Below are 121,896 nucleotides of genomic sequence, written 5' to 3'. Positions count from 1 at the left end.
AGGGAGTTTGGCAAAGCAGAGCCCAGATGAATTCACTAAAACATTACTGGAGAGTTGGAATTAAGAGGGATGGCTCCCATTTCAGTAAACTAGGAAGTGCTATCAGATTACTGTATATTTGTTTGGTGCTCAAATAATTCAAGTAAATTGACATAGAAATTTATATACTGGCTCAAGAGAGCTGACCGAACATTTTGGCAGCTTTCATCTTTCCTTCCTACCAAAATTCCATTGAAATGGCAGAAAAGTAATAAAAAATTAATAAATCCGTATGTAACAACTTTAGAAATCAGAGAAGGGTGCCATCAAAACTGCAAATTTCTGGAAGAAACAGAGCAAATAGGGTAAAATTGATGGCATATCCCAAACAAAATTGCAGTTCCAGAGAGATGGGAAAGATCCTCCAACACAAAAGGGACCTGTAAATAAGCCCAAGATTCAAGGCCACAGGGGACTGAGAGGAATAGGCTCTGTGTGTCTGGTTGGCCAGCTAATCAAAGGGCGGCAGAACAATCGCACCTGGGCCCTGCTTTCAAAGCAGTGGACTCTGCCACATACAGCATAAAGCCACAGACTTGGAAGTCCGAATATGTGTGGAAGAATCCAAAAGGAAATTCTGATGTGGTAGGGTCTCCCCAATTAATAAGCACCAGGAGACAAGAATGTACGCCCAACCAAAAGACATGCTAGTGTGTGCAAACCAGAATGACATTGTGGCCAGGACCGTATAATCATCTTCACTCTCAGAACAAGGGGAACATTGTCATTTGAAATACACTTCAGGTGACTATACTCAGTAATCAGGATCCTTGCTTATACATGTAAATAGGTAACCAAGAACCAAACAATCAACCAACAAAAGTACAAATTCAACAAATAAAACAATGTCACCTTTGTGGAAAAAAAGTTAGTTTGGGAACTAAAAAACTTTAAAATTGCTCTATTTAATACCTTTAGTGACAGTCAGGAGGATAGTAGCTTATTTTTTTTAAGTTGCTGTGAAAATGAAATGATTAGTGATTCTTTCAAAATCACTCAGGCTGAATAGTGGAAAGAACAGGCCAAAATCCATTTAAGAACTGGAAGTTTGAATAGATTAATTTTCACATAACACCATGTAAAATAGCAAAGAGGTGAAAAGTGTAAGCATTTGTTGCATGTAATTTTCTTCCTTTTTGGGTTTGCAAATTCTCAACTTTGTTGCAATCCTTTCTCATTTTTTTCTTTCTTAATCTTGCTTTATATCTTTCAGAAATTTTTTCCTTGTGGTGGTAACACCCCTCTAACTTTGCAGCATGACTACTGATATAGCTTTAGATTTATATTTCTACTGTCACTTCAGTAGAATTCAGAGAGGGATGAGAAATAACGTTTTAGGGTCCCTCAGTTTCCTGAACCACAGCAACAAAAGGATCTTTTCCATATCATTTACCTTTTGTTTTCTATCTCAGAAAACTTCTGCAATTTGTTCTATTTACAATGCCAACTTTTAAAAGGTTGCTAAGTAAGCTAAAGTTAACTGCACAAAAACTAGGCAGAAATCACTTTACAAAAACAGGGAAAGCCCAAAATGCCACATTCTATAGAGAACCCACAATTCAGTTTGATTCAGAGCAGAAATAAAAGAAACTTTTTGATCATAGGGGAAGGAACAGCCATAGAATTGGAATCTGTACCCAAACTACACAGGCAGTGAGGACAATACTCTAATAATACAGTTGATTTGCTGCTGCACTTGTCTTCTGTTCGTCTAATATTAACAATGGTGAGCAGAGCAGGGCAACTAGTATTTGGAGCAATCCTTACAGTGTTACAGTGTCAGGCACAACATCTCATTTCTCTTCGCACCACTGGCTCTCTGCATACCTGGGCTTCCTTGTCTTCGGTAAAGTCGTTTTTGATGTTGAAGGTCTTATAAATCTCTTCAGGAATTTTCCCCTCGATCATATTAGCAACGGTCTTGCATGTCACATCAAGCAAACGTTTGACATCTAAACAGTTGGCAGTGAGAATAAGTCCAAAAAAGTGTTCCGTGATCAACTTTCAGGAATTTGTGGTCCATACTGTGAAATCATCTGTTTATTTTTCTTTGTTCTCATCATCCTGAGGAGGAGGAGGAGGGTCATCCTTGTGGCAGGTGCACCCCTGAGTGACCCTTTTTAATATTGCTTCATTAACATTTTGTAAGGGAACTGGGTCATCATCACCTTCATTACCCATTCCCAGATCTTCTAATATGGCCATGATAGTCACAGATTGTCTGACAATTTCAACATCAACTTCAAATATCTCTCGCTCAGAATTCTGCAATTTAATTGGAGGCTTGGTGCTCAGTCTCAAGGAGAGAGCAGGCCATGGGCTGATGAGAGCGGGGCAGCATCACCAGACACAACAGGTGGAGAACAAGACCCCCCTTCTCCACAGTGATCACCTTGTGTTTTGTTTTTTTGTTTGTTTGTTTGTTTTACCTTGCTCTTTTAAATGTGGCTTCTTTTTCAGCATATGTGTAAAAACTATGTTGCCATAAAAAGTGCTTTTCTCCATAAAATGACTTGTCCACCAGAGTGGCATAAAGATTGCTGACAGTCTCTCACATCCCAAAGAGGTTTTGCATGTTCAGAGTATTTTTCATTGGGCATCGGCTAGCACTGAACCATATAGTCAATCTATCAAGATTAGTGGATGTGCTGGCTCCTTTTTAATAACAAAGTTTTCAATTCACCTATAGTCTTTATCACATTAGTGATCCCAGGTATATAAAGTGACACCTTTAAATGAATAACTTGATTTATGGACAAAAACAATTAAGAAAAGCACTTCTATATATTATTTCACATATAAAAACAATCAAAGTGTGCTATGTAGATTTTTGGTAATTAACTGAAAATAAATATAAATTTATCTTATAGTACATTATTAAATGTTGAAAAATGATTTCTGGGTCGGTTTCAGCAGTGAAAACTTCTGGTGGTTCTTATTTGTTGTAATCTTAGTTTAGGATATAAAATAACAATATTTGTTATATTTTTGTTATTAGTTTCTAGGTTAATTAAATGGTAGTTAAAGAATGTACTCTGGGTGATTTCAGTGTCTTGCAATTTGTTAAGGCTTGCTTATGGCGCAGCACGATATCAGCTCAGTTAAATGATGCACGTGCACTTATAAAGAATATGTTGGTTGCAGTGTTGAATATATACTACAATTAAGGAATGTTTTTTTTTTTCTTAAGATTACCCTCCTTGTCATTAAAGGGACTGCATAAAGTCCAGTTTTAATTCATCCTGTTCATTTGCATAAACACAACAAGAGCAAATGGTCACACATGATCTTTAAGTCTGCTTTGCTGGAACTTACCCAAGGAACCTTTAGGGTGACCTTCAGTTTGCCCTTCAGGGCACAGAAGCTGAACCACATACCTCCATTCAGCCTTGCCTGTAAACACCTGTCTTTTCTAAGTCCTTCAGGTTCTCCATTGTGCCTTAAGGTCCCTTCTAGCCATCTTTAAGGAAAGCAACCTTCGTTCCTTCCCATGAACTGCACAACCAACCACAGTACCAGGCCTTTTTTCTCGTGGGCTTTTATTACCTTCAAAAGTCAATCCCAGTTACTCAAGGCTTTTTGGTAACAACCAGAGCAAAGGCATGCCTCCTTTAGGCATGACATTCCAGTCAAAGTCTTACTTAACAAAACCTCTATTAACAACTGGTCTTATTAGTTTTATGCAAAGAACCTTATGTCACTACTTACTTCTTAAGAATGCCAAATTCTGGAGGGATCAGGTAGGGAGAAAAATATACAGTGTGAAGGAAAATCCTTGTCCTTCTAATACTCACTAAAATTGCATTTTCATGCTTTACATTTTCTTTTGTTCGCTTTCCTACATGTCAGGGTTTTTTTGTTTTGGTTTCATTTTTTTTTCCACTAAAAATTTTTGTTTGTTTTTCTATTACTGTTGTCCCACTTTTTTCCCCTTTGCTCCCCTCCACCCTGCCCACCCCTCCTTCTCCCAGTCAGTCCCCACCCAGTTGTCCATGTCTGTGGGTCATTTATACATGTTCTTTGACTAAAACCTTCCCCTTCTTACCCCCCTTCTCACCCTCCCCCCTTGTCACTGTTAGTCTGCTCCTTGTTTACTTGCCTCTGGTTTAGTTTTTCTCATTTGTTTGTGTTCATTAGTTTCCTGTATTAGATGATATCATATGGTATTTGTCTTTCATTGCCTTGCTTATTTCACCAAGCGTAATTCTCTCTAGTTCCATCCATGTTGTCACAAATGGTAGGAGTTCCTTCTTTCTTTCTGCTACATAGTACTCCATTGCATAAAAGTAGCACAGTTTTTTGATCCACTCATCTACAGATGGGCACTTAGGTTGTTTCCAGCACTTGGCTATTGTAAATAGTGCTGCAATGAACATAGGGGTGCATAAGTTCTTTTGTTATTATTGATAGGTACTTATTCATTGTCATTTTTTCCCATTGTACTTGTGTTCTTCTCTCTCTCTCTGTTTCTTCATCTTCTTAAAGCAGACACTTTAGCATCTCTTGCAATGTTGGTTTGGTGGAGATGAATATTTTTAGCCTTCTTTTGTCTGGGAAACTCCTTATTTCCCCTTCCATTTTGAATGAGAGCCTTGCTGGGTAGAGTAGTCTTGGTTGTAGGCCATTGTTTTTCATTGCTTGAAATATTTTTGACCATTCCCTCCTGGCTTGTAGTGTTTCTGCTGAGAAATCTGACGACAGCCTTATTGAGCTCCTTTATATGATATTAGCTGTTTCTCTCTTGCTGCTTTTAGGATTCTCTCTGTGTCTTTCAAAGTAGCCATTTTTATTATGATATGTCTTGGAGTGGGCCTGTTTGGGTTCATCTTCATTGGGACCCTCTGTGCTTCCTGGACTTGCATGACTCTTTCTCTCATCAAGTTAGGGAAGTTTTTGTCATTACTTTTTCAAACATGTTTCCTACCCCTTGCTCCTCTTCTCCTCCTTTTGGTATTCCTTTGATATGGATATTATTACATTTTATGTTGTCCTGCAGCTCTCTTAAAGCCTCTTCATTCTTTTTCAGTCATTTTTCATTTTGTTACACTGTCTGGGAATTTTTTTCTACATTGACTTCAGCTCGCTGATCCTATCTTCTGCTCCCTTTAGCCTGCTTTTAATTCCTTCTACTATGTTCTTCAATTCAGAAATTGTATTTTTCATTTCCTCCTGGCTCTAATTGATAGCTTCTATGTCCTTTTTCATGCTGGTGTAATTCTCAGTAAGTTCCTTGTAGTTTCCCTGGAGTTCTTTGTAGTTTTTTTTTTTTTTTAATTCGCGGAGCTCATTGAGTTTCCCTATAGTCCATGTTTTGAATTCCACATCTGATAGTTTGTTTTCTTCTATTTCATTTAGCACTCTTTCTGGGGATTTATTCTTTCCTTTCGATGGGGGGTTGTTTCTCTGTCTCCCCATTTTTGTGACTCTTCTTGTTTGTTGCTGCTTAGGTTGATCTGCACTTCCTGGATCTGCCCCTGGTGGCGTCAGATCGTGTACCAGTCTGGGCCTAGACAGCCTGTTGGAGACTACCAGAGATCTACTGCCTTTGTTTCCTTTAGTTGTTAATCTGTTCAATCTGTGACAGCCATCAGGCTTAAGCACTGAGGATGATGCAGATTAATTCCTGCAGGTGAGGCTTTTGCTTTCCCTGATGCCACTTGGAGGGGACTGGTCTGCCTGCAGTATGGGGAATGAGTCAGCACTGGGACCCGGTTGGCTGCTCCCTCAGTTCTCTCCTCAAAGCCACCGCCCCAAATTCTCCCCAAGCACTTCTAGTCCTCCCTGCCCTCCCTCTGCTTGAACCCAGGGTAAGTGGGGGCCAAAATATTTTTGTATGTGATCAGTTTAAGAGTTCTTTGTCTCCAGCTGTTCCTTTCAGGCCAGCAAAAAACCCTGTGGCTTTTTGCTTTTCACAGCTGAATGCTATTTTACTTTCTGCTCTGTTGCTGTAGGCTGGGAAGTCCAGCTGGGGGTTTAGACCCTGCCCTTCTCAGGGGGAACCCCCAGTTGCTGAGCTGTTTCTCAGTCCCTTCAGCTGCCACCTGTGGGAGCCCAGCCAGCCCTTTCATGTCTCTGCACTTCCTGCCAGTCATGTTGTGATGAAGTGGCCTTCTCTGTCTCTCAGTGGTTATAAGACTTCTCTCCAGCTAGTGTTCAGTTGGTTATTCCAGATGATTTTTCCACAACTAAGTTGTAATTCCAGACTGGTCCTGGGAGAAGGTTAGTGTAGCTTCAACTTACTCCTCTGCCATCTTGGATCTCAAGGAACGTTTTATTTAAAATATTCTTTAGCTCTTCTTTATCTTTGCTGATATTTTTCTTTTCTTTCTTTACCAGTAATTCAGAGAGGCGCATATAGGGATTTATCCTTTAAGTTGTTTCAAATTTTGCTCTAGATATTTGAAGGTATGTGAAAGCAAAATTAAAATTGTTTTATTTTTCTGATGGATTTTCTTTTATCATACAACCACTTTAAAACAATAACTGCACCAGCTTTTCTTTATTTGTTTTTCCATGGTATATATATTTTCCATCCTTTTACTTACAACCTTTCTCTATCTTATTTTAAAAGATTATCAATTATAAATAGCATAGTTGTATTTTTAATCCAGTTTCAAAATATTGCTTTTTAATTGTAGTAATTACTTTTAATGCAATTACTCATGTATTTGTGATTCTACTTATCATCTATTTCCTGCTTACCTCGTGTTTCTTTTTTTCCTTCTTTACATTACTTAAGTTTAATTAGACTTCCTTCCTTAATCTTCCTTTATTGGTTTGTTAGTTGCACATTCTTTTACTACATTTCTAGTACATATCCTAAAGAATACACAATATAGCCTGGACTGGTTACAACCTAATATAATTTCAAATATTTAAAACTTTTGGGGCAGTTAATGCTAGGACCTTAGAATATTTAAAGTCCATATATCATCAATCTTTGTTATTGTTTTCATTTTAGTCCCACATATGTTTTATTTCCCAAAGAAACCTAATTCCTGTTTTGTAGAGTCAGTATTTATTTATATTTATCTACATTTTTACTCTTCCTGTTGAATTTGTGTTCTTCTATTACCCACAGAACTCATTTACTTTAGTGAGGATATGCTGGCAAAAATTTCACTTGCTTTTTATCTAATATTTTCATTTTACCTCCACTTTTGGAGGATAATTTGGGTGGGTATAAAATCTCAGGATTGATACAGGGAGATCTGATTAAGATCACTGCAGAGAAGTTGGAGGGGCTGTAGGACGAGTTTGCTGAGGCAATAGAAAGCAGTCTAGGACAGGATTGGCTGAGGAGCTGAGTGCCTCCAGAGCCAATGGAAATAAAAGGAGGGCTGGTTCTTTTGCTCATGAGCTTTTTTGGCTACTTGAGCTGGCTCTCTATCAGGTTCTGGCTCTGGCTCTGACTCAGACTCTCAGGCTTGCTCTCAAGCCCACTCTTAGACTCTTCTTCCTTGAGGATTCCTGGATGATGGTGCTGCCGCTGCCTGCATTTTCCAACGGATAGTATTTTGTATGGGAAGGAACTTCGGGCATGGCCTAGGATGGGGCTGGCCCGGCAGAGGGTAGCAGGTTTGTTCTTTAGGTGTTCTAGAGGGAACAGGCTCTGAGGCAGAAACCTGTCATTCTTCCAGAATTGGGTAGCTTTTGTGTATTATGTTGTTTTAGTTTATAAACCAACCCTATAGAAACTAATAGGGAAAAGCTAGGAGAACCCAGGTGTTAAGAGTTTAGCCTTAATTGATAGGCTTAAGTATTATAGGCTTGACTTGAATGGCTTCAGTGACTGCTTTTGAATAAAGACTCCTTTCCTTTGTCACCAAAACTTTGCCTCTGGAATTTTGCCTAGAGGATGGTGGCAGGCAGCAGGATCCCAATTGCTGTTCGGTAACAGGATGACAACTTTCTTTGAAACACATTAAAATATTATTCCATTATGTCAGTGATTTTCCAACGAATGTACCATAGCAGGCCCACTGGTGTGCCACAAGAATTTTTAAATCATGCAATACCTGGCTATTTAGTCAGGGACTCTGACCTCTTTTCTCTTAGATTGTCCATTAAAAATATGACATCAGCCAACACAACAATAGCCATTTGGTGTGAATGAATCAAAATTATACCTGCTTTTTTTGGTTATATTAGCAAAAATATATATTTTGGGTGTGCTGCTAATTTTAGTAATTAGTTTGTGTGAGCCATGAGATGAGAAATGTTGAAAATCACTGCATTATCTTTCATTATTTCCATTGAGAAGTCAAATACCCTTCTCATTTCTGTACCTGTGAAGGTAAGATACATTTTTTTCCCTTTAGCTATTTTTTCCCCTTTGTCTTTAGTTTTTGGTAGTTTTACTATGATGTCACTTTGTTGGGGGTTTTGCCTCAATGTCTTTCACTGTAAAAATTTTTTGCCTTTATTTTTTTCAATTGCTTCCTGTCCCTTTTTTTTTTTTTTTTTCCTTCTCCATCTTCTGGGATACCAAGTAAGTACAATTTTTTTTTTTTATCAGTCTCATATTATAGCTACAAAATTTTAAGTATTTTCATTCTTTTTATTCCTCAAATTTCAGCCCAAAAACTTTCTGGTATTTCTTCCAGATCACTTATCTCTTCAGCTTCCAGTATTCTATTTAACCAACCTACTGAGTTCTTGGTTTCAGTTATCATTTTTTCATCCTAAAATTTCTATTTGACTCTTTATATATTCTAGCTGTCTAGAACCTATAAAATTGTCATGTCATTTATTTTGAACATGTTAATTAAAGTTCTTTCTATCCAATCTGATAATTCCAATAAATGATCACAGAGAAAGATTAATCTTGTTTTGTTTCCTGTCCTATTTTATATTATGTCTTTATATTTTGTTATTAATGCCAGATATTATGTTTGCTAAACTGTAGTGACTCTGGGTAATGTTATCTTTCTCTATGGATCTTACTGACCAATAGAATGTTGGCAGATGACCTTATTCTTCTTTTGGGACTCACTTGCAGATTTGATAATGCTCAATCTACCTCTTGTTGTCTCCCCTTTTCAAGAATGTGGGTACCTGGATTCCTAATTAAAATCCTAGGGCTGGCAATCTCTCTCTCTCTCTCTCTCTCTCTCTCTCTCTCTCTCTCTCTCTCTCTCTCTCTCTCTCTCAAGCTTGAAGTTTCTGAGCTCTAGTTTTTGTCTCCATAGGGTGGTGAGACCGATGAAAACCTTGCTCAGTCCTTTACTAGCTCTCTGCTTAGCTTCTGATCCTCCTGTGTTATGTAATTCAGTAATTCAACAAATGATTTCTTTACCTTTAGTTCATTTATCTTTTAGAAATGTGTGCTTTATTGTTTGTGCTAAATTTTATAAATAATTGCATGCATCATAAAGCATACACTTTTAGAATATTGTAACTTTCCTTATCTCAGCATTAAAAGAAAAAAATGTCTGTATAGTCTGCTTTCCCTAAGAACCAAGTAAAGTTACTTTGCTGGGTTTTTTTTCCCCCTTCTTTTTTATTTTAACAAGGCCTCAGAGTTTGTATCATTAGAGTAGTTATTCATTAGAATAGTCATAAGATTATGAAATTTAACACTGGAAGAAGCCTACGACACCGTCTTCTGTAGGCTACCCTCCCACACTGTGCAGAAATGCTTCCTGAAGCGTCCTTGGCATATGCGCATCCGGTCTCAATTTGGATAACTTTAGCAAAGGAGCTCATCATTTCCTAAAACAATCCATTCTGTTGGACAACTCTATTTTTAAAATCCTTATGTTGAGCTAAAATATGCCTCTTTGTAACTTATCCTCATTTACTCATTGTTTCAAGTTTTCCTTCTGGAATAAGTCAAAACAAGAGAACATTTCAGATAGCTGTACTTAAACCAGATCTAAATGCTATTCCTGACTTTTTAATTTTTTTGCTTTCTTGTCCCAAAGCATTGAACATAAACTGCTAAACTTAGATAATAATCATGAAGAAGGCCATCTATTTGGTAATGATTTTTAAAAACTATCTCTACATTATACAAGTTCCTCTGATATTTTGAAGACAAAATTCTTTTGTAATTATCTTGAATTATATTTTTATATTGAAAAAGAGAAAAAAAGCTCTCTTTTCAAAGGTGACACTACATAACAAATAGGAATGTAAAGAAAACCTTAAAGGAGGCAACTTTCACACAACTAATTTTCGTTAGGAGTAATATTACATAATAATCATACTAAAGTACCTCCTCTTTTTTTAATCTAATTTATGCATTCCCACGATCAGTCAGACTACCTGTGCTAGCTCAAGGATATGTTGAGCAAAATACTTCTTCACTTTAGTATGAAATACTCTTCTTCTTAATGACTTTACATCTTCCTGGTCTTTGCTCTATTTTTTAATCTATACATGATTTTCTTTCCTGAGTATTATGTCCAAAAAAGGTAACTGCCAAGTCATGATTTGGACCCATGGATTGGATATTTCTGACTCTACCTATTGGGATGAAATGAATCTCACATGAGCCAGTAGCTCAGCTCTCACACCAAACACCAGCCTGTTACACTGCCAGAAGGCTGGCTGCAATCAAACTTCAGTTTTGAGAGTTAATAGTTTCCTCACGCTCCTCCCTCTGTCAAGTATATTTAGTTGAGCTTGTGCATATGATTCCAGTTCATAAAAAGTTTACAAGTGCAGCTGGAATGCTTAGCATTTGATTGTTACATAAATAAGTATTTGAGAACATATGTAAACTTGACAGTGTTAGTACCAGATGTTCCAGTAACACAGTAATATACTTTGAATGTCCATTCTCACTTTCAACTTGTTTATTTTGGCAGAATCTCTTTATCTGCTAAGTTTCAGATAAGCACATATTAACTCTATCCATAGTGTTGATCCTCTTATTGTTACATTCAAGTTACATTTATTGCATTTAGTGTACAGAAATACAAATAACATAAACATTAATATACAAAGTCAATTTTTACACATCTCCATAAAATGCAAATATTTCAGCTCCTAAATGTTTATTATCTTCTCTGGACATATGTATGTACTCTCCTCTCTAGAGGAATTGCCTTTCCAATTATGAATCCAAATATATTCTTTCCCTTTCAGACCACCAGGCCCTTATGTAAAAAGGCTTCTGTCTACTACACAAATTCTCCTACCTGCCTCAGGTCTTCCCACCCCACACCCCACTGTAGCTGATTGTACCCTGAGATGGCAGATGCTATTGGCATTCTAAAGCACAGTTTTTGTTTCTTTGTGGTTTTGTTTTATAGTTGTTTAACTGACAAAAATTACAGGAATAAGACTAGTACATAGAACACTCACGTATCTTCTACTGAGATTTACCTGTGGTTGACATTTTGCCCCATTTACTTTATCAGATGGGAGTGTGCTTTCTTGCCATCTCTCTCTTTGAATATGTGTACATGTGTATAGATATATAAAACATGTAAAAAATTATGTTTATGCTTATGTGTGTGTGTATATACATGCACATACACATTTCTCCTGAACCTTTTTAGAGTTAGTTGCAGGCCTTTTACACATAAACTTTAATGTGTACTTTTTTCTAAAAATAAGAATATTATCTTACATACACATACGTTTGAAATTGATATGTATTTCTAATCTTTTCTCTGTGTTCCAGTTGTGTTAGTTGACCCAATGATATCATTCACAGGACATCCAGGTCTTACTTTCAGAGTCAGGTTGGACATGTTTGATGTGTTCCCTACAGGGGGCTGTGTTGTGGTCATTACAGGGTCCCAGGAACCATCGTGGTCTGGCAGGTTGTTGAGGGAGGTAAAGAAGAAAAGTCCACACATGGTCAAGAATGAAAGCAAAAGGTCGAAGCCAGAAACCCAGTTCTAAGCCTCATAATGAGAGGTCATGTAAGGCCCCAAAAGGGCAATCAATCGTGAACTTGATTGGGAAACATGGTACAATATGTGTTAATGCAAGAGGTTTAGAATTGATGCCCTAAGGTTGATGGAGTTCTCTCTTTAAAAGAAAACATTTTGCCCTGGCTAGTGTGGTTTAGTGGATTGAGCACCGGCCTGCAAACTAAAGGGTCACCAGTTTGATTCCCAGTCAGGGCATATGCCTGGGTTGCGGACCAGGTCCCCAGTTGGGGGTGCACGAGAGGCAACCACACATTGATGTTTCTCTCTGGCTCTTTCTCCCTCCCTTCCCTTCTCAATAAAAATAAATAAAATCTTTAAAATAAAATAAAACATCTTTGTAGCAAGGAAAGAGATTGACAGCCTGAAAGAGCCTGACTGTGCCTTACTTGGGCTTTGATTGATAGAAGACTCAGGGTCCGGCTTCTGTGAGATGAGAATTCCCATCAGTGATCCTCTAGAGCAGAACCTGAACTGGCCTTCAAATACAGGGGGGTCTCCGATCTTGCCTCTGTTCTTGAGGGAAGGGCTAGAGCAGCATCCCACTGAGAGGAAGCATAGTAAGGAACAGTAGGAAAAAAGGGGTAAAAGGCAAGCAGCTAAATGATGTCTATTTTTCAGTGGACCTATGAATCAATCATGCTTCAAGTTTCCAGAATAGATACATGGCAGTTTTGGAGGGAAGAGAGTCAGCTGAGTTCACTGCTTGAATTGTTTCCCTTGGTGGGAAATGTGTTTTATTTATATGTGATATTGTAAGAAATCATTTTACAAACATGCTCTGTTATAAGCTTCAAGCTCACCTCCAAAGAGACAGGAAAACAAGAAAAATGTGCATGAAGTTAAGTAAGAGTAGATCAAATTAGCATTCTTATAGAATGAGCTGTAGATTTACTGGAGACTTACTAAAGGGAAAAATACCAGAGCACCAGACTAGCACATCAATCATTTGAAGTCGTCTGACAGTCTTGAAGAGGATATCCTGGCTGCAGAAAGCACATAGCTGTCTTAAGGCTAGGGGCCCAGGTCAGAAAATAGTAAGAACAAAAGATGAGCAATTTTGAGAGGAACCAGCTGGCTTAAGGTGATCCAAAGTGCACAGATGTGAAAGGCTTACTGTTCCAGCAATGCCATTACCTAGCATAACAGAATAACCATTAAAAAATATTAGAAAACTTCATTTATCACGTTGACCCTTGAGGTCAGACTATATGTGTGTTTCTTTTCCATCATACTAATTTTCTATTTCTATTTTAATGTTATTTTGTGTCTTGTGATCAATTGCTGTAAGAGAGAATAGAACTTTTTATAAAAACTGAAAAATAAAATGTCACTGATCTTTCTTAGGAATATGTATAGAATTCTGGTGATGTGTTATCTTTAGTAGGTTTTTTAAAAATGATCTAAGCACAATAACCAAGAATCTATAATTTCCCCTATACCTGCATCAAAATTCCTAAACTATAACACAGGTGATTTTGTGGCAAGTAGAAAGATGGTAGATCTAGTCAATTATGAAAATTCTGGTGTGTTCATTGAATGTAAAAAGAAGTAATCTAAAAATTAAAACCTAAGTGACTTGAATCGTGGGAGTAATCAGGACCTGAAAACAAAAGGGGTTTGGAAAAATGTTATTGTTGCCGAGTATGTTTCAGTTGAAGTCATGAAAAATATTTCTATATTTCTTCAGGATCATTGATTCCTATTCATTGATATTGGATACTTTGTGAGTTTAAGGAATGTTACTGATAATTATTTGGAGATATTATATACCCTAGAAAGAGTCGCTTGTGTACCCTTTAAAGATATTTAAAATGAAGTACCCACCATGTATATTAGAATCAAACACATACTCCCTGACTCAGAGGTATCCCAGTTTATTTATTCAACAGGTATTATCAAGTATTTAATAAAAACCTTTTTATGTATCTCTGCAGCATTTCTGGGTACATGATCTTGCCATGTGAAAATTCCTTAATGCATGTCCCATGCATGCAAGGAAACGTCCCCATTTTAAGATGTGAAAACATGAGAAGTGCTTCTCCATGATTAGTAGCCTCTATTTTCAATTCTAGGGCATAATAACTACATAAATAAGCAGAATTTCACATTTTATTCTCAAACTCTGTAAGTACATCACGTTCATTTGTTATTTGTATTCAGAGAGTGTGAGAGTGAGACTATCTAATTTAGCTGCAGCTTGCTCCCTTTAAAAAACAAAACAAAACAAAAAAAAAAAAACATCAAAATAGCTTTATGGAGATGAGCCTTGAAGAATGGCTTTAACATACTTTTTTTTTCTTTCTTCTTGAGTTAGTGTCACTTCAAAAATAAAAATAAAAATAGACACTCTTATTGGAACTTTAGGAGTAATGCTGGGTATAAACAGGCTTAGAATATACTTAACTGTAGTGATCCTTCCTGACACACATAGAGATGAATTGATAACCGGATTTGGCATTTCAAATATTTTTACCCAAGGCAAGAGCTTTAAGGTGTTTTCTTGGTATTAGAGAATTTAGAGTTGAAACAGATGCCATTTATTATTTTCTCTTTCTGTCAGCTTAGGACTTCTCTTTGCAATTGTGTTTATAAAACTGGGCCTTTCTGTTCTTAAATGTTTTATCTGTTGAAGAATGTTCCGTCAGAGGATGTGCTAAAATCTTAAATTGTGGGTACCCAAGATTTTGATTGAGTAGTAAATAGTCTGATAAAATCAAATAAAATAATTTATTAGAAGAGGACCTTAGACTTGGAATCAGAAGTAATGAGTTCTAGTCAGGAATCTGCAACATAATTTGTGTATGATCTTGAGCAAATCACTTAGCATCTCTCAATTCTCTTATTTCCAAGTTTGAAACGTGAGAGGTTTTGGTTAGCCTGTTAAGATTCCTCCAATGTGAAATCCATTTCATAAGTTAGGGATCAAATAGGTCATTTAATCTTGTTAACCACATCAACTAATCAGTTCTGCCAGAATATTTAAACCATTTGTAATAAGACTGAATAACCATAAAAACAACATGGTTATAGCTTAAGAATGTCAATATTTATACTACTTTGTCAAGTAATAACAATTTAAAATATCTTCCTCTCAAATATGGTAGTAGTTTACAATTTTGCTCTAATATTATCTTCCAAGATAAAATCACAGTTTATCTATTGCCAGGTCATAGACTATAAATGAAAAAAAAATTTTAAAGATTAACTTTCACAGTCCTCCTATCTCATGGGACTCAAGGAAGAAAATCATACTTTCTCATGGAAAAAGGAAAAGACAACTGTATTTTCATTCCTCCAAAAAGGAGAATATCCAAATGAAGAGTAGGTAGTCACTAACCTCCTTTTTTTTCTTAAACTTGAAAACTCAGCAATTTGAATAATTATCTCTTCACCAAAACTGATAGAATGCTTTACTATATCAATAGGTTATTTATGATTGAAAAGATATAATGAAAAAATGTGGGATGTCAAGTCAGGAGATCTAGCTTCAAGAATCTGTTCTATTGCCAATTATATAAATATGATTAAGGTAATTTCTTTAACATCTCTGAGTCTCAGTTTCTTTATTTTTAACAAGGTGGTAACAATAATGCCTGTTTTTGGAGCTGTTGCCTGGATGAAATGAAAAAATGAATCTGATTTTAAAAGGCTAGTGTTCATTATTATTAACATTAATGCTTAAAAATATTTTTAAATATTTTATATTTAATAAATTATATTATTTCTACCTGATAACATACAGATAACATCATACATTTACATAAAGTACTATTAAACTCAAATACTAAGGATGGAAGGAAGAAAGGGGAATGGAACCAACATTTCTTGAGCACTCTGCCACAACATCAGGAGAAGACAGACATTAGCTTATTTTCTAATTCCTACATGACATACTTCCTAACTCCTAGATAAGAGATAGGGCCTTGCCATATTATTGCCTCTATACAAAAAAAGAATTTAGTATCTTTCTGGGTGCTATAAATTGTGCAACAAAGAATAGTTGCTCAAATATGGAGAAATTCTAGGTTTACATCTACCACCTTACTCCCATACCATTTCTCTACATTTCATTTTCTTAATATATAAACCAATCAAAAGTATATAACTCACAAGTCTGACAGATGTGGCTCCTCACCAAGCTGTGAACTGATTTGCGTATCAGAAGACTGCTCTTCCAGTTTGAATACAGGTAGATTTTTAGCTGAAATGCCATAATAGAAAGAAACAGAAAAAAGAAAAACCTTCATTAAGAATGTGGGATAATTACTTTTCAAAATCATTGCAGCCCCAATTCAAGAAGGGGACACAAGGTTTAATGGTGGGTGTGCTATTTTCAGATTAATTAGGACATTTAACTTCATTTTTTATACCACAGAATTAATCCCATAAAAATTAGTGATCTCGAAGGAGTCAGTTGTCAAATCTGACAGGATATCTTTGCCATAATCTATTAAAATGCTGCTTTTATCTTGTCTTGCCTTTGTCATATTTTATGGATTTTTTCATAAACACTGCCTATACTTCATAAATGTCTCAATTTTCTAGTCTATTAACATTACTTCAAAAGCAATTGATAAAAGAGTAGGGCATGCATGAAATAATACACCAATAATGTGAAGTGCTGGAGGCAAGAACAGTGGGTAGGATCTGCACAGCTTGTGAGCTCAAACAATGAAAGGATGTTTTATCTACTACAATAAAGAAACAAATGATCATTTTTGATAGCAGAAAAAAGATTGCTAGTAATTGGGCAGATGAAAAATGGGTTGCACAGAAAATACAGCATATTTTGAAAATGAAACAGAAATGAGAAAATAAACATCCCCAAGTATATATTTGCATCATGGGAACCTTTTCCCTTTGGTTACTAAGGGTTTGATATTGAGCTTGATTTAGCTTAGATGTGATAGGCTTATTCTTCTATATGCAAACATATTTCCTTTGTATACATTTATTTAATAAACCTATTAATATATGTATTATATGTATTTGCTGCACTAGATATTGGAATTTATTTTTGAATCTATAATTTTTTAAAATTAATTTTTCTTTTAGCATATAGATAATATAAGTCTGTAGCATCCTTTTATACTTTTACACCACTGATATATGACCTAGGTTAATATAATGAAATGAGAATCTTATCTGAATTTGTACCACAAATTTAATTCACAGGTATGTAAACAAACTAACTTTAAAAACTTACCATGTGTTTAAATCAAACAAATTAAAAACAAGAGAAAAAACTAAGTAGGTGCAGAATTCTTGCTTTTCCCTTCATTTTATTCTTTATATTTTACCATCTGATTTAGCCAAATGGAACCAGATACGGTCCTGAACTTTCATTCTCAAGATACCTTGAGGCTCCCAAATGTATGGACAGTCCCATTGTTTACCTGTAATTATCAGTAACTCCTTTCACTCTCCAAAACTGATGGGCTTGTATGACAAAGTATATGATCACCTATTAAACTGTGGCCAAATGAATATTGGAAGATTGTATTAGTGATATATTTAATTTTCAATTTCTTTAAACCTATGTAGTACTATCTAAAAGAATTAGTGTGATTTCATTTTAAATTTAGAGAAGTCCTTAGTTACTGATTTATATTCTTCCTTTTTAACTTGGAAACAAGACTATTATGTTGTTACTCAGGTCAAGAAATTATCTTGAATAACTCCACTGTGATTGTTTAATTCTAACACCTGGAGGGTGGGGTGAAAGACAATTAGCAACTCTTTATTAACTTGACCTCATTTTCATCCATCTCCAAACTCATTTCTCCTTCAATCTGCCACATCACAAAAAAAAAATCATAAATATATACCTAGTCACTCAACCCCAAAACCTAGGGACTTGCCACGTTCCCTCTTTCGATCACTATATGCATCAACAAATTCTGCTGCATCTACTCCTAGAAACCAGTCAGAATCTGCCTGCTACTTTTCATCCCAACCCTTGCAATCCATGCCCAAGCTACCTTCATCCTTCTCCAGGGTTTTACAATAGCCATGTTATCTATCTCCCCGCTTCTCCTCTCGCCTCCTCCTCTTTTCATTCTATACCTCCTTCCTAGGTAACCTCATACATATATATGACCTCAGCCACCACCTAGGTATCTACCAATGGCTATATCCTTAGTCTAGATCATTCCTCAGAGCTCCAGACTTTTATATCTAACTGCCAGTTATCATCTCTTCATAAACGTCAAGAGAAATCAAACTTAGCATGCTCAAACCACAATTCAGGATTTGTCCCTTAAACCTTGGCCTCCTCCAATATTCCTAAGTCAGTGACACATAAATACAAGAACTTGGTGACATCCTTCAAATCTCCCATTCCCTTACCCTCATTTTCACACCCAGGTGTGATAGGACATCAAGTGATCTTCCTAAATATCTCTGGAATCCATTCATGTATCCGCATCTCTGCCCCTGCAGTACAAGCTCCAATTGTCACTCATCCATACTGTTTTAGAAACTTCCTCACTGGTCTTGGTATCGACTCTGGCTAGATATTTGGCTTAACCATCAAATGCATGGTAGTCTCATAAAATGAGATGGGGAAGAGTAGGGAAGGAGGAGGCTTGATAGGGGTTGGGTGTGGATGGGAGAAACCAAGGGTTTTTGTTTGTTTGTTTGTTTGTTTTTTGGCTGGAACAGGTTAAATTTACTGTGTATGGTCAACATCCAAGTGGCTATATCAAGCAAGAAGGTGATTATATGAGACGAACTCCAGATATAAAATTGAAAGCACATAGCACATAGATGGGGATTACAATCTAGGAACTAATCAAGTCACCTGTAGAGAAAAGGTAGAGCAGTGGCGAGGCATCAAGTCCCACAACACTCTTAATAGGTTCAGTTAATCTTTGGTGAATCTCTATCTGTTAGAGATAAAAACAAAACCAAGAAAGTGTGGTGTCTTGGAAGTGAAGAAAGTACTTAAAGGGGGAAAAAATAAAAGAAGGGAAATATAGAAGAATTTGCTAGTGGGAGAAATGTTGCTCTGAATAGAATAGGATGAGGGCAGGGAGCTGACATCTGCATTTGGCAAAACAGAGGTTGTTGAGAACTTACACAAGACCGGACTCAACAGACTGGTAAAGATAGAAGTCTGTTAGCTGTTGGTATACGTGGGGAAAGAGAGAGTGGGTACAAACCACACTTTCAAGGAACTTTGCTATATAGGGAAACAAAAATGGGGCAGTTGCAAATTGGAGTCAAGAGATTATTGTTTTTATGGCAGAAGTTCCTTAAAGCATATTTTTATGTTAGTGAATATGACCCAATAAAGGATAATACTGAACATACAGGACAGCAAAATAGTAATTTCAGAGTCCATGTTTCTGTGTTGGAAAGAAGAATGGGGACTTTTTTTAAGTACATTTTATTGATGATGCTATTACAGTTATCCCAATTTTTTCCCCTTTGCTCCCCTCCACCCAGTACCCCTCTTCCCTCCAGCAGTACCCCCCCTTAGTTCATGTCCCATGGATCGGGCATGTAAGTTATTTGGCTTTACCATTTCCTATGTTATTCTTAACTTCCCCCTGTCTATTTTGTACCAACCGATTATGCTTCTTAGTCCCTGCACCATTGATGGGGACTTTTAATGGAGTGGTTAACCTTAAATGGAGCAGGGGTGTTTCATTATCATCTAAGGGAGGGTGCAGCTCATCTGTGTACAGATGTGGTACTAGGTAAATGAAATAAGAAATCGGGTCATCAGCTTAGAGAAGATGAGGTATAAAATGGCTGTCAGGAAAACGAGAAAATTAAAATACTAGGCTAATGCAGTAGGTTTGGGCAGCACTGAAAGCCTGCTTGAACTCTGTGATTATAAATTTAATGTAGGATCTGTCTTCACAGTTATGCATTTTTTTCTCTAGCAACATTCAGTATCCTGTAAGGTTGCACAAAGTTGTTGGAGAGGCAGGTGGAGCTTTTGAGATTTTGACAAGAAAATAAAGCAGAATAGCAGGGGCAAAAAAAGTTAAAGCTATGGTTGAAGTGATAGACCTGGAAGCTGAGCCAAGTCAGGAGGGGTGTGAGCCTCCGCAGGCTCTGCAGAGCAAGCTGGGGGCGGGGGCGGTGGGAGGAGAGGAAAAGGTGGTGGGGTTAACGATTTGAAGTCAGACTGGGGTTTAAGTTTTAAAGAGAAAAGACTAGAACAGGTAGGCTCTAAAATGAGAAGCTGGTATTTAGCAAATGGCATGTCTAAAATCCAGCTTTTATCAGTAATGTGGTTATTGATGATGACAAAGTTGGTGTGTTTCTCACACTGTTTGGACTGCACAGTAAATAATATTTTCAGAACAACTTAGTATGCCCATGCATATCTGATACGTACCTGAAATAATTTTTCATGAAACAATGTTTACCTTAATGCAATAAACTGGTATTTAAAAATTTATTCTGAAAAAAACTTGGTTGTAACTCATTAAATCAAATCAAAACTCATTGATTTTTATGATTACTAAAGAACCAGAACTTAGAGTTTGAAAGCATAGCTGTAATGACTATGGGAATGAATAACTGAGGTAGGATGTGGGGGGCAGTTGTTAGAGATTAGAATTCAGACACCTGAGAGTCCACAGGGTCAGATGGATTGTCCATCTCGATGTGGAAGCCACCAAGGAGGACAGACGTAATGGCATAGTGGGAGACAGTGAAATAGGTGCTAATTTAGTCCAGGAATGAGTGCAGTGCCGGGATGACAGGTAACGACAATATGAGGTAGGGCAAATGTTGGTACATTCTGGTGGTGAGTTGTGCTTCTAACAGGCCATTGATTTTAAGGAACTAGAGAGGACATACCAGCTCCAGGTCCTAGAATGTGGGTGGGAAAGGCAAAAAGAGCTTTCGTTTTGAAGGCCTCAGGGGAAAATGGGGACTTATGCCATATAACCCGGTTTCACTGTGAGCAAAAAAATGAACAGAGGTTGAGAGAAGGGATTGTGGATATGGGGAATTTTGCGGCTGTGGGACTGTTCTAAGTTTGGGCATTTTATGGGCCCAGGGAAAGGCAGCGGGAGGTCAGAAATGGGTGAGAGATGGAGTCACACAGAAATAAGTTTGGAGGTTTGGGCTAAGATTAATGTGGATCCGATTAATCCTGCGGGTAACTCAGGGGAAGGCGGCTGGTCAGTCCATATGAACCTTCTTCACAGGCCTGCTTTCCTCGCCAGTCTGTAGGTGAGATGGTGGTGTTTCAGGAGACCAAGAGTGATCTACTGGGAACCAGGGAATTCCAGGGGCTTCTCTTCAATCCTGAGGTAGCTGATGTATCAACAGAAAGGGGGTCTGGGGCTGTGAGGAACGGGACTTTCACTCACCTCTTCAAACTCAGCCATGCTCCTTCCTGCAACACGACCTTTACACACACCTCACCCTGTCCTAGAAACTAGCCAACTGTTTGTCTTCTCTCAGAACTCTACACAAGCCTCACACCCTCGGGAAAACCTTTGCTGACTCCCTGGTCTCCCTGACTCCTAGAGCCCCTTGCACTTCACCTTTAGGTCTCTTTACCCATATATCACAGTTGCAGTTTTAAACTTATCTGCAGGATTGTTTTTATCAAATGGGACTCCTTTACTAGACTAAGCTCCATATGAAAGGGTTGGCTATACATGCATGTGTTTGCTCTTGTATCTCAAGCACAGTGTAGGGCATATAGTAAGTGCTCAGCAATAATTACATGAATGAATTAATGAAATCAGAGCTAGCAGATGCTGATGACCCCCCCCCCCCCCCCCCCGGCCAAAAGGGAGACAGTGACGTGGTGCAAAGGGATCCAAAGAGAACCAGCAGGGGATACTGTTGAATTGGCAAGGAGGACATCTTGCTACAGTTAGTGAGGCTTCTTTTGAAGGCTACAGCTCAGTCTTCATGGGCATGACCTAACCGTCCTTGAGAGCACAGTGCTGTGAAACTAGCATCCAAAAGCAAAGACCTATTTAAAGTTTATATTAAGTGCTGCAATAATCACCAGAGAGGTGTAAGATCAAAATTGGGGGGGTGAGGGGCAATGGTCATCTGGAGGCAATTTCAAGGTTAGGTTCTACGAGAACCCAGTCCTGACTAAGGAAGTAACAACTGTCCCAGCTCTGTGTCTGAGGGAGCAGGGTGGGTGCAGGAGAGAAGAGATGCTTTGGGGGGTGCAGTAGGATGAGGTGGGGAGGACAAAAGGAGAAGATGATATAAAGCAGCATTGTCAATTTTTAAGTGGGGAAGCAATTGGCCATATTTTAAGTAAGGTCAGGAAATGGGGCACTTTGGGGAGTGTGGTCATGCCAAAAACAGTTATGTGAGAAAGACAGAATTAGTCACATTGGAAGCAAATGACTTAACTGGCTGGAATATTGGGTTCTCTCCAAATTGAACAGGATCTGGAGTCTAGAAGTTGGAATACTAACGGTTCTGTGAGAACTGTGCTCTTCCCTTATGCAACCAAAGGCACCCCAGATAAATACCGTAAGAGAGTAATACAGAGTTACAATAGGTTACCCTGCACAAAAGTCATAACAAACTTGAAGAATCACCTCTAGGGGAGATTTTATTCTGTTTCCATTTTAATTTTGTAGAGGGCAGGAACACCATTACATTCCTTTCCTGCTCACCCCCTCTGTTGCATTTACAGTGTGTACTCTTCATTTGTCTTGTTAAGACCTGCTTGTGAGAACTGGTATTTTTTCCTTACTAGATCATCATTCAGTGGCAGAATAGGACACCTCTGAGCGATCACCAGGTTTCATCTTTCTGGCACCAAGATAATCAGTGACTCACCTCTTGCCACTGCATTAACTCCTTCGGGCCAAGAGGCCACTGGCCAGCCTTTGAGAGGAAGTAATGTACTAAATGGGGCCTTTGTGGCCAGAAAGGCTTAACACACAGGAAGGAGAGAAAACGTAGATTCCATTTCTCCTCTTCAGAGTGTTGGAAACAATTAGGATTAATTATGTGTTTTTGTGTGGAAGTGATGATGTGAATTTCAATAGCATGTAGGAAAAGTCTATTTTTTAAGGGAAATAGTTCTGGTTTAAGTCCATTATAGCTACACAATGTCATTATGAGATATGAGAAGGAGATAACTAAATTATTCATATTATAATTTTATTTGTATTTTATTATTTTTTCTTCCTGTAAAATGTCCCTATTCGTTATTAAAACTAGCATGTTTTGTAAAGAGATTTATGTTAATTACATTGAAAGATGCCTTAGTCAGAATAGCAAATTCTAGAGTGAATTTCAATTTTTTTTAATGTGTGATCTCTGTGGTGTAGAATATTTCTTGCTAATGGTTTATGCCATCTATATATCTAGTGATCTTTGAACCTTGTGTTCATTATTATGATTATAGCTGTACGCAAATGACAACATATTATTAAAATATGAGGCATTGATTGAGGATCCAGATATAATTATGCTTGTAAAAGAAAACAAACCTTCTAGGAGTTTTTAGAAGACAAAATAATATCCTAAAATGTTATACTCAAAGTAAACACGTTATGGCAGATGACAAACGCCAGGTTTTCAAACAAAGAAGGAAAGAGACTGATCACAGTGTCAAAGACTATCTCAAAAAAAGTTGCTTACTTCAAAAACTATTTTTGTTTAATAGGAAGTTTCCCAGCATTTCCTTTTGACAGATTTAAATGTTTTAATTGTTCAAATGAATAAATATAAAAATATTTTTATTTCAGCAAACTCTGAAGTCCTACTAATTGTAGTATCATACTAACTTTGTGCTATTAACTTATAGCCCAGTACTTTTAGTAGATGTGTTTCTGTGTCATGAATGCTAGGAGCCAAAAAAAAAAAAAAAAAAAAAAAAAATCTCATCACCTCCTGAACCAGTTTCATTATTATGTTAATCCTAACAGTTCAGGGGAGAAAGCAGGTATCAAATAATTTTTCTCATATCAAGATGCAGAAATATCTTGTCTCATAACAGAAACCCAGACTTGAAGGGCTGATCTTAACTATATATCTTGAAGTCCTGCCAAGAGATGATCATTAGTCTATTGAGCTTCTCCTTAGTAGGGGATATATTCACTACCACTTAGGACAGGTAGACAATTTGCATTTCTAGTATATTTTTAATGCAATAATGGCTTGATAATTGCCAGGTGTTTGGCAAGTATGCTTACTTTGGATACAAATATAAGGAATATGTCTTTTTTAGCATGGTAACCTTTTTTCTTAAATATATCTTTTATCAAAAAAATTATTTATAAAAATGAGTTTGGGGGTTGCATGGAAATTAAGATATTTGTGTTGATTCTTTAAACACTAGTATTCCTTTTAGGGCTCAGTTCTGAAAGTATTTCCTGAGAAAGGAAAAAAACATGATTATATAAAGAAACAAGAAATCTGATAATGAATCAAGCATTAGAGGAAAGGAGTGGTAATGGCTGAGGTCAGAAAAAAAAGAGAATGAGCAATGGGAATTGTACATAAAAAAAATTTTTTAAGAGAAAACAGTGTTATATGAGATAGGAAATAAAGAAGTAAAAACTATCTCAGAATATAAGAAAAATAAGACCCCGGAAAAAAATGTATATGTCATAAGAAGTTACCACCCTGACAACATGATTCCCATTAATCTCTACCCAGATGCCTCTTTTCACGTCTGTCTGGTCATTCCTAAGCAGACAAGGCTGAACTATCTGCCTTAAACCCTAAGGTGTCATAACACCATCTTTTGTAGCTGAGATGCTGGAAGTAAATCCTGGAAAATTGGGAGGGGATGCGAACATTAAAAGATTATAAGAAAACTTATACTATTTACCCTCTAAGTCAGTTTTCCCTTCATAAGAATATCTTACCCAAAAGCAAAAAAATTGAAAAAAGAGCTAGAAATTAACAAATTATAGCATCTCTACATTAAAACAATTTAAGAGTGTGATACTATGGAATTTTATTGTAACATAAAAATCTATAGGCTGAACTGTGTTAAGATACCTTGTTCATTGTTTACCTGGATTGCTAACCATTTTTTTAAATGATTTCCTTCTCATTATTGATTGTCAGGTTGTGACATGTAGGTTTTTATCTTAAATTACTATCAAATTATAAAAAGAAAATGGCAGTGAAGTGATTCTCTATAATGATACTGCTTTTACTTCTTTGAGAATTAGGTTTATTTACTTTTCATGGTTTTGAACCTATGTAAGCAACTTCCTTTATTGCCTCTGAGTAACTTACGTGGTGGACATTGTTTCTTTCAGAAAAATTTGACTTGTGTTGGGAACTTTTAATGTTAATTAACTATGTGAGAATGGGATGAGTTTAATTATTTATTTTCCTTCCTTGATCTGTTGTAATTAATTAGTTGGGATGATATGTGCTGCCAAAAAAAAAAAAAAAAAAAAAAAAAGTATCACATCAAAAGTGAAAAACACCGTGAGTTTCTAGCAACAAACACTACGGCATGCACAAAGGATGGGTGCACTAAGTGGAGGGGGAGGGACAGAAGAGGATAATTATTTGTAGCAATGCTTTTACTGTTATTCGAGTGAGACAGACTAACAGTGGCAGCAGTCATTTTGCTGAATCAAAGTCCATGTTAGTCGCATTATACACTGCCACAAAAGGTTGTTAAGGCTGGTATTAGCATGTACCACTGAGGACATTGGAAGGACTCGATCTGTCACACTAAATCGCCTTCTTGCCCTCAACCATTGAAGTCTCCAGCTCCTCTGACATGTTCTTTCATTAATGGCCTGGCCTTGACAACTGATCCTAATTGCCTCTGAACCGCACTTCATGTATTATTGGTGTCTGCCTGCCCTGGTTCATGTCAACAAGCCACAGCATGCACAGGGTGTGCCCAGTGCCTTTGCTGAAGCCATGCTCACGTCTTCGTATTCCTCAGAGGGGCCTGGGCCTCGCAGGGAGTGAAGCAGACAGCTAAAGATCTTCCTGTCTCTTCCTGGTAATACTTTAAAGTCCATTTGTGCTGTGTACTTAGGAAGCTTATATAAGGACTCACTAAAACATTAAACCAATTATGCAGCATTCCATTAACGCACAGGTGATGTAAATGCTGACATAAATTTGCCCTTATTTTAGTAACTAGTAACATGTGTTTATTGTGAAATTCTTTTTTCATTTTAGGTAGTATGGTTTGCATGCCTTTTTCCTTGATAATGCATCACAGTTTCAATTTGATGTATGATAGTAAACAAAAATGGTCTATAATGTTACATAGTTTCCAGGTAGAAGTACAGATTACACCAGAATTCCCCAAAAGTAAATTATTGAAGTTTGAATAGTATTTTTTTACTCCTAACACATATCAACAGGTTTATATATACTGCATTTTCTAGAATTAGTTAAAATAATAAATCCTAGTGCATTACAGGTATTGAAAACTATTTCTGACAATTTTAGAAGGCACTCATACAGGACAAAAGAGTTTAGACATATTTTAATTTACTATAGTGTAAGGTAAGCTATTGGCTTACAGAAAAAAAATTTAAAACATAACATTAGAAATGCTCAAGATATTTACCTTTTTTTTTTAAGTGTCTTTGAGATTTAAAATCTACCTCATTCCAATGACAATTTTTTACAATCACATCTCTGAACAATATTATGAGATTCTTTCAATCTTTTCATCCTTTTTATTTATTGAAAGCAGTTTTCTGGTGAGCCTTTTAAGCATGCAAGTTGTACCCGTGATCATAAAAAATAAATCACAGAAGCTCTTCGGTGCTAGGTATCATTTAGCCTAATCTAGACAGTGACATTTGGGCCACGAACAGCATAATCATGGTTATTGCTACAAATTGCTCCATGTTTGAGTTTTAATGTTATAAGTAAATTATGCCACTGGATAAAATATATGTTTCTTTGGGAATTAAACATGTTTATTTCAGCAGTGTGGCCATGAAATAGCACATAGACTTTAGCCTTCTTTCATGTAGTAACACTGCCACCTTCTGAACCACGAAGGGATTGTCCTCAAGGTTGGCTGTCTTAATCTTAAGACTTCTCAGGTATCCATTTGCAGCGATCCAGCAGCAAAATACTGCCAGTCGAGAGCATTCAGGTCTAGAAACGGTCTGGTTTTATCATGTAAATTATAAGTTTTATATTAACTCTTCCTTTTAAATAGCTAAAAATGAATATGGGTATCTAACAGTCAGTACAAATACTATTTCGTTGTTTCAGTTTACCACCAAAATTGCCTTTTATTTTAGAACTCCCTTGACTGACTTCCTGGCAGACAGCTCGTTGGCGTGAGGATAATCCTGGTCTGGAAGTTGCGCAGCAAGAGCAGCTGCCTGCAGAAGTGGGGCAGTGGTGGCCGCAGCTGGGGTTGGGAGAAGGGAAGGCAAATGTTGTTTTTCTATCATTCAATCAGACAGCATGCCCTTCAGCAGAACAGCAAGCCCTCCTGATTCTTTAGAATTAGTGAGATTAGCATGAAGTACATAATGCAGGATGATGGAATTTGTCATAATTTGCGTTGTCCTGGAAAAATGCGGGTTGATAGGGCGACACATCTTGGAGCACATCACATCCCACGGGCAGGTCACAGAGGAAGCTTGGCAGAAATAATTTTGTGATATGTGCATCAGTTGCAGATGCTTCATAAACTATTTGTCAAAATAAAATAAATAGGAATGGGTTAGGAAGGTATAGAAAGTAGGGTCACTGCAAAAGCATCTCAAAGAATTGGATATGCCATCCTCCAGTATCGCATTTGAGAAAATGAAAATACATAGAATGAATGACTCATTCTCCTTTTGATTTTGAATTCCCAAAGCCTTACTGGTAAGTCTTTCCTTTTTCCATGATCTAAGAGTCAAATCTTAGAAAGTACATGCATGTTTCTGCAAAGTTTATTTATGAGATCCCCTTACAGAAATTACCAAATACAGCTACGTTAGAACAGGTTGTATGAGAGATTGCTTCTGACCTTGATAACGTCACCTAACTGGAGATAGGAAAGGATAATCGGCATGGAGTTGACAAAACGAACGTGACAGTGTTACTTAGCTGCAGCAGCATTTCTGGAAATGGGCGTGTGGAATTCAGACAGGCAAGGAGAGCATGCTTATTTAGCATAGCATTGCAAGAATGAAAGGTCCAATGTCAGGAATTGTCCACAGTTTATTTATGGAGCACCTGACAGTGATGCCACTGCCTTTGAGATTCAGGAATTTCTTTTACCTAAGAGCATTATAACTGGTGTTTGCAGGTTATGTTATTTACCATTCCAATATCTGTTTCAACTTCACAAAGACATTTTGCAATATCTCCTTGATTTGTCTTTCTTTATACATTTCAAACAAAACATTAATGCTGGCAGTTCAGTAACACTGATCTTTTATGACAGTTGAACATTTGTGAGTTGAGGGTCTAATAAGAAAAAAAATTAAGTAGTTTAAAGAAAATGAAAAAATAATCACTTGTGAGGATCAAGCTTACAATAAAAATGTTTCTTCTTACTCCAGTGTTAGATAGGAAGAATACTCATTTTCTCAGATGGTTATAATTGTGGGATTAGGTTTTATGAAAACTAAAATTACCTGAGGGCACAGCTCAATGTGAATAAATCTTTCAACACCCAGTATCTGGAAACATGATACACATGAAACTAATAATGCCCTACAATTACAAGTAGATCAAGAAAAACTGTGTGAAGTTTTTTAAAAGGATTATTTATTGAGTTCTATAACATGAAAGTGACTCCAAATAATTGTTAGTTCAGACTATTTTAAATCATTTGTTGTTTGTAAAATAATAGCCCTCTATATAAACCTCATATGTTTTTAAACTTGCCCTCCTGTCTGTGTTCTTCAAAACGGATTGCTTTCAAACAAACTGTTTTACTAATCAGAGATAATAACTGCTTTATGGTGCCAATTGTCAAAAACTAAGTTTTTTATAAACATTATTTTCCTAATATATCATCCCTTAACTCATAAAAAGATTGTTTTTAATGAACTCTATTTGCTGGGTTGTAAAATTTCAGCTCCATTCCAGGATCGTGACTGTTAGTGACTATCTGTACAATATTTGTTGCATTTAGAATTGGGATTGTAGACTCCATTTTTATTGTCTATGTCACATTTTAACTATTTTTCCATTGTCTTCTTTTTGATGAATACTACTCTGAAAAACAAAACAAAACATAAAACAGGCACCTGTTGCTTCTGTGACATTTCTTTCCTCATAGGAAATATACAGTGCCAGATAATTTGCCTTGGTTAGAGCTTTTTTAGCCTTTTTTCCTGAGTGGCAAAGTCATAGCATTCCTGGATAATCATCAGGGCAGAAATCAACCAGCCAACAAACAAAAATTTTACTAGGTTTCTTTGCAAAAAGTTATAATGAATGATTTAAAAAAAAAAAAAACTTTTTCAAATAGATATACATTTCACCACCCATCTCCCAAATGTTTTAAACAAGTAAGAGTTTAAATAGTAGTTTTTGTACAAAGTTTTCTAAATTGAATAAATAAGGTAATGCAGTAGATAGGTCAATTTCTGCAGTGTTTTTTATTGTTTTGTTTACCGAGTGACCCTAACCTAAAAATTCTAGTTTAACTCTTGATGTCTTAGGAACTGTTTACTTAGCTATTTGTTCACTCAGTCGTTATATGCTCCTACCCTTTATGGTGTCATTTGTGTTCCTATGAAGGACACTGTGTGAGAGTTTATTTCCCATATGACTAGAGAGTGAAGTAAACAGAGAAGGCCCAATCAGAAAATTTAATCAAGGAATATTTATTAGGCAAAACACCTCATCCAGAGTTAATGGCATTGCCACTCTGTGAATGAGCCTTAGAAAAAGAAGAGGTAGCTAAAGGAATTAGCTTATTAATGTATTATCACATCTGTACTGGATCCAGTTTTTGGTGCTTGCCTAGAAAATTCATTACATTTATCAAAGTACTTGGTACTTATTGTGTTAACAGAAGGATATTTAATCTGTGGTTCTTTGTTGACCTGCTCTGTGATGCAACCTAAATTACCAATTTATTTGAAAATAAAGTGATTTTTGTTGTTGTTGTTGTTCAGAACAGGTGATGTGGAAGCAAATTATACTAGTTTTTCATTAACCTAACTTCTTTAACACACCTAATACCTCAAGGATTATTAATGCTGTTTGGATACTTTTTCCATTTTGCCCTTGCTTCAGTAGCTGCCCCTATTAATTCTATCATTGTATAGTTTTTATTTCAGGTTCTCTATGGTGGGCAAGTAGTCTCAAGAAAGAAAATAAAGATTTAATGATGATTGAGTCAACCAAGAATGCCATAGAGCCAATATAGCTTACGCAAGAACGTCACATAAAGAAATCTATTGTGGAAGTGGAGGCATATACTGTGTTCGTGAATAGGCACAATTAATGTCATTAAAATGCCCATACTACCCAAAACAATCTGTAGATTCAACACAATTCCTATGTACATACCAATGGCATATTTCATATAACTAGAACAAATATTCCAAAAGTTTATATAGAACCATAAAAACACCTTGAGTAGCCACAGTGATCTTGAGAAAGATGAACAAACTTGAAGGAATCATACTACCTAATCAAACTATACTATAAGACCATAGTAATCAAAGCAGTATAGTCGTCGTCGTCGGCAGCCGTCCGTCTCGAGAGACGATGGTGTAGCTTCTTAAGAGTCTATCTGCACCGCCGAGAATGGCTGTGCAGTCCGACCCGGGAGTGACATGGTATCTGTCTCCTCCCGTGTTGAATAGACATCTTGCGATGACGTTGAAGCTACAGAGCCTGGGCAGGGTAATATGGAGGGTCTGCTGTTGCCCATGCAGCAGATCCCCCCTCTCTTCGCAGCTGAAGGGTCCAAGGGAAAGACGGAGTCGATACAGCTTGGGTTCAGGTGCGCCGCAGGAGTTGCCGGTGTTGACTACAACATCAAACCGCCTTAGGGACTCCGGCTCCGGATTTTCTGTCGGGGTTTACTCCCTTAGCCTTTCCCCTGAAGAGGTATGCCGCAAGGCAGCGGAGGTTTTTTGGAGTCAGAGTTTTCCTTCTCTGATGTACCCTGACTGGAAGATCGAACCAGCGACACTTAGCTCGCAGGCCGACGCTCAATCCACTGAGCTAAACCAGCCAGGGCACAAGCAGTATAGTATTATCATAAAAACAGACACTTACATCAATGGAACAGAATAAAGAGCCAAGAAATAAACCCACACCTTTATAGTCAATTAATATTTGATGAAGGAAGCAAAAACATACAATGGGGTAAAGATAGCCAATTCACTAAATGCTGTTGGAAAAATTGGACAGATATGTGCAAAAGAGAGAGAGAGAGAGAGAGAGAGAGAGAGAGAGAAAGTAGACCACTTTCTTACATACACAGAATAAACTCAAAATGTATTAAAGACTTAAATGTTACTCAAACCATAAAAATCTTTGAAGTAAACATAGGCAGTAAAATCACAGACATTTCTCATAGTAATATTTTTTTTTTTATATATATCACCTCAGGCAAGGGAAACAAAACAAACAAATAGGACTACAATAAACTAAAAAGTTTTTGCTCAGCAAAGGAAACCATAAACAAAGTGAAAGGACAACCCACTGAGCCCTGGCCAGTGTGGCTCAGCTGGTTGGAGCATTATCCCATACCCTAAAAGGTTGTGGGTTTGACTCCTGGCCAGGGCACACACCTAGGTTGTGGGTTCCATCCTCCAGTTGAGACATGGTTGGGAGGCAGCTGACCCATGTTTCTCTCTCACATCAATGTTTCTTTCTCTCTCCCTCCCTTTCTCTCTAAAATAAATAAACATATTTTTAAATATTTTATAAAACAAGAAAAGACAACCCACTGAATGGGAGAACATATTTGCCAATGATATATTTGATAATTTATAAATTGTCAAATTCCAAATTTATAAAGACCTTGTAAAACTCAACACCAAAAAAACCCCAAACAATTCAGTTTGAAACATAGGCAGAGGACCGGATAGACACTTCCCTAAAGAGAACATACAAATAGCCCATAGACATATGAAAAGGTGCTCAACATGACTAATCATTAGAGAGATGCAAATTAAAACCACAATGAGATATCATCTCACACCTGTCAGAATGGCCATCATAAATAAATTAACAAACAATAAGTATTTGTGAGGATGTGTAGAAGACAGAATGGCTCGTGCACTGTTGGTGGGAATGCAGATTGGTGCAGCCACTGTGGAAAGCAATATGGAGATACCAAACAAAAAAAACTAAAAATGGAACTGCCTTATTCTGGGTATATGTCTGGAGAAACCCTAAACACTAATTCAAAAGAGTATATGCACCCACTCATTGCAGCATTATTTACAATTGCCAAGATTTGGAAGGGGCCCCGGTGCCCATCAGAGGATGAGTAGATAAAAAAGCTGTAGTGCATTTACACACGGAATACTACTCAGCCGTAAAAAGAAGGAATTCTTACTCTTTGCAACAGCATGGATGGACCTGAGAGAGCATTATGCTAAGGGAAATAAGCCAGTCAGAGAAAGATGAAAACCATATGATTTCAAAACACGAAGTATCAAGTAAAATAGAGACATACCTATAGTCAAAGAGCAGTCAGGGGTAAGGGACTTGAGTTAAAAAAAAACAACTCATGGACAAGGACAGCAGTGTGGGGGTGAGGAGGTGGAGGAGGATATGGGTGGGATAATGGTGCTGGCAGGAGACTTGCCTTGAGGTGGTGAGCACACGGTACAGTGTACAGATGGTGTATGGTAGAGTTGTGCACCTGAAAACTATATAATTTTCTTAACCAGTGTCACCCCAATGAATTCAATAAAAAGAAAAAATAAGTCTGTTGTAGAAATTTTAGGGTAGATGGCTAACTTTCTTGAGTAAATGAAAATGTTAGCTAAACCACTGCCCATGGACTTTAATGCTAAGTATTTATTTCAAAATATAAAGGAAGCAGATTAAGTAATTACTTAATATTTATTGAAAATTTTAATTTGAAAATTATTTTAAAGAAAAACTACTTGGTTACTATAAATTCTTTGAAAAATTGTTGGTAATGGAAAATAATTTTTTAAAAATCAAGGCAAGAAATAGAATATACCTATTTTAAATGCAGTTTTATTTTTCCCTACCAGTGTAGGTGTTTCTAATACCCCTCAATGTACATAAATTCTGGAGGTTCAGCCATTAAAGTTTCTTTTATATCTCTCATGGTCTTGCTTCTTTTAATACAACAGTCATGTACAATACTTGTTTCTAGCTCAAACTTGCCATATAAGTCCTGAAGGTCTTTTACTAGGACTCTGGAGGAAAGAAGGTGTCTTTTCCTGATCCATTTTACTTTTCCAAAATCACCATCCCCACCCTCTCAAAAAATAGTGGGTCCATTAGCTATTTTTAAACAATTTATGTGTTATAATTATGATTTATATTATAAAATATTTCCAAAATTATAAAATAAATAAAATGAGCTCTCTTACTTTTTTCTCTTCATTAATTTCCAATTCATCATTTTTATTGCCCAGAGAAGTTTGGAAGTCCATGGATATAGGCTAGGCTCTTTGGAGAATTTCAGCATAAGTATTTGGCGAAGTAATAGTCATTTTACCTGAGGGAAAGGAAGCATCACTTCATTTCCTTCACATACATGGGAATTTTATTCCTCACAGATGATCTGGAGGATTTCTTCTTGCATATATTATATGGGAACTATATTATTTTTAAATATATGATAAGACTATTCTGTACACTTTTAGGGTGAGATGTCATCAAGCTCTCAAAGTTTCTGAAAGTGCAGGGCATTTCATGAGTGAGAATAGATGACAAAAGGAAAAAAAGCCACGAGTCTGACTGTGGTCAATGGTCAAATCACAGTTCAAATGGAAGGTTTCCCTGTTGACAGACAGAACTGTATCCAAAAGAGCAATAGTGTCTTTATGACCCATTGAACCTTGGAACTGGATTAAAACTAATGGATATTTAAAACTTAGCCTTGATGAAGAATAAAACATATTAAATTACCAGAAGGATCATAGAAAGGCAAAAGAACTACTAATTGAACCATTCTTGCCACTATGAATTTACGTTGCCATACCATATATCTCAAATAGGATGTTACAACTAGCTTTCCAAGTCATCAAAACTTGTCTAAGGCTGTGTGTGTGCACTGTCTTCCCAATGAATAAAGATAAACCATCTTTCTTGCTAGAAATTGTGACCATTGTTTTTACTTTAGGTTGAAAGTGCTTTGGTGCTGATAATGGTATTTTATAGGATCTGTCCCTGGAGTTGGAGGGGAAGGAAAAGTTATGCAAGAAATGAATCATTTAGTAGCACCAAGAGAAGCGTGGAAACATGATAACAGGATACACAGAGAGCTTGCTTCTAGCCAGTCAAGAGAGCTAATGTGATAGAGTCAAGGCCCAGGAAAAGACGATATTCCTCTCCACGGCCACGTGACTACTATAAGAGAACACCCAGAATGCAAGTGAGAGCAACACATGAAGATGCTTGGTCTACCGGATAGCAGGACCATTCTTAACTGCAAGTAAGTTCAGACCTAATAGAGAAACTAGTTGGGGGTCAAGGACAAAGCCATAGAGATGCAGTATATTCCTCATGCTAAACTAAGCATGTATCATTTAATCCTCACAGCCCTTCTTTTAGATAAATATTCTTATCCCATTTTTAGGTATGGAAACTGAGCTCCAGATAGGTGTAACTTGTCCAGAAGCACATAACAAGTAGAATAAGAATATGAATCTCAATTCTATCTGACTTCAAACCTATGTTCTAATCATACATTATTTTTCAAGTTTGGAAAAGAAAAAACCCAATAATAATGTAAATAGTAAGTTAAGGTCCTTTAAAACATATGTGCAGAAACTGAATCCTGCCTTAGTAGTAACAAAGGCAAATAAAGATATTAAATATTAGTTTTTTATGAGGAGAGAACAGAATTTGAGATTGTATTAAAGAAGCAGGGACTCATAAAATCAGGTGACTATTATTAAGATCTTGAATATTGTCTAAATCATAAAGTATTTTCATGAGAATAATGCCACTGTTTTATTAATTGAAGACATTATTATACAAGGAAATTAATTTAAATAAAAACAAGCAAACAAACATTAAAAAACCAATTTGTTGCATGTGAGAATATCTTGAACAGTGTGTATTGAAAGGCTGAGATAGGCTACCTGAGAGATCTACAATGGATGTCTCCAAAGTACATTCTTCCTGTATTGGCTCTATGAGATTCTTTGCTTAGAATCTTTGCCTGATACATATAAAATAGTCAATATAGGCTTTAGGAATAAATAAAAGAATAAATGAATGAATACTTTTTCTACCCAGCCTGGAAATTCACACATGCCTTGCTAAAAATCGGTGACACTTGAACAGCGGGCCAATTTTTTTGAAAGAGAATGAATATTGAGAGGTCATGACTTTGTTAAAAGCCATAGAAAGGAAAACGACTCCCTTGCCTTTCAGCCGCCTGTTTAGGTCAAAAGGCATGACTCTGCTTGGGCATTTTAAGTGACACTAAAAAATGTGTTATTAGCACATGTTTTCTGAATTTAAAAAATTATGTGGGGTCAGAATATGTCAATGCATACTTAAATGACAATATTTAAGTAACAGTTTTCAGGCAATGTCTTTCTTAAGTCTTTAATTTTATGAGCTATTTGAGAGCATACACCTGGTAATTTTGTTTTAAAATGGGTTGATTATCTTTAAAAATTTTTAAAGGAAGTAAGGATGAAATTCACCTCTGAGATCTCCTAAAAACAAGAGTTTGCTTAAAGCAGCAAGTATTTAGATGGCCTTGTGATTTTTACAGATGATTCACTCAGAAATGTAAATGAAGTAGTATTACAGGATAGATAGGCAATTATTTGTCTATTTTAATATTACATTTGACAAAACACTTGTTAGAAGGCACATAATTATCTGTCCAACAAAGACCTAAAAGAGCTAACAAATTTTCTATAAAATCTGAGAGAATTTGAACTTTTATGATTATTTCCTATGATAATTATGAATAAAATTGAAAGAATTTATAAGGTTTGCATCCTCACTGACCATAACAAAAGAGATAAAAATAACTTTACCTTACCTATTTAACTACTGACTGGTTTGGCTCAGTGGATTGAGCGTCGGCCTGCGAGCTAAGTGTCGCTGGTTCGATCTTCCAGTCAGGGCACATCAGAGAAGGAAAACTCTGATTCCAAAAAACCTCCAATGCCTTGCAGCATACCTCTTCAGGGGAAAGGCTAAGGGAGTAAACCCCAACAGAAAATCCGGAGCCGGAGTCCCTAAGGCGGTTTGACGTTGTAGTCAACACCGGCAACTCCTGCAGCGCACCTGAAGCCAAGCTGTATTGACTCCGTCTTTCCCTTGGATCCTTCAGCTGCGAAGAGAGGGGGGGGTCTGCTGCATGGGCAACAGCAGACCCTCCATATCACCCTGCCCAGGCTCTGTAGCTTCAGCTCCACTGGAGAGGACACTCCAGCGTCATCGCAAGATGTCGATTCAACACGGGAGGAGACAGATACCGTGTCACTCCCGAGTCGGACTGCACAACCATTCTCGGCTGTGCAGATAGACTCTTAAGAAGCTACACCATCGTCTCTCGAGACGGACTGCTGCCGACGAGGTTTTATTAAAACATCTAGATATTTAAATTTGAATTTTGTACCTTTATTTAATGGGTTTAAGATACATTGATAAGTAGTTATCTGTAGCTATGAAATCTTAATACAGATTAATCCAGATTTCATATTTGCATTACCACCATTGGCCTGATGTGTACTGTTGTGACATGCGCAACACACACAACTCTATGCTATGGTCTCGGTTACAGGGCATTTTCTCTCTCTCTCTCTACCTTTTAAAAGTCTGGCCATTTTTAAATTCCAGCTTAAATCCCTTCATTTCCATGAACACAAAAGTTCAAGTCTCTCAGATTTTATAGCAAATTTGTTAGCTCTTCTAGATCTTTGCTGGACAGATAATTCTATGCCTACTACTGATAAATGTTTTGTCAAATGTTATACTAAAATAGACAAATATATGCCTATCTGTCCATAATACTACTTCATTTACATTTCAAACGTCATTCATTGGTAAGACTCTGGTTATCTATTATAGAAGCCTACTTTAGCTATTTGAGCAAATAGTACGAAATATATGATGATACTGCACTGTCTCCTAGAACTTCAAGGTAGGAATTGACTAGCCCTCAGAAAGTGTCTAGAAACTAGAATTAGAACCAGGAACTAAACTCAGAATTACATGATAGCAAAGATTTATGTCATGTGTATTTGTCTGCTCAGGCTGCTCTAACAAAATACCACAGAAGAGTGGCCAAAACAGCAGAAATTTATTTCTCACAGTTCTGAAGGCTGAAGAGTCCAAGATCTTGGTGCCAGCCAGTTCTGCTTCTGGTGAGGTTTCCTACCTGGCTTGCAGACAGCTGCCTTCTCACTGTGTCTTCACACCGCCTTTCCTCAGTGCGGGTGCATGAAGAGAGACCTTCCTCTTCATGTAAAGCCACCAATCCCCTCAGACTAGGGCTTCACCCATATGACCTCATTTAATTTTAATTACCCACTAAACAACTTAACTCTAAATATAGTCACATGGGGAGCGGGGGTTAAGGCCTCACCAATGGATTTTGGGAGAATGCAAGTCAGTCCATAGCATCATACTTCCTAGGTACTGGGCCTTATTATAAGCACTTTACATAAATTAAGTCATTTAATGCTCACAAGGATCCTATAAAGTAGGTACTATTTTATAACCATTTCATAGGGAACAGAAAGCAGAAAAAGGTTACGTAACTTGCCCAAGATCACCTAGCTTATAAATGATGAAACCAAGGTGAAGCACAGCCGTCTGGCTGTTGATAGAGTCTCCTCTTGAACACTGTGCTTCTGATTCAGGGTTTGCTTTATCTTGCAGCATAGCTGCCTCTCCTCGGTCCACATGGAGGAATACATCAGCTCCAGCCCCAAAGTTCCCACGTTACAGTTCTTTCAGTCCATATCCACTGTGTCTCAGCAAGAGAATTCTAATGCAAATGTGAGTCAGCTTTTTCCCTGCATAGTGCCTACCAATATTGATGGAGAAAGTGGAAAAATCATCACTATGTATTTCTCTAACTGCTTATACTCTACATACATATGTTAGTCCAATGGCCACCATGGATAGAGCATGCTCTCCTTGTGTTCATGCAGCTTATTTTATTGTTGTTCTCCCCTGAAATGGCACCTTGTTTCAGATGCTTTTCTTTGAAGCAAAATTAATTATTGAGGATTTTTAATTAAATGTTTGTGTTTAATCTCCTTGCCTAAGGAAATGTTTGCAGAGGATATATATTTTTCCTATTTTTCTTCAAATTGTGGATACAAAGGTATTAAATTGGAAAAACAAATTAAATTATTTGTTTGATTGTTTAACTCATTTGACCTCTATTTGAATCCATCTCTTCCTAAGGGAACTGTCTGTGGTTTGGGGAGCATGATAGATTTGTGGGAACAAGGGTTAGTTTCCTAATGTGAAAGAAGTTTGACTCCACTAACTGTTTTGTGTGGAAACTGGGGGGGTTAAAAGTAATAATCCTTGTCTTCTCACCTCTTAAGTTTTCCTAGCTGGACTAATAATCAAATTGTCAGAGTCAGATGAACAGTGGAAAATCAAATTTTAATATGTGTGTACAGGAAATTTACATAAGCATGAAAATTCCAAACACAGTGAGGTCACATTGGGTATATATGTCATTTTGGACAGGGGAGAAGGTGAGGAGAGTGATGGGATTTCAAAGGAAGCAGGCAATTTACAGGGAGTTGAGATAGAACAGAATGCACACAGCAGGTAAATTCCTGCTGCATCAGGACACAGGGCTGATCTAGCTACCAGGCCCCTGCTTGGCACCTTCCTATCTACCATAGTTAATCAAAATTAAGGGGAGGAGAACATCCTAGGATTTCCTTCCTGGAGTGGGCCTCTCCATCTGAATCACTCCACAGGAAAGGGGAGGGGCAAAGGTTCTTTCTGGGTCTTTTGTTTCTTAATAACCAGATTAAAATCAATATCCCAAAAGACAAAACTTTGGTCCTTTCCAAAATTTATGTTTGGCTGCCAGTGGTGTCATAGGCACATTCATAAGGCACCTTCGCTTTAGCTCCTTCTCTCTGTCTGACTAGAAGGGATTTGTAGGAAAACAGTCTTGGCTTCAACTCCCACTTCTGCCAGTTTGCTAGTGATGTGACCTTTGGCAAGTTTCTGAACTTCTCTGAGTCTGTTTACTGAGCTACAAAATGGATATGAACCTTAATATCGTAAAACTGCTATCAGAATTTAGTAAAAAATGTAGCTAATCATTTTTTCTGTGTTAGAAGCTTAACAATATTGGCTTTATATCTCAGTTTCTTCATTAAGAAAATATGACCATAATAAAAATATGTGCTGGGCTGGAACCTTCTAGGCAGTTGCCACTTCCTACATGGACAAGGCCTTTGAAGGAGCATTTAGTAAGTACTTCAGGATGTCAGAGTGTTACCGAGTAAACCAGGGCCCATTCACGTGGCGCCTTGGTGTATGACCCACCAATTAGTGTTGAGAAAAACAGTTCTTTATTTACAATATTCTAACCTTGTGGGGGCTGGGAGTGCTTCAGCTCAGAGTCCTGTTCTCCCACAACGCCCAGCACTTCCCTTGCTCCCCAAAAGGCTGCAAGCCAAAACCAAGCCCAATAGCTCCCCATCTCCTTCTGTCAGCTGTCTCGTTTGGGATCTGGGTTACGTTGCCTTCAGCCTCCATGTAATAGGCCAGAAAAGCATGTACCGTGTTACCCTGGATCATGCTGAAGTCCAGGAAAGGCGCACGTCCTAAAAGAGTGTCCTTTCAGGATGTCCCAAGTTCCAAGGGTCCAGATAGAGTCCGGGTCTGCAAGGCAGAGTCCTTGGTGACTTCAGAGTCAGCTGGAGCAGGCATGGTCAAAGCAGCAGCGTGCCCAGGCGCATGGCCGAATCCTGACTACAAACTGCGTAACTGCTTGCTGTTTCCCACATGGCTGCTACAACATGTTTCTCCAATGTGCTCCTTCTCTCAAGGCTACCAGCCCCTCTTTTAAATCCTGAAAGTCAAGTACATCTTTTGTCCTGGGGCAGTAGCACAGCTATTAGCTAGCTACCAACTTGCCATAGATATGCAAAGTACCTTAAATATTGTGTGATCTCCTTCCCCCACCTCCCAAACCAGGGGCTGTGGGGAAGATCTGTACCCCATTTCAAGAGGGTTTTGGAAAAATAACTCAGACTTTTCCTAGATGATCTTAAAGGAATAAATCAAAGTTTCCACTACTGTGGACTAAATGCATTAAGTCCAATAACTATATAAAAATAGCCGTAACTATATTATCATCATAGTACTACTTGAGATAGAATTTGTGAAGCCTGGAAAAAAATTGCAATAATCAGCCTTGTACACTTCTGTCCAAGACTGGGAATCAAAGCCCAGATGTTTCTATTCACCATTGAAATGACTTTACCTGTAACTTAATACAAATAACAAAATAACCTACTGGATGCGCTCTGCTCACAGTATCGTTTCTTTGAAAGTGACTTCTCACTTCAACATAGCACAGACTGAAGAGTAGAGCTAGTGCTTTCATTTCCATTGTTTCTTTTCATTTCACATTTCTTATTTTACTAGTTGGTGCCAATTATTATTATTATTATTATTATTATTATTATTATTATTATTATTATTATTATTTGGTTGCTGACAGACAGCAGTTCCAGGTATATGGATTGCATCTTATATCTCAGTTAACATTTTTAAGAGTTTAAAAACACAGCCTATAAAATGTGGGGAAAAATACAGATAAGGTCCTGGAATTCATTCAAATGAGTTTATTCTTACTGACTGAAACCCCTAGTAAGTCTAAACATCTCGTGTGTTCAGAGATTTCAGGGGTTGCATACATTCTCCTTACTCCTGTAGATTTAGACAGACCCTATAATCAGATACTTTACTCTAGGGACAATCAACAGATAATGAATTTGGGAGAATTCATAGGATAGCAATGAAAGGAAAAGAGTATAGGTTTTAAGGAATCGAAACCATTTAACTTAGAAAAGAATAACTTTGAGAACACCCAATAGTCTTTAAACAAAGGAAAAAATTTTATTTAGATTGTCCTCACAATGTGCTTTCTAACTTTATAGGATGAAGAGGATGATTCTGAATAGCAGCAAATGATTTGGGAATTGATATTGAGGAATTATTTTAAATGATTCATCAATATAATTATGTGCTCAGAGACCTCTATAGCCAAAAATGTAGTTTTTATGTTGATAACATCCATCTTGACATTGCTTTACATGTAGCCTATTTAGTATTCCTAATTTTAATTTTATATTGTCTTCCTTTACTTAATGGCCTTTCCTGGCTCTCCTCCTACTTAGCCAGCCTCTTTTTCCCTCTTTTTCTCCTCATGTGTCCTATCTGTGGTTACTCCCAGTTCCTGGCCCTTTGTGCTTTTTAAGATCTTTTACTTATTTTTTATAACCTATTAATTAGCCTACCTGTTCTTTCAGTTCTATAGCATGTCTTCATGTATGACTTCCTCCCTTCTAATCTTACGTTTCAGAAAAATGAAATTGAATATATCCTGTAATCACCTCATCTTCACTAAGGTTTTTCATCATCCGCCTTGGAAGGGGGGTGGTGGACTTTTCTTCCCCAGTATATACCTTAATGCTATAAAATCAGCAATCCTTTAGGCTCCTGAAATAGGAACTCTCAAGTCACATTTCAGTATCACCACCTTGTTGCCTGGGGAAGTGGAACTCTTTCATGGGATCAAGAGGAAAGTATTTCACTGATCCACACATGGGAGATTGTGGTGTAGCAAGATTGATTTGGGTAGAAGGATGCCCCTGTGTTCCATCTCTGTCTGTCCTGCCATGGAAAAAGTCCAACTGTATCTTTAATGGTCAAGAGAAAGGCCAGTTTCTGTGCCATATTAAAACTTAGTTCAGTCTAGCCTTTCTTACCATTTGACTAGCTTAGCTTGTGTTCCAGCTGCAATCCATTGCTGTGATGCGATATCCAGGCTCCTACCTGGAAACTGAGCTTGGAGACTGAGCTTGAAGTCTACGCAGCCAGCAGTCAGCCAGGCGGCTACTAGGGCCACGTGGTGATGGAGAGAGAATGCACAAGCCCGTAGGGTGAGCACGGGTTAGAGATTGAGAGAGAAAGAAAGAGAGGGCTCTTCTTTGTTCCTGGGATTATATTATCTTGATCTTGGGAAAGACCAGGAGCTTTTTCAAAATAACCAATCAACTTTCCAAGTTTCCAGGGGCTTCTCAGGGGCCTACCCTGACCTCTATGTTCAAGAACCTCCTCCTGCAGCATTTTGACTACTATTGCGCATGTGCTTACCTACCCCCAAGAATAAAGCACTGGAAGGCGGAAGTGAGGAGTGCTAATCCTTAGTGGGGGGCACTTCTGTGTTCCCCTGCAGTATGTGCAGCTGTAACTTCCTGGCTAAGAAAACAGACTTGTGCTCCCTAGTTTATTAAACTCAAATGTCTAATTCCTTTTGCTCCCTTTCTTATTTATAATTGGCTAACAAGTCCTGCCATTTTTTTCCTTTAATAAACCTGTTAGATCTCCCTTTCATCATTTTTTCTACCATTGCCATATTTAGCACTTTTTATACAATTGTCTTCTATTTTATTTCATCTCCCTCCATCCTAATTTTCCTGCATATATGGCTACAATGCTATTATTGTTACTCTAATGTTCAAAATCTTTCAGTGTCCCTTAGTATACTACATCAAGTTCAAATTATTTTGTGTGGCTTCCATTAGATCATATTGGTTGTGTTCAGATGCTAGGAGAACACAGAGCTAAGAGACCCAGGAGTTCCTGTATCCTGTCCTACCACTCGCACCCTGTCCTCATGAGGGCTCCAAGGGAGATAAATACACACCAAGAGCAATGGCAAATGAAAATATGGGTTATATGTAATATTAGTATGGTGTCTGAAAGCTGCAGATTATTCTTGAAAACTGTTGAGCACTTGGAGATTTGGGCCTAAACTGAACTTCTCCATCCTGCAAAGGCCAGATATTGCCATAAACAAATCCCCAAGTCTGAGATAATAAAAACTCCTGGGAAGCTAAATGCTCTTTGGATTGGGCAAGACAGATAGAGACAGACTGTAGACAGAGTCAGGCAATAAACAGGTGAGAATAAGTACCTGCCATGGGAAGGGTTTATCCCTCGGTCTGATGGGTGAGGAAGCCGCAGAGGAGAGAGCACCAGCTGACCCAGGGCCTTAAGCCTTTCGCAGATCTAGTCTCAAGGGTAAAAGAGCCAGAAAGAGCATCTCTGCCTGTGAGTGACCTTTTGGCATGCACAACTAAAGTGGAAAAGTGGCCCAGTCCGGGTCAAGGCATCTCAGCCAGTTGGATTAGCATCCCCCCCTGCCCATTCACTGCAGTTCACAAGGCTCTTTAGAAGCAAAAATCCTGGCAGCCTTATGTTTCACTGCTCTCAGTTCGCTTTTTGTTTGTGTGTTTTTTTGTTTTGTTTTGTTTTTCACTGCACTGCATACTCCCCATGCACATTTTCACTTCCTGGATTGTCACATTTCCTTCATCTCATCTTTCATTGTCCAAATCTTTACATTCTTTCAAGGCCGGTTTGTGACTGGCCTCTTCATTGAAATCAACTGTTGCTTATAAATTCCTCTGCACTGCTAGGATTTTTATAATTATTTCTACCAACTTTGACACTTAACTATCTTCTAATTGTTTTATGTATCTTAGTAAGTTCCTTGAGGGCATAAATTGTGTCTTTCTTTTCTTTCAAGCAAAGCTCCTAATATAGTACCTATTACATTGTAGAAACAGAGCTAGAAAGGACAATAGAGAACAATTATCAAGGATTATTGGTTCATAGAATAGTATCTTTTTGATTCTTAAGTTATGTATATATGATACTGTTAAATAAAATTATAGTGGAAGTATGTTGTCCAGTCTACCACCTTTGCATATTTGATCCCAACAAGGAATAATATTCAAAATATTTAGCAATCATTATTGAACAGGCACTGACCAATCAGAATGGATTCTGATTGGCACAGTACCAAATTACTATCAATTAACTGAAAGTGCAAACTCCACCTAGTTCATAATGAAAATTAACTAAAAATTTAATCCCCGCTTTGCCAAAGATTAACAGTTGATCTGTAGTCATATTTTACATGTCTTTACTGAGTTTTTGTTAGGTCTACCTGTAAAGCCAGTAAAAGCCAATCAAGTTGATTTAATACTTAATCTGGCCAGGCTTCCTTTTTCCCTTCCTGCTAACATTGCTTTTCTATTTGTATATACTGTAGGGTGATTGCTTATTTTGCACACTATTTCAAACTTCTTACCTGTGAATATCTTATCTGGAATGTCACCTTCTACAATATATAAGAAGCATCTCCACTGGCTTCTCCCATAACTGTGAGGTTGATGCACTGACAAGCACTACTAAGTAGCACCCCGTGCCTTTTGTGAATTAATGAAGTCCTTTCAGATTACTCCTTACGCAGCACTTACTTTGGGTCTAGATGTGTTTATATTACATCTACTTTTATAAACATATATTAGTTATATGTGTTCTGAAGTACTTGTATTCAGAGTCAACTAGTGGAAACTGTATATCAAATTGTTTGACAATGGAAGTAGCCATCTATACTCTTTTCATGTTAACAAGGTAATTTAGGTGTTTTGTTGCATCAGGTCAGTCACACTTCAATGTCGCTACAGAACACCCATGGTGCCACCACTGTCATATAGCTGCAATATAAAAGAGAAACTTTGTTGTTGTTTTAACTTGTCAATTTACTTTTGTTTGTAGTTTAATTTTGGATAGGTTCCATATTTTACCTGTCAAGTGGTAAAAACTAGTTTTTCCAAACTGAACTCTAACATATTATGGGGACAAGTGTGTATGTTTTTAAAGATAATCATTAGTCTCAATCGAAAAGTAAGAGCTATGTAATTTTTTTAAAAAACAAAGAGACAGTCCTGCTGAGTACTAACACCTTCAGAAGCTATTGTCATCGTGTAACAGAGGGACTGTCTTGCAGATGGCAGGAATGTTAACATTCCCCCCAGAGCGTGTCCTTCTATGCCTTTTCCCCTGTGTAAAGGAATCTGCCAGATCTTATTCCTGTCTTTGAAGAAATGCCTAAACAATGTCACTTCAGTCTGGCTGCACTTTGGCATCATGTGGAACACTGCGGATGTCTTTGAGACAAAGGGACATATTCTGAAAAATGTAATTTAATTTAAGGATTATCAAAAGGAAGTTTTTTGGCTTTCTATGACTGGATTGAAAGTTTACTCCTTTTTCACAGAAATGGTTTCTTACATTTGTATTGTACTTTTTCCTTCTCGCTTTAATCTTATTTGATTCTCATTACATTCTACATTTAATTTAAAGTTATCTTACTATGTTTATAGTAAAAAACAATACTGTTATTTTGTGTTTTCTGACCACTGGAACCTGTAATTTATGTTTGGTTATTTTCCTAGTAGCCATGATGAATTATTTTTCACTGTGTGAACTACAGACAACATGGCATGATTATTTATCTCAATAATAATTATGAACATTGGAGTAAAATATTTCATTTAATCATTTCTGAATGTCTAGGAGGATTCTCCAAACTCTGGTTTTTATTTTATGCTCATCATCAGCCTATGGAAGTCAAATGTCTCATCAAGGAAGTCTTCTCTGACCCCCAGCAGAGTTAGGTGCTCTGCCTTTCTGCTCCCAGGACAACTCGCATACTATACTGACATTGTATTGTACATCACAGTCTTGCCTCTGTTGTAATTACCTTTATTTCTCAGTATCTAGCTCAATAAATGCTCGTTGAAAGAATGCATGCATAGATGAATATGCATATTGCGCTTTGGCTTCATTTAAAGGCTATTCCATGTGGTCACTACTCAGTTCCCACCCACTGAGTCTGAGGGTAAATTCAGCCACATGATTGGGAAATGCAAGAGTTACCCAAAGAATATCTTTATTAACTGCAATTAAAATTTAAAATTGTGTTTTTCAAACAACACTTATAGAAGAGAGGTCTAAGAATCAAAGAGAGTCAGTTATGGTTTATATATGGCCTCGGGATAACATAGAAGAGATATTAAAGAGTGGGATCAGGTCAACAAAGAAACTTTAGATGCTATTTTAAGCAAAGCTTTGAAAATATTTAAGGGAAAGTGTAGCATTGCCTGTGTAGAAAAAAGGGAATTGTAGACAAAATGAATGCCAAATGGAATCTAATTTCTGATAAGCAGGTAGTACTTAAGAAAAGAAACAAAACTTTATTTTTTATTTTGATAAAGCAATTGAAAAACACACTGTATCAACTCTTGAAATAGATTGTGTTCATTGGTCTAGGGAAAAAATTAACTAAGACATTTAAGGAGTACTTATTTTAGTATTTGTGTTCTTCCTTTTATCCTGAATTTAAAAATGAGGCTTGGGCTGTATGAGTGATCAGTCAGCATGGACTAGGAAAAGTTATTAAAAAAATTATAAATTGTGGCATCACATTTAGAATAGTTTCCTGATATTATTCTCTTATGAATTTAGAGACAATATGGAAAGATCCTTCTAGAGTTAATTTATACTTGTAATATTCCCAGGTACCATAGCCTCCCTGAGGGTTTGTGAAGATTAATGAGATGTTTATAAAATGTCTGAGATCTCTAGATGAAATGTGATATGTAGTTAGAGTATCATTATCATTTGGTGTGACAAACTAGTGAATAAAGTATCTCTCTTAGTTATTAACAGTGATGAGTTCAAATCTATTCAGATGTCTCTTTTCATTAGAAAGTTTTCCTGCCTTTTTTCTTATCATGTCAAATAGAAATCTTACTTTTGGCACTTAATTATTCACACTGAGGTAAAATTCCCCAAGACTCCAATTTTTTAAAGGTATATTCCTTGTTTGAGGATAAAAATTCTAATTTTTAAATCTGTAAACAAGGATAAATTTTTACATAGTTCTTTCACTTCAGTTTTCCACTTTAAGACATATAAACATGGGTGTAAGCTAGTGCCAGGTGCCTGGAAGGTATGTTGGTAAAAATCTCTACAAAGTCTGGCAGGAAATCAAAGAGATATTTATACAATTAGGAAGTAAAGAAAATCTTGCATAAAAGGCTATTTATTAATAGTTCTTTAAAATCACTTAGAAATTGTTTTTAATTTTCTAAATTAAATGTAGAATAAATGTATTCTGAGTCAATATTAGAACAAGAAAGTTTTATGCAATGTATTATCTCATTTTTTGCAGCACTTTGTAGATTACATGAAAAATTTTGATATTACTTTTCAAATAGGAAATTTTAAGAAGCTCTAATTATTATCTAAATCTTTAATGAAATGGAGAAACTGGTACACATGTGTATTCAGCTATAATTATTCTTTGTAATACATTCACTAGTTATATTAAACAAAGCTCCCAGGACAGTGGGTGCAGAGAAAAGTGCAAGGGCCCTGCACGGTAGTTCTCATCGCTCAACCCCATACTACCTTTTAAATACGCATGGTATTCTCTTACTGTAAATTCAGTTCAGAGTGTTTTAATCCACATTTTAGGTCACTTTAACTTAAAATTCCTATTTGTTTTTCTGTAATTCAAAGGCGTTTTCTTTTCCAACTGACTTCCTAGATTTACATTCCTACTCCACCCTGAGACAACAGTTTACCTAAGCTGTTCCATTTTATGTATAAAGTTTATGTCTAATAACTTGAAGAAATCACATCTATATTTGTGACTGTATTAGTGATTAAGGTGGAACTATTAAACAAGAGAAAATATGCAGTGGCATCTTCAAAAGAGAGTCAACATGAGAAAGAGTCGTCATAAAGAGAACGAAGTTTGACTTGAACTAAAAGGTCTTCAGTAGGAGGAGGCAGGAGAATCCTTAAAGCTAACAAAGCCCTCTAAATAATACTGGATTTCAGATTGGCTGACTGTCTCCTGTTCTGCATGAGAGCAAAGAGAGTGGTGTGATTATGGGCACCTTGCTCAGAGGTACGCTGTACCACTGAGCTGCATTGAGAAGGATAAAATCTCCATAAAAACCAACTGAAACTGCATAAGGAATGTATTTGGGGGATCCCATTAAGGAAAAAAAAAAACTAAGTCATCTGGGTAGGAGATGGGGCAAGAAGGACTGAGGTATGCAGAAATGATTTCCAAGAGGAAATGATTTAATATATTGTGGGCTTCGACTTCTGGGAATTTCTTTTCATAAATCAATAGTCAAGACATGAATAACTGTAAGGATGGGTAGGTGTTAAAATGTTATATAGAAAATATATAAAGTGAAAGGAATGACTTAGGGTTCTTGCAGAAAAATTAATGAGTATCGCTAAGTAACAATTTTGCTGGAATCCTCTACAGATCATATTGATGTCCTTAGGCCCAACACACCTGGAAACAAAGAAAAGGGCACTCTGAAGGAATTGAAAGGCTTTCTGAAATGGATTGCCTGAGCTCAGAGGCTAAAAAATAAGAACCAGAAGATAATACAGTTGTTGTAAAGAAACTCTTCTCCTGAGATAGGGAAGAAGGGGAAAAAAAGGAGGTAAAATAAATGAAAATTAGTATCTGAATTTTTATTACAAGTAGTGGGTTGAGAAACCATTGTACAAAATACTCCGTTTATCCTAAATTCACAGAGGGAAAATACTCTATATAAGTGAAATATTCAAATGATTCATGTTGTTTAAATATTTTGAATAAAAAGTTTTTCTAAAATATTTTTCAGTTTACCCTCATGTTAAAAAGAATATATTGAAGACTTTACTTGTTCTTAAAGAATATTAATTATTTTACTCTAAAGTAGAAATTCTCCCAAAGGCTACTGAGGTTAACAGGTCTGTTTACCCCTGCTTGGTTTTCCGAGTATTTGTACTTGGTTGATGTGGTCCTTATGTCTCTTCCCCGTGTACTAGTTGCCTTGCTCTCACTTCTTGGTATTGTCCACGAGCTTGAGTGTAGTGACTCCCTCCCTGCATTCTCCAATTTGTTGCTTTCTAACTTATTGTGGGCAGGAAAAAAAAAAAAAAACAGACAAGAAGGTTGGTGTCAACCATAACTAAAGTACAGTGAGTTTTGAGGAGTTATTTGGGAAACCGTACTAAGATTGTGTGAACTTAAGCTTGTGGCTCTTTTATGAACAAGAATGGCTGCTCAGGGGCTTTATTTTGGAGAGGAAGGTGGGAAGGGGCTCACTCAGAGGCTCTTGACTACATTCTGGATAGTAAACATTGTGATGTGATTTATTTCAATATATCAGCGACTCGTCTGAAATTGTCAGTGTCTTCATGATAGCAAATATAAACGGGAACTGTACAGTCTGTTCCAGAAACCAGTCCTGTGAAGCTAGGCTTCACAACTAAAATCTTATCTGTTATGTCATTTATGAATAAATGCTATCAGTAATTGCAGGAATATATCCTTTATATATGACAGGTTATGTGTCAAAGATGACTTCTCCTCATGGGAAGTGCAGTATACATGCATGGTCATAGTTATATTTATAGCAAAATCTTCACTTTGAATAATTCACTATTAAGCCAATAATTCTCCATTCAGTTGTTTCATAAGGTTTTGAGAGAAGCTGAGCAAAAAGTGTTTAAGTTTGTCACCATCTGTGACTTTTGTCCCAGAAAGACTCAAGAACAGTCCTCCATTAGTCATCCAATGGCCTTATCCAATGGCTTGACACAAACTAAAATTCAAGAAGAATAACATTCTTCCCAAGAAGAGATGAATTGGACTAGTATCAGGATGCTAAGGTGAAAAGAATTCATAAAAAAGTGTCATAAAATAGGAGGGACAATGATGTTCCATAGGGCAGGTGAAGTTGCAGTCCCATGAGAAGCTAGAACCTAACAGGTAGACAAGTTGGCATGGTGGATTAAGACGTTCCCTTTACTGCTCATGTTTATGTTCTAAGAATAACACACTTAAATAGTTTAGGAGTACCACCAGTCAATAAGTGCACTGTAATTATAGAAGTGAGAAAGCACATACACACACACACTCACACTAAGCTGAGACAAAAATAAAAGAACTGTTAGACTGTTTGAATGCTAGAATGGAGATTCCTGAACAATTGTTTCTGATGTTCTTAAAACCAATTCAGAGCAGGAATTTAATTCCTGGACTCATGAGGCATTTTTCCAAAGTTCTGTTTCTTATAATGCCCCTGTGTCTTTACACAAATTCCATTTCTTGAACCTCCATTGCATGCAACCCAAAGTGTCTACTTAAGAAGTTGTTATACTTTTCAAATCACTCCCACATCTGCAGTCTCCCAACAACCCTTTGAAGTAGGTTGGATCCCATGTCATGGTTATGGAAACTCAGAGAATGTTAGGGACCTTCCAGGGCCTTTTGGTTCTAACTTAATGTTTTTCAGGCATATAGATAAGCAACTGTCTAATCTGGTGTGTCGCTGACAAGGTCCTTTGCCCTCTCAGAAAAATTCAGCCCTATCATTTCTTCTCAAAGATGTTGCATGTTCCTAAGAAATAGCTTACATAGATATTCAATATAAAAAACTGGTACTCTTGGCTGTTTATGGAGCTTCTACTATTTGTCTTCTTTCCTGGTTTGCTATACTGATGTCATCTTTAGGGAATGATACCTACCCATGTCACTACTGACACTAAATAAAGGCACTAAATTTTAGGCTAATGGTACTCAATCTGTTCCCAAGTCACCAACGCTTTCCTGACATTCTGATCAGTTTGGAAGTAGCTTGCATCAGGGCCCCTAATGTCTATCAACTGACTCTTTTAAATTTTTCTTTATGCTCTCTTAGCATATTTCCTGCCCTAAAAAATTTAGAAATAGTATAGTTAAAATCACCACTATCCCCATTTGACCCCTTTCCTGTCCCTCCCCACACACAAATAAGCTTGCCCATTGACCCCAAAACAAACTTGTGACTTTCTTTCTTTTCCCTTAGTCCAGGACATGTGTTCTTGTTTCTAGTCTCCCTCTCTTATAAACACATGTGGGGGGGACTCAGGCTGCCAGACCTGCAGGCATTCCCAGACATGGCCAAATACATACGTTGACATCTACTACACTACTGATTAGTAATGGAGCATCTTTCTGTTATATCCACATAGCCTCTTTTGTAGATTACTGATGCTTTAAATAATTTACCTTTATTTCTAAATTAACAAAATATTATAAGTTAAGTATGTTGAGTACCCCGAGAACATTCAAAGTTAAAATACATTACTTATGAGAATGGTACTTTACTTCTGTGGTCTTCCTCCCAAACTTCAAAAACCGCAGTCTAACCACGAAAAAAAGAACAGACAAACCCATATCAAAGAACCATTTATAAAATACCTGATGAGTTCTCCTCAAAACTTTCAAGTTCATCAAAATCAAGGAAAGTCTGAGAAACTATCACAGTCAAAGGAACCTATGAAGACATGATGACTAAATGTAATATGGGATCCTGCAATAGAAGAACAATAGGCAAAAACTAAGGAAATACTATTAAAGTGTAGACCTCACTTAATAACAATGTATCAATATTTGCTGCTTGTGACAAGTATACTTTGACAATGTAAGATGTTAACAATAAGGAAAACTGAGTGTGGCTTATGCAAGAACTCTGTATACTATCTATGCAACTTTTCTGTAAATCTAAAATTATTGTAAATATTTTATTAAATATAGATATGTCTGTATATACATATACATATTAACATTGTATTTATTTATATGTATAAATATAAGTAAATGTATATAATAATCTATTTTATATGTAAGATAAAATATTTTAAATATATCTTATAAGTAATATAACATCACCTATATATGCATATACATACAACATAAATCTTTTGTGTGTGTATTACATACTTTTAGGGATATATATTATTGCTTATTTGGACAGATTGTTTTTTAAATCCTAACTGACGGGACAAGTAATTATCTAAGGATAGCAATCAAATTATTTAGGAGTGATTAACAATAGGCAATGATTTAAAAAGTCAACAAAATTTTTAATACAATTTTTACTGAAACTAATGAGAGTAAGTCTACACATTCAAAATCTTGAGGACACATCCAAAATCTCCAGGATTGCTGCCGGAAGCTGAGCAGCTTCTCGTGGCTGGAAAAGTGATGCCTAGATAATGATCATACAAAAATGTCTGAGACGAAAGTAACAATTACTTCTGGGAGTAAAATGTTTTAAAAGGAAATCAGTGTTCATTCTTTAAGAGGTCATATGAAGCATTTGAAAGGAATCTTTCCATGTTGGTAACTATTAAATTTCAGATCATTTCTCATGAAGTCTTCTGTTAGGCACGATCTCTAGCCCTCATTTATCTTCCCTTTTACTCTATTGATTCCCAAACTGATGGATGATTGAAGATTCTGAAGTATAGTTTCAGAACAGCAGGCCTATTTAAGTCGATTTGAGGAAGCTCCAGTGCAGCACTAATATGTAACCTTCTTTTCATTATGTTCATGTTTATTTGCTAAATAACTTGTCATAATGGATCATTTGACTGTCACTCGAGGACATATACCATCTTGTTTCATATTTCTGTTTTCAGAAACTCCAAGTAAGACAAGGATGTTTTTGTATCTTCTGTTCTACCTCATATATTCTGGACCAATGATGCTTCTAGAGTGCAACTGTAAACCATAGCGGCAAATTGAGTTGCAAACACATTTTGCTTAAGGCACAAACCATAAATTAAAGTAATGATCACTTCAAGATGAAACTTTTTTCTGTGTCTTTTAAAATCAGAATGAAAATAGGTCAATGAAATTTAGGGTATTTTAGAATATGTGCAGTATTGTATTGTTTGCCAGTACCTAATTTACAATTACAGAGCTCCATGAATATTGAAATGATCCAGCTTCCCATTATAAATGTATGTGGCAGTTTGGTTGTTGATCAGTTTAGGAAGTTAATGCAAATGGAACTGTCTTCCTGTCAGCATTTGAAATCTATAATTCAGTCATGTTGTATATTCAGGGACAGGCCATTGACAGTCAATTAACAAGTTTGATTGGTATGTCAACTTATTCTTTTGAATTGTTAATAGTATGTTAATAACATTCATTTCTTTGTGCAGTCCCATTTGCAGCTTCACAGTTACAGCTATTTTTTATAATTCTGAGTAACCTAAAATCGTGCCTTAATAATAGATTATTAAACACCTGTCTAGTGTAGCTTAGGGAGGTTTTTCTAGACTGGGAGTTTGCAGTGGATCCCTTTGATATTCAAATCAACAAATGATAGCCTTTTTATTCAAAACGTAAATTCTTTTGATGGTTAGCTTGTTAAGAAATAGTCAGCTCTAGTCTGACCTGATCTGGTTTCCCGTGGAAAAGATCTGATGCCCTTTGAAGGTTCGTAAATGGAATGCCAATGACAATTTGTTGTTGACGTTCTGCCCCTCAGCCCTCAGATGCTGCTGGTTGATGCGCCGCTTTAGCTTCACCAAATAATCCTTGCAGGTAAATGATCTATGGATTGATCACATAGTTTCAAAGCGAAGAGGGCTCTTCTGTGGTCTGGATTTTTAGGCTTGGTGGAGTACTTAAAAAGATTCATCAAAGTTGACAGATGAATCTTAAGGCATAGAATGATGGGAGAAAGCAGAAATGTGGGAATATTTTTAAGTGACTAGCATATTACTTAGAGTTTTGAAAACCTTCACATGTCGATCAAATCTGTTCCGCATAGCAGATTTATTCCTACCTTGGTTTTTGTTATGGTTGTTTTGTCTATGTGCACAGGTTTGCTCTCACTTTTCTGGGGAAGTTGATGAGACATTAAACATATTATTCCCGAATGGTGCTTTGGAATAAGGTTGCGGGTTCATTTGCACAACCATGTTTTATTCATATAGTTCCTGTACACCAGAATATAAGAATCTGCCATTTCTCTAGCCTCAAAAAAATTGTCTTTACCAAGGAAGCAGTAAAATTTTATTCCTTTACCTCCTGTTCTTCACTTCTCTTGATGATGCTTTCTTTCCACAATCTACTATTTATGTTTAATTTTATCGGTAGAAGTTTTTTTATAATATGGTGAAAAAACTCCCACCAATGTAGTTTAGATATTTATTTAATAATTTTCTGTTGTATGCTTCAGTGAATTTGGAGGAGCAATTTGCATGTATTTGAATTAGATGGTACTTGAGAAATTACTACTCAAATATCCTTAATATACAGATAAGAAACCTGAGAGGTATAGTGAGACCACACAGCTGGTTGGCTCAGACCCATGTCCTGTTATTCCTAACTGCACACATCCTGCTTGCTGCCTTTAGAAACATGAAGAAGTTCAACTGAAGGATGATACAATTGTAATGTGCATTTCTCAATTGGGCATAGAAAGGTGAAGTCTTCTAGCTATAACATAAAAACCTTTATACTATAGTTTACAATTAAGAACTATATTTGGTACCAATTAAAAAATTATAAAGAGTTTCATTTTAATATCTAATTAAATTTCCTGTAAATCAAAGAAGATAAGAAGAAAAGGAAACTAACTACTGTCTTTGACAGTTTATTTGTTTACCTCTCTGCCCGTAGGCAGGACCACAGAACTTATGACCTATCTCAGTATTGGTGAAGGAGAGGAAAAGAAAGAAGCATGTGAGTAACAACTGATAACAGATTTTATTATGACACCTTAAATAACCTCCCACCAGTATTTTTCAAAGTGTGTTTCATGGATCACTGGATCCACAAGATGCTTGGCCACCAAAAAGCTTCCGTGTCTGGAGAGTCAGGGTTTATTTGACTTTAGCGAAGCTTCACATGTCATTATACCTGTTGGCAGAGTAGAGGCTCTGTAAAGTCTTGTAATAAACTTTTTTATCTTCATTTAACCCAGGATTTCCAAAAATAATTTTAACACAAAACCTTTGTCTATTTGTTTATGTGTATGTTTCTTTTAAAACGATTGAACATCTTTCATGGAAATTTGGGGAATGCCTGAACACCTTGGGCAAAGTATCTGATTTCGTTGTAGTCAAATTTCCCCTTCTATAAATGTTATAATACTACCAATTGGCTCGAAAATTGCATGAACTACTATATGTAAAGTACTTAGAACAGTGTCAGTCACATTGTGTTATGTAAGAATTTGCTATTGGTTTTATTTATGTATGTATTTATTTATTTATTTTTCCTTTTTATTGAATGTTTTGGAGTGACGCTGGTTAACAAAATTAGACAGGCTTCAGGTGCACAGTTCTACAACACATCACCTGCGCACTGTATTGTGTGTTCACCACCCCAAGGCTCCACCCATCACCATTGGTCCCCTCCCTACCCTTTCCCACCTCCATGGTATTATTTAACAATAATATCATTTGTGCTGTAATTGAGAGAAACGAGTGCCATAGTTTTATTTGCTTTGGTTTACTAAATGTGCATGTGCAGTAAACTGTGTACAAGGCATTGGGTTGAATGTACAGATTTTCTGAGTCAATAGAATAAGGTAGAAGCAGACATGTAAGCTGATAAGTTACAAAGCCAAAAGGGTGGTTGTGGAGCACTGGCTGGGTAGATTGGAGCTGAAGTATAAAGGACCTTGTAGCCAGGCAAAAGAGTTTGAGTTTTATCCTGCAGATAACAAAGCAGGTAGAGAATGTTTTGCATTAGAATGAGATGGACAGCCTTGTTATTTAGAAAGAGAAACTTGATAGCTCAGGCTGGAAGACAGGAGAGAAGGGAGGCATGAAAACATGGTAAGGGTATGGACTGGGGCAATGGGATTGGAGAGGACATATGTGGTTTATAGAGACATTTCTGAGCTAGAATCAACAAGAGTCCATTGACCAAGTAGTTGGAGGAGAAGACATAGGAAAATGGAGAAATCAAGGGTAAGGCTGTGATGTCTAGTTTGGGATGTTGTGTAAATGATGATTTGATATAGTTTCCTACTTAAAGACACTGGGTGTTTCAAAAAGACACTTCCATGTATCCACAGCCTGCCATCCATTTTTTAACAATGAACTTCTTCTCAAGGTAGACTAATTGAACATATGTGTAGACTGCTTGGTACCACTCATAAAAACTACAGGTAACACGAATCAAAAGTGGCCAACTCACTAAGTGACATTTTGGAAGCATATGGGAATAAATATTTAAAAGTTAAATGTAAGATTACATATACGATGTTTAAAATCAGCGAAATTATTAGCACCAAAACTGCACGCTCACAAAGTTTTACACATAGCTCTGCTAAAACACTTCTCATATCATTATTGTAGTTATTACTTCAATACCTTCCTCCACTCTCCTCTTCTCTTTTCTCATTCTAAGTTTCTTGGATCCTGGATCTCGTCTGTCTTTTTATCTCCAGAGCCATACACAAATGATACATAGTGAGTATTTAATGACTAGTTTAGGTATATAATACTTGAAACACCATACTCTAATTTCATTTTAAAAATAGAACTTCAAAACATATTCAGCAATGTTAGGTATAAAATACCATATAAGAACTTTCTGATCATGTGTTTTGTACCTTCAATATCTTCAAATTATATTGGCCTGCAACATAAAATTGAACTGCCATGTTGCATGAATTCAGTGGGAGGAAAAAAGCCCAAACTCTTAGTTTGATGTTTATCAAATGGCAGTTTCTGTGATTTATATGGCACATTGTGGTGAGGACATTTTAAGTTATCTGTGTTAACAATAAGCCTCTCTTCTCTGCTGTGGACCTTCTTGTTGGTATGGCCTTTTGTTTGAAGACACAGAACTCTAGTCTTCTGGAGATGTTAAGTTGTCAGGTTATAGCTTATACAATTCTATCGGAAGCTGGTTGGCTGGTCTCCTATTGCCTCACACAGTGCTTGTAAGTAATTTAACCTACTTTTATGTGGTGCCAGTTTTCGCCACTCCCTAACACATCACACAAACTTAAGGGATAGCAGAAAAGACATTCTGAGCTCCAAATTCAGAAGTAATATGCTATTTTTAAAGTTGTTTTAAATGCTCAGATTGGAACAGCATATTCCTTTCTATTCTCTATTTAAGCAATGTCCTGCAAAGATACAAGAAGAGAAAAATAACTGATATAAAGACAATGGAAGGTTTTTTAAAGTTTCAATAATTATTCATCTCATCATAAAGAATTTTACCTAAAATAATTTATCCATGCCTTTGTTACCCTCAGAAATGTTGATTTATACCACGTATCTCTTTAAGTTTGTCTCAGGTTTCTTTTGGGGGGAGGAAAAAGGAAGTTATGCTTTGAAAAGGGAATGTAATCATGAAAAATTCTCTCATTCCCAAACTTGTTTTAATCTAAACACCCATTTTTTTTTCCCACTGTCGTTATTTTTCTTTAATCACAAGTCTTTCCTAATTCCCTGTAAAATGCCGGGCTTTCTCCAGGTTGTGGAATAAATATGTTTCATAAGAGGCTGCTTTCTGAAGGGACAAGTTCAGGGACAGTAGTCCCTGAAAGTACATGCACCATCCTGTTGTCCAGTAAAAGGTGTGCATTCCCAATTTGTTCAGCCATATAGACCACTTCTTCCTCAATTAATGACAAAATATTTCAAAGATCTGGAATTTTGTAATGTAATTCTAAAGTTTTTTCTATTCCTGTAAGCTCTCCATCTTTAATCATTGATAATTCTGATACTTTAGACATGTTTTTATTAGAGATATTAGAGCAAGGAAGAAAAACTATAATGCATAAAAGTTTAAATATTATTTGCCCTTTATACAATTATTATTGGCAATTATATTTATAGCTCTTGTGGACTGGGTAAAATTCTAATAATTTCATTGGTATGTGTATATTGTTTGTGTTGCAAGACTCTTGCCAATGAAAAATAAATCTGAGATAGGGTGTCACTTGTATACTAATAAACCTCGGGTACGCGTGGATTCCTAATGTGTATTTTTGTACATAAGAACCGTATCATGGACCAACTGACACGGTTATGGCTTTTGCAGTGCCTTTCATTGATTTTATACTGTCATCTACACCTTTTCCCATTCAAATCAGCAAAATGTGACTGTCAGACGGCTAATCTGGGCTTCAGGTTTCGCTCTGTGAATGTGCGATGGCAGAAGCAAAGGGGCGTACACAGCGATGAGACCTGGACACTCCGACGTGTTACCTGGCTTTTACTTCTGGTTTTGCTGTACGTTTTTTTTCTTTTTACTTTTATTATCGCTAGTTTCAAACTGGCACAGTGAAACTATTTGGAAGAATCAAAAACACTATTTCAAGTGGGCAAAGAGATAGAGTGAAGATGTAGAAATTGCAAGCATGTTACCTTTATCTTCGGTGTGGAACAACTGCAAACTAGAGAAATAGTACCAGGTCTGCGTTCACGCATCTCCCCTCCTCTCCCAATCGAAGCAGATCTACTGCACTCTTGACGTTCCTATTAATTACCTGGGGGTAAAGAGATTCATTTTCAGTAAGTAAAGAAATCCAGATTTATTTTGTGACTTGGTAGAAGTTACTTGGTGGCAAGAAAGTGAGTTCCAGTAATGAAAGCTGGCAGGCCAGGATTTGTGCTCCAGTCTGTTGGCGTATGAAATTGCAGCACATCATTCAAACAAAATCAATAATCCAACTTTTATGTCCTTTGCTAGGTGCAGTGAAAATTTTATTATTCTGCGATCATTTTATTCTTCCTGGATTAGGTCATGCGCTGTAGCAGGAAGAAGCAGCTCAAGTAGATAAAATATGCAAGATCAAAACTTGTGTGTTTACTCACATACCAAAATGATCATATAATATTCAAGGAAAGATGCTATAAAAATCAGACTCTTATTTCCCTAACTCATCCTTGTAATACCCTGAATGATAGTTAGAGGTTCAATTTACCTAAAGAAAGGAATTTTGCCCCTTGGTGTGGAGTGAGGCTGATAGCTGTGGAATTCCTTAATGGAGGCAAACAGAAGAGCAAGAGGTAGTTTGTTTCACCCTCAAATGGGTTCTGCATAAACAAGGAGAGAAAATCTCATCATATTCTTGCTCTTTCGATTTACCTTTTTCTGCCTCAGTCTTTTCTATGCAATGAGTGTTTTTTCTAGAAAAGACAGAGTGTTCTTAAGGAAGGTCTACACAGCCATAAGAGCCAGGTAATAAATTTACTTTAAAGCATCAACTCCTAAAGCATGTCTGCATAGTCAAGTATGGACCAGACCAAAATCCAGGCTGAAACATTTTCTCCTTGTTATCACCTCGTTAAGCTCCCTCGTCTGAGCCAGCCTCCTATAGTCACAGGTATGATGCCACTAATTAATAAGAAGGGGCTCATTACCAATTCTCATTAACATCAATTGACGTTTTAAAGCCAAATCCCTTGACTGAAAACGTACCCCCTTAATGTTCAAAACAGGTGAACAAATAAAATAATTTAAATGCCTGTATCATGGGGTAGTGCAAATGTGCTCTCCAAGGATGAACAAATTGCTTACTGCAGTCTGGCTTTAATCCCAATGCTCAGGAAAAAGCAGGCAGAGTTTTGAAGAAAAATACTGTCCAAAGGGAAAACACTGACGGGGGGACAGGTGGGATACGGTAACTGATACCACAACATACACATTATCATGTAAATATGTGTCATATTTATGGAGAGTAAGGACATATGGATGAACAAAATTAATTAAAGATTGTGCCTGACAATTAAGTGCTCGACAAATATCTGAATTAATGAATGAAGAAATAAATGTTCACCACTGTGTTTTAACCTTCTTATGACACTTACCTCTCAGACTCTTAGTATTTGCTTCAGAATGTCCTGGATCATATTCCTTAAACCTTCTTCTGTGGTTGTAAGTTTTTACAGATATCACTGTAAATTATTTTATTGTGGAAGGCTGTTAAGACATTTCAAGTGCCCAATTTCATGAAAAGTTAAAACGTGTTAGTTTGGTTGATTTGAAAATGCTCTTCTGCAGTTCATTGGAGTGATAAACCATGTGGAAATAAGTCTTCCTGGAAAACAAAAGCAACTCTTCCCTTGCATCAGATGAGGCCTTCTCTTCTTTGTAAACCCAAAGGTTAACCAATGTTTAAACTAAATTTCTGCTCTCCCTCATAATTCCCCTTTCTTACCCCAGTGTAAACAATGACCCAGATATATTTATAATATTAATGTTTGACTTGAAACTGTATGTAGATTGGAGGGGGTTTTCCCTACCTTTATAGAATCTTGATTTACATTGCAGATTCTTTTATTTATAAATTGTCCATTGTTTTCCCAAAGTGGCCAAATCGTTCATATTTAAATTACATTAATGATGTGTCCCATGGTTAACTTCCCTCTAAAAGTGTAATGACTTTGGTCTAAATTTCTCCTGAGTGTCTGGTTTCTTCTTGATCTTTCTACCTGTCAGTCAGTTATGGAATCATAGAACACTGTAGCTAGTAAAAGCCTTCCAAGCCATCTAGTCCCGTCCTCACATTTTACAGACAAGAAAGCTAAAGTCCAAGATGTGTAATTGCCTTTCTCAAACTCAGAAGCAAGGATAGAACCCTGGATCTCCTTATCCCCGTGTTAGCCCAGGTGTTAATAGCTGACTCAACCCAAGTCTGTAGAGGTCTGTAGCCTTATTCCATGCTATCTGATTTCAAAATTCCAAAGTTGTTTTAAATTTGTGATTAATCAGAGTAAAAGAAACCCTTGAGGAAATATTCTTCTCGATATATGGGAAGATCAGATATTTTACTTAAGATATGCCTGCCTTATAAGCCTTATAAACTTATAAGCGTTAAGTTTTCATCTTTTCACCTGCTTAAAAATTGAAAGACAGTGATAATGGATGCATAAATGCATCGTGGAATGAATAAATTGTGTGAGTTAGAGAAGAGAAAATGAATGTGTTCGTGAAAGAGCGAGCACATCAATCAGTGGCTGCATGGTGTTTGCACCAGTGTGTCCAGGGGACACCTCACCAATCAATCATTCAGGAAGCTCCCTCCAGCTTTCTGAAGGAGGAAAAGATTTCACACTAAAGTGCTGTAGAGAAAGCAGAGCTGTTAGCGAGGTCATTCCAGGGACTCTTCCAGTCTCCAGAGGAGAGGAAAAAGTGGGGAGGGGGCAAAATACCATAGAAAGCTAGAGTTTGGAATTTTTTTAAATTCTGATGGCATTATAAACCATTCTCATTTTATATTGATTCAAAACATTAATTAAACATAATTTTGTATATCTGAGCATAAAAATTGAGCTCTGTATATAGCTTCTGCCTTCAAAGAAACTTAAAAGCTACAAGGTGTTTACTCTTCAAAGCTTTCATTACTGTACTGAATTATAATCCAATACTGCTGTTTTTCTTGTGCATTAAACATACAAACATTCCCTAGAAATATTTCAGTTTTATGAATCATTCACTCAATAATTGTTATGTGCAAGGTACTACTTCAGCTACTGCCTTGGCCTAGCTTTTACGTTGGTAAGGCAAATAAAATTAGTTTATAAATAATCATGATGCAACATAGAAAGGAATTAAGTGACAGAATTGTTTTGGCAACATTGTTTATTCATAAGTTCCTAAGGGGTTAAAGAGCACCACAGAAATATGAAAAGGTTTGCACAAGGCAATCTCATTACTGGGAGATCTGGGCCTCTCCAAATGGCGTTGGTTCTCAGTAGTATTTGCCCCTGAAGGTGGTACACCATTTGTGTAGCTAATTAAAGCAAAAAACATAATGAAATATCGTAAAATATTACCTACTAGCAAAGAAAGGCAGCTACGGCCAATAAAGTGATTTTGTAAGCAAGAAGTAATTCTTGCCACACAGTTTTTGTCGGACTTCACTTACTGCTTATGGTCCTGCTTTCTATGCTAGCTTTTCAAGTCAGGACACTGGGAGAAATTCTCTGTAAAGATTACGCTGGGGAACACAGTTTTCATCGAGTTAGATCTGACAATTGTTTTTGACTAACTTTTGGCATCTGAATCCAAAAATGACCCCAGTTTTTCTCTATCAGGTCAAGTTTTTAAGATACAGGATACCCTCCCTTTGTCCCCAAAATCATACAAAATGTACATACAAAGGAAAACAAAGAAAAAATTACATGAATATACTGTTTATTTGGAGTTATTTTATTCACATAAAGGCTATATATTGTTACTGTAAGTCAAATTGTGTACAGGTAGTAAAGTTCTGCTGCCAAACATATATATTAAAGTTTTTTAATTTTAATTTTTAAACAACAGGCTAGGAAATGCCTAAATGAGGATACTTGAAACAGTCTCCTTCAGTTGGCAAAGCTTTAACAAATTGCTTCATGAGACCCAGTCTTATGTGCACAGATGGGAATATAATGTTCTTTCCGTCAACAAGTGGCTCATGTAGAATGTTTGGATCACCAGGTTTGAGGTCAGATCTTGGAGGCCAATTCAACTCCACCCAATGCTTCTCATGAGCTCTGCTGTCCCACATACACAGAAAATAGGGATACTTGGTGTATCCGCATTGCTGACCAAGAAGGAAGCAGACCATTTGCAGGTCAACACAGATTATCCAATTGTGTTTGTGATATTGCAACAGATCAATGACATTCTTTATGTCTTCATATTCTTCACAAAAACAAACTGAATGGCCAATTGGGACTGCACCAAATAAATTGCCATTGTGGAGGAGGACACACTTCAAGCTCCGCTTTGAACTGTCGATGAACAGTCGCCATTCACTTGTGTTCTAGATTAGAATTCCCAATTCTTCCATTAAATCATGTATGTTATGGCAATATACAAAGCCACCATCACTTTGAAAGTACTGCAGAAATGTACTTTCTCTTGATCAAAAGTAGAATGCCTTCACTCCTTTTTCAAGCAAGTTTTTCTCATGCAGTCTTGATGCTAGGAGTTCTGAAGCCTCTTTGGATAGTCCCTAATCTTGTGCCAAATCATTCAACTCATGCTGATCAAATCCCTTACAAACTGAGTCATCTTCAACTTCAGAATCTTCATCGTTGATGTCACTTAGTTCTTCACCCATACTCCTGTTTTTCGAAAGAGGGTAGTTCACTGAAAACTGGCACTGGGATTTCAGCTGAATGAGGCACTGGGCATATAGCTGATGGTAGACTGGGATATTCTATTTTACATTTATTTTTCTTGTTATATCCTGATATTTTCACTATACAAAAGTAGCAGTCACTTGAATAATCTCTGGGCTCTCGCCAAACCATAGGTATACCAAATGGCAATTTATCATGTGTTCCCTTCACCCACATCCGTAAACTCTCGACACACTGCTTGCACACCTTGTGAGGGACCCAAGACCTATCTTGATCACCAAGTTTTACTTTAAAATATACAAAATAGGCTTGCCTGACAAATGTGCTGATGTTTGTCCTTTGACTAGGAATGGTGAAACTACCACAGATATAACAAAACAAATCAGGGTTGTTTAGGCACTAATGATGAGAAATAGCAGAGGCAGACATGATCTAAAAGAAAGGAAATAAGTACGTATGTAAATAAAAAAATAAAATCTGCTAGCTCCTTATATACAGACAAGAACTCGGCCTACACTTCGGAATACAATTCACTATATAGAGCGGCACACAACCTCTCACCACACTGTCTCATGTGTAACTGAATAGCCTAGACAAGTATGAACCTGTTGCGGGTCTCCAAGGTCATCCCCCACCCCACCCCACTCGAGGGAGGATTGTTGTCAGCCAATAGGAGAGCACTAGTGCTTCCCTCGAACTAGGCTTGATCCAGCCTAGAGTGGTTGCTTAAGATAAGCTGTACAGAAAAAAAGTTGACGTGATAGAAGAAAATTAACTGCAGTTTTGAAATCAGCATGCCTGTTTAAGTCTAAAACAGCTGAAAAATCGAACTCAATGAGAATTATGTTAAAAATTGTTCCCCTGCTTAACCATTAAAGTGGAATTGTAAACAAAAACTCAAGCGGCCAAACAGTAACTAAGTGTATCTATTCCAAACCAAGAAAACCAGTACGTATTAGTTATTACATGCAATATGAAAACTATAGCATCTAAGATAGTATAAGGTGTTTAGAATAGATGCTGAAAGTGTCAACTTGGGACTTGAACAGATGGACTTTGAATGCAGCCTCTGCCATTTGTTAGCAGCATGACTGAAGATACCCCTTATCTATGTTAACAACACAACAAAAATGGTAGTACATGTGGTTACTGCTTTCTGTCTTTTCCTTTATTACTCAAAACAGAGAACAATAATATCTTTAAATGCCTGTGCTCTTATCATATTTTGTCTTATATTATAGTTTGCTATCTGCTCATCCATTGCCTGACTTGCTTGTAAACTATTTGGGGACAAAAATCTCTTGAATTCTGTTAGTGTTGAAACAGTACTACATATAGAGGCACTGAAAAATGACTGTTGATTTGAATTTCAAAGATGATAACAAAAAAGCCAACTGAATCTAAAGCCATGTGAACAATCCATAATTCCTTTCCAACCATCCCAGTGTGACTAGTATCAGTATGGATCAAGAATAGCATTCAACCCATAAGTACTTTTCTAATCTCATGAGTCTTCTACCACTAACAACAATAACAGCTATCATTTATTGATAGCCAGTTATAAGTCTAGTGTTTTCCATACTTAAACTCACATAGTTCTTATAATCACTCTTCATTGAAGATATATTAATCTCATTTTTAATGTAATAAAAATAAGACTTAGAAGGATGTTAATGAGGTTGTCCAAGGTCACAAGCTTGAAAATAGAAAAAACAAACAAACAAACAAAAAACATGGAAAGTTTATTTTAATTTAAAGTTTGTTTCCATTTGAAAATTAAACTGAGTCTGTGACATCATCAAAGATGCTTAATTTACAGGCAAGAAGAATGTCAAATGCCTTGCAATTGGATGTCTTTCCAATAAGACAGTCTTGCAGATATAGAAACTGATTTGTGGGTTATGTTGCATAAATTAACATGTGTGTTCTGTTTTCATAGGGCATAAGCCTATGATCTCATTACCTAAGTGATTGTTCTTACATATAGGCCTCACTTAATCCTGTCTGCATTGCTGCCTCCTGAGACTCAACGGTTTGGCTGAACTAAGTGACTGGATTGGTGAAGCATGGGGTGGTCTGTATGCTTCACTTTAAAACTGGTTTCTCTTTTCTATCCTAAAGGCTTGGACAGAAAGGGCCCAGAGGTCTGACAGGGGGGAAAACCTAAAATATTCCCCTCAGCCCAAACTAAATATAGTAGGCAAAAGGGCTTTAAACAGGTGTGACATGCCTGGCACACCTTCCTCCAAAGAGCCTTTTTTTCCCCCAATATGGGACATTGAAAAATTAATCCCTGCCTTTTGTCATCTAATGGTTATGCATCAAATGATGCCTTTTAAACCTGTTGCCAAATCTGTTGTCCCCAGAATACAGCAAGGATGCCAGCCTTTTAAACCAAGTATGCCATGGTCTGGGGATAGCCAGCTGACCTGGAGTCTGCAAGATCCTTCCCCATGTGGGAAGGCCACCGTCCCCTCCACACACCCACTCTTATTAGGAATTTATGGACCCAACGGTACGTAGGATGATGACCATGTTCAGCCTGAAGCAGCTAGAGGAGCACGAGATCTTTGACCATTGTCCTTTATAAGATTATAAAGGGTCTTAAGTCTGAGAAGGAGAAATTGTGATTTTTTATTGTTATAAAAAAATTATTAATTAATTATTTTTTAAAAAGAAGAATATAGGAAAGGGTGAAGCCAAAGAACTTGTATGCATGAACCATGGATATGAACTAAGGGGGTTGGGATTGCTGGGGGAAGAGGGGTACTGGGTAGAGGGGAGCAAAGGGGGAAAATTGAAACTATTGTAACAACACAATCAATAAAATATACAAAAAAAAAAAAAAAAAAAAACCACACACACACACAACAAAAACCTGGAATTTAACTCAGGTCTAACCCTAAAGGCCCATGTTTTTTCTTATTATTTGTATTATATTTGTAACATTATGGGTCAAAATTTTTCCTAATTGTGCTTCATTGGAGGTATGATGTCCAATAGTGAAATTCAGAGGTGTGTAAATCATTTATACTGCTATAAGTAGCATTTCATTTAAACCTCCCTAAGACTTTCTCAACCCTTCAACTAATTATCTCAGAATTCTCAGGTCTAGTGATACAATTTACATGAACCACTTATTCTCTATGCATGTATTTTGTCCACTATGAACTACAAATAGTGTTTATTAATAGAATGGAAAGAAGTATGCAAGAATTCAGGTCTTGAATAACTAAATGACTTCCTGATTATGTTATTTAATTAGAGCAACTATTCCCATTACTGATTATTTATCTAAACTGGTTAAATTATCCCAGCTTGCATACAGGTAGTGGTGGTCTACAAAAAAGAGCATCAAAATCCTTGTTGATTATCATTATAATACATATAAATGGCAGATACCTGAATATCAACACTTAAGGCTTTCTAACATATAATTACAATAAGGCAAATTCCTTCAAGAGATTCTATAGCCCATAATTAGAAAATTTGACTTTAAGGTACAGAAATTGACTAGAAATCACTTCAGATGTAGCTTGGTCTGGTAGTCACACAGTATCATCAGGTTCCATATCTCAGCTCTACTTCTGGGTTTGCTCCATCCTGATAGGACCTCCTTGCAGCTCCAGTCTCTCTCCCCTTTGCCATTACAGTTCCAAGCTTTATATCTCCATATACCAAGCACAAATGGAAATATGTGAATCTATATCTCATTTTTCACTGTAACAATATTGGATTACTTGCATTGATCCAGTTTAGATCTCATGCTCAATCCAACTCAAAGTGATAAGGCCATAGAAATGCAATGTGTCCTTGGCGAGGCCTGTTTTACCTGCCCATTCCTACATCTGGTTTAGGTCCGTGAGTGGAATCAATATTATTCAAATGACATAGTTTGGACATTCAGCATGCTATTAGAAGGGAAGAAAAAGAAAGTGTATACTAGGAAAGAAATTAATAAATAGCCACTGGTCTCCTCTTCTGACTGTAAATTTGGATTAGTTGTGTTCTAAACCTAACTAATTTCAAGCTATAGATGTGGAAACGTTTTAGCCAAGTTGTGAGCCCAATTGGATGTAGCAGAATTTGTTTGAGTGGAAGGAGTGACAAGGAATCCCTAGGAGTTAGGGTATGGCATGTGAGGCATGAGATACACCACTGCTGCTATCACCACCACCACTTCATCACTTCACCCTGTAAACAGACAGACAAACAAACAAACAAAGAACTTTCCCTGGCTAGGTAGCTCACTTGGTTAGAGTGTCATCCCTATATGCCAAGGTCATGGGTTCAATCTTCAGCCAGGGAACATATAAGAATTTACTAGTGGATGTATGGATGGGTGGAACAACAGAACGGATCTCTCTCTCTCTCTCTCTCTCTCTCTCTTGCACTCTCTTTCTCTCTCAATAACTAAAAAAAAATTTTTTAAACAGAGAAGCCTTACTATCATCCATACTCAGTTGGAACAGAAGTTTGCCATTAAATACAGCCTTTTAATTGGATGTACCAGGAATTTCTCATAGTCCCAATCTGGGATAAGCCAGAAGAGTGAGGCATGGTCACTTAGACTATGACTATCACCTAACCATTCCTTCATTTATTCACTCAATAATTTCTTTATCTTTTTATTTTATTTATTTTTATTGAATTTATTGGAGTGATAGTGTTTAATAAAATTATATAGGTTTCAAGTGTACAGTTCTACAATACATCATCTGTATAATGTATTGTGTGTTCACCTTCCAAAGTCCAATCTCTTTCCATCACCATTTATCCCCCCTTTAATCTTTTCTACCTCACCCATCCCCTTTCACTCTTGTAATCACCTTACAATCATCTCCATGTCTATGAGGCTTTTTTTCTTAATCCCTTCACCTTTTTTATCAGCTCCCCTCACCCCCTCCCCTCTGACAACTGTCAGTCTGTTTTCTGTAGCTATGAGTCTGTTTCTACTGTGTTGGTTTATTTTGTTCATTAGATTCCACATATAAGTGAAATCATATGATACTTGTCTTTCTCTGACTGGCTTATTCTACTTAGCACAATGTTCTACAGGTCTATCCATGTCATTGGAAAAGGTAAAAGTTCCTTCTCTTTTACAGTAATCAACCAGAATTACTCAATAGATTTTAAACACCTACTGTATACCAAGTACTCTCCTGAATATTAGAAGCACAGCAAAACATAGTGGGAGGTTACTGATAACAACAAATAGGCAAACAAATAAACAAGAGATCTTTAAAGAGTGTTCAATACTATGAAGAAAATAAAAGTGAATAAACTTGGAGTCAGGTAAGTGGAGCATTTATCCAAAGAGGTGATATTTGAGCTAAGACTTGATCGACAAGAAGCCAGCCATGCAAAGATCTCTAGGAGCACTAAAATTAGTGGAAACAGCAAGCACAAAGGCAAGAAGTATGAATAAATTTGTCATGTTAGAAAAGAGAGAGAGAAAAACAGTGGCTGGAGCATGGAGAGTAATGAGGAGAGATATGAGTACAGTCAGAGCAGACCTACAGCCAGACCTGTGTGTCAGTCCTCCGTGTCTGTCTACAAGCAGTTGGTGTTCAGCTGGGGGTAAACCTCAAGTTTTTACTGTCTTTATTGTCCAATTCTTCCCAAGTCACTAGAGTGTTAAAACAAACAAACCAAAACAAAAAAAAAATCCCTGATAAAGTCTTAATGGTTCATTCTGCACAGCATTAATGTCTTTACCTTTTATTGATTCTGTATAGAATATCTTTACTTTTTTATTTTTGAACTTGCACAAGCTTATAAAAGCCAAAAATTTTAACATTGTTTTTAACAACAAAAGAACTTATTTGTGCATACCATTTTATATCCCTCCAGTTTAATGAAATACCATGTACACTGTTTCATATCTGTACTCCTACCACCTCCTTCATTGTTTTTTGTGGTGGCGTGCTTTTTCACTGAGGAGTGTATGGTAACTTATTTCACCAGTTGTCTATTGATGGCCACCTAGGTTATTTACAGTTCTTTGCAATTGTAAGCATTTCTGTAGTTGAGCATTCTTCTGCAAATATCTTTACCTTCTTGTGCAACTATTGATGTTGGACAAATTTTCTATAATGAAATTGTCAAGTGAAAGTATGAGACTAAAGATAAATATTGCCTGACTGCCTATGAAAATGTTGTATCAGAAGTTCCCTTCATTCCTTACATATCTTAACTCCAGGTTCTAGGTCAAATCTTGGTGATTACAATAGCCTTCCAAGGTAGACAAGGTAGTCATTCCAATACCTACCTAGTCTTCTTCCTCCATAGATACTGAATCTCATGGTCATACACTGAGCCCTTTTATTTCACTAGTAACAGCAAGAACTCCATAATCCCATTGCAAACATCTAACTCTCTGATTACCATTGCCTACCTTGATAGTTCACTCCCTGTAGTACTCTTATTCCACTGGGACCTATAGTCATTTATTAATCCTACTATTTCTTAATGCTTCTTAGCCCCATCTTGTCCTCCCTTTTTAGCACCCCCACTACCTTCCTTCCTTTATTTCTCGAGTAGATTGAGTAGCCCATCATTATGATCACTCCAACCATGCATTTGCTTTCATCTTCCTTCCCTTTTCTGCCTCCCTCCATTCACTTGACAAAACCCTGACCCTGGTAAAATCCAGTTCACTGCCCACTCTTTACCTGCACCTGGGTACCTAAACATGGCTAAAGAAAAACCACAGTCGTGCTGACTCATCTACTTTAAATCTGTGACCTTTAATCCTGACTGAGCACTTTGTGCTAACCCAGCAATCTTACATTCTCTAATCCATTCACCCTCTGACACTCCTTGATGACTAGTTCACAATTTCTCCTCTCATCCAAGACCTCCAACAATTCCTCCTTTTTTGTTGTTGTTGTTGATGTTACATAAGTTAATCCATTTATCTTTTCATTTATTTTCAGAGAGAGGGGAAGGGAAGGAGAAAGTGCGGGAGAGAAACATCAATGTGTGGTTGCCTATTGTGCGCCCCAGCTTGAGACCTGGCCCACAACCCAGGCATGTGCCCTGACTAGAAATTGAACTGGTGGTGCTCAACTCACTGAGCCACACAGCCAGGGCCTAATCCATTTATTATATATTAGCAGTGTTTCAAATTGTGGATCTTCTATTGGTCTTTTGATTCCTTCAGCCTTCTGTTGACAGACTTAACGGTGAGGGCAGAAGTGGTGTTGTAGGTCCAGGTACCACCAACTACTCTTTTCATGTAGAAACCACTGAACCAGATCCCCACAGCTTTTCTCTTTGTCTTGGTTTGGCCACAGAAGAGCTAATCCCCTTGGCATGCTGGCTGGTTTCAATTTTCTTCACTACTCTCCTGAGGGAGGTGCCATACGGGTCCTGTATTTACTGACAATTCTGACCTTCTTGGTACATTTAGCCATCGCCCCAAGCTAGATTCCAACCAAGAGAGGAACAACAATTCCTCTTTTCTCTTGACTCTGATTATGACCTTAATTCACAGAGATAATAGAAGCAATCAGAGGAAAATCTCATCCACACTTAAAATTCTATCTTCATCTGCCTTCCTCCTGTTACTGCAGATGAACTGTCTGCGCACATGTCTAAGGCCAATTTTGAGGCAAGGGAACTTGAAGTCATAAACAGGAATAGTGACTATGGAGTAAATTAATCTGTGCCTATGGACGAGGCAAAGTAGAGAGGGCCAGATTTGTTGTTCGTCTTTTCTTATATGTTGACATTACAGGGAACAAACATTCTCTCTTGATTCATGTCATCATGGAAATAGGACACCACAAGTCATTTTGCCACCCCTCATTTTACAAGTTAAGATCTAAAAAAGTAAAATTACTTTTCCAAGGAGATATATATATAAAGTTTTAAATGGCCAATTAGAAGAAGGATGACAGGCAACATAAGGGTAGTTTCACACTTTTTTGTGTGGAACTTACCGAAAGTTGACAAAAGAACCAAAAAAAGTATGATCAATGCTATAGTTAGGAAAGGATCAAATGTGTTATCCAAATTCAGAATCTGCACAGAATTCCTCTTCTAGAGAGTAGTAATAAGGAGATGATATGTGAATAAAGTTGTTTAGAAAGCCCACTGTTATTTCCCCAATTTTGTCCTAAATTTGAAGGGATAGAAATTAGAGTAAAAATAAGGCAAATGAATATATGTTGACTGATCACTTGGGAATACCTGTCTCTTACATTTCAATACAATAACTTGGAGCCCTGGCTTGAGGAGTCATTGAGCTTGGTTATTTCTGTCCTGGGTTGAGAAGGAGAGAAATGGGAGATAATCTTTATGTAGTGATTGGCTTGATCAAAGAGCCCAGGCAGCAGCCAATAAAATCAAAGAGGCAGAGAAGAGTGCTGTCCAACCAAACAGACCACACCGGAAAACAGCTGGGTTATACTAACATAGGAAAACAAAGTGAGGCACAGAGTACTTAACCCATCTCTGAACTCTACTGATGAGGAGAATGAAGGAGGGGCTGGCAAAAATAGAATTTCCTCACCCTGTCTTCCATCCCTTCTGATATGATATCTGAGATGCAAAACAAATATTACTGAACATTGATGCCAAGCTGGGTGACCCAGTTGTTTAGAGCATCATCCTGATATGCCAACTTTGCAGGTTCAATCCCAGGTCAGAGCACATACAAGGAGCAACCAATGAAAGCATAAATAAATGGAACAACAAATCAATGTTTCTCTCTCTCCCTTCCTCTCTCTCTAAAAATCAATAAATAAAAAATTTTAAAAACATCAGCATATGCCTACTGCATATGTTCTGACAGAATTTACTGAGTTACCAAGCACTCAAGAAAGAAAAAGCAAGGGAATACACCCACACTATTTTAGGAGGAAGGCTTGGGTAGAATGGTCCCATTCAGAATGAAAGCTATCAAATAAATTTTGCTTCCACCAAAAAAAAAAAAGCATATAAAGTTCAAATAGAGGGGATACTTTGTTTAAAAAATGCACTTAAAATGTATAAAAATTTTGCCAATAACACCACAAAAATTAAGGTATTAAAACTAGCTAAGAGAAACACAACAATGTAGAAAACCCACACAGGACTGAGGACAGGATTGTGAAAAAGCACACAGAAATAAGAGGTAGATACGAAGAAAAGTGGAAACTGGAGCAGAATAAATGAAACACACAAAAATTCAAAGAAAAGTCTCCAGGAGTGAAAAAAAAAAAAATCCTAAATCTATATAAGTACATTGAAAAGGTTCAACTGGTTTTGGTTTTAGGAAATGCCCATAAAGAATGACCAATATCAAGATAGGTATTTTTTTTTAATTTTTATTTATGGGAGAGAAAGAGAGAGAGAAACATTGATTTTGTTGTTCTTCTTATTGATGCATTCATTGATTCCTGTGTATGCCCTGACCAGGGAGTGAACCTACAACCCTGGCACAATAATGCTCCAATCAACTGAACTACCCTGTCAGGGTGCAAGATATATTTTTTTAACTTGTTAAACTGCAAAGGTAAAGAAAGATTTTAGAACCATGATGATCATTTAATAATAGGAGAGAGACTTAGGGACTCATTGTTTTTCATTGCAGTTGTGAAGACAATGGAATATTGCCTATAAAATTCTCAGGTTAAAACTATGTGCATGAGCCAGAATGATGTATTTGAGAAAAATTTACATTTTCCAATGTGTAATGACTCAGTAAATGTGTTTGTGTTTGAATGACCACTTTGAGACAGAAAACAGCACTTTGGAGCCACACAGGTGAGAGTAGGACCTGATGCCTTTCTGTAAACCAGCACCCTTAAAAGGCTACAATCTCTGTGAAAGGATTGACTAAGAAAACATCCTCACAGCAAAAGGAGACAAGGAACTTGTATGCTTTGGCTTAGACTCTGAGTAGAAAACAAAACACGTTTCCCAGAGAATTCAGACACAGGTTTTTCCTCAAACAAATTTGGAGTTGAAACTGCATGATTAATGTAGTCCTGGAACCCTAACCCAATAAATTTACATCAGGTAGTTCCAAGTTAATAAATTGGTGGTACGGAGCAACTGACAAAATCAAAAATTCCTCTAAGAAAGGCACACTGAACCAAGGACTTAACAGGAGTCCCTCAGATAAAGCCACGCCAAACAATAGTTCACCATCCAAAATAACCAAACACATCAAGAAACAAGCCACCACAGAAAAGGGTCATCAGAGTCATCAGGACAATAAATGAACAAACAAAAAAATAAAAAGAAACCAGCAGAACTAGAACCCTAGATATTCCTATGTTAGAATATGTTACTGGATACATAATATGAAGTATTTGGAAAAACAGTACACTACTAAAAGTAGGCAAGTTTTTAAAAGAAAATAATTGAACATTTAAATAATATAAAAACCATGGTCATTAAAATTAAAAATTCTGGGAATGGATTAAGCAGAAGATTAGACACAGCTGAAGGAGAAGATGAGTAAATCAAAATCTAGAGCCGAAGTGATTATCCAGAATGCAGCACAACCAAATCATGAATAATATGAGATAGAGGTTAAAAAACATGAAAGATAAAAAGAGGGACCTCACTTATGTTCAGCTGTGCTCTCAAAGAATAGACTAGGGGGAATGAGGTCAAATTAATACACAGAGAGATCATGAGATCATGAGAGATCAGTTCTAGAACTGAGGAAAGATTTCTCAGGTTGGGCAAACAGGAAATCCTCAGGCATATGGTGTTTCGAACTCAGAATAGATAACAAAAAAGACCCAAGAGAATGTTTTGCTGATGAGTGTGCACTAATCAATCTTTCCAAAAAAAAGCAGTTTAGCAATATTTACTCATGATTAAAATTACTAATCAAAGTTTTCAAACCAAATAGGTCCTGTCTTAAAAACCCAGAGATAAGATTAAATTCACTTACTGTTTGACAAATACAACTAGGTACTGTGTGTTATCTCATCAGTAGAGGAATATGAATAGTGCTTTCTGGTTTTAAAAAAAATATTAATGACATGGTCATGGAATCTATACAATAACTGCCCTGAACTTTGTCAGTGTTTTTATTATAATTTAGCACTTTGTTATTTATTATCCCCAATCTTATTTCTTATTACTTGCTACAATTTGATAATAACTTCAGTTATTAATGGGGAATATTTCTCATGAATCTAAATATGCAGAATGTTCTGTTTTCAGTCACTGCACTGTGCAAAAATGGTGTATTAAAAATAGTACCTATATTTTCATATTTATCTGTATTAAAAGCCTCATGAAACAGTTATTGTAGATACAGAGCTGTTGCTTTTTACATGTTTTAAAAAGAAAGTATCTTCTCTCCTATATAAATTGGATACATTTTCAGATGTATTATCTGATTCCAAGGAGTTGCAATGGTTTAAACAGGAAAACATTCACAGAGGAGAAGAATGTCAAAGGAGAATTGTAACTTTTAGTCATTGTGTTCATGATAGATTTTAACCTAAATTGAAAAACTTGTATTTTTGCCAAGTCAGATATACATTACAAGTAGGAAGTAATTCTGGATGTTCCTACAAATTAAGGTCTCATTCAGCATAGAGACTGTTTACCTCATCTACAAAGCACATAAAGAGATGCTGATTTATGTCCACGGGTCATTTATACATGTTCTTTGACTAGACCCTTCCCCTTCTTACCACTTCTCTCCCTCCCATCTCCCCCTTTGTTACTGTTAGTTTATTCCTTGTTTACATACCTCTGATTCAATTTTGCTCATTTGTTTGTGTTGTTCATTAGTTTCCTGTAACAGGTGATAGCATAAGGTATTTTTCTTTTGTTGCCTGGCTTATTTCGCTAAGCATAATTCTCTCTAGTTCCAATCATGTTGTTGCAAATGACAGAAGTTCCTTCTTTCTTTCAGTACTTATTCATTGTCATTTTCCCCCTTTGTACTCGTGTTCCTCTCTGTCTCTCTCTGTTTCTTCATCTTCTTAAAGCAGACCCTTTAGCATCTCTTGCAATGCTGGTTTGGTGGAAATGTATTCTTTTAGCCTTCTTTTGTCTTGGAAACTCCTTATTTCACCTTCCATTTTGAATGAGAGCCTTGCTGGGTAGAGTATTCTTGGTTGTAGGCCTTTGTTTTTCATTACTTGGAATATATCTTGCGATTCCCTTCTGGCTTGTAGTGTTTCTGCTGAGAAATCTGATGATAGCCTTATTGGAGCTCCCTTGTATGTTATTAGTTGTTTCTCTCTTGCTGCTTTTAGGATTCTCTCTTTGTGTTTGAATGTTGCCATTTTAATTATGATGTGTCTTGAAGTGGGCCTGTTGGGGTTCATCTTCATTGGGACCCTCTGTGCTTCCTGGACTTGCATGATTCTTTCTCTCTTCATGTTAGGGAAGTTTTCTGTCATTAGTTTTTCAAAGAGGTTTTCTATCCTTTGCTCCTCTTCTTCTCCTTCTGGAATTCCTATGATACGGATATTATTATGTTTCATGTTATCCTGCAGCTGTCTTAGAGCCTCTTCAGTCTTGTTCAGTCTTTTTTCGTTTCGTTGCACTGTCTGTGAGTTTTTGTCTACATTGTCCTCCAGCTCGCTGATCCGATCTTCTGCTTCCTCTAGTCTGTTTTTAATTCCTTCTACTGTGTTCTTCAATTCAGAGATCGTATTCTTCATTTCCTCCTGGCTCTTATTGATAGCTTCCATGTCCTTTTTGATGCTGGTATAATTCTCAGTAAGTTCCTTATAGTTCTTCTGGAGTTCACTGTAGTTTTTCTGGAGTTCTTTGTAGTTTCTGCTGAGCTCATTGAGCTTCTCCTTAATCCATGCTTTCAATTCCATATCTGATAGTTGGCTCCCCTCTATTTCATTTAGCACTCTTTCTGGGGACTCTACCTTTCCTTTTGATGGGGGGTTGTTTCTCTGTCTCCCCATTTTTGTGACTCCTATTGTTTGTTGGTGCTTCTTAGAATGATCTGCACTTCCTGGATCTGCCCCTGGTGGCGTCAGATCCTGTACCGGTCTGGGTCTCGGCAGCCTGTTGCAGACTTTCAGGGATCTACTGCCTTTGTCTGTCTCCTTTAGTTGATAATCTATTCAATCTGTGATTAGCCGTCAGGCTTAAGGACCGTGGGTGTGGCAGCTTAATTCCTGTAGGCAGGGCCTTTGCTTCCCCTCAGGCTGACGCCACTTGGCCGGGAATGGTCTGCCTGCAGTGTGGGGATGAGTCAGCACTGGGACCTGGCCGGCCGCTTCCCCAGCTCTCCTCTCAAAGCCACCACACCAAGCTCTCCCCAAGCATCTCTAGTCCTCTCTGCCCTCCCTCCGATTGAGCCCAGGGTTAGTGGGGGCCAAAATATTTTTGTATGTGATCCGCTTAAGAGCTCTTTTTCTCCAGCTGTTTCTCTCCGGCTAGCAAGAAACCCTGTGGCTTTTCGCTTTTCTCAGCTGGATACTATTTTACTTTCCACTCTGTCGCTGTAGGCTGGGAAGCCCAGCTGGGGGTTTAGACCCTGCCCTTCTCAGGGGGAATCCCCAGCTGCTGAGCTGTTTCTCAGTCCCTTCAGCTGCCACCCGTGTGAGCCCAGCCAGCCCTTCCACGTCTCCGCACTCCCTACAGGTCACGTTGTGATGTAGCGGCCTTTTCTGTCTCTCCGTGGTTATAAGACTTCTCTCCAGCTGGTGTTCGGTTGGTTATTCCAGATGATTTCTCCAAAATTACGTTGTAAATCCAGACTAGTTCTGGGAGGAAGTTAGTGTAGCTTCCACTTACTCCTCCACCATCTTGTTTCTCGAGATGCTGCTTTATATCAGTCAAGTTACAGAAGACTCCACTTTATGACTTAAAAGTGACAATTCCTGTTGTAAATAACTTTTTATTTTAAGAGCATTTCCATATCTTCGTGAGAACTGATAGTAGCCTATTTATTTTTAATTAAAAAGAAAGATCTATGCCTCTGGAATACTAGCTATTGTCATCTTAGTTCCCAGAAAAGAGATCCAAATTGAAAAACAATTCTACCAAATAGAATTTCAATTATAGACTCTTTAGTTTTAAAAAACATGTATTTTTTTCAACTCTATGACCATATTCAGTTGATTAACATATAATTCAAATAAACACTAGAATTTATCATTTTATTTTAGTATATGAATTACAGTTTGTTTGTTTTAAGGCTTTTAAACAAATAGTTGAAACAAAGATTTCACAGTTTAATTTTAAATATATTTAAATTAAATACATTTAATTTAAATGTATTATCTTATATTTAAATTAAGAGTTTGCCATTTTGTCACTCTAGTCCTGTGAGAAAAAGATGATTTCTGTCTAAATTAGCAAGAGGTCTTTATTGCCTTAAGTATTAATTGATTAGGTTCTCATTCAGGTCAAAAGTACACTTGGTGGACCAGAGGCAGCCAATTAGCCCAATGTCAGCCTCGATTATTTACATTGACTGAACATAATGGTAGTTATCTGACTGTCAAGGCACAAGGTTATTGAATCTTTTGTGCACTTTGCCCTCCAAAAGAACAACAGTCATTCAGATACCAGAAAGCACTCATAACAAAGATTTAGTTTGTTACTTATTGACTTAAATCACTTTTTTAGGAACAAATGTTTCATTCTCTTTGGACAAATGATGTATCATTTCTTTGTGAAATACTTGAGGTCTGGTTGAAATCCTGTGGTTGATTGTGGATTTTTGTTCATCCAGCAGCTTGCAGTTGAAAATCTAAATAGCATTTTGAAGAGCAGACCAACCCAATGGCTACATCCCTTGGCAATATAGATTTTTCTCCTGCTAAGTGATTGCAGCGGGTAGGAACAAGCTGGGCACACAGGTGCTGAAATGCCTGCGGGGCATCAGTCTCAAAGCTGAGGGTTAGAACCACATTTGGGTCTCAATGAGAACACTGATATGCTTTGCAAATGCACTGCTGTTGGCATGGGATATTGGATATTTGCTATAGAACAAAAGAGAAAGGAAAACACAAAGTTATTCCTGGGCCAATAATCTAAAATTTTTATCCCAGTGGTTTTTATGATCATAAACCATTACACCTAAATTATATGGTAGTGATGTAACTAGTTGCATTTGTTAGCTTGTTTTATTTTTTTCTATTGATCTCTTCTATTTAAGTTTAATATCATTATCCCTTATATTTTCTATTATTGATTCAAATGTCACGGTTGATTCCATGGCTAGATTTTAAGGAGGAATTTTTTTTTTGTTTAGCACATCATTTTTACAACTTGGGCATCTAGTTCAAACTAGAAAACAAAGTCAGCCTAGATTCTTACCTTTGCACTCTGCCCTCCCCAAGCATGCAGTCCATCAGGCATCACACTCCTTCAGTTCTAGTCAGTGAATATTAACAATAGATAGAAGTACGTACTCTGAACCTCAACCCATTTTCACTGCCTCAAATCAGCAACTCACTGTCTCTTGATTAACCTTTGTAATACCTTTTTAATGGTCTTCAAAAATGATTCAAGGAGCTCGAGACCTTCGCCAATTGTCCTTTATAAGAATATAAAGGGTCTTAAGTTTGAGAGGGAGGGACTGTTATTTTTTATTGTTAAAATAATTAATTAATTAATTTTTAAAAAAGAAGAATATATGAAAAGGTGAAGCCAGAGAACTTGTATGTACAACCCATGGGCATGGACTGGGGAGGAGAGGATCACTGGGGGAGGGGTGGTGCTGGGCAGAGGGGAGCAAAGGGGAAAAAATTGGAACTATTGTAACAATATAATCAATAAAATATACTTAAAAAAATGATTCGATGGCCCTCTGTTGGCATGACTGTCTTCCCACTAGACTTGACTGTTTCACAGTAGGGCGATGTACTGTATATTCACATTGTATCCCCAGCAGACATTTAGTGCTTGGCACATAAAAGCATTCGGTAAAAGTTTACCAAATAAATAAGTGACCATAATTAGCTCTATGCTACATATGAATGTAAACCTTGATAGAATAGTAATTTGTTATGATTTAAGAATTCATTAAATCAAAATTTTCACTAGTATTACATTATTAATACTTTCTCAGATGATTATAAGAAGCAGTTAGTTGTAATTCATTCATGTGACTAAACAAACAGCATTAAATGTGAAGACAGAGTGAGAGTTCAAGGCAAAGGAAAAAAATTACTACCATAATTCTTAAGTAACTAAGCTACCAAGTATATATGGAAAACAAATCCAGATACTATCAAAACATTTGCTTTGTTTGTGGGATTATATCATTTTCTAGTAATTCAACATTAAATTAACAGTTGCTGTTTATATATTGTTTAGCAAGTAATGAGCACTCCATATACATTATCTGTCATCCTCTCAAGCACCACATAATATAGCTATAGTAATTGTCATTTTACAGATAAGAAAATTGGTTTCAAAGGGTAACTTACTGAAAACCTAAGCTCTATCTACTATACTAATCTAACTCTAAGTTGGCATCTTCCTTTAGAACTTTGGACAGTCTATTAAACATTATTCTGAAATGCCATTAGATGTTGTGTAGAAATATTTTATATCCAATGTGGGTTAGAGGCTGGATAATCAGTAGAGCCAAAGATGAGGAAGATGACAATGGAAATTAAAGGTAATATGGCTTATGAGTTAAGACTACTTGGGCTTTGACATAATACAACCCTACTTTTGTTGTTGTTGTTGTTGACACTATTCCAGATGTCCCCCATTCCCCTCTTGCCCATCCCCACCAAGTGCCCCTCCACCATCCTTCAGCACACTATTGCCTGTATCCATGAACAGCCCTACCTTTGAGTGCCAAGTCTGCCATGTACTACGTGTGTAACCTTAAGTGAATTACTCGACTTCCAAGGTTCAGAGCACTCATTTTTAAAATAGACATAATAGATATAAGTACCAATGGATTTTTGAAGACCAAATAAGATTATGCAGATAAGATGCTTACCACAGTAAAGGCACATCATAATGGCTCAGTAATGTTAGCTATTATTGCTGTGAATAAAGGTTTTATACCAAAATCATCAGTTTGGGTTATATATACTTGGGTATCCTCGGTTTTAATCTGAGTCCAGATGAGGAATTCCAGGTGAGATGGCTTTGGGAGAGCGAGACCCGGTATGAACTATTAAGCCTCAAGTGAAGGGGTGAGCTGACCCTAACAGTCAGGCAAGAGGAAAAGTGTATATTTTTCCAGCTAACTCAGAAGACATTCTCATATCTCTTTTCTTCTGAGTATTTAGGAAAAGTCTTGCTGTAGTTTTCAAACATTAACAATAAGTTTACTGGGAGGTGAAAGGAAATTAGTACATACAAAGAGAAATATCAATAAATGTAAACAAGCCTAACAACGTATGGTATCACAAATTCATATCCACAATGAACTGTCCTTAATATACATCTTCCTTTTTTATTGCATGGATTTACTTCTCTGTCATTTTAGGCAACTTCTATTAACAGCATCTCATTTGATAATTACCAGTTTGCTGGCAGCTCTCATGCAGATGCCGTTGAATCCAAAGAAAAACTTGACTTGCAAAAATAGAAATCAATAATTTCTTGTCCTCCCAAGGAGGTTTGGAAGATGGCAAATCCTGAATCAATCTTGGAAAGAATCATCTACTTCCACAAAAATATAGGAATCCCAGGTCTAATCCTCAGACAGATAAGGACAAGCTGAACATGAAATACAGACTGCAGCCAGCATTAATTCTTCTCCAAATCAGATTTTCATGAAACATTTTTATTTTTTTGAGTGAAACAAATGAATTTATCTAATACTTTATACATCCATTGTTAAAATTCAATTCAAAAACAACTCTAAGGTCAGATGTCAATTTTGTTATGTTTCATTTTGGATAATCCTTTTCTCTTTTCTTTGGCATTAAGTCCAAAAAATATAAAGGACTGCTTAAGCATTCATGTTAGATATCAAGCTAAGACTAGTGATAAAGTACGAAGTTTCTGAGACCAGATGGGGCAAGTTATAATGGTTTTAAGGAAAAGGTAGCATATTCCTTTTTAGAAGGTAAGGAGGGGAGATAACGTGTCAATGGCAGTGACTTAGCCTCTTACTAAAGAAGATATTTTAATTGTCTTCACAACTGAATCTAATAATATGCTTTTCCCTTTAATAGAAAATTACATTTCCCATATCTTTATGGGTACACTTCTCTTAGACTAAGCAAACTATTTGTAAAAGGAGAATTGAATTGAGGAGGGATCTTTTTTTTTAAAATGACTTTTCCCAGCCCCTGCATCAGAGAGCCTGACTCAGCCTCAGGCTCTCAGCCCTGGGTCAGACTCAATCAGCTTTTTTTTATTCCTTTCGCTGCAGAGCACAGACCCTTGATCCTGAATCATACCTGCTGGAGCCTCATTCCTCCATCTACGCAATTTGACCTCTGACAAAATTCTCTCTGTTTTTCTTTCCATTTGTCTTTGAAGAGAGTTTTTATTTTAAACTGTTCTGATTTAACAAAGGAAACAGGTTAAAAAGAAAGCCAACCCCCTCCTGTCCCTCCCCCCCCAAAAAAGTCGTCTACAGTTTTCCACTGAATTGAAGCCAAAAGCTCTGCAATTTTGCTTTTTTATCTCTGAGTTGTACCCTGACCCTTCCTATGACCTGTGGGGCTTGTGGCATAAGGCCTATCTGGGTGCCTCGCTTAAAGTGCTATCTTCCTCCATATTTCAAAACACTCACAGATACTTTATCATTAATTAGTATTCATATTATGTCTCAAACAATCTGTTCACAAATAGTGGAAGCGAACTAGTTGAACAGCTCTTCTGTTTGTCTAGTGAATAACATGGATGATCTATGGAGGGCCAAAGACCTTATAAAGGGAGGGAGGAGGCAGTCAATGTTGGGTAGGTATCTCCTGGAACATTTAGAAGATTACCTGTTTGGGAGGCTGGACTTCTCCTGAAAAACTTTACGTGGCAAAAAGGGTAGGGAGACACAGGCCTCTTTAAAAATAGACCCATGCCTCTTTGATTCACAGCATCCTGGATTTGCTTTTCATCGTGTTAACATGCCACTTGGGAGCTGGCTGGATTCCCTTGCTTGGTGACATGTATTTCATAGTGCTTTTTTTTTAACCACTTGTTCTTTCAACCACAGCATGCTTTGCAGTTCTCTTTCAAATTTTAGGTTATACATAGAGATTGATCAGAACAATATTTTTAACATTCCAAACAATTTAGAAAGATAGTGGATGGGTGTCAGCTAATCTATTATGTTCATCTCTCCCTCCTCCCCTTCTTCAGCTGCTAATCTTAGAAATTGTGTGCCAAATTATGTAAGATATTTTTCCAATAGCTACATGTGTGACTCTTTTGTGAGTTCTACAGACAGTTATGAGGACAGATTTGGATTTGCATATGGGACTGTCACATGGTTTGATTGCCCTGTCTTCCAGGCACTGAGATTTCTTTTCACTGAGCTTTAATACTGAGGAATGTTTAGTTGTGATAAAAGTTCAGTGAAATCTCTATTAAAGAATTTACACACACCAAGACTGGGGAAGAAGAGACAGTTTTTACTTACCAGCACTCTATATTTGGCCTCTGTGTACACAAAACAGTTCATATGTTTACTTTTTCTAATAGTAAAAAAGTTCACAGAATTTTTATAAAAATTAAAAGTTAAAGGCCTTATTATCCTCCTTGCTTTTTTGGAACAAGATCTAGTAGATATCTCCACAGAAAAATAAAGCAGATGCTTTGTAAAAAAAAAAAAAAAAAGTCTTATATAATTCATGTCCAATTATAGGGGATGATTTGCAGAAAAAATGTGATCTATCAACAGTTTGGAGCCAAAAATCCAATGTCTTTAGTCTCTGAGGTGGTGAGGAGAAAATCCATATTCAGCTTTACAGACACATGTTGAAAACCCTTTTCCAAGACCCAAACACCACAGCCTCTCATCAGACCAAAACACAGGGTCACTTTTGAGGGACGCACAACCTTAAAACAAGGTTTTTCTCTTAATTGTGTTTCACTATTTCTCAAGAACAAATAATCGCAGTGATACCTGTGTCCAATGACTGAAGACATATATTATGATATAAAAATGTTAATCACATATAGTCAGAACTTGTTTTTCTTTGAATTCCCAATGTGTATAACCATTTATCTTTGTATTAATTTCACCCTGGAAAACAAAGATAGTGGTTAATTATTCAGAACTGAGCATTAATTTGGTTCCAAGTCTTAATTCAGAAATAATAATGATGACTATCATGTATTGATTGCTGCTCTGAGCCTATACTCTATAAAATATGTTTTATATACATTACTTTTAATTCTCAGAATAACCCACCAAAGTAGATATTATCTCCTTCTCAGTTGAGTAAGACCACAGAAATAGCTTGAATGAAGACAGAAGTACATTGTCTTATTTCAGACCTTAATTTCTGCTTCTTGTTTCAGGTTGGAGAAGTCCTGTGCCTTGCTGGGTAAATTGCACTAGCACCTTGCACAATGAAACTTGTGAGTGGCGGAATACAAAGGCAAGCTTCCATGTCCTTAAACCACAGCCTGCGAATTCCAGGGGCTACATACAAAGGACTGAACTTCCCCACATGCTCATGGCTCACTGTTTTCGTAACAAACAGCAAGTTCATTGTGACTGCTCTGGCTACCCTGCAGAATAACTCAAGGACACATAATAAGGTACCTATAGTATCTATTTTATTTCCAGTCTACAAAAGAGCAATTTATGAAAAATATTTTCTTCAGAAAATACCAAGTCTTTCTCAGTGCATTTCATAAGGTTTAAACTAAAACTGGCATAGTAAGCTTTAACGAGGCTGTTATGTTCTGCCTTGTAAGTGGCTGTGAACAATCGAGGAAGCATATCGCTTAATAGAAAGTTATAGTCGTCACTAACTTTATCTTAATTCTCCAAAGCAATAAGATGAAAATTCATTAAGAGCAGCTAAGAGCGCTTAGAAAATGTTCAAAAATACCCTGTTTAGAAACATTTCTGCCTATATGTCACACTGTACTTTTGGGGGATGAGGGTTTATTTTTCTGATATTTTGTTCACTTGTGACAATTTTATTTCTCCAAAGACATTTAAAAAGAATTTTGTCAATCTATTCTTCTAAAATATTTAACAGAGATTATTTTTCTGCATGAGATCTGTACCCTGTTTGGGGTTGTAACTCCTGGTTATTCCACAGACATTAAAAGCCATTTCTGAAATATATGGAATTAAAAGCATACTATTTATTTATACTATTATGTCATCAGAAAGTAATATATTTTTAAATGAATAATAGGTTATTAACTTAAATTTATTCTAGAAAGAACTTAGAAGAACTTGTTCATTGTTAATGTTACAAGTTATATTAGCAATACAAGCATTATTTGCAAGTGATATTGTTATCTGCCTAGTAAACCCATGAGACATGTGAACAACCCGTAAAACTAATAAGAGTTTTAGTAAGATTTAGAATTTAGTAAGATTGGTACAGTCTTACTTAGGATATATGAAAAAAAATCTTTTACTTTCTAAATATCAGCACTAACCAATTAAAAAGATAATAAGGGAAAAGACAACATGCCCAGGAGCATCATGAACTATAAGAAATTTCAGGGCTTCTATAAAGAAAACAATAAATCTTTATGGCAAGATGAAGCTTTAAAAAATTGAAAAGGTTTACCATGTTTCTGAATGAAAATGATTTAAAGATATCTGTTTTCTATAATTTTATTTTTAAAAACAAATTTAATTTTATTAGAGTCAAGCTTTGTAGGTACTTAGTACAACAATTCTAAAGTAGATATGATAGTAGAGGGACCACTTTGTAAAGTATATGATTGCCTAACCTCTATGCTGTACACCTGAAACTCATACAAAATAATACTGAATGTAAGCTGTAATTGAAAATAAAAATTTAAAGAAAAAGCAATAATAATAACCAATGATAAGCAATGACAAGCAATGATAATGTAGGCATGGAATAACAAAGCAGGCAAAAATTGCCTAGAAATTTTTACAAAAGAAAAAAAAAACAAAAACAAAAACAAAACTGGAGGAGAAACAGGGGTATAAGAGGAAAAAAAGAAGAATAAGAAATCCTTAAACTACCAGATATTAAAATATAATGTAAAGAGACAATTAAAATCATGTGGCCTTGATATAATAACAGATAATAATCAATGTCTCAAACTTGAAATTTCTCTTAAAATTATGTGTTTTCAGGTTTGTAGAGGTGGGAGTGTTTCTTTAGATCCACCAGGAACACTGAGGTCATGCTGCCGATTGCTGATTTGGCACACCTTGCTCTGGAGATACCTTGTTTTCCACAGTGAGCCTGCACATTGCTGCACCTGCTAACAAGGTGGAGTCTGCCAGCAGTCAGCACTAGCTCCCTCTCACTTACTTTGGCTATGACGCTTGCAGTTTATCTGAATCTATTAGGGCCCAAGGCTTGCATATCTGAGAGCCTTTTCTCTCCCTGTGACTCCTGACTTCTGTAGAATTCTTATAAAAGTTGCTTTCTTTTATTGATAAGAAATATATTTATTGAACTTGCACTTTATTTTAATTATTTTTGCTGTGGCTGACACATTTGAATTGGAGCTATTTCACAGATTACTCTTCCTCCCCATTGCTTCATTTGATATTAGATGAAGGCTAAAAATAAGGTAATATAAAAATTTAAGTTATTTAATCTAAACTTAAGTTTTAATATAGAGTAAACATATTTATTCATAGTGTCATACTGTATTTCTGTCACTTCTCCACACATGTGGGCTCCAATATGGAAAGAGTTTCAACAAGAATAGCTTATAGAATATTTTCAGGGAGACTAAGGGGAAAAATAAATATTGGTCATCTTTAAGAATCTCAAAAAATAAAGGTAACTTCTCAATATGCCAAACACACCCACTGTACAACTAAATATAATGTAAATTACCACATCAAATGGAAAATTTGAGTATTCCATTTAATGGTATTTAGTTTCCTGCTTAGTTAATGTCAATTTAGGCACTGCTTATAGTAATTTGCCACAGAATGATTGTATGTCATTATTTAGCTGTTACAAGAGAATACATTCATAGCTAAAAAGAAAATGAGCTTGGGAAAGATTATTTTGCTGAGTTGAAACTTATGACTAGTATTTTAAAGCATAATGAATCTATTTTTGCTTTAAAATAATTTGTTATCAGAAGTTAAATAATCATTTAATAATTTTCTATAAAGTTACAGAGTTTTTTAAATTCTCACCTGAGGATATGTTTATTGACTTTAGAGAGGGAGGAAAGGTGAGAGAGAGAGCGAGAGGGAGACATGGATGTGAGAGAGAAACATCAATTGGTTGTCTCTCCTAATACACATGGGGATCAAACTTGCAACCCAGGAATGTGCCCTGAATGAGAATTTAACCCTCAACCAGTTGGTGTATGGGATGATGCTCTGAGGCACCTGACCAGAGTAAAAGAAAGTGTTTTTAATTTAATTACTCATACCTGAAGGATAATTGACTCAATTCTCATTGTAATAATGTGAATATATCATAATAAGCTATTGTACTCTTTCTAGAAATATTTTGGTTCTTAGGTTTTCTTTGAAGGTGCTAGGAGAGTACAGACTGCCATAATATCATTCAACATGCTGATAATGTTGGTTCTTAAAACTTTACTAAATTAACTTGACAGTTTCAAATTAAGTATCATCTTCTGTTTTTCCTTTCTCCATCTTTTTGATGACAGTGTCATATAACATGATGGTTTTATGAGTGGTTTTGCTATCTCATTTATCATAGTAATCAATGGGGAAAGGAGCCATATGGGTTGTAGTCCATTTGTATTGGATAAGACAGATGGCATTATTGATGGATGGAATCATTCCAAATATTTATTGTATAATGATATTACAAGGACTCTGACTTCTGAATTTTAATACATTAATTTTTACAGTAACTGGCACATTTAAGTAATTTATTCAGTTACCATGTATCCATTTAATTATATCAATGTGTGAGTTATAACATTAATTACCTTTCAGTTAGTACTTCACTTTTCATGATGGGCATTACTCTTTCTAAGCCTTTGTGTTTACTTATCTGATTTCTGACCAACTTATCAGTTTCATCTTGAAGATTTTAAAGCTGAAAAGAACATTTGGAGCACAAGATCAGTTAAAGATAGGCTCCAAGAAGCAAACTAAGTAAAGATTCCATAGCAGTTCTCTCTCAATAGAACCTTCGTCCTGAGGGAGGCAGAGAGGAAAGGGATAGTCTTGAAAACTCTCTTTACATTTAGTTCTTGCATAGTTTCTACTCTCAATAGATTTCTTTAAATTGTGTTATAATATAACTGTGGACATTAGGACATAATTATGTGTTTCAGGTTCTAGTTATATATTTTTTTCTTAATTTTAAATTGAGTTATTCAAGGGAAGGTTAATGCTGGTGTACTATTGTTACGGCACTGTCCTCACAAATGTTTGAAACATTCCAGAATTCTGACTGCACTACTAGAAATAAATGAAACCCAGTGGGGAAGAGGACATTATTTTTTACTTTTGCTTTTTATATTATTATATTGTTTTACTGTCATACCTCACTTTTACAACTGCAAAGTTAAAGATTATAGTCTGAGTCATTCTAAAACATCTATTGCCATTGTTTTTTTAAAAAAATATTATCAACTCTGTTATCATTGCTAAGAGTTGTCTTATAGTACCTCCAAGTTATTTACTACTTGATTTAAGAAGTGATATAAATTTTTTAAGGGTAGTAATCATTTTTTCCAAACTAAAAATCAGGACACATTCCAACTGTCTTTTGTGTGTGGATGAATTTGTCACTGTGAAAAAAATTGCAAAAACATAAATACTAAAAGTTTCTCATTTATGTTATAAATTTATTGTTACCTTCATTACTGACTGACACCACTGAATTCCCAGTATCTAGCTCACTGCCTTGCATATATCAAGAGCTCAATGTTTGCTGATTGTGATATTGATAAACAAGGTAGGGTGGTTTACATTCACACAGACAATTAGAAATATAAAGAGTTTAGTTATATGCTTTCAAAATGATAAAGCTATCCCACTAATCAAATAGAAATGTTATACTAAATTTTGATAAGATTGATCTTTTAAATAAGTTCTTATAGAAGCAAACTACATAATATATTGGAAGAGTAAGCTGACCAAGCTTTATAGAGTAAAAAATATCTAATAGTATTCAGTGGGCCAAGAAGCCTAAATAACTTAGACCTATCTAGAGACATCTCATTCCAAATAGACTCTGTTCTGTATAATTTAGAGAAAGAAAGAGATAGCAAGAGAGGGAGAGAGAGATTACTGCCTGCATTTATACTACCTTGACAAATGCAAATGGATCAAATACACCTTGATGAGTCCAGATTTCCAACACTCTAGGACAATTTCAGAAGTATTGATTAAAATGTCATAGATAGTATTTTTATAGAAATCTCAGGGTTAATAATAAACTAAGAAAAAGACTAGCACTAATTAAAGTGATGTGGAATTTGAAATATTCTACATATATTTACTCTTCTTTTTAAAAAATCAGTCTAACTCAAATAAAGAGGCATGAATATAATCATGTGGTTTTTGTCAAGGATTTTAGCATCTATGTTCGTATCAACAGATGTAGAAAAAGCATTTGATAAAGTACAACATCCATTTATGATGAAAATTCTCAGAAAAAAAAAAGAGGCATGAATAGTTTGGTGTCTCTAAGCCTTTTATTTTATTTGTTTATGGAATCATATGTATGAGTGCTTTCCAGGAAACTTTGAGAATAATTTTTACTCTAAACTTTATACAGTAGTCCCTCCTTATCTGCAATTTCACTTTCCGTGTTTTCACTTGCCTGTAGTCAACCAGAGTCCAAAAATGTTAAATGAAAAATTCCAGAAATGAGCAGTTCATAAGCTTTACATTACGTACCATTCTGAATAGTGCGATGAAATCCTGCTCCATCCTGCTTGGATGTGAATCATTCCTTTGTCCAGCATTTCCACACTGTGTGAGATCTATCCAGGAAAAGTCCAGCCATTGTTAATATAACAAGAGCAGTTTGCATGACATCAATGTAACCTGGCAGCCAAGGAGAGTGGACTGGAATGCGCTTGTGTGAACAATGACAACTTCACTGTACTAATAAGTGGGGGCGGTAGGTGCCCTTGAGTGTCCCTCTTCACTTTTTAATATGTGTGACTGTGCTTTCCACCAGCCTGTAGCCACCACCACTGCTGCCACCACCACACCATGTCCTCTCTGCCCAGGCTCCGCCCCTCCTACCTGTCTGGATGAGTATTTCTTCTTTATATCTTTGTTTGCTGGACTTCCATGCAGCTTGATTTTCTGGAACTTCTGGTTGTCTCTAGTTTTGAGGTAGTTGTATTCCTTCTTAGTTGTGGAGGGAGACACAGCGTGTCTGTCTATGCCTCCATCCTGGCTGGAAGTCCAAAAGTTTCTCTTTCTAAAAAAATTAAATAAATAAAAGTTTCTGAATATCATGTAGAGCTCAATGAATTTTATTGACTCTTGCACTTTTCCTACAGAAACTTCTTCTAAGATCACATGATACCATTCCATCTAATATATTTTTACATGGTTTTCAGTAAATGGTAATGCAGTGACAGGCTAGTTTTTACTCACAGGCTCATCTAGTTTGACACTCACAAACAACTAGGACAAAGAAATCGTTTAATTCCTGTTGGCTTTAATAAAGGCAATGTCCTTAGAGTGAGAGTGGTGCTAATATACCTGAGTACTTCAGTGAGAAAGATGGAAAAATCACTTATGTTGCTCAAATAAAAAGAAGGCTTCTGGGAAAAAAGGAGTTGGGGTTACATAGCTCTGCTGGGTAATTCTTTCCCATGTCTGTAGGCAAATAAAATACAATTTCTCCCCTACTTTCTGTTATGGAAGTAAAAAGGAAATATTAAGAATTTTGAAAAAATATACATATCCCTGATTTTCTTTAGGTAAAGATTGTTAATAGTATCTCATTTGTTTAAAATGTATAGTTATTTAATTCAGATGCCTTCATTTTTTGTAAAATACATTTGAGTAATTTGTACTCCTTTCTGCTAAAAATTTCATTAGATTCACAATAGAACAATGTAACACCATTAAACAAAGTGTGGTAATCTTTTTTCAATCCTACTGTGGAACACTGTATTAAAAACAGCAAATTATTTCTAAGCACTTCTAGGGTGCCACTATTCTCCATTTGACCCATGTTAAATATTCTCATTGAAATTTCTTCAAGTGAATATAAATTCTCGATTTAATCCCAACCGTAGGGAAATAAAACATATTGTTTGAGATGAAAGGCCTAATGTTACCTAGTTATTTGAATGCACTTCATGTTCTTAACATGGATCATAAGCGAACTGTACTTTAATAACTCAAATCATTGCACATTCAAAACAATTTCTAGCTACCAAATAAATGTCAAAAACCTGATAGTGCAGAAGAAATAAACAGCAACTGCATATTTTAACTATTGAATTCACAATGGAGTTTCATGTGGTTCATGTTGATATTTTTCAAAACTCTTAGCTTTTTAAAAAAATATAACCAATTATATTAATTAATCAGTAGGAGATCATTGACAGTGAAATCTAGGGCATAGCTTTTTGATAATCTAACACTACAATTTTTGTTGATGTTGGCCACACTTTGTACCTTTTGAAAATCTTACTTTTGCATTGTCAGACACTTGAGTAGTCTTTTGGTGGAGACTTTTATGTTTTACTTTCCAAAAAGAAGTCCTAATTACAATTAAAATTTCCTTGATAAAGTTTTACAATATTGTACTTCCAAATTTTTATTTTTCCCTTTCATTGTTACCAATTCTCTAAGCTTGACTACATTTTTTTTTGGCAAACATCAATCTTTCCTGTACTTAAATACACCATAATCAAAAGGCTGCTTTTTTTTACAGAACTTCAGCTTATATATTGCCTTAGTATGCCCAAACTTACATTTTATTCACTACTATAATCAATTACTGTCATCCTGTCTTCAGAAATTTAATAGGTGAATGGAAAAAATTTTTAATAAATTTGATTAAATCAAAGTCCAAATGACTCAGCACTGAATTTTTAAAATTATTATTGAGCACCTAAAATTATCTCTGTAAAAGCATTGCATCTTTAAAGATTGGTTGGCTATATATTCCAGTGCTCTTAAAATATCACAAAGATATTTAAATTATATTTTATTAATGATGCTATTACAGTTGTCCTAATTTTTCTCCCTTTGCACTGCCTCCCCAGCACCACTCACTCCCTCAGACAATCCCCAAACCATTGTTCATGTCCATGGGTCATGTGTATAAGTTCTCTGGGTACTCCATTTCCTATACTGTACTCTACACCCCGTGGCTATTCTCTAACTACCTATTTGTACTTCTTAATCCCCTCACCTTTTTACCCTTTTCCCCATATCACCCTCCCATCTGGCAAACATTCAAATGTTCTGTGCATCTGTGATTTTGTCTCTATTCTTCCTGTTTCTTAGTTTGTTTTCTTAGATTCAATTGTGATAAATATGTATTTTTTTGCCTTTTTATTGTTCACAGTTTTGATTTTATTTTTCTTAAATAAGTCCCTTTAACATTTCATGTAATAATGGTTTGGTGATGATGAACTCCTTCAGTTTTTTTCTTGTCTGGGAAACTTTATCTGTCCTTTGATTCAAAATGATATCTTTGCTGGGCAGAGGAATTGTGGCTGTAGGTCTCTGCTTTTCATGACTTTGAATATTTCTTGCCACTGCCTTCTAGCCTGCAGTTTCTTTTGAGAAATCATCTGACAGCCTTATGAGAACTCCCCTGTAGGTAACTAACTTCTTTTCTCTTGCTTTTTTAAAGATTCTCTCTTTATCCTAGACCTTTGGCATTTTAATTATGTTGTGTCTTGTAGTGGGCCTCTTTGAATCCATCTTGTTTGGGACTCTCTGTGTTCCTTGGACTTGTATGTCTATTTCCTTCATCAAATTAGGGAAGTTTTCTTTCATTATTTTTTCAAATAGATTTCTAATTTTTTGCTTTTTCTCTTCTCCTCTGTACAATTGTGCTGCGAATGTTGGGCCTCTTGGAGTTGTCCCAAGTGGAGTTGTACCCTCACTTTTTGTATTCTTTTTCCTTCTTGTTGTTCTGATTGGTTGTTTTTTGCTTCCTTATGTTCCATATCATTGATTTGATTCTCAGCTTCATCCATTCTACTGTTGTTTCCCTGTAAATTGTTATTTATTTCAATTACTGTATCCTTCATTTCTGACTGGATCTTTGTTAAGCTGATGAAGTCTTCACTGAGTTCCTTGAGCATCCTTTTAACCAGTGTTTTGAACTTTGCATGTGATAGATTGCTTATCTCCATTTTGTTCAGCTCTTTTTCTGGAGTTTTGATCTGTTCTTTCATTTACCATGTTTCTTTGCCTTCTCATTTTGGCAGCCTCTCTGTGTTTGTTTCTATGTGGTAGGTAGAGCTGGTTTGATTTCATGTCTTGGTAGTGTGGCCTAATGTAGTAGGTGTCCTGTAGAGTCCAGTGGCACAGCCTCCTCTGTCACCCAAGCTGGGTATTCGAGGTGTGCCGTTCAGGTGGACTGAGTACACTCTCCTCTTGTAGTTGAACCTCAGTTGCTGGTGTCAAATCAATGGGAGGGATTTACCCAGGCCAGTCAGCTGCAAGGACTGGATGTGACCACTTACCACCAACCTCTGTCCTCCGTGGAGGATCAGCTGTGCAGGGGCAGGGTGGTGCTCCAACATGGTATGTAGTGGTCCACTGGGTGTGCTGGCCCTGGGGTTCCCAGGTGGTACAAACCAAGATCAGCCACCACCTGTGTTTTGCTCTGGGCACCCTGTCTGAGCTATAAAGCAACTTGAGATGGCTGTGAATTGTGCTGGGCTTGGAGAGTCCCTGGAAAAGCCAAGCTGTGAATCTAGGCTGGCTGCTCTGAGTGATGGGCATGGGGCTCATTGAAGTCAGCTGTTGCTTGTTTGATAGGATTTAGAAAGCTGTAAAGCATAAGCCAAGACCAGCCATTCAAATGGAAAAGCAGCTTGGGTGGGTCCATAATTTGGGTGGGGCAGAGTATCTGGGAATCTCCAACTAGGGTCAAACAGTGTTAGCCAGGTTGATGGAGTCTCAGATACAGCACCAGCTTGCTGGCTCTGTGGGAAGAGGATTTAGAAAAGAAACAATGGCCTCTGCTTGCCTTGATGCCAGAGACTTCAGTTTCTCCCTGTATGCCACTGATGCCTTTTAAGCTGCTATCCCAGTGCTGGAGCTCAGAGGGAGTGAGTCTGAGTAGGTGAGTCTGTGTGTAGGTTCTTTAAGAAGAACCGCTTGGGCTCCAGCAGTTTCTTCTACCAACTCAATCACTGCTAGTTTTTGCAGCCAGAAGTTTTGGGGACTTACCTTCCTGTCACAGGAACCCTGAGCTGGGGGGCCTGGTGTGGGGCTCGGATTCCTCAATCCTGAGATATCCCTCCCAAGTTTTTGTTCACCAGACTTGGGTGAGGGACCAGCCCATTCCACATCTGTGCTCCTACTACCAGTCTGGATAGATGTCATTTCTTTAATTCCATAGTTGTCACACTCAACTTCTGATGGTTCTGAGTGATGATTGTTTTATATTTTAGTTGTAATTTTGATGTGGTTGTGCAAAATGCAAGCCATGTCTGCCTACACCCCCATCTTGACCAGAAGTTCAAAACACAATTTTTATATATTTTATTTGTATTTAAATACTTTGGGGCCATATGAAGTTGTTGGGACACAAATTAAATTTTGAGATTTGGTCTTCATGTCTTATTTTAGGAATGGTGATCTCTTGGTGGTGGCGGTGAAGGTGGAGGGGGGAGAGCACAGGCTATACCCCAGACTGTAAGGACTTTCATGAGAAAAACCTCTAAAAAAATACAGCAAAAAGAGTAATTCATTCACTATAAATGTAATCAAGCTGCACAGTTCCAGAGAGTTTTCTTTTTTTTTCATCATTGGAAAGATATAACAAAACTTCTACAAATATACAAAGTTTAAAAGAGAAAGGGAGAAATAAAATCTTATTAAAATAAAAATAACTGCAAAACAACATAACTACATTGCAGTGTTGCCTGAGAGGACGTTTTCTTATTTGTCTCTCAGTATATGGAAAAGTACCAAGATAGAAGGAGAGAGGGAGAGAGACAAACACAGATAAAGAGAAAATTGAAAAAAATAAAATCAGGGAGGGTTAAAGGCTGAAAATGTAGATACAGCAGTTCCCCTTTAGCCACAGAAAATATGTTCCAGGACCCCTATGGATAGTACCAAACTCTATGCATACTATGTACTTTTCCTATACACACATATCTATAATAAAGTTTAATAAAAATAGGCATAATAGGAGGTTAATGACAATAACTAATGATAAAATAAGGCAATTATAACAATATGCAGTAATAAAAGTTATGTGAATATGGTTACTTATTTAGGGCATCCTTGATGAAGTCTTTGTAGAGGCTCAGTGCTTTCAACACAACCTTCAGCATCAATCAGAACATATTTTCTGTTTGTGTCTCGTACCCACAAATTGAATGCCTTTCCATCTTAAGTAAGCCTTTTCACACACACTGGGGCAGTAACTTTTGCAGTTTGCGGCGTGAGGATAAAACTAGCATGGATCTGTTTTTCTTTCTTCACAATTTTATGGATAGAAATTAATTCTTACCATAGATCTTTGCAACTGTAGCATACAATTTTTTATCTTTCCTTATCAACTCAAGAACTTTTACCTTTTTACTTAAAGAAGCATTCTACAACTTCTCTTTAGCATATCTGAATTTCCAGCATCACTACCCTCGTGCTTTGGGACCATTATTAAGTAAAATAAGAGTTACTAGAACACAAGCTCTGTGACAACATGACAGTCAATCTGATAACACAGAGGTCTATAAGTGACCAAGGGGCAGTGAGTGTATACAAGGTTTATCCAGAAGGTATCCAGCCATATAATATGAAAAATAGAGATATTTATTTTTTCTATTTTTGTGGGTTTTTTTATTGTTATTCTATTACAGTTGTCCCAATTTTCCTCTTTGCCCTCCCATCCCCAGTTATATGCCAAATGAAATTACTTTGTCTCTTTTTATCCTCAGATTTGCCTATTCTGGACGTTTCATATGAATGGAATTTAACAATCTGTAGTCTTTTGTGGCTGGCTGCTTTCCTTTGAAATTATGTTTTTAAGGTTCATCTATATTATAGCATGGATCAGTATTTGATTTATGTTATTGCCATATAATATTCCATGATGAACTGCTTGATTTAATTTGCTAGAACTCTGTATATGAAAAATAGAGACATTTATTGAAAAAGATACAAGATACAAGAAACAGTACATAGGACAATGATGCCTCAGTCCCCTTCAAAGTAGGCACCTTGGGACCTCACACAGTTCTTTCAGTAACCATCAGCTGCCCTATCGTATTTTCCTGAATCTCATCATAGTCTTAAATATCTTCCCTTTCAAAGGTTATTTTAGTTTGAGGAAAGGCTAGAAGTTGCAGGGTGCCAAATCTGGGCTGCAGGGGCTGAGTCACATGGGTGATTTGATGTTTCATCAAAAAACTCTGAGAGTAAGGGGGTACTTCTGGCCAAGATGTAGGTATAGACAGACACACTGTGTCTCCCTCCACAACTAGGAATGAATACAACTATCTCAAAACTAGAGACAACCAGAAGTTCCAGGAAATCAAACTGCATGGAAGTCCAACAAACAAAGATAAAAGAAGAAATACTCATCCAGACAGGTAGGAGGGGTGGAGAAAATGCAGTGTAGTGGTGGCAGGAGTGGCTGCAGAGGCAGGCCAGTGGAAAAGGAAGTCACACATTTTAAAAAGTGATGAGGGCCACTCATCACTGGGGAACATTCCCGGCCCCTGACCAGACCATGAAGCTCACAGTCCCAGCACCAGGGAAAATCAAGCCTCATTGCTTCTGACTATGAAAACCAGTGGGGGTTGGGGCGGAGGAAGAAACTGCCAGTCTCTAAGCAGAGTCCGCTTGTTTAAAGGGCCCCATGGTCCTAGAATGTCCTCAGACCAACCCACTCCAGAAACAACAGGCAGGACAACAGCTAGAGAGGCGCCAGGCCCATATGAAAGTGGGAGAAGTGCCTGGAAAAGGGCAAGTGTTGAGCAAGCAGCATTGTTCCCTCTCTGGCCCCACCCCCCATACAGCACAACATGGTGAAACGGGTTGCCCTGTACTGATGAATTCCTAAGACTCTGCCCCTTATAATGTCACAGGAGCAACAGCTCTACCTAAGACACAGAGTCAAACAAACACAGAAGCCTATCAAGATGAGGAGACAGAGAAGTATGGCCCAAAAGGAGGAACAGATCAAGGTTCTAGTGGGAGAACTAAGTGACAAGGATATAACCAACCTAACAGATATAGAGTTCAAAACACTGGTGATAAAAATGCTCAAATGCTTGACAGATATGCTTGAGTATGGCAAATGCATAAGAGAAGAAGTGAAGACTATGCTAAGTGAAATGAAGGAAAATCCACAGAAAACCAATGCTGAAGGGAAGGCAACAGGGGTTCAAATCAATGATTTGGAATATAAGGAAGAAAAAAAATAGTAAACCAGTATGGAATGAGGAAACAAGAATTGAAAGAAATGAGGAGAAGCTTAGGAACCTCTGGGACAACTTTAAACATACCAACATTCAAACCATAGGGGTGCCAGAAGGAGAAGAGGAAGAGCAAGAAATTGAAAGCTTATGTGAAAATATAATAAAGGAAAACTTCCCAAATTTGGCAAAGCAAATAGACATACAAATCCAGGAAGCACAGAGAGTCCCAAACAAGCTAGATCCAAAGAGGACCACACCAAGATACATCATAACTAAAATGCCAAAGGTGAAAGAGAAAGAGAGAATCTTAAATGCAGCAAGAGAATAGCACAGAGTTACCTACAAAGGGGTGCCTATAAGACTGTCAGCTGATTTCTCAAAAGAAAGTTTGCAGGCAAGAAGGAACCGGCAAGAAGTATTCAAGGTGATGAAAAGCAAGGACTTACAACAAAGATTACTCTATCCAGCAAAGCTATCATTTAGAATGGAAGGACAGATAAAGTACTTCCCAGACAAGGTAAAGCTAAAGGAGCTCATCATCACCAAGCTATTATTATATGAAATGTCAAAGGGACTTACTTAATAAAAAGAAGATCAAAACTATGAACACTAAAATGACAACAAAGTCGCAACTATCAACAACTGAATCTAAAAAATAAAAACAAAATCCAACTAAGCAAACCAGAATAGGAACAGATCATAGGTACGGGGATCATTTGGAGAGTTATCAGCTGGGAAGAGGGAGGGGGAGAAATGGGGACATGGTACAGAGATTAAGAAGCGTAATCAGTTGGTACAAAATAGACAGGGAGAAGTTAAGAATAATACAGAAAAGGGTGAAGCCAAAGAACTTATATGCTTGACCCATGGACATGAACTAAGGGGGGTGGGATTGATGGGGGAAGGGGATACTGGAAGAGGGGATCAAAGGGAAAATAAATTAGAACTGTAGCAACGTAATCAATAAAATATACTTTAAAAACAAGAGAACTTTTAGTGCTGAAATACACCTAGTGATTGCTTCAGGCTAGATCACACTGTCTCTAAAGAATGTGATAAGTTGGGTCAACATAACAGGCTAAAGTAATACAATATTTTCATAGTTACAGGCTTTGGCCCTAAGTGGAAATATATTTATGTTGAGTACATTCTAGCATGGAAATTTATTTGAACATTTCAATAAATCCAGCCATTACAGCAGGTAATGAAGTGTTTCTCACCCAAGAATTATGAGAAAGTTTTTCATTTGGTTAACTCCTGGCAGGAACATGAAAGTTCTACTGTATGACCACCATCTTGGGTCTTCTCAATACCCCTAAGAGTAAATATATTAATACGGTTTCTGCTCATTATTTATGCTTGATGAAGGCCTTTCAAATGTGGCTAGAAAACAGCCACTATTACATAGCCTAGAGAGTCCACATCAATATCTGAAAGAATGCAAAAATGCCTAACAATAACCCTGTGATTTAAGATTATTCTGGAAGGTCTAGAAAATTCAATAAAGTGATGAGCTGATATGAGATTTGTTAGAAAAAAAGAGCAAATTTTTATTTTATAAAAACTATAATCACATACAATATAATTTGGAGCAAACATACCTAATGTTTCCCAAGATTACTCATCCTATTTCAGAAGAATATTGTAAGTTGGAATGATGGGAATGTGCTGACATGATATGACTTTTTCTAATACATTCTCAGACTCCTACCTTAACTAAATGTATATTTATATTGAGCAATTCTAACACAGAGAAACCAAAGTAAATCAACTGGAAAATTACTTGAAATAAAAAGAATTAAAATGGCAAGATACATAATAAATTTTAAAAATTTTTAAGTTTTCATCTATAATATTATATTAAAATTCTTTTCTAATATTGATTCCAGAGACAAGGGAAGGGAAGGAGAAAGAAAGGCAGAGAAATATCAATGTGAGAGAGAAGCATTGATTGGTTGCCTCTTATACACTCCCCAACTGGGAACAACACCCACAACCCAGGCAATGTCATATCTTGATTTGTGGGTGAGGAGAGAGATGATAAATACATAGTAATAATTAGAATTATAAAATATCTGTTAATATCCTTAATAAGAATCACACAAGACCCCTGTCTAGAAGAAATTACAGTATCTTCCTGAGCAACACACAAGAAGACAAACAAATGTTAAGAATTATGCTTCTTAAAGGGAATATTGTAAAGATAGCAATTAATTTATAACTTTAGCACATTAATCAAAATTCTAGTGAGATTTTGTTAAGAACATAAGAAATTATTTAAAAATGGTAGATAGTTATTTTTTACGAACCATGGGTATGGACTTGGGGGGGGGATGCTGGGGGAGGGAGATACTGGGTGGAGGGGAGTAAAGGGGAAAAAATTGGAACTACTGTAACAGCATAATCAATAAAATATACTTTAAAAAAAATGGTAAAGATTCAGAATAGTAAATGACAATTTAAAAATATTAATAAGGAAAAATATGATCTATTAATATAAAAATATTTTCTAACATTACTATTTAATATGTTATGGGCTGGCTGCACCAGAATATACACATAGATGAGTAAAATAGAGCAAATAGACATAGAATCAATCCATCATTTTTATGAACCAGATATGACAGAAGCTCCTAAAATGTAGATAGAATAGATTATTCATCATTGTCTTACAGTTTTCTGGATACAGGTTTTTCACCTCTTTGGTTAAATTTATTTCTAGGTATTTTATTGTTTTTGATGTAATTGTAAGTGTGATTGTTTTTAAATTTGTCTTTTTGATAGTTCATAGTTAATGTATAAAAACACAACATATTTTTGTATGTTGATTTTTTACCCTGCAACTTGGCTAAGTGTGTTTGTTAGTTCTAATATTTTTTGATGAAGTCTTTAGGGTTTTCTACATAGAAAATCACATCACCCACAAATAGTGATGGTTTTACTTCTTTCTTTCCAATTTAGATAACTTTTATTTCTTTTCCTGGCTAGTTGCTTTGACTGTGTTGATTAAAATGATGAGAATGGGCATTCTACTCTTGATTCTGATATTAAAGGGAAAAACAAGCTTTTGGCTGTTGAGTGTGATATTAGCTCTGGGTTTATCTTATATGTCCTTCATTATATTGATGCACATTCCATCTAGACCCACCTTATTGAGAGTTTTTATTATAAATAGATGTTGAATTTAATCAAAGGTTTTTTCTATTTCTGTTAAAATGATCATATAATTTTTATTCTTAATTTTGTTAATGTGGTGTATCAAATTGATAACTTGTGGATGTTGAACCATCCTTGCATCTCTAGAGTAAATCTCACTTGATCATGTTGTATGATATTTTTAATGCATTGTTGAATTTAGTTTGACTATTTTGTTGAGGAATTTTGTATTTATGTTCATCAAGGATATTGGCCTGTAATTTTATTTATTTATTTATTTATTTGGTGCTCTTGTCTGATTTTCATATTAAGGTAATGCTGGCCTCATTAAATTAGTTTGAAAGAGTTTGCTCCTCTTTAATTTTTTGAAAGAGTTTGAGAAAGATAAGTATTAAATCTTCTTTGAATGCTTGGTATAATTCACCAGTGAAGCCATCTGGTCCTAGATGTTTGTCTGTTGGGAGTCTGAGTGTTTGTGTTACTGATTCAGTCTCTTACTAGTAATCCATATGTTTGGATTTTCTGTTTCTTCATAATTCAGTCTTGGGAGATTGTATGTTTCTAGAGATAAATTCATTTCTTCTAAGTTGTTCAACTTATTGGCATATAATTTTTCATAGGACACTCATGTTCATTCATATTTCTTTGTTAATTAGGTATAACTTCTCTTTTTTCATTTCTGATTTTATTTTTATTTGTGCCCTCTCTTTTTACTTAGTGAGTCTAGCTAAATGTTTGTCAGTTTTGTTTTTCTTTTCAAAAAATCGTCTCTTAGTTTCATTGACCTTTATATTGTCTTTTAAATCTCTATTTATTTTTGCTCTAATCTTTACTATTTCCTTGTACTAGCTTTGGGCTTCATTTGTACTTCTTTTTCTATATCCATTAGGAGTAGAGTTAGATTGTTTAACACTTTCTTGTTTCTTGAGATTAGACTGTATTATTATATACTACTCTCCTAGAACTGTTTTTGCTGCATCCCTTAGGTTTTGGTATGTTGTATTTCCATTCTTTTGTATCAAGGGAGTTTTTAGCTTCTCCTTTGCTTATTTGTTACCCATTGGTTGTTCAGTAGCATGTCATGTTCAATCTCCATGTATTAGTTATTTTTCCAGTTGTTTGTAATGGATTTCTAATTTCATGTCATTGTGGTCAGAAAAGATACTTGATATTACTTGAACCTTTTTAAATCTTTTAAAACATGTTTTGTGGCCCAACATATGTTTGATCCTGAAAAACGTTTTATGTGGACTACTTTTCTGTCTGGGTGATCTATCATCTATTCATATAAGTGGGGTATGAATGTCCCATACTATTACATTGCTTTCTATTTTGCTCTTTAGATACTTTAATATTTGTTTTATATATTTAGGTGCTCTTATTTTAGGTTCAAAAATATTTATAATTACTATATCTTTTTGCCAGATTGCTGAATGACTCCTTTCTCATTATTAATGGCCATCTTTGTCTTTTATTACCATCATTGTTTTAAAATCTATTTTGTCTAAGTATTGCTACCCAGGTTTCATTTGATTTCCATGTACATGAAACATCTTTTTTTATTCCCTCACTTTTAGTCTGTGTCCTTACATAAGTCTCTTACAGGTGGCATATATGTAGATCTTGTGTTTTTATTCACTGGCTATATCTTTTTATTGGAAATTTTACTTTTCAGCTTTTCTTTCTTCAAATAAGTTTTGTTTCTTTCTCTTTCTCTTCTTCTCTATGACCACTATAATGTGAAAAGAATTTTTTTTTTTTTTTTTTTTTTGCTGCATGCACTCCTACAGGTCTTTTAAGCTATCTCCACTTTTTAATGTTTTACTTTTTGCTGCTCCGTTTGGATGAGTTCAATTACCCTGTCTTCTAGATAACTAATTCTTTCTCTTGCTTCATCTAGTCTGTTTTTCAACACCTCCACGTTTTTTTTTTTTTTCAGTTCAGTGATTCTACTCCACAGCTCTGAGACTTATGTTAGATACTTTCCTATATTTTCCATCTCATTTTGAACTTCTCTCTGTGTCTATCCATTGTTCTCCTGAGGTCAGTTAGCATCCTTATGACCATTACCTTGAACTCTAATTATGTAAACTAAGGTTCTTTCCTGGGGTTTTATTTTGGTCTTTCTTTTGAACATATTTCATGTCTCCTCATTTTGTATGACTCTCTGCATTGTTTCTACATATTAGGAAAAAAGAGCTCTCTCTACCAGTTTTGAAGAAGTGGTCCTGTATAAGAGATGAGCTTTATGATTTAACCTTGCCCTAGTTCTTGTAGGTTCTAGTTGTAAAGTGTATGTGAAGACCTATGAGTGTTCTAGAGGTTGGGATCTCAGTCAGCACTTAGTTTAGGCTGATTGGAAGCTAGACCCTCAGTCAGCAGCTTTTACAATGTGCAGATATAGACAGTCCTGTGGGACCACAGCTGCCATGGCTAGCCTCCAGACCAGGCAATCTGGAGTTATTGCCTTAGCAAAAATTTCAAAGATTATGACTCCAGACCTGTGTATGAGCTCCTTCCTGGGAGGTACCAGCAAGCTGTAGTGAGGCCAAGGGAGAGTGCAAAGATGGCATCCCCCAACTTACATTCACTGGGAGCACTTTTGTAGCCTCTGGATCTGTGGTAAACCTGAAGTCTGCCCCTCAGGCTGAAGCTCCAGGAAAATTTTAAAAGGCTTGTCATAGGAAAATGAGGGTGTGTTTCAGTCTGCTATTTGATGCCCTAGGGATGGTAGCCTGCCAAAAACTGTCTTTCCAAGTGTTTCAAATCTGTGGGATCCATAAACACAATATTTCCAGGCCACCAGAGCCAGGTGGTCAAGATGTGTCCCCTCTGTGTCCTCTGTGTGCCCACCAGCTTTGGAAGGGTCTATGTGAGTGACAAGGGGAGGGAGCACTCTCATTAGGCATTAGTTTTTGAGGCATGTGGCAGTGTAAAGAGTGGGTCATGCCCCCTGATGCTAGCAGGTTAGAAGAGAATGCAAAAATGGTACTCACCAGCTCCTACTTCTTCAGACAGAATCACAACAGGCTCCTACCCCTCTATCAGAAACTTTAAAATTAGCAAATAGTTATTTACCCATAGTCTGGTTGCTTTTCAAACTGCTACTTTTGTGCTGGGAAAGTGAGTGCATGCAAACCCTCTTAGAGTGTAATCACCATTTCCTACCACCCCATGATTCTCTTGGGCATGAGCCCTGTTGGTGTTCAAAGTCAGGTGCTTGGGGTGCTCCTCTCCATGGTGCTGTTCTCAAGGTTTGAAATCCCTGATGTGAGACACAAGCCCCTCACTCTGCAGGAAGAAATCACTCTATGTGAGATCCCTTCTGATGATGGGCCACTGTATTTAGGGTAGGGTTGTTGGTGAGAGTGCATCTCTGCCTTTTCTACCTATCTCAGAGTGGTCCTTTTATCCTTTGTTAGGAGAAAATGTTTAGCTACTTTTTAGGTCCTTTTCAGAAGGAACTGACCCATACATAGCTGTAGATTTCTTGTGTCTATGGGAAAAGTTGCGTTCAGGATCACCCTGTGCCATCATCTTAAACTGTCTCTACAAGATGGAACCAAAAAAAAAAAAAAACTGAAATTTTTTAATAAAAAATTGTGTACTTATTCTTATACATATAAACTTCAGTCACCTTCAAAGTACTTTCCATTTGATGAAATACACCTGTTGAGATATTTTTTCCACTGCTCAAAACAGTTTTTGAACTTATTAATTTTGGTGCATTTTAGTGCTTCTGCTATTTTTTGTTTCACTCTTCAACATCTGCAAAAATTCCCTTTCAAGGGTGTTTTTTTTTAATCCAGAGTGAGATTGGGTGAATAGGGAGGATAGGGCATGGGAATCATGCTATTTTTGGTCAAAAACTGCAGAACGCTCAGCTCAGTGTGGGCAGGTGTGCTTGTAAATCACCCATCAGGAAATGGGCAAGTGCATTGAAAGAGTTTTCAAAAAAAATTCACTGAAGCTTAACACAACCTCTCACAATGTTGCCAGCTGGTACACTGATACATATGGGTTCAAGAACACTCACCTGTCAGAGGAAGCCTGTACTATAAGGGGTCCACCCTCCAGAACATCATTCCATTTTGGGGTGATCCCTCCCTTATATATGCAACCTTTAAGAATAACTTTAGAACAGGCAATGTTTTTCCATGACAGCTATTCAGATAAAGACTTCTGATCCTTTTATGCTTGCTATTACTTTACAAATATAAGAAGGTGCACCTTTGCTATTCCTCAAGAAAAAGTTAATACGTTTCATGTTTCTTCACCTTAGGAAAGTGCTCTTAAAAGAAACAGTAGCCAGATAGCTTTTCAAAATGAGTAATGTTTCCTGACATGCTTTTGGCTCAAAGGGTACAATAAATGAATAAATCTTTATGCAAGTTTCTTGGTTTGCTTACAACTTTCTCCTAACTCTCTGGAGACCTTTTAGCAAAGGATTTGTTGTATGTGTATGTGTGTGTACATTTTTTTTCCAGAAAACATATGTTAGTAAGGCTATTAAGCAATTAGTTTCATGCATATAGATCGTTCATTTTGCACCAAACCATATGATGTGATTGGAATTTATAGAAAATCATCTTTCTTGCCAAGAATTGAGGCAGTTAATTCTCCATTTTGAAGAATTGTGGTCTTATGGCTGCAATCTCTACCCTTGAAAATTAGGAGCCTAGTATTCTATATAGGATAGGTTAAAAAAAAATCACATAAAATATAAAAACATTGTCTTTGTTAAATATAGAAATTGGGAAAAAGAAAACCCCAATAGAGTACCTGATTCATATTGCATACTCACTATTGCTTAACTTACAATAAAATAAAACCAGCAGGAGTTGATATTAGATCTTTTTATATAAAATATGCCATGAGGTCTTATATCTTTATCAGATTTGGCTCTGAGCTTTCTAGCACTCTATGCAAAAAGGGAAGTGCAATCAGCAAAAGAATCAGTAATAAAATAAAAACAAACTGGTTGCTCAGGAGAAGCCCAGCTATTTCTAGGGATTTAGTAACTATTTCCAGAATGAATGATGATGGAATCTGAGAAAGAGTTTTCCCATTTGCATGTTAGGAGGTCACCTGACTTACCATCTTTACAGCAACAACAGAGAACTTCATGTGGCCATTTCTCAGATCAGTGCCCAACAGTAGTTCAGGAAAACAGCTTTTATGGGGGTGAAACACCACAACTACCTGATAACATGCCTTAATTCAAAAGATACTCTGCAATACCTGAAGCAGAGGTAAATCAATCATATACACTTCAGGCATGTATACATTTTCCATCTGTAAAATAAGATTCATTGTCACCTTTTGAAGTTCAGTTACACTTTACAAAAGGAGTATGTTACCATCTTGTCTCATTTTTATAGCACTCATTCCCACAGCCACAACCGTTAATCAGTATTTTCCTTTTGGGAGAGGTACGGGAGGGCAGAAATGGAGATTAAGCTAAAAACCCATAGAATATCTACTACAAAATGTAAAATTCTACATGATTGGCCTTCTGTAAATATTAAGCAAAACCAGTACATCAAAATGATCAGATTAACATATTTTAGCCGAAGCATCGACATGAAAGGAAATGTTGACATTCTTTATGAAATCTGCTTTATCCCTTTACTGCTGCCATTTTTCTGTGGATTTCCCTGTTCAGCACTTAGTTCCAATTTTTTAAATGATCCATTTCAACACTAGACAGCAATATTCTTCTAGTCATATGAGCTTTTAGTTGCATTTTATTACATTAAAGATTGCAGAACTCTACTGTGAATTACATATTAACATTCCTTACTTTTTAGAAGACTGTGTTCACAAGAATTATTATGATGGGGTTCAGGAATTCCTGGTTTGGGCCTTTGAAGAGAAAAGTCCAATGAATTTTCATCCTCAGGAATTAAAATGTTATAAGATCACTATATAATTTCAAAAAATGTTTAAGTATATTTTATTGATTATGTTGTTACAGTAGTTCCAATTTTTTCCCCTTTGCCCCCCTCTGCCCAGTACCCCCCTTCCCTCCACCAATCCCACCCCGCCCATGGGGCTTGCATATAAGTTCTTTTTCTTCACCCTTTCCTGTATTATTCTTAACTTCCCCCTGTCTATTTTGTACCAACCGATTATGCTTCTTAATCCCTGAACCATATCCCCATTTCTTCCCCTCCCCACCCCCCAGCTGATAACCCTCCAAATGATCCCCATACCTAGGATTCTGCAAATGAGAGCTTTACTGGATAGATTAATCCTGGTTGCAGGATGCCTTTCATCACATTGAAAACTATTTGCCAGTCCCTTCCTGCCTGCAAAGTATCCTCTGAGAAATCAGCTGATAGTCCTATAGGCATTCCCCTGTAGGCAATTCTCTGCCTCTATCTTGCTGCCCCCAGGACTCTGTCTTTATCTTTCACCTTTGGCATCTCAATCATGATGAGTTCTGGTGTGGTCCCCTCTGGGTCCAGCTCGCTTGGAACCCTCCGTGCTTCCCAGAACTGTATGTCCATCTCCTTCACAAAGTTTGGGAAGTTTTCCTCATTTTTTCAATTCTTGCTTCCTCATTCTGCACTGGTTGACTGTTTTTTTCTTTCTTATCTTCCAAATCATTGATTTAAACCCAGCTTTCCTTCCCTTCACCATTGGTTTTGTGTGGATTTTCCTTCGTTTCCCTTAGCATAGCCTTCATTTCTTCTCTTATGTGTTTGCCATACTCAAGCATATCTGTCAAGCCTGTGAGCATCTTTATCACCAGTGTTTTGAATTCTGCATCTGTTAGGTTGTCTATCTCCTCATCTATTAGGTTGGCTGTCTCCTCGTCACTTAGTTCTCCCACTGGAAACTTGATCCATTTCCCCTTTTGGGCCATACTTCACTGTCTCTTAATTCTGACAGGCTTCTGTGTTTATTTGCCTCCATGTCCCAGGTAGAGCTGTCGCTCCTGTTACATTATAAGGGGTGGAGCCTTAAGGATTCATTAGTACAGGGCGCCCTATTTCACCACATTGTGGCGCTGTATGTGGGTGAGGGGTCTGAGAGGGAACAATGCCACCTGCCCAGCACTCACCCCTTTTCCAGACACCTCTCCCACATCTGTATGGGACTTCTGCCTCTCTAGCTGCTGCCCCAGCCATCATTCCCAGAGTGGCTGCATCTGCAGACATTCTAGGACTGTGGAGGCCTCTAAACAAGTGGACTCTGCTGAGACCGGCAGTCTCCTCCTCTGCCCCTACCCCCTCTTGTTTTCACAGTCAGAAGCAATGAGGCTTGACCTTCCCCAGTGCTGGGACTGTGAGCTGCGATGTCCGGTGAGGAGCTGGGAATGCTCCCCAGGTGTCCCTCTGACTTTTTAAAACATGTGACTGCACTTTCTGCTGGCCCGACACTGCCACCGCAGCTGCCACCACCACACTGCATCCTCTCCACCTCGGGTCCACCCCTCCCACCTTTCTGGATGGGTATTTATTCTTTACTTCTTTGTTTGCTAGACTTCCATGCAGCTTGATTTTCTGGAACCTCTGGCTGTCTCTAGTTTTGAGGGAGTTGCACTCCCGCTTAGTTGTGGAGGGAGACACAAGGCATCTGTCCATGCCTCCATCTTGGCCGGAAGTCTCAAAATATTTTTAAGTACAAAAGCAATGGGTAACCCATTCAAGAATGCCAAGCAAATATTTGATTTAAAGGAGGTACCCAGTTGAAGATGATGACCCTTTCATGCAATAACCAAATTTACCTGAATATAGCTTTGTAGAACTTTGCTTATAACTTAGTTGCAGAGCTCAAAATTTGGTTCTCTTAGAAACAATGCTATAAATTCAAGTCGATCCAATGGATACTGAAGTCCCAATGCTTGCTCCACCCTTAAGAACTTACTTGCTAATGAGGGAAGATGGCAGAGCAGTGAGAGGAGACTGCACTTGCTTGCTCCTGAGACTGGTCTATAGTTTCAGCTAATTGTGGACAGAGCATCTCAGTTAACATCTGGACCCTGGCAGGAATTGAGCCTTGGTGCTCCTGGTGGCAGAGGAGGCTGCCTCGGAGTGACCTCTCTGGTGAGGATTTTTGAGAGGTGGGAGAGACCCGAGTTCTGGCTGGCTTGGCTCCCCAAGCAGTGGCTGACAGTGCGCTAAGATTTTTCAATGCCCCTAGGTTTCCACGGAGAGGAGTCCGGGGTGGAGATTGAGGCAGTGCCCATTGGCAGAGCCAGGAGTTGCTCAGGTGGCATCTGGCTCTGAGAGGCAAGGAGCAGTATATTTGTGTGTGTGTGTGTGTCTGTGTGTCTATTGTTTTTTGTGGATCAGGGAGGAAAGGCTAGGGGTGGGGTGAGATTCTTGAGGAGCACACTTGCAGGAATTCACTTGCCTCTTCCTCTCCCACTCCACCCCCTGCCCTTGGCCAGTCCACAGGAGCGCCCAAGGTCTGCCATCTCTGGTGTGCCCCAGGACCACCTGCTGCGGCAAGCCACAGGCTCACCCCAGTTTCCCCCCCACCCAGGCATGCCCCAGGCTGGCATGTGTGAGTGCTCCAGGTCCACCCATCACAGTACGCCACACCTGGGAATGCCCTGGCTGGCACATGGGAGCAGACCAGGTCCACCCCCCCTTGACCTGGGCTGTGGCCAAAGGAGGGTGAAGTGAACTTGAGGTGCTTTGGAAAAGTTTTGGGTGCTGGTTTTGGAGCAAGAGCTGGGGAGAAGTGGACTGGGTCCAAGTGAAGACTCATCCCCAGTGCTACAGGAGAAATCTCTTAAGCAGACAGCTCCCCTCCAAGTAGCATCAGCTGGAGGCAGCAGCTCAACAATAGTCTACAAAACTAGGTGGGTGGAGTGACTCTCAGTCAGAAATTGGAGGGAAGGACTCACCAAAGGGCAGCACAACAACAACCAAAACCAAAATACTACCAGAGTCCAAATAAAAGACATAAAGGGCATCCCAAGATCATCAAGTTCAGGAGATCAAGGAGCCTGCACTACTGAATCACACACAGAAGGTCACACCACAAAAGCAGGAAATAAAAGCAGATCAATCTAAGAAGCAGAAACAAGAAGAGCCACCTAAAATAGGGAGATGAAGAAATGCCACCTCATCAAAAGGAAAGTAAGTATTCCCAGAAGGAGGGATAGTTATAATAGAGGCAAGCAAACTATCAGACTTGGAATTTAAAACAATGGTAATGAAGAAGCTCAATAAACTCAACAAACTCAAAGAAAACTACAATGAACTTTAGGGGAACTACAAAGAACTCTAGGGCAGCTACAAGGAACTTACGGAGAACCACACCACATTAAAAAGACATAGAAACTATCAATAAGAGCAAGGAAGAAATGAAGAATACAATTTCTGAACTGAAGAACACAATAGAAGGAATCAAAAGCAGGTTAAATGAAGAAGAAGATTGGATCAGTGAGTTAGAGGACAACATAGAAAAAAAATTTCCAGATAGTACAACAAAATGAAAAAAGACTGACAAAGAATGAAGAGAGTTTAAGAGAGCTGCAGGACAACATGAAACATAATAATATCCATATCATGGGGATACCAGAAGGAGAAGAAGAGGAGCAAGGTATAGAAAACCTGATTGAAAAAGTAATGACAGAAAACTTCCCAAACATGAGGAGAGAAAAAGACTCACAAGTACAAGTACAGGAAGCACAAAGAGTCCCAATGAAGATGAACTAAAGGAGGCCCACTTCTAGGCACATCATAATTAAAATGGCAACATACAAAGACAATGAAAGATTCCTAAAGGCAGCAGGAGAAAAACAGCAAATAACAAGGGAGCTCCGATAAGACTATCAACTGATTTCTCAACAGAAACACTACAAGCCAAAAGGGAATGGCAAAAAATATTTCAAGCAATGAAAAACAAAGGCCTACAATCAAGACTACTCTACCCAGCAAGGCTCTTTTTCAACATGGAAGGTGAAATAAGGAATTTCCCAGACAAAGGAAGACTAAAAGAATACATCTCCACCAAATCAGCATTGCAAGAGATGCTAAAGGGAATGCTTTAAAAAGAAAAAAAAAAAAAGAGAGAGGGTGAGGAACACAGGTACAAAGGGAAAAAGTCACAATGAATAAATACTGGTGAATAATAACCTTAAATGTAAATGGATGTACCCAATCAAAAGACATAGGGTAGTGGAATGGATTTGAAAACATGATCCACATATATGCTGTCTACAAGAGACACACCCCGGAACAAAAGATCTACACAAACTGAAACTGAAGGGATGGAAAAAATATTTAAAGCAAATGGACATGAAAACAAGCTGGGGTAACAATACTTATATCAGACAAAATAGATTTTCACAACAAAGGTCATAAAAAGAGACAAAGAAGGATTTTTCATAATACTTAAGGGAACAATCCATCAAGATGATATAACTCTTGTAAACACATATGCACCCAACATAGGAGCACCCAAATGTATAAGGAAAATCTCAGAAGGCTACAAGAAGGAATTCAACAGCAGCACACTCATAGTAGGGAACTTTAACACACTATTGTCAACAATGGATAGATATTTGAAGCAAAGAAACACCAAGGATATGGAGGCATTGAACAATGGGGTGGGGACTGACTGGGAGAAGGGGTGGGCAGGGTGGAGGGGAGCAATGGGGGGAAAAGTGGGACAACTGTAATAGAAAAACAAACAAAAATTTTTAGTGGGGCAAAAAAATGAAAGAAAAATAAGTAAATATGTGAGCCAGCAACCCCCCCCCCAAATCAGTCATGTGTAGGAAAGTGAACAAAAGAAAATGTAAAGTATGGAAATGCAATTTTAGTGAATATTAGAACAAGGATTTTCCTTCACACTGTATATTTTTCTCCCTACCTGATCCCTTCAGAATTTGGCATTCTGAAGAAGTAAGTAATGACAAGGTTCTGTGCATAAAATTAATAAGACTAATTCTTAATAGAGGATTTTTTAACTAAGACTTTGACTGGAATGTCATGCCTAAATGAGGCATGCCTTTGCTCTGGTTGTTACCAAAAAACCCTGAGGAACTGGGATTGACTTTCAAAGGTAATAAAAGCCTATGAGTAAAAAGGCCTTGTACCTTGGTTGGTTGTGTGATTCATGGCAAACTTTCCAGGGAAGAAATGAAGGTTGCTTTCCTGAGAGATGGCTAAAAGGGACCTTAAAGCACAATGGAAAACCTGAAGGACTTGGAAAAGACAGGTGTGTACAGGCAAGGCTGAATGGCAGATATGTGGTTCAGCTTCGGTGCCCTGAAGGACAGACTGAAGGTCACCCTAAAAGTTCCTAGTGTAAGTTCCAGCAAAGCAGACATAAAGATCATATGTGATCATTTTCTGCTCTTGTTGTGTCTATTCAAACAAACAGGATAAATTAAAACTGGACTTAATGCAGTCCCTTTAATAACAAGGAGGGTAATCTTCAGAGAAAAATCACAATTCAAGGAAAATCACAATGCTCAGTGGTAGACTATAAACTAGTGCAGCTGTCTTTAAAGTTTATTTTCACTTAAAATTTGTTTTCATTTTAAAGTTAAACTAGGTCTGTGGTATCATCAAAGATGCTTAATTTACAGGCAAGAAGAATGTCAAATGCCTTGCAACTGAATGTCTCCCCAATAAGGCAATCTTGCAGATTTAGAGACTGGCTTGTGGGTTATGTTCTGTAAATTATCATGTGTGTTCTGTTTTCATAGGGCATAAGCCTATGGTCTCATTACCTGAGTGATTGTACATAAGCCTCTCTTAATCCTGTCTGCATCACTGCCTCCTGAGACTCAACAGTTTGGCTAAACTAAGTGGCTGGGTTGGTGAAGAATGGGGTGGTTGGTGGGCTTCACTTTAAACCTGATTTTTCTTTTTTATCCTAATGGCTTGGACAAAAAATGGCCCAGAGGTCTGAGATGGGGGAAACCTAAAATATTTCCCTCAGCCCAAACTAAATATAGTGGGCAAAAGGGCTTTGGACACGTGAGACGTGCCTTGCACACCTTCCTCCAAAGAAGCTTTTTTTACCCCTAATGTGGGACATTGAAAAATTAATACCTGCCTTTTGTCATCTAGTGGTTATGGTTTTAATGATGCCTTTTAATCCTGTTGCCAAATCTGTTGCCTCCAGAATACACCAAGGATGCCAACTTGTTAAACCGAGCACGCCGTTGCCCAGGGACAGCCAACTGACCTGGAGTCTGCAAGATCCTTCCCCATGTGGGAAGGCCACCCTCCCCTTCACACCCCACTCTTATTAGGAATTTCTGGACCCAAGGGTAGGTAGGACAGCGACCATGTCCAACTTGAAGCATCTAGAGGAGCACAAGACCTTCATCCATTGTCCTTCATCAAATTATAAAGGGTCTTAAGTCTGACCCTTTGGAGGCAATTCTTTCCTCTTCCTGCTCAAATGGCCAACTCTTTCTTTAAGCAGCAACCCCAAGGGAAAGGATGAAGCACTATTTTACTCAAATGATGATTCCAGCAACCACCATTTTTGAGGCCTTATCTGCTTCAGGCATTGTACTCACTATTTCAAAATTCTTTGCACATCTGCATTTCATTAATTATGTAATTAAGGATTAGCATGGCTAAGTAACTTGCACAAGAGGTCTAAGAGGCAGAATGGAAATGTTCATCAAAGTTCAAGTCTTCATAGTGCTCTTTCACTATAAAGAACCACCTTGACACTCATTCTCTCCATGGCTGAGATGGATATGTCTTTGGACAAAGCTGGCAGGAACAATTTATGTAATTTGTTTATGTCCTGCATTATTCCAGAAAAGATTTAAGGCAGGGTGAAAGGCAGTTATGGTGAAAAAGGGTAGGTTTTGGATGGTACAGCCCCAGTTGAAATCCCAGGACTCCAGAGCTATGAGAAGCCTGTTTCCTCATTCATAAAAGGGGCAATATTCCTAACTCCTAGTGCTGTGAGAACTGCAGTAAGAAACACAGAAATCTCCTGGCACAGTGACTGGCTCAAAGTAGAGATCTAAATATTAGTTACCTCTTCATTCTACCCCATCCTCTGATCATCACTTGCCTCTCTTTAGGTGGCAGCCCCATGCGTGTGAACAACTGAGTCCTATTATCGTCGTCGGCAGCCGTCCGTCTTGAGAGATGATGGTGTAGCTTCTTAAGAGTCTATCTGCACCGCCGAGAATGGCTGTGCAGTCCGACTTGGGAGTGACACGGTATCTGTCTCCTCCCGTGTTGAATCGACATCTTGCGATGACGCTGGAGTGTCCTCTCCAGTGAAGCTGAAGCTACAGAGCCTGGGCAGGGTGATATGGAGGGTCTGCTGTTGCCCATGCAGCAGACCCCCCCTCTCTTCGCAGCTGAAGGGTCCAAGGGAAAGACGGAGTCAATACAGCTTGGCTTCAGGTGCGCCGCAGGAGTTGCCGGTGTTGACTACAACATCAAACCGCCTTAGGGACTCCGGCTCCGGATTTTCTGTCGGGGTTTACTCCCTTAGCCTTTCCCCTGAAGAGGTATGCCGCAAGTCAGTGGAGGTTTTTTGGAGTCAGAGTTTTCCTTCTCTGATGTACCCTGACTGGAAGATCGAACCAGCGACACTTAGCTCGCAGGCCGATGCTCAATCCACTGAGCCAAACCAGCCAGGGGTTGTGTCCTATTATAAGCTTTAAGAAAGGCCTTCAGTGACCACATCCTTCTTAGTACATAGGATGGATGCGTGTAACCTGCTCAGGATTAAGTTTGACTATTGATCTGTATAGGAAGAATTCTTCACTGCTTCTTAATATATACTAAGATATAGATAATTAATTGACACTATTTTATAAGATTACTGACTTTGAACTGCACAATTTGTATGCATCTGTAACATCAATATCATTCATTTATTTAAAGAGCATTTATTGAGCACCCACTATTTCTAGGCACCATTCCAAGAACCTGTGCAATGATAAGGAATGATCATAAAACAGGCAATGCTGTTGCTTTCCAGAAACTGCCAGTCTTGAGGGGTTGAGGAGAAGAGACAGAGATGTAAGTTAGTGCTGTAACTAAAAATGATATGTGCTATATTGAATTATATTAGAAGTTCTAATAGATCAAAGAGAATGCTTCACACTTTTATAACACTAAATTCTTATCTTCCATCTCAAAATTAATATAACAAGGGCAAATATAATGTATGTATTGAGACAATAAATGTGTAATATCTATGATTAGTATCTAAATAGTAAAATATTTCAATGTAATAGTATTATTGAAATTTTAAAGAGTTTTCAGACCTCTCCACTTACTAAGAACAACATAAAGAAAGAGAAATGGGGAAACTCACTAAATCTGGCTTTGCTAAATGATCCCAACTTTACCAAAAAAAAAAAAAAAAAAAAAAAAAAAAAAAAAAACAGGGATTTTTTTATTTAACAAAGAAAATCAGATTGACAGATAGGGAAACCTCAGATGAATTAACAATATTTGGGCTCTGTTTAACTTCTGCAATGATTGTTTAATAAGTTCTCATACATAGATTCACATTTTTCTCTCCCTTTTATTTTTGGCTTTTACTTAGTAATCTAGACAGTCATGACAGTTGTTCATTGGCAGTAATGAAAATAGTTTTTAAGGAAAGAACAGGAGAAAAGTGTTGTAAATAAGACCCCTTCAAAGAAGGAGCATCATCATACATGTACTTTTTATACGAAAAAGTTTTAGAGTTAGAATAATAGAGATAGTTTTGGTTTAGAAATTACAACTAGAGAATGAGCTGGAAGTTTTCTGAGGAATTTTTTCCACCTCATGGATGATGAAGGAAACATCAAAAAAAGTTAAGTAATCAGTGCTAAACCAATGTGTGACTGGGACTCTAAGAATGGAAGTCAAAATACAGAAAACGCATATTGTGAAAATGATAAAACACCGAGGGAGAATAGGAAACAAATAGACATGGTTCAAAAAAGCTCTCAGCTATGGCGTGCCACAGTGCTTTCTTCAAATTCTTATTTTGATGTTAGTCTTCCTCAGGTGCCTAGAATATAATTGAGTTTTTCTCAGAGCACCTAACATGACATGGTTCAAATATAGACTCTGATGCCAGTCAAAGAGGATGACAATAAAACCTTGTTAAAAATACTCACTTGTTAACAGCTTTTTTATACACTTTTTTTTTAATGCTGCCCTCTAGGATTCATTTTTATTTATTTCTTCCTAAGGTTCCATATCTTTTATGACAGTCTTTTCATTCATGTTGCCGAGATGTGAAAGAGCCTGGGGTTTCCTGACATCGGTGCTTTTAAGATATGCTTATTCTCTAGTTTTCAACAAAAGTCAGAGGAAGAGACATGAGTAGAAGGAGACCTGAAACTTGACAAAGGATGTTCCTCTTTCTAGTGAGAGAGAATACGTCTTCCTCATTAGGAGTAAAAGTTCAGAAGCCACAGGCTGACACCAGCTCCTGCAACCCTAGACTACTTCAAGTCATGAGTACACAATAGTCCTCTGGTGTCTAAAAGCTGAAAGCATCTCATACCTAATATTAACCTATTTGTCTGATCATATTTTTATTCTACCACAATGAGCAGTATATGTTCATATAGTGAAATGTACTAATTAGCTGTGTAGCTGCATAGAGGATTATAAAATCTATTAATTGCAGATTCCATGAAAAATATTGATAATGGCTGGCATTATCTGTATTCCAGGTATTGTACTAAGGGTTTCTTTTGCTTTATTTTGTTTAAATGTTATAGCAACAATATGTTTACCTATTAATATAACCATTTTACAGAAAAGGAAACAGACTTCTAAGGAAAAAGTCAAAACTTTGGGTAAACAGATACCAAGTCTTATAAGGAATTGAACCCACTTTCAAAGAAGCAGAAGTTCTGATTCAAGTGTGGAAGAAAAGGTAACATTTAGATTGCAAGTGAAAAGGTCCATTTATCCCCATGGTCTTAAGTCTACAGATTCAGTTTCTTTAGGTGGGTTGTGAGTGGGTCTGATATTCAGCCAGTATTTTTAGGTAAAGATCCACAGCTTATGAAAATGTTTTAAAATGTCCTACAAAAAGTAAAAGTACTCTGGCAATGCTGGTTTCTCATGCAGGTCACCTGCGGTGTAACAACTAAAGGACTAATGCCCAGGTCTCTGTCTCTGACTAGTTGATGCTGGAGCCTGCCTTACAAAGCCTTGCCTATTGTCCACTGCCATGGCTCCCGCAGGCTGGCTGGCCTTTGTCCCTTCTGTAACTGGGAATTTCAGTCTCCATGGAAATATTGTTCTGAGGAAGCCAGGGAGAGACCAGAAGAACCTGAAAATCTGGGCTAATTAGTGAGCCAGGGTGGGTGCTACAGATGTTAAATATTTTAAGTGTCATTTTGATTGGGAAACCCGGAGAAATGTATAAGTATTGATAAAATGAAATATTTCTCATTTGATAGAATAGGGATCTCCATCACATTTATAATGGGCTCCATGGGGAAAAGAAACACGGGTCACCAAATGTAAACATAAAATTTAAGAATAGTGTGCTCTGCTAAATAGATTATAAAATAAAATTATCACAAGTAAAAATAGATTGTGGTGTCTGCTACTTCTAGTAAATAAACATTGCTAAAGTTTTGTCAATTTGTCTTTTTTTAAAATCAATATTGACAATTACATAAGTGATTGTGGAGACATCAATAGAGAGTCTAAGCTTAATAAACAGGGTAAAATTCTTAAATCTATCAGTTGGAACATTAGCTAAAATGCATTATAACTGCCCTATTCATTTTGGGGAGGAGGTAGATAGTGAGGTACTTATCCTGGAAGAAGTGACAAGTGGTTGGGAGTAAGATATTAGCACAAACCTCCCAATTTTGGTAAGTTGATCTGTAGAACAAGCTTGTAACAATTTATATGCATGCTTTGGTTCTGAAATTTGATGGTGGCTTTCTGCCATGTTAGAGCTTGCTTTATAAGGCACTTGACAATGTGTTGAAAAGAGATTTGCCAGGTTATTTTTGTCCTTCCCTTTTCTTCCACACCATCAGCAAGTAAGTTCCTTTTTTTTTTAATGAATAAATCCAATTGGACAACTTGATATATTGAGAAAAACAACTCATGAATTTGTTGTTTTACAAATTATGAACTAAGTTATTTAAATACATCAAAGACATCCTTTTGAGACTGTGTGGTCAGCTGGGAGTCAGAAGTTATGGAAATGGGTGGGCCAACACCTGAGCAGAACTCATTCTTCCCATTGGAATGGTCCTAAACTCCACAATCCATGTCCGAACACCTGCTCTTGTTTCTTTCTTTCAATAGCTCTCATGCATTATTAGACCGCATATCTGATATATATCTGATACATAGCTTTTCTTTTTTAAAAATTTATTTATTGTTTTTTTCTATTACAGTTGTCCCACTTTTTCCCCCATTGTTCCCCACCACCATGCCCATCGCTTATCCCACAGTCCATCCCCACCCTGTTACCCTGTTGTCCATGTCCATGGGTCATTTATACATTTCTTTGACTAGACCCTTCCCTAACTTACCCCCCTTCTCTCCCTTCCCCCTCCCCCTTTGTTAGTCTGCTCCTTGTTTACATGCCTCTAGTCAGTTTTGCTCATTTGTTTGTGTTGTTCATTGGTTTCCTGGATTAGGTGATATGATATGATATTTGTCTTTCATTGCCTGGCTTATTTTGCTAAGCATACAGTATTCCCTCACTTATCACAGGTATTACGTTCTAGACTGTACCCCCACCCCCCGCGATAGGTGAAAATCCACGAAATAAGAACCTTACATTTTAGTATTTATATATATTTTAAGGCTTTATAAACCCTTCCCACATGCTTATAAACCATTCCCAGTCCCTTATTAACCTTTCCCACACTTTTATAAACACTACTTATGTTCTTAAACATAGTCTACACTCTTAAACCTATGTAACTTTAACAAGATATGTATACAATACTGTAAAATTCTACAATATAGCAAAAAATCTGCGATAAACAATTAAATATAATATTTTTTAAAATCCCGCAATACAGTGAGGCCACGATAAGTGAACTGCGATGTAGAGAGGGACTACTGTAATTCTCTCTAGTTCCATCCATGTTGTCGCAAACGGTAGGAATTTCTTCTTTCTTTCTGCTACATAGTATTCCATTGCATAAATGTACCCCAGTTTTTTGATCCACTCATCTACAGATGGGCACTTAGGCTGTTTCCAGCACTTAGCTATTGTAAACAGTGCTGCTATAAACATAGGGGTGCATAGATTCTTTTGAATTGGTGTTTCAGGATTCTTTGGGTATAATCCTAGCAATGAAATTGCTGGTTCAAAAGGCAGTTTCATTTTTAGTTTTTTGAGGAAATTCCATACTATTTTCCACAGTGGCTGCACCAGTTTGCATTCCCACCGACAGTGCACTAGGGTTCCCTTTTTTCTACATCCTCACCAGTACTTGTTGTTTGCTGATATGTTGATGATGGCCATGACTGGTGTGAGGTGGTTTCTCATTGTGGTTTTTAATTGCATCTCTCTGATGGCTAGTGATGTTGAGCATTTTTTCATATGCCTTTGGATCCTCCATATGTCCTCTTTGGAGAAGTGTTTGTTCAGGTCCTTTACCCACTTTTTGACCTGGTTGTCTGTCTTCTTAGTGTTCAGTCATATAAGTTCTTCATATATTTTGTAGATCAATCCCTTGTCTGAGGTATCATTGGCAAATATGTTTTTCCCATATGATTGGGTCCCTTTTCATCTTGCTGATGTTTTCTTTTGCTGAGCAGAAACTCTTTGGCTTGATGTAGTCCTATTTGTTTATTCTTTCCTTTATTTATCTTGCCTTAGGAGATATATCAGTGAAAATATTGATATGTAGATATCTGAAATTTTCCTGCCTGTGTTTTCCTCTAGAATTTTTATGGTGCCACAGCTTACATTTAAATCTTTGATCCATCTTGAGTTTATTCTGGTGTATGTTGTAAGTTGGTGGTCTAGTTCCATTTTTTTTTTTTTTTGCATATACCTTTCCAGTTCTCCCAGCATCATTTGTTGAAGAGGCTTTTTTTCACCCCATTTTATGCTCCTTCCCCTTTGCCAAATATTAGTTGACCAATAAACGTGGGTTTATTTCTGGACTCTATTCTGTTTCATTGATTTATATGTCTGTGCTTATGCCAGTACCAGACTGTTTTGATTACAGGTGGTCTTATAGTATACATTAGCTTGGTATCAGGTATTGTGATTCCTCCTACTGTGTTCTTCTTCTTCAAGATTGTTGTGGCTATTCAGGGCCTTTTTGGTCCCATATAAATTTTTGAAGCATTTGTTCTATGTCTGTGAAATATGACATTGGTATTTTAATAGGGATTGTGTTGAATCCATAAATTGCTTTGGGTAGTATGGCCATTTTAATGATGTTGATTCTTCCCATCCATGAACATGGTATATGCTTCCATTTATTTGTGTCTTCCTTAATTTCTTTCTTCAGTGCTATGTAGTTTTCTGAGTACAGATCTTTTACCTCTTTGTTAAAGTTTATTCCTAGGTAATTTATTTTTCTTGTTGTTGTAGTAAATGGGATTTTTTTTCTAGTTTCTGCCTCTGATATTTTATTGTTGGTGTACAGAAATGTCTTCAATTTCTGAATATTGACTTTGTACCCTGATATTTTGCCAAATTCATTTATTAGGTCGAGTAGGTCTTTTGTGGAGTCTATAGGGTTTTCTATGTACACTATCATGTCATCTGCAAATAATGACAGTTTTACTTTCTCTTCCAATTTGGATGCCTTTTATTTCTCTTTCTTGTCTAATTGCTGTGGCTATAACTTCCAAGACTATGTTGAATAGGAGTGGAGAGAGTGGATATCCATGTCTTGTTCCTGATCTTATGGGGAATGCTTTCAGATTTTGACCATTGAGTATGATGTTGGCTTTAGGTTTCTCATATAGGACTTTTATTATGTTGAGGTATGCTCCCTCTGTTCCCATTTTGCTGAGTGTTTTCATCATAAATGGGTGTGGTACTTTGTCAAATGCTTTTTCAGCATCTATTGATATGGTCATGTGATTTTTGTCTTTCATTTATGTGGTGTATTACATTTATTGATTTGCAAATATTAAACCATCCTTGCATCCCTGGCATGAATGCCACTTCATCGTGGTGTATGATCTTTTTAATGTGTTGCTGGATCCAGATTGCTAATATTTTGTTGAGGATTTTGCCATCTATGTTCATCAGTGATATTGTCCTATAGTTTTTTTCTTTGTTGTGTCTTGACCTGGTTTTGGAATTAGGGTAATACCGGCTTCATAGAAAGAGTTTGGGAGTCTTCCCCTGTCTTGAATTTTTTTTTTTTTTTTTGAATAGTTTGAGAAGGATGGGAGTTAGTTCTTTCCTAAATGTTTTGTAAAATTCACCTGTGAAGCTACCTGGTTCAGGGCTTTGGTGTGCCAGGAGTTTTTTTTATTACTGCTTCAATTTCACTGGTTGTTATTGGTCTGTTCAGGCTTTCTGCTTCTTCTTGATTCAGTTATGGAAGATTATATGTTTCCAGAAATTTGTCCATGTCATCTAGGTTGTCAAATTTCTTGCCGTATAGTTGTTTGTAGTAATTTCTTACACTCTTTTGTATTTCTTTGATAGTGACTGTGATTTATCCTCTTTCTTTTCGGATTTTGTTTGTTTGGGTTCTTACTCTTTTTTTTTTTTTTTTTTTTTTTTTTTGATGAGCCTGGCTAAAGACTTGTTGAGTTTGTTTATCTTTTCAAAGAACCAGCTCCTGGTTTTATTGATCTTTTGAATGTTAGTTTAGTCTCTATGTCATTTAATTTTGCTCTGATCCTGATGATTTCCTTCCTTCTTACCGCTCTAGGCTTTGTTTGTTTTTGTTCCTCTAGTTCTTGTATCTGTAGGGTCAGATTTTTTATTTGAGATTATTCTATCCTTTTTAGGTAGGCCTGTATTGCTATGAATTTTCCTCTCAGGATTGCTTTCACTGTGTCCCATCGGTTTTGAGCTTTGTGTGTCATTATCATTTTTTGATTTCTTCCTTGATGTCATTGTTAACACATTCATTATTTAATAGTATGTTATTCATTCGCCTTGAGTTTCAAATTTTTGAGTTTTTTCTTAAGGTTGATTTCCAGTTTCAAGGCATTGTGATCTGAGAAGGTGCCTGATACAATTTTAATTTTCTTGGATTTGTTGAGGATTGTTTTGTGTCCTACCATGTGTTCTTTCTTTGAAAATGTTCCGTGTGCACTTGAAAAGAATGTATATTTTGCTTCTTTGGGGTGAAAAGTTCTCTCTATATATATCAATTAAGTCCATTTGATCTGGAGTGTTGTTTAATGCCTCCCTATCTTTGGTGCTTCTTTGCTTCAAAGATCTGTCCAATGCTGACAATAGCATGTTAAAGTCCCCTCCTATGAGTGTGCTGCTGTCTATATCCTTCTTGCAGTCTTCTAATATTTTCCTTATATATTTGGGTGCTCCTATGTTAGGTGCATATATGTTTACAAGGGTTATAGCTTCTTGATGGATTTTGCCCTTAAGTATTATAAAATGCCCTTCTTTGTCTCTTTTTATGGCCTTTGCTGTGAAATCTGTTTTGTCTGATATAAGTATTGCTACCCTAGGTTTTTTTTTTTCATGTCCATTTGCTTGAAATACTTTTTTCCATCATTTCAGTTTCAGTCTGTGTAGCTCTTTTGTTCTGAGGTGGGTCTCTTGTAGACAGCATATATGTGGGTCATGCTTTCTATTCCATTCAGCTACCCTATGTCTTTTGATTGGAGCAGTTAATCTATTTACATTTAAGGTTATTATTGGTAGGTACTTATTCATTGTCGTTTTTCCCCTTTGTACTTGTCTTCCTCTCTGTCTCTCTCTGTTTCTTCATCTTCTTAAAGCAGACCCTTTATGATCTCTTGCGATGCTGATTTGGTGGAGATGTATTCTTTTAGCGTTCTTTTGTCTGGGTAACTCCTTATTTCACTTTCCATTTTGAAAGAGAGTCTTGCTGGGTAGAGTAGTCTTGGTTGTAAGCTTTTGTTTTTCATTGCTTGGAATATTTTTAGCTGTTTCCTTCTGTCTTGTATTTCTGTTGAGAAATCTGATGATAGCCTTTTTGGAACTCCCTTGTATGTTATTAGCTGTTTCTCTCTTGCTGCTTTTAGGA

At 37.0% G+C, this 121,896-nt stretch overlaps 2 pseudogenes; both read right to left on the bottom strand.

Moving 5' to 3' along the window:
* Positions 1 to 1,832: 1,832 nt before the first annotated feature.
* Positions 1,833 to 63,010, bottom strand: LOC150016236 (S-phase kinase-associated protein 1 pseudogene; annotated as a pseudogene).
* A 7,163-nt stretch (positions 63,011 to 70,173) lies between these two features.
* LOC150016235 (large ribosomal subunit protein eL43 pseudogene) lies at positions 70,174 to 70,450 on the bottom strand (annotated as a pseudogene).
* Positions 70,451 to 121,896: the final 51,446 nt, after the last annotated feature.

This window comes from Furipterus horrens, unplaced genomic scaffold, assembly GCF_987537825.1.
Source record: "Furipterus horrens unplaced genomic scaffold, mFurHor1.1.pri manual_scaffold_3, whole genome shotgun sequence".
Lineage (NCBI taxonomy): Eukaryota > Metazoa > Chordata > Mammalia > Chiroptera > Furipteridae > Furipterus > Furipterus horrens.
The sequence above is the reverse complement of the archived record's forward strand: the minus strand, read 5'-3'. Positions and strand labels throughout refer to the sequence as shown.